Source organism: Panulirus ornatus, chromosome 69, assembly GCF_036320965.1.
Source record: "Panulirus ornatus isolate Po-2019 chromosome 69, ASM3632096v1, whole genome shotgun sequence".
Classification (NCBI taxonomy): domain Eukaryota; kingdom Metazoa; phylum Arthropoda; class Malacostraca; order Decapoda; family Palinuridae; genus Panulirus; species Panulirus ornatus.
Window position 1 is genome coordinate 6,508,869 of NC_092292.1, and position 144,179 is coordinate 6,653,047.

Sequence of the window (144,179 nt, forward strand, 5' to 3'; positions counted from 1 at the left end):
TAATTTGAGCACTCACTCTTATCCCCTTTGCCTTTGTACAATGGCACTATGCACGCATTCCGCCAATCCTCAGGCACCTCACCATGAGTCATACATACATTAAATAACCTTACCAACCAGTCAACAATACAGTCACCCCCTTTTTTAATAAATTCCACTGCAATACCATCCAAACCTGCTGCCTTGCCGGCTTTCATCTTCCGCAAAGCTTTTACTACCTCTTCTCTGTTTACCAAATCATTTTCCCTAACCCTCTCACTTTGCACACCACCTCGACCAAAACACCCTATATCTGCCACTCTGTCATCAGACACATTCAACAAACCTTCAAAATACTCATTCCATCTCCTTCTCACATCACCACTACTTGTTATCACCTCCCCATTTACGCCCTTCACTGAAGTTCCCATTTGCTCCCTTGTCTTACGCACCCTATTTACCTCCTTCCAGAACATCTTTTTATTCTCCCTAAAATTTACTGATAGTCTCTCACCCCAACTCTCATTTGCCCTTTTTTTCACCTCTTGCACCTTTCTCTTGACCTCCTGTCTCTTTCTTTTATACTTCTCCCACTCAATTGCATTTTTTCCCTGCAAAAATCGTCCAAATGCCTCTCTCTTCTCTTTCACTAATACTCTTACTTCTTCATCCCACCACTCACTACCCTTTCTAAACAGCCCACCTCCCACTCTTCTCATGCCACAAGCATCTTTTGCGCAATCCATCACTGATTCCCTAAATACATCCCATTCCTCCCCCACTCCCCTTACTTCCATTGTTCTCACCTTTTTCCATTCTGTACACAGTCTCTCCTGGTACTTCCCCACACAGGTCTCCTTCCCAAGCTCACTTACTCTCACCACCTTCTTCACCCCAACATTCACTCCTCTTTTCTGAAAACCCATACTAATCTTCACCTTAGCCTCCACAAGATAATGATCAGACATCCCTCCAGTTGCACCTCTCAGCACATTAACATCCAAAAGTCTCTCTTTCGCACGCCTGTCAATTAACACGTAATCCAATAACGCTCTCTGGCCATCTCTCCTACTTACATAAGTATACTTATGTATATCTCGCTTTTTAAACCAGGTATTCCCAATCATCAGTCCTTTTTCAGCACATAAATCTACAAGCTCTTCACCATTTCCATTTACAACACTGAACACCCCATGCATACCAATTATTCCCTCAACTGCCACATTACTCACCTTTGCATTCAAATCACCCATCACTATAACCCGGTCTCGTGCATCAAAACCGTTCATGTCTTGTAAATATCATAGACAGTATCAACCTGCCAGGATGTGGGAATTTGACGATGGCATTTTATGACAAACAAGTGCAGAACCATCTACATTAACATAACAGATGGTGTACAATTCGTTTAAGTGAGGAGGATGATTAAGGATGATTAAGAATAGATAAATTGATCAATGATCCTAGAGATGGCTTAGGTCACTCATTATATATTTTTGATGAATGTGACACATGATGGCATACGAAATCTGACACACATGTAGATCTTAAGCATCAGTAATAGCTGTATATATCATTATTGTACAATGTTAATGAAGTACAGAATGATCTGATGGTAGTGATGATGACCTAACGTATGATGGGAAAAAGAAAATAAATAATTTGATTCTATAAGTTCCAGATAACAATGATCTGTATGATAAGATTCAGTGCTATATCTCCAGATGTGACACTTGTAAAGAAAAGATTTTTGGTATATAATTAAGTGCTATGTTAACGTCCAGTTGACGGAGACAATACCTTGATATAATCACGTGACCTCACAAAATCGCCAGTAACACCACCAGTTGTAAGGTACGCCATGTACATTAATGCCGACAAATCTATTTCGTCTTGTTGATGTTGTCTGATATTTTCTTGTAATTCTCAAACCAATAAGGTGTCCCACCTTGAGGTCAAAATAATGTGGAGCAGCCATCACTAAGTTCCACACATCCAATACCACTTTTGACCAGCGTGACCTGGTGTTTGCTAGAACAGTTCACCGTCGACATGTGCGTGAGAGGACAGCAGCAGAGCGCAAGGAACGGATGCATCAGGAAATGACCAGTATATTCATTAGTGTTAGGAGCAGCACTCACAATGCGGGGTTTTGTGAGGAGGTTTCCACGAGCGACACTGAGTGTGCTTCATCTGCTGCGGGTCTTCCATCGTATGATCCACGATGTAGCAACATCCTTCTTTCTACACGACATAATCAAAAAACCCAAACTCGTTGAAGTAGTTACTCTTATGAAAATTGCTTCAGTACAACAGGCTGGCTATACAGAGACCCTGATAACGGAAGCAGGAGACCAAAGTAATGTCTCAACATTATACTTCACAGTGGATAGATCAAGGTGCCAGGTAGGGCACAAAGTGTCAAAGGCCTGTGAAGAACAATGGACTGCTGCTGAGCTCGTCACTGGGACGCGGAGCCTATGTCGTCATTTTCCAATCAAAATATCCTATTGTGGTGAGAAATGTGCACAAAATGAAGCTCTTTGGTGTTCCACAGCACCGGCGCAACACAAACGTGAAGTCTGGTACTATCGTTGTTGATCTGACGTTTGAACTGTCGAAACCCTTGAACTGGGTGATTTCTATCGTCATCATACTACCTACATCATCCAACACAGGGCATATCACTGCAGCCTGTGTAACAATCCAACTATGTCTGAACCGGGCACTTCCGTGGACAGCTTGACGCCATCATGTCGGTGAGGTTATACTGTCTCATGTGTTGGATGACCTGCAAATTGAGGGTTCCAAGCCACCAGACATTACCCCTCTTCTCCTGGCTTTGCTAGAACTTTGAATTACTGTTACATGAATGGGATGAACCACTTTCACGGTGTGAGGCAAATGTATTCAGTGAAGCAGCACTAAATCTGTTCGAGTGCGTGCTGGAGAGGCAATGTTTACAACTTGCCTTCCAGATCTCTCATTTCAAATAGATAATTATCGAGTGTTTATCAAACTTGTATAGTTTTTCTTTATGGAAAAGCGGCCGTACTTGAAATAACCTACAAACGACCAAGTGCCTTGATGGATATCAGATTACTCAACTCCATCAAACTCTGCTGGCTTCAAAAACATATTCAGCAAGTCCACCTGGCACGATCACCACGTCGAAACCGGTGTCAAAAGTATGGGACTTTGTCATCTTTGCCACTCCAGCCTACAATTCATGGTGGATGACCTGCACGTCTTCCGTGATGCACAATAGCACAACGCAAAGCTGTTCCAGCGTCTGCTGCAGCATGAGGCTGTAAACCTGTTGATCTCCGAGTGTTGTGATACGTGCATCTTAACGGCATCTCTGGTATCTGACTGCTGAGATGGTGATGTTTTCACTTTTCAGCAACAAGGCACCAGCAGGAGAGCGTCTTGCACCTGCTAACAGTCTCCTAGCAATCAAACCAGACAACAGATTGGCCAAACCACGAGAATGATTTGGAATGGGTTTTAGGAAACCTAACTCTCCATCTACAGTCACTTTCTCAACAGTTCTTACTGACTTGGTTGACTGAGATTCGTTTCACATTTCATGCATTTCAGCTCGACCCAAAATTCCTTACAGAAGATGTTGAAGTCTGGCAACTATTTACTGTGTACCAGACATTAGCAGTCGACCCTACAGCACTAAACGTCATGACTGACTGTGTGCTGAGCCCACAAGGAGTCAGACTTGGCTCAGAACATCTTTCATCAGCCAAGATTGAAGAACATCACCACAATGTGTTCCAGGTTGTTGAACAAGACCGTAAGAAGCTCGTGTTTAACAGTATGACTGATGTGTTATCAGTGTAACTAATACTTAGAAGGTGGATCTGTAACAACGAGAAATTTAATTTCAATGTACAATTACCTCGAGAATCTCAATTTGTACATAGAACTGTATTGCTCCCAGAATAAACAGAGAGTGATTGGTGACTTATTAATAAGAGTTTGTCCTAAGACTTTTGTCACTGTATCAGTGAAAATAGTGGAGCGTAAGCTATCACTAATATAACAAACTGTACATGCCAAAATAATGATGGAATGTAAATAGGTTTAACAAACTAAATGTTGAAATTGTAGTTTTTCTCTTTTTCGTGTTTTTCACATTCACGCTGTTGGCGGGACACGTGTCGAAAATGATCCAGACTTCACAGACTTTCCTCTTGTTGTAGGGGAAATACGCTTTACACAGAGACAGAAGAAAACCAGTCCAAGTTCTGAGATCATGAGGAAAATTATACATTCTAATGATCTTTGTGAAATTTCATGATTCTTTTTTTTACTAGAAACTTCAATCTGATGTGGCCTCAATATACCAGTGACTGCCAAAGTGAATGATGATAACGGTGATGGTGATCATGATGATAGCAGTGGTGGTAATAGTGATGGTAGGGATGATGATGATGGTCATGATAATGATGGTAACACTGGTAACGTTGATAGTTACGGTAATGGTGATACAGATGATTAACTCTGTGAAGACAACAGTATTCATTATCATATCAGCCGTTGTACATCGTATATTATAAACAATGTAAGGAGAGACGATCCATGTACAAGCCTAATGATTATATATTTCTTTTTTCAACTAGCAGTTAAGATTGATTTAACAAGTCTGAAACTGGTGTATATTTCCATCGGCCACCCAGAAGCCATTATGATCCAGCGAATGGTGCCATGGGCAATGTTATCCTTGGTCAACAAAATTTTAATTTTTGTTGTCCCATAATTGGAACAGATGGACCGTATGGCACTAGAACTAAGCCTAACATACAAGATAAGTGTCTTTTTTCCTGTTGTCACATCATCTCTCGAGATAACTTTTGTCCTTTTCTAAAATTGTCTTTTTTTTTTTTTTGTTTGTATGTCAACTGCTTTTTTCAAATTCTGCTGCCAAAAAGTGTTATATACCGTGACAAAAAAAGAAAGGAGAATACCCTGGTTCAGGGCACCCCTGAAGAGACGTGGAACCATAGAAAAAACTCAAGTTCACGAAACGCGTGAGACTTGGTTTGTGTTCATAAGGTCGAATGTTCGGTAACAGTTTGTTAGGTCTTTTACTAAGCTTTATTTTCGGTACTATGGAATTTCTGTTTACTATTACATCATGCCAGCAGGTCCACCGTGTTCTGTGTACAGCGGGAAGTTTGACGTTCAGTTTTGCAATAACTTTGCGATGCTTTTGGTTTGCAGGTTTTGCGACGACCGACAGACCCTTAGGGAAAAGTTGGCTGCAGCTGCTGATAAGATAACAGTTCTAACACACAGGTTAGGTTAGGTTAGGTTAGGTTACTGATAAGATAACAGTTCTAACACACAGGTAGATGTCCTTCTGGGTTGCTGAGAGAACCAGGGAGTGAGCCATCACCGTCGGTCAGCAGCGCTGTGGGTGTTGAGACACCCCACAGTAATCCTTCTCTCACCAAGGAAAGCCGACCCTTCCTGGTAGTGAGACGAATTCCCATGAACATTTGCCTTTGATGCCAATAATTACAAGAAATCATTACGAGGTTTTGGGTGATGTCAACGACAACGAACATGAAGTAAGGCTTGATGGCGACTCTATGATCCGTGGACAGCTGGAGGAATTTTGCGCCAGAAACCCTTCACGGCGTCAGCGTTTTTGTTTTCCAGGTGCCAGGGTAGGTGATGTTGACGACGCTCTAGACGAGGTTTGTGGCGGCACTAATGATAACATATTTCTTACTCATCATGTAGGTACCACCGAAGTACTGAAGGAGAGATCGGAGATGTTGAAGAAATATCGTAGGCTTATTCGACGATTTCGAGATTAGACTCTATAGTATTATATCAATGGGTCTTCCTAGGATGAGCACCGAGAACGCCTTCTTTAGTAAGGTGTTCAGTTTAAATGATACATCAGTGAGCCTCTGAGTCTGATAGATTTAGAAAGGAAGTGGGAGATGCTCGTTTTGATGGGTTCCTTAGTGACTATGCTCTTACCTTTTTGTCAAAAAACGCAGCCATTGCGGAGCAGACCAATACCCATCAGTAAGTGCATTTCCAAATAGGTCTCGGTTCCATCTAGCAAAGTTTCATGTAAACTTGGGAGTACACAAAATCAAATCTCAAGGTTAGTGACAACAACGTTGGAAGGAAATTTGATATATTTGACATTTCCAAATCTTGGTTTTATGTCAGCAATAGAGATCTCCTCGCTGCATGCTCAACTCCAGGGTACACTCTACTCAATAGGGATAAGGGAATGAAATAGATATTGTGGTTCTCTTTGCTAAAGGTCATTCAAATTTTTTAATGAAAAATGCTGTAGCCTGTGAGAATGTCTACTTCGTTTTTGTAGAATTTAGATATAAGCTACGTAAGGAAATAACATTAAGACTAGGTTATAGAGTCCCCCGCACACACAACAGAGGTAGATCAAAGTTTTATGACTATTTAGCAGCAATTGTTAATCAAGAAAATTTCAGCATAGTAAGAGACTCTACATACCGGTATCTACATGGGAAGAATCCCTTTCCAATATCTTCGGGCTTGTACTTGACCTAAATCTACATGATAGTGCTCTAATCCAATAAGTCGAGAAACCAACTCGTGACGAGAATGTATTAGATTATTTCTTAATACATACGAGTCCATTGTTTTGATATTGAAGCTACAGAAAAGTTTGGTACGAGTGATTACCGACAAATGACTTGTAAGTTGCTCTCAACGCTGCTTGTGATGTTAGTTAACACGTCAGTCAAGAAACAATACCCCATTCTAAACGTGAAAATTTCAACAATCTTTGCATTGGTCTTGAAAGGCAAACCTGATATGATACATGGCTAATGAAAATGACAGGAACGTCGCTTGGAAAAGCTTCAATAAAACCTTAAAAGCAGTAAGGGAAACATACGTGTCAATGTGTAGTAGGACGGTTTATTTCTAAAGTAAAGCCAACTTGATGAAATAAAAGTTGTTGTTGTTGAGGAAAGTACTTCATAAGAAGCTCAGATAATCCAATGATCATCATAATGGAGTCAGATAGTAGATAAAGTTGTGCTACAAAGAAAGCGTCAATATCAAGCGTATATCATTGAAAATAGCAAACGAAACCCAGTGGAGTTTTACAGTTATGTTAAATGCAAGAGAGCCATCAGCCTGTCAATAGCGTCATTACTTGCGGTAAATGGTGACTTGGTTCAAGACAACTAAGCCATGGTTGAATTTTTTTTTTCATTTGTGTTTATGATCGAAGACACAATACATGTCCCGATTTGATATTCATTGACAAGAGAGGGGAACGTTCTTCATCAGATTGACATAAAAGCTGAATACATACTTTCGGCGATAAACGGAATAGAAATAAATGAAACGGCAGCTATGATAAGATCTACGCGACAACAATGAGGGAAGAGAGAAATGAGATAATTAAGTCCTTTATGGCCCTTTTCATAAGCCAATTGCTATGGCAATAGTTCCAGATGAATGGAAGTTTGCCAAAGTAACAATGATGTTCAAAAATGATAATAAGTCACTGGCTGGAAATTATCGTTCATCAGCTTAACGAGATAGAATTGTTAACCATTAAGATGATCACCACTTAATAAACGATCCTCAACATTGTTCTCGACGAAATCGCTCATGTCTGACATGTCTGCTTAATTCTTTTTATGATACAATCAACATACATGACGTAGGTAAAGTTGTTGGTATCATGTATCTAGAATTTCAGAAACCATTCGATAATGTTCTGCATCACATGTACTACGAGCAAAACATAAGTCACATAGGCGCTGATGAGAGTGGACTTCAGTGGATAAGAAATTGGTTGAGTAGCCGTAAACAAAGAGTTGTGAATAATGGTCAAGCCTCAGAACGGTTAGATATAACAAGTGAGCTGCCCCAAGGATTGGTCTTGGGACCGTTTCTCTTCTTCTTATATATTAGTTATACTGACCATAATGGGATGCATTGCACGATGTCAAAATTCGCTGATGATACAAAGTTGGGAAATAATCTACAAATAAACATGAACGTTTACAGCTTCACACTAACACACAAACTGATGGACTGGACTCGTAGGTGGCAAATGAATTTTGATATGAGGCCAAGCTGATGTATGGACAAAGACATGGGAAAGTTGCCAAATTTGTACATTAGGCATGAACTTCACATGTATTGCTATTGTCAGAAAACAGTAAGTTAGCAATAAGAGTGCAAAACAGCATTCATCAAAACAAATTCGACGCAATGTGTTCTGTTCTCTAGCTTTGTAATGTAGGGTATCACTTACCTACGTAATCATAGATAATCTTATGCTATCATAAAATGTCTTTGGCACCTTCATGTCTTGCGACAACTTCCATGGATAGTTTAAAGGGTAGTTTAATGGATAGTTTAAAGGGTGACAGGATGGCCACAATACTGGCAAACCTCCATGTGTCTGGGACATTATAGTGTCACCAGCAGTGGTTGAGGATATCCATAAGAGCCTTGACTGCAACGGGGTCAGTCTTTTATGTGGAAGTTTGAAATGTTGTCAGGACCTGTTGCAGGGGACTTCTTTTAAGATTTTTACTGCACTGTGAGTGTCAGCAGGGATGAAGAGCGGGCCATCTATTGTATCACGATGGAGTTTGTGTGAGTTGTCCATCTAATCTCGTGTTTAGGGTAGTGGTTGGTGCGTGGCTCATTAATAAGCAGTTGTTCAGGAGCATGTTGATGTGGTCTTTGAGAGACGGGATGATGTGGTTTTAGGTGTGAAGTGCTTCATGTGTGAGGGTTGGGGTGGTCTGTGAGGGATGTTAGGGCTAGAGCAGTGTGTGAGGGCTGGGGTAATGTGTTAGAGCTGGTGTAGTGTGTTAGAGCTAGGGAGGAGTGTGAGGGCTAGGGTGGTGTGTGAGGGTTGGGGTGGCATATGAGGGCCGGGGTGGCGTGTGAGGGCTGAGGTGGTGTGCTAGGGCCGGTGTAGTGTGTTAGGGCTGAGGTGACGTCTTAGGGCTGAGGTGGTGCGTGAGGACTGGGGTGGTGTGTGAGGGCTCGGGTGGTGTGTGAGGGCTGGGATGGTGTGTGAGGGCTGGGGTGGTGTGTGAGGGCTGGGATGGTGTATGAGGTCTAGGGCGGTGTGTGAGACCTTGGGTGGGTTTTTTTGGGTAGTTATGCATTACCTACTTACTGCTGGTCAGCGATGGTCGGTGTGGCATTTGTGGTAAGTAGTGCAAAGGCAGGAATACCTGTTTTCTGTTCAGTGATTAGGTTAGTGATGGTGTTGCTACGAGTATGGCTTTGTTCTATGACCTTTGATAATACCTTCGTATGTTATAATTTTTTCAATAATTACTATTTTCATAGATGTACCAGCATCATGATATATAAGAAAGTGGAAATTTTGCTTAAAGAACTTTACAGTTTCGACCTTGAGTAACTACTATGATCTTAATGGAAGTTCCACAAAGGGAAATTCAAGCCTTGAGAAAACATCTGGCCTTTTAAGTAATCAGTTTACATCATGCTTCTTTAACCATGAATGGCATATTGATGTTGCCACTGGATACTAAAACTATTTGATGAAAGATGTACATCAAATCTGGTGGTAAACTGCAGGAGAGGTTGACTGAACCGTCGTATGAAACAAAACAACTCTGAGGACGACAGTGAAATCGTCCTTATTTATTGCTATCATAAGGTAAAGATGTACATCATTATTAAGAGATGGCTGACACTGAGTTGCTCAGGCACAACTCTCTGCTTCTACCCACTAAGGAGAAGAGGCAACACTGGTAGTGAGTGTTATCAAATCATAATTGGAAGAGAAATGACCCAAAAGTGACCTCGTACTGACAGTTTAGATCCCCGGAGGGAAATGCTAACGACTGGACAACTGGCCCAAACACCACACTGAAGCTACAGTTCAAGTCGCAAGTGAAAAGAAATGTTATCATATATGATGATAATTCTTACATTTGACTATATAGATTACGTTAGATAAAAATTATTATAGGGAATTTTCCCATTAGTTTGAGATTTTATACATAAGATGTTAAGGAAGGTGAGTCTGTCAGGTTAGTGGTAAGCGACATGAAGGTGATGGAACCCTTATAAGAAATAGTGTACATCAATAGCTCCCAGCAAGTGGTACATGTACCTGTAGTAGCACGTGTACCACTAGTGGTACGTGTACCTGTAGTGGCATGTGTACCACTAGTGGTATGTGTACCTGTAGTAGCACGTGTACCACTAGTGGTACATTTACCTGTAGTAGCACGTGTACCACTAGTGGTACGTGTACCTGTAGTGGCACGTGTACAACTAGTGGTACGTGTATCTGTAGTAGCACGTGTACCACTAGTGGTACGTGTACCTGTAGTAGCACGTGTACCACTAGTGGTACGTGTACCTGTAGTAGCACGTGTACCACTAGTGGTACGTGTACTTGTAGTAGCATGTGCTACGCCACAGCCGTCCAATTGGTATGCGGTGTTTAGTCTTAGAGATTCTAACTGTAAGTGTACCTGTAGTGGCATGTGTACCACTAGTGGTACGTGTACCTGTAGTAGCACGTGTACCACTAGTGGTACGTGTACCTGTAGTAGCACGTGTACCACTAGTGGTACGTGTACCTGTAGTGGCATGTGTACAACTAGTGGTACGTGTATCTGTAGTAGCACGTGTACAACTAGTGGTACGTGTACCTGTAGTAGCACGTGTACCACTAGTGGTACGTGTACCTGTAGTAGCACGTGTACCACTAGTGGTACGTGTACTTGTAGTAGCATGTGCTACGCCACAGCCGTCCAATTGGTATGCGGTGTTTAGTCTTAGAGATTCTAACTGTAAGTAAAAAGTATTAGGGAAATTTTTTTGTATTAAGGAATGTTGAGCAGTACATCTTACACCCATGGTTCTTTATTCAATAATGCCATAAACGTAAGATATATACAAGTTGAAGGTAGGCTGCATAATTAAACTGGTAGTTTAGATATAAGGAGGTATACAGGGTGGAGGAGAGGCGGGTTAGTGATAGGAGACTGTGAGAGGCTGGGATCCACTTGCATACTTGACCTCCTAGTGGAGTCTCACCAGTGGATATCGTTATCAGTAAGAACTTTCCTTCACTTGTTTGATATACAGATAGCGTTTTACATTTTCCCTCTGTTGGTTTTCTCGACATGATAAGTGAGAGCGACCAGTAGTAATGTCCACGAGTTACTGCCCCTTTAAATGATTAACTTTGTTCCTCTCCCCGGACCAAGACCATAACTCATAAATCTGTTTAGGAGTCTTGGGAAAGTTATGGCCTTTATTCATTACAGTAATAAAACCCGTAGATTAATTTTCTCTCTTACTACCACTTCTCTTTATCTGAGACTGCTGACAGTAGAGCAAAAAGACCTGGTGACACAGAAAACAGTCATTACATCCTCGATCTTTATGGAGGATGAAATGTACTTCGTCAACTTGACACAGTGTAATTAGAGACATTACGGGAGGCAGTGTCCTAAATTAATGTTTTTCAAAATTGAAGATGGAGGTGCGGAGCTGTAGACCAAAGTACACAGGTAGCGAATGTATATAAGATGCAGATGAAACCACTAGGGAAATGTTTGTACAATGTTCAACCTAAAGAACGATTCTGTGAGCAAAACTTGTCATCATTACCCTATTGTAAGAGCTTTCTTTATGATTCTCTATTATTAAAAACCTTTGATATCGCTAACGTATTCAGCAATAAAGATATGATTAAGAAAAGTCTTGTAACAAATTCTGTCACTTTTCAGATGGATTGTATGTACAATTTCCCCTGTTAAGAGTATGATCAGTTTTACATTGGTCATACTGTTAAGGTTCTTAATATCAGGTTAAACAACACAGAAACAGTGTTGGATGTAGTCAGGAATCTAATGCACTGCTTGTCTACCTATAAGACTTTGGTCATCAAATTGTCTGAAGCAGGTTAAGGTTATTACATACACTAAGTAATGGATAGAAATATTGTTGAATCATCTCATATCAAACACAGTACAGATATCAATATGAATCAGAATGTTGGTCTACAGAAAATAGATAACTTTATAAGTGAGAAAATTTTAGATCTGTTTCTCAGAGCATAGGTTAACTTTAGAGTGTGACTTGAGAGAGGTGAGGTCTTCAAGGGTGACCTGTGCCTTGATCACATCACCTTCGCTGACCCCGCCCAGTGGCAGATGGCAAATCATAATCTGGTTCTCTTTATTTGTATTCAGTCCTGACGATGTAACTATACGAAAACGCTTGACACTTTGTATCTTTTGTTTCCTTATAGTTTTTCCTATAAGAGGTAGGGGAGAAAGAATTCTACCTCCGTATTCCCTGCTTATCCAAGAAGGCAACTAAAGGGGGCGGAAGCATGGGACTGGAAACCCTATCCTTCTTGTATTCAATTTCTAAAAGAGAAAACAGAAAAAGAAGCCAGGCAAGGAGTGCTCACCCTCTTTGGAGTCTTACAATGGTGTGTCTGAACGTGTGAAGATGTAGCCAAGATGAGAAGAGAGAAAATATACGTGGTATGTTTAAGGAAAGAATCCTGGACATTCTGGCTCTCAGTGATGAAAAGCTTGAGTGTAAAGGGAAAGAATGATTCGGAAATGTCTTAGGAGTAAAGTTAGGAATTGGCAAGAGGACAAAAAGGAAGGAAAAGGATTACCACCGAGACAGGAGTTATCGGAGTGTGTGACAGAGTGTAAGATGTGAAAAGGTAAATTCTAGATTGATATGAATAAAACTGAAAGTGGACGGAGAGATATGAGTGATTATTGGTGCCTATGCACTTGGTCATGAGAAGAAAGATCATGAGACACAAGTGTTCTGGGAGCAGCTGAGTGAGTGTGTCAGCAGTTTTGGTGCACGAGACCGGTTATTAGTGATGGGTGATGCTAATGTGAAGGTAAGTAATGTGGCAGTTGAGAGTAAAATTGGGATGCTTAGTGTACTCAGTGTTATGAATGGAAAGGGCGTAGAGCTTGTGTAGTTGTGTGCTGAAGAAAGACTGGTGATTGGGAATATCTGGTTTAGAAAAGGGAAAATTATACGTGGGTAGGAGAGGTGGTCAGCTGGCATTATTTGATTATGAACTATTTGATATGCGTCTTAAAGAGAGACTTTTGGATGAAAATGTGTTGACAGAGGCAGCGATGAGATGTCTTGATCACTATCTTGTGGATGGCGAGGGTGAAAATTTGTAGAGGTTTTCGAGAAAGAGGATACAATGTTTGGGAGAAGAGAGTAGGGAGAAGAAGTGAGCTTGGAAAGGAGACTTGTATAAAGAAATGCCAGCAGAGATTAAGTGTACAATGGCATAAGGTGAGTGCAAATGAAGCAAGGGAAGTGAATGAAGAATGGGATGAGGTGGGTAGATCAGAAAGGGCAGCGAAAGGTGGGATGAAGAAGTAAAGTAGTTCGTGAAAAAAGCGTATATAAAAGAGGCGTTTGGACGGTACTTACAGGGAAGGAGTGCATATGATTGGGAGATGTATAAGAGAAAGCTGCAGGAGGTCAAGAGGAGGGTGCAGTTGAAAATTAGGGCATTGAGAGTTGGGATGAGAGAGTCATTAAACTCTAGGGAGAATAAAAAGACGTTTTGAAAGGAGGTAAATCATGTGCGAAAGACAAGAGCATAAATGGGAACATCGGTGAGGGGGAGCAAAAGGGGAAGTGTTAAGAGGAAGTGATGAAATGAGGAGATGGAGTGAGTATTTTGAAGGATGGTTGGATATGGTTTAAGACAGAGTGGCAGATGTAGGATGTTTTGATCAGAGTGGAATGCGAAGTGATTATTGGAAAGTGGTTTAGGGAAGAGATAAGAGGTGGTGAAAGCCTTGCAAAAGATGAAATGCGGCAAGGCGGCTGGAGTGGATGGTATAGCAGTTGAATTTGTTAATAAAGGGGGTGACTGTGTTGTTGATTGGTTGGTAAGGATATTCACTGTCTGTATCGATCATGGTGAGGTGCTTGAAGATTAGTGGAATGCATTTACAATACCACTATATAAAAGTAATGGTGATAAAAGTGAGTGTTCACAGTACAGTAGTATAAGTTTGTTGAGTATACCTGGTGAGTTGTATGGGAGGGTATAGATTGAGAGGATGCAGTAATGTACAGACCATCAGACTGGGAAGGAGCAGTGTGGTCTCAGAAGTGGTACAGAATGTGTGGATCAAATGTTTGGTTAAAAGAATGTAAGAAAAATATTTAGAAAACAAATGGATTTGTATGTGTCATTTATGGATCTAGAAAAGGCATATGATAACGTTGAAAGAGAATCTTTACGGAAGGTTTTAAGAATATATGTTGTGGGAGGTAAGCTGCTAAAAGAAGTGAGAAGTTTTTATCAAGAGTATAAGGCGTGTGTACAAATAGGAAGAGAGGAGAGTGAATGTGTCCAAGTGATGAAGCACGGGTGTGTGATGTCCCCATAGTTGTTTGATTATGTCATGGATGGGGTTGTTATGGAAGTAAATGCAAGAGTCTCGGAGAGAGGGGCGAGTATGCAGTCTGTTGGTAATGAGAGGGCCTGGGAAGTGATTCAGTTGTTGTTCGCCGATAATATAGTGCTAGTGGCTGATTCGAGTGAAAAGCTGCAGAAGTTAGTGACTGAGTCTGGAAGAGTGTGTGAAAGGAGAAAGTTGAGAGTAAATGTGAATAAGAGCAAGGTTATCAGATTGAAAAGGGTTGAGAGACAAGTAAGTTGGGTTGTAAATTTGAGTGAAGAAAAATTAGTAAAAGTAAAGTGCTCTAGATATCTGGGATCGGACTCAGCAGCGAATGGAATAATGAAAGCGGAAGTGAGTCATAGGACGGGAGAAGGAGCGAGATTTTTTGGAGTGCTAAAGAATGTGTGGAAAGAGACCTCTCCATGTTTAATTCTGCACCCTTCACAAGCCCTGGTTCATGGTAGTGGACCTTAGTATATCACATCGTTCCAGTTTTTCCATCCCGTGCACGCCGTTCACCCTCCAATATGTTTAGGCAATGATCGTTCAGAATCGATTATTTTTTGTTTATTAAATTCTTCTGTCTCCAATTTGGCCTCCTCATTGTCCTTGTTCCCTCTACTTTTGACATATTTATCCTCTAGTCAACCTTTCCTCACTCAGTCTCTTCGCATTTCCAAACAATTTCAATACACCCTCATCTGCTCTCTCAACCACACCCTTTTTATTACCACACACCTCTCTTACCCTTTCATTACTTACACGATCAAACCAACTCACCCCACATATTGTTCTCAAACGTTTCAATTCCAACGTAGCCACCCTCCTCCGTACAACTCTATCTATAGCCCTTGCCTCGCAACCATATAACATTGCTGGACCAACTATTCCTTTAAACATACCCATTTTCGCTTTCCGAGATAACGTTCTCTCTTTCCACACATTCTTCATCGCTCCCAGAACCTTCGTCCCCTCGTCCCTGAACCCTGCTGAACCTAATACCTTGCTCTTATTCACAATTAGTCTCAACTTTCTCTTTTCACACACTTTGTCAAACTCAGTCACCAACTTCTGGAGTTTCTCACTTCCCAGGCCCTCTCATCCCCAACAGACTGCATACTCACTCCTCTCTCCAAAACTCTTGCATTTACCTCTATAACCACCCCAGCCATAATTAAATTAAACAACCATATGGACATCACACATCCCTGCCGCAGACCGACCTTTACTGGAAAGCAATCACTCTCCTCGCTTCCTACTCGTATCCATGCCTTGCATCCTTGATAAGAACTTCCCACTGCTCCTGGTAGCTTAGCTTAGACCTTCCATAAAACATCTCTATCCACCCTTCTCCAGATCTGTTTATCTAATTATTTCTCACAAACATATTTCAAAGCAAACGCTTTTATATACGCTTTCTTGATGAAATCTTATCATACTGATACTGTGAAAATAAACGACGCTTTGACAAGATCACTGATTCTTTACCTAAGAATGTGCTGCTGATTCAGGGGAAAATAGAAAATAACCGTAAAACTAAGAAAACTATATATGGACAGAGTTGATAAAAGGAATGGTGGGATCTTGTATGAAGATTAGAAGTGTGACGGAAGCAAAGGAGAAAGAACTCTTGAAGGATTCTCCAATGACTGACTGACTGGTGGCTACCGGTCGGTGAAGCCAGTAAGTTCGTTTGGTTTACATCTTATCTTAGGAAGAGAATATATGATTCAGTTTCTTAATAAGACTGCATAGACAGGAATAGGGATAATGGAGTAGAAAACCTTGCTGTGTTATTGATAATAAAACTTTAATCATGAATTTAAAAAGAAAAAGTTGGTTACATTTCAGATAGAAGTCGTCAAAATGCTGATAAGTTGGTGTAACGAACAAAGACTATGGTGACTTGTGACTCTGTGTATGTTGGTAGTGTGATCAGCCCAGGTGGTGGCAGGAGGGTTATGTAACAGTGGTGAACTACAGTAAATTACTGGAACCTTAATGAAGGTAAGGGAAGGTGAGGTGTGAGCAGGGGAGAGTGTCGAGGTTGGCTCTCGTGAAGAATGTAAAGGCAACAGAGAGTGGCAATACGTTACAATAGATTTCTTTATGGTCAACTGGTGCATGAAGCACAGAAGGTATATGGAGACACGGTGGTTTGATGGACAACAGAGTATTGTGGTCAGGTACGATGGGGCAGGGTAAAAGTAATGACTAATGTACTGTATCTCATTGAAACAAATCAGTGTGGCTGATTAGGGTATAATAACGCTCAGGTATAATGAAGATATATGAACATGAGGGAGGTGCTGCTCGGCCGTGTAGGGTTAGAATTTATGACTAATCAGCTTACTCGTCCCCGTAGGCGGGAGAGGAGGGGACTAGCTCATGCAAATTTCAATTAAAAATTTTGAATGTAAGTATTGTAAAGCATACCAAATTCACTGTGTTTTACAGATATTATTACAGAGAATGCATTATACCGATAAGGTTCAATATATCCAAGATTAATTGAAGCATATCTTCACGTACGTTACTTCCACTGGAAGAGTCACACACAGTTAGACAAGATGCAACTCTGCCTGGGTCGTAGCCACTCTACAGCGTCTCGGTTATTGACCTACATACAATAAGTTAACCTTTACCATTAAGGTCAGTCGGTCAACAAGTACACTGCATTATTCTTACATCACCCTGTTCATCATCTTCACAGTGACGATAATAATACTAATGCCAAATGTACAATGGACTTAAATATACAGATAATTACCAGGATGTAAGATGTTTCATGTGTTCATTACTAAACCACATGATCCAAAACACACAATCTTTCAAAAGATTGGACGGGGTGGTTAACATGTTTAGCGTACATGGAGGAGATACTGCAGTGCTGCAAGGCAAGGTAACTGATGTCCTCTGACCCAGGTTATGAAGGTAGTGACTGTGGTAACGAGGTGGTGCTGGAAGGCTTCCGTGGTTCAGACATCCCTGGTGCATAGGACTGTGGGACGCATGGATGCCAAGTGACGCATCTACTGGGAGTGCGGGAGGAGGCGATGAAGTTTTACAGATTTTACTGTGGGGTAAATATGTTGAAATGAGTAGGATATCAACGTTAAGAGTGAGACTGTAGTGGTAGATGAAGTTCAGTATGAGTATGTAAACATCAACACCACGTAGGAGAAGGAGGGGAAGAAGCAGATGATGAAATGATGAAGTTTATGGATGATAGATGTTCTCATGAAACAAAGTGTGCAGAGTTCAAGTTTCAATGTTTGTAGGTAAGAATATACGATCATGTGAGATATATAGAGGCCGACCATTAAGGTTTAAAGAATCTAAACAGGATATTCCTTTCCACGTTCACTTGTTGGGTAAATACTGGAGAAAAAAACAATGATGGACGAAATTCTGGGAAGAATACAGTCGCCCATCATGACTTGTGCGTCTTTGAGGAAACGACAAAATTTTCAGAGATGGGAAAAGAGAGCGACCGGCGGTAGTGGTGTGGTAGGTTACCGGGAGTACAGTCATGCTGTACACGTGCTTGATATACGAGGGAAGGAGACAGGTGGATATTATCATTAAGCACTTTTGACTGTCAATAAAGAGACCGTCAATAATGAGGTGGATAATGTTATCCAGTAATTCTGACCATCAATGATGAGAGTAACATTAATTATCTTTTACTCCGTATGTTAATCATCGTCCTGTGTTAAAAAGAAGTTTGTTCTGGACGCACGGCTGATGTGGGAATCGTTGTAGCTTTCTTAACAGAAGAGAAAAGGTGTCTTACATCAGCTGAAATAACATAGATTTGTCAGGTAGTAAAACATATAAGTGATCCAGCGTTGATCTAACATCAGAGGGATCAGGTGTTCCTTCTCACTGGAGATATTTTAATATGTATATTTTCACCATTTACTAGATACAAGCATTAACACAGGTCAGATTAGTCTTCGGCTGGGTTGCGTTAAAGCAGATACAAAATAATATGTTAGTTATCAGTATTGTTCAAAATATCAAGTATAGCCACTTGGAAAGTTAAGCTAAAATGAAGTCTTGTTCTAGGCTGGTTCTTTCTTCTGAATCATAACTTCGTTGTACTGAACGCAGTATATGATTTTAAAATTTGAAACGATATGTTATCCAGGTGTACATTTTCTTTTTAGATCTTAGATTCAGTCACTGATATATTAAGATATGGGTTGATAATCCGGACGTTTGGGTTCCATTTGGGGAAGCTTTATTTGGAAGATTTAATCTTCTTGTAACTAACTGCATGTTTGAATGAAAAGCTAAGTGCAGATGTTCATAGCTTAGGTGGTCCATCTGCGCTCTCCCTCAGGAAAAGTTTTCATTTGCACTTAAAACATGGTCGGATGTCAGTGATCCCACTCCCACCTTCACTGCTCCGAGAACTGCCACTTTATCTACTTCTGCATCGTCCGTTGTCGCTGGGTCAGCCTCCTCACTGTCAATCATCACCCATGTACTTCCTCATCTGAACTTCCTCACTCTGAAAATCTGCAGTCCAGGGACGCCTCTTCCCCGCTCATCCCTTTCCACCCTCATATTTTAGAATATGATCTTTACCACTGTTTCCACTCCAGAGGCAGTACTGGTGCCTACTACAGTTTCCACTCCAGAGGCAGTACGGTGCCCACTGCAGGTCAAAACCACCTGTGCCCGCCTGATGGAATTTGTGTTTTCCAGCTTCGATCAGATTTCCTGACTTACCCTCTGTAGTTTTATTCGTATGCTGCGTGTTCCCCTTCTTCCTCTTTAGTTTCTCTAACTATGCACATCTTTTCCAACAATTTGATTTCGTGCTACGACATCCAGCATTCCCCACATTCACTCGCTCAAATTCTCTTTGCAGTGGATTCCAGTGAGGACTACAAAGTTTAGGCTGGCTCTACGCGCAGTGATCCAGGTTGAATCAAGTTCCTGTCTTTTTCCTTCCTCAACTGTCTGAAGCAACAAACTAAACACGAACATGATTTTTTGAGCGCTACATCCACTACGTGAACAACCTGAATATCTTTCTTACCTCTAAACCACTTCTTGGTAAATAGACTATATTTTGAACTTAGGGTCTTTCAATTACATCTCAACTTTTCAACCTGAGCCCATCCACTCATCATTCCTCACAGTGAAAATCTGCTTTGGTACTTTATGAAGTGATTGGTTGTCTACCTTTCGCAGCTTTCACACTTACTGTATAACGAGGGTAATCTTGATTGAAATTAATTTCGATGTCCAAACTTCTGCCAATCCTTCCTCTTTCTACTCATGATTTGGTTGCTTTTTGTTTTGATTCCCCGTCGACTTAAGGACAGAGCATATCAACCCATAAAACACCTTCCTCTATCTATTCTTACACCACCTTCAGTTCTACTCAGAATCACTGCGGAGTTGTTATTAGTTGTCTCAAAGTCTCATAGAAAAATAAAGTGCGTTGAAATGACATTCTCTGTTGATAAGTTCTTCTGGTCCTTAACCGAGGGCACGTCCAGTAAAGTCTGGGATTCATTCTCTCTTTAATGATCGGTCTTTGCCTTATTCTGGAAATGATGAAGCTACCCCTTCCAGCACCTTATTTAAACTCTACCATTTGAACCCGTCAAACAATCGTCTTTCGTGGTTCAAGGTCTACTAGCGGTGTTTCCTCTCTGATTCAACTCTGGAATTCCTCACTTCAGAAGTTTGTTTCACCTTTTGTCATGACCCTCGGCAAGTCTCTGCTTTGTTGACATTTGTTCCTCTGATTTTTTGATCAGTTTTCTTTCTATTTGCTCCTTGGTGCTCACTGATGGAGACAATTTCCTCTTTAGTTCTGCTGAGAGGCGTGTCCCTCAGGCTCTGTACTACCAACTATGCTCTTTCTTCTCTTCATAAACGATGTTTTTAGTCAGTCTATAACGCTGACGATTCTGATTCATACCTTATATATTTTTTCTTTCCCTTCCGCTTGGATAGCCATTTGTTTACTTGCAATGAACATACACGTTCTCTTCATTCGAATATGTTCAACATCTTCAAGTTGGGGTAGCAGCAACCTCGTTAAAATCAACAAAGCAAAACTGTCATATCTACATATGTCTCTTTCTGAATGATTCCATTCCTATCTTCAAATTTAAAGCACACCTCAGCACTGTAATATCATAAACATACATAAGGTGACCATTTCTTCCATTCTATCCTGGACGTCCCACACGATGAACACTACAAAATATGTTTCCTTAAATCTGAGAGCATTGCAGAGATGAAGCAATTGTCTTTCACGAGAATAGTTATTCCAAATCTATACGAGTTTCATTCGCTTCTGTGTCGAATATTGATCAAACATCCGATATAGCTCTTCTTCCATCTCTCTTTTAACCACTGTGGGATCAACAGCCATTCGCCCTATCAACTCTTGTGTTTTCGCCTGTCTACAACCATCCATCTTCAGTTGGCATGATGATGCTTCTCTCTCTCTCTCTCTCTCTCTCTCTCTCTCTCTCTCTCTCTCTCTCTCTCTCTCTCTCTCTCTCTCTCTCTCTCTCTCTCTCTCTCTCTCTCTCTCTCTCTCTCTCTCTCTCTCTCTCTCTCTCTCTCTCTCTCTCTCTCTCTCTCTCTCTCTCTCTCTCTCTCTCTCTCTCTCTCTCTGATCTACGTACACTTGTTATATCGGCCACTGTTCTTATCAGACGTCTACATGTGTTCCATTCCCTAAGACACCTGAAAGTCTGTTTGTCCCCAGAGTTTTGGTGGAAAAACCAGCCACTCTAAGATCAACCTTTATGATCCTGGCTTCGTTTCTAGCATAAATAGGATGTGAAATCCTATTTTTTTCTTTCGTCTTTTCATCTTTCTATCACTTTTCCCACCTTCGGGAGTTAAACCAACAAACGCCTTGACCTCTGGATCATCTATTATCTACTTTTTATGATAATCTTTAATAATTTTCACTTTTCTTTCGACTTGGTTAAGACTGAGTCATGCTTTTAAGTCTGCACTGTGTACATTACTATAGATAAAACCAGAGTAGTGTTCCATTAAATACTTGTGTCGCCTGTAGTGTAATATAGATGCGATGAGTGGAGTAGAATGGGTGGATAAATTGTTTGGAAAATATGATAAACATTTGGTATACTCTGTGACCAAAGGGGATTCTCTGACTTCAGGTTATGAGCCAGGTGGTTCAGGTTCCTCGTGTACCCGCCATACTTCAGGTTATGAGCTAGGTGGTTGCAGGTTCCTCGTGTACCTGCCATACTTCAGGTTATGAGCCAGGTGGTTCAGGTTCCTCGTGTACCTGCCATACTTCAGGTTATGAGCCAGGTGGTTCAGGTTCCTCGTGTACCTGCCATACTTCAGGTTATGAGCCAGGTGGTTCAGGTTCCTCGTGTACCTGCCATACTTCAGGTTATGAGCCAGGTGGTTCCAGGTTCCTCGTGTACCCGCCATACTTCAGGTTATGAGCTAGGTGGTTCCAGGTCAAACCTTTTGAGAAGGGGAATAAATCAGATGATATATAAACCAGGGACAGGGTGGCTATGGTATCTAATTGTTTAGATACTGAGGAAACAACTGAATAAACTTACACTTCTCAAATTAGGAATAAGTTTGACTTAGATTGTCTTTCAACGACGGATATACGATAGGTGGAAGACGTTAGACAACAACAACTACAGACAAAGCGATCCTGCCTACAAAAAAGACACAAAAACGAACATTTGATGAAGTTGTGGCAAGTCACAAGAGCAACCATCATTAACGTGACGTGTCATGACTAGACATACATCCTCAAATGCACAACATTCTAGCAATATTTTTAGTCATCTTCTACTAATGGTAAACCAGCGTAAAACAAATGTGAGAATCAAAGTTGTATAATTTCCTCCTTCCAGTCACCGTGTAAGGCCAGCCAACCAGACCAGCGTCACATCTTATTGTTGGTTGCATGATCGCGTGTGTGTGTCTCCCTGACATTTCCCACGTTACATTCACACAGTAACAGTGTTGATAGCTTAGTTGAATTCAATATGGACCGGTTAACACTACATGTAGGCGGCATGATAGAATAACGTTACTCATGAGGTAAAAAGAAATAATAATTGTCTATGGAAAATATAAGAGATAACAAAACAATCACGTGGGTTGTTGCTGCTTGCTACAATACTGAATCTTTATCAGCTGGGCTAACGAAGGAATTACAACTGATCTGAGTCGTACATTTATCGATGCATCAAAAAAATATTTAGTATAGGATGGCTAGGGTTGTGAATGATGCTGAATGGATTAGAGAAATATATGTAAAAAATGGTTCATAGAAATGCGAATTCATTCAAAGGGTGGGAGGGAAAGATATCATTGTGTAAGAATAAGTAACACTTTGCGGTAGTGTAAATTGTGGAGGATTACTGAATGCGGCTAGATGTTCCAAGTTATTTTTTAAAAGCTAAACGTGTGTGTCTACAGCAGAGGAACGTTTATCGAGAATTCAGTGCTTTTCCAGCCATTCAGGTGGTGTCATCGCGTCAGTGTGTGGTGTTGGTAGGTGGAGGCGGTAGGCAGGGGTGGCAGTGGGTCTGTTGCTCCACCACTCAGGCAAAACAAAAATGTCGAGCCTCACAGTACACAAGCTTAGCAATATTTCACTCACTATGGAGGGAAAGGTCGTTAATATTACACTACTCGGACTACATAAACTACTGGCAAATTGAAGGCTCTCTAAAATTTCGCTGGCGCAATCTATCTGCACAGTTTGTAGGGATAAATAGAGTCAGGGGTTGTTAACTGAGGACAATCTGGCTCTCAAAAAGTCATACAATAAGCATAAACTGTTGGGTGTCTGAATGGAATGGGGAGGGAAGAAATTGTCTTCAGACGATTAATGTGCCAGAAGCCGTTGGACGTGAGGGGACCTGATGTATGTGCAGATGTGAAGGATCATCAGATGAAAACATCACTTTGTGGAGGCTGGTGTGAGTATGGCTGAAGGTATGGGATGGGAAGGAGAGTGTAGCGCTTGGTGACGGCCACCAACTGCCAACCCTGACACCACAAGGGTAGAGGGAAGGAGTGGCAGTAGAGGCTCGCTAGGAGGAAGGTCAGAGCAGAAGCACCAGCGTCTTGGTAGGAGGACACAGGTGGATGGTGGCCAGGACTGGAGGACACAGGTGGATGGTGGCCAGGACTGGAGGACACAGGTGGATGGTGGCCAAGACTGGAGGACACAGGTGGATGGTGGCCAGGACTGGAGGACACAGGTGGATGGTGGCCAGGACTGGAGGACACAGGTGGATGGTGGCCAGGACTGGAGGACACAGGTGGATGGTGGCCAGGACTGGAGGACACAGGTGGATGGTGGCCAGGACTGGAGGACACAGGTGGATGGTGGCCAGGACTAGAGGACACAGGTAGATGGTGGCCAGGACTGGAGGACACAGGTGGATGGTGGCCAAGACTGGAGGACACAGGTGGATGGTGGCCAGGACTGGAGGACACAGGTGGATGGTGGCCAGGACTGGAGGACACAGGTGGATGGTGGCCAGGACTAGAGGACACAGGTGGATGGTGGCCAGGACTGGAGGACACAGGTGGATGGTGGCCAGGACTAGAGGACACAGGTGGATGGTGGCCAGGACTGGAGGACACAGGTGGATGGTGGCCAGGACTAGAGGACACAGGTGGATGGTGGCCAGGACTGGAGGACACAGGTGGATGGTGGCCAGGACTGGAGGACACAGGTGGATGGTGGCCAAGACTGGAGGACACAGGTGGATGGTGGCCAGGACTGGAGGACACAGGTGGATGGTGGCCAGGACTGGAGGACACAGGTGGATGGTGGCCAGGACTAGAGGACACAGGTAGATGGTGGCCAGGACTGGAGGACACAGGTGGATGGTGGCCAAGACTGGAGGACACAGGTGGATGGTGGCCAGGACTGGAGGACACAGGTGGATGGTGGCCAGGACTGGAGGACACAGGTGGATGGTGGCCAGGACTAGAGGACACAGGTGGATGGTGGCCAGGACTGGAGGACACAGGTGGATGGTGGCCAGGACTAGAGGACACAGGTGGATGGTGGCCAGGACTGGAGGACACAGGTGGATGGTGGCCAGGACTAGAGGACACAGGTGGATGGTGGCCAGGACTGGAGGACACAGGTGGATGGTGGCCAGGACTGGAGGACACAGGTGGATGGTGGCCAGGACTGGAGGACACAGGTGGATGGTGGCCAGGACTGGAGGACACAGGTGGATGGTGGCCAGGACTGGAGGACACAGGTAGATGGTGGTCAGGACTGGAAGGCACAGGTAGATGGTGGCCAGGACTGGAGGGCACAGGTGGATGGTGGCCAGGACTGGAGGGCACAGGTGGATGGTGGCCAGGACTGGAAGGCACAGGTAGATGGTGGCCAGGACTGGAGGGCACAGGTGGATGGTGGCCAGAACTGGAGGGCACAGGTGGATGGTGGCCAGGACTGGAGGACACAGGTAGATGGTGGTCAGGACTAGAGAGCACAGGCAAATGGTGGCCAGGACTGGAGGGTGGCATGTATCGTAAGACCCAGGTGTGTGGTAAGTATCATGAGATACGTGAGTAATGTATACATTGAAGATTCATCAGTGATTTGTGAGTCATGAGTCATACTTGTGTGGTGGTGCTGTAAAGGTGCTGTACATGTGCTCAACCTCTGCAATTTGAACATTCACGTCAGTCCCCTTTGTCTTTATACGGTGACTCTGTTCATGAATTCCGGTAATACTCAGTCACGTCACCATGACCCTGACATATTCTCAAGATCCTACCCGTCTGACCAGCCAGCAACACAATTACACTCATTCTTTGGAAACTCAGCTGCAACTATTTCCACGCCAGCTGCTTTGCCGTGCTTTGACTTTCGACAGGCTTTCCCCACCTCTACTCTTTTCACCAAACCACTTGCTGTAACTCGTTTTGCATACATCCATGTTCAGAGCTTCCCAGATCCACTTCCATATCATGAAACACATTAAATAATCCTTCAAAATACTCACGATCAACTTTTCACTTCATATCTGCTTGTTACTACTTCCACTACTTCCCCATCTGCTCTCTTCATCGATATTCCCATTTGTTCTCTTGATTATATCATACTTTAGCCTTCTTCCAAAATATTCCTTTCCAAAAGTATAAATCATGAGTACAAAATGCTTGGTAAACTTATAAAAGAAGTTAAAGAATTAAAAACCCTTATAATGAAATGACCTTAGATATGGTGTACAATGTTTAGAGTCAATAAAGCCAATAAGATGTTAGGTTTCATAGCTATGTGCTTTTTATACTCGACATCAAGGCAGATAATGAGGTCATTACCTTTGCTGGTTTATGGTGTGTGTGTGTGTGTGTGTGTGTGTGTGTGTACTTTAGCAGTATAAGTAAGTATTGTCTGTATATTTAACTTTGCTTTATTAATGAGGACTCTCGTTTGATTCATCAATTTCTCATGTGGTTAATGTATGCTTTTATTCGAGGTCTTCGGAGGGACGCTATTGATTTTGAGGTTAAATGTCGAAGGTTAGTTTCAAAGTCTGCATCCAGGACGTGATTCCCTTGCTGGATCATGTGTTGCGTTAACACCGCTGCCAGGCGTAAGGATTAGTCCCGACAGCACCACTGTTTTCGCGGTATTTTAGGATCTTAACTCTGGTCTGTCCGATATGGTTTTCATATGTTACATAATTTCACAGATTTTGTGATTGCTCTTGTGAGTTCCACGATTTATTCTCTGTCCTCGAAAAAGTGAATTAGAGTATTAGGGAGTAGCAGCAAATCCTAATGGTCGGCATCAACAGTAAGTTCCATTTAACAACAGGCCTTGTTAGTGTGTGGTACGTGTGTGAGTCAGGCCAGACGGACGAGAGGACGGTACAACATACATATCCCCAGTGTGGCCCACATTCTCTATATTCACGTCATTACGTATACGTTCATCTACAGAGAGAAACTTCCTCTAGTAGTGGAGGTAAGTCAAACAATTGTTTGGAGTTTCTGATTTTGTGGGTGTTGTACAGGGATGATAACTAGGAAGGAAGCAATCTGTTCTGATTCCAAATACATGTGATTAGCTTTGTGAGTAAGCGCAGGCAACATATTTTTATGGGTTAAGAGGCTAGAGTATCGGACAATGATGACTCGGTAAAGAGTTAGTGGTTCTGGGAACGTTTCAATATTTTCTGAAATGTAAAACTTCAATTATTTATGTAAGCTGTCAAGAAAGGAGAAATGACTTGATTATACCACAGAGATGTCTCAGACATGAGGATGAAGAGTTAGTGTGTGTTTCTGTGGTCCAGAATGTATTAGTACTGAACTGTCCAGCTGTGGCTACAAGATAAGAATTATATGAACATCGCTGAAGATTATTACAGTGACATTTTTCGTTGTACACGACTGTGTTGAGCAGCGTCTCGTACATATGAAACTGTCAGAGACAACTGCAGAGTTCCACTATGAGCCGAACATACTGCCATCACGCACTGTAGCATGCAACACGCAGTGTGATCCTCCGCTGACTCTGTCTCATTACTCGTGATTTGTATTTTGTTATAGATATAATGTTTTCATCCATCTGATATCAGAGAGTATTCTTTATCCTCCCATATCCTTTAATGCAACGCAGTAATTGGAAATCTCCATTTCATTGTTCTAAATGCATTTATTTTTTTATTTCAGTGAGTCATTTGTGAGTGATGTGTGCATCATATGTTATCAAAGAATATTTGTTGAATCCAGGGAAACATTTCGGTGAAAGATTAGCAAAAATTTCAAATTAAAGTAATGATATAGGAATAAAATCCTTTAACAGAGTCATAATTTCTCTGCAATCATCAAACTACGTCATCGAAATATCTATATTTCTTTTGTCATACTTGATCGCCATTTCTCGTTTTAGCTAGGTAGCAACAGAACGGACAAAGAAAGGCTGCATTCACTCATATCCATATTCTTAGGTTGTCATGTTCAATGCACCGAAACCACAGCTCCCGAAATGTCTTTATATTTGATCATAAAAGAATCACAATAATACACGAGAAATTTTCAGATGTTTATGAACAACGAATATTCCCTATAAATTATACAAGAGAAAAAGACGCAACTTGTATTCTTCTACAACTTTACTGGACGTAATGAATGTATTTTTCACTATAGATATGTTAGCAAGAGTGACAACGAATACAAGAAGCGTCTACACAGCTTGACTGTGTAGATATATTGCTTTTACCAGTGAAGAAGGACATCGTCTGGGAAAACTGTAGTGGTAACTTGTCTCTAACATAAACTCCAGTTTAGTGTGTGTGTGTGTGTGTGTGGAGAGAGAGAGAGAGAGAGAGAGAGAGAGAGAGAGAGAGAGAGAGAGAGAGAGAGAGAGAGAGAGAGAGAGAGAGATCATATAGGAAAAAAGCTTTTTTCCTCGTGTCATCATCATCGTGTCTGCCACACAGTTATCGCCAGGGTGCGTCACTACACCAGTAGTCAGGGTGGAGGAGCAGGTGAAGCGTATATCTCACTTATCTTTATTTCAACATTTTACTCAACACTATTTCCAGTATGAACAACTCGCTAGACACGATGACATACTTGAATAACAATGAATATCGACAGAGGGTGGAGGTTGTTGTATTGCTTTTTTCTGCGAACATTTGTTTCATACCACAAGGGTCTTATTCGCCCTAGTGTGGAGCACTGCTGACGTATCTGGGGTCGGTCACGTCCTCAACCTTTCTGTTAACAAAACCTAAATCAAAACATTTTTATCTCACTGATTCTCCTGGCATCACTTGTCTTCAGCCATCCCTTTCCTGTCACATGCGATGTTCTAGAGGTATTGTTTTGGTCACTGTCTTCATGAGTTGTCTGCAAGTACCACCTGTCCCCAAGGCTTACACCCGAGGCACACCTCCTGCTAACGCTTCCCACGGATTCTGTGTGTACATCGTCCACTCGAGGATTAATCATTAAGATGCCTCACATTTTCCTTCAGTCATCTTAACTATGGAATGCTCTTCCTTGTATCATCTTTCTCTTTTCCTTTAATCTTTTTAGCTTTTGAGGCTCAAATCTAAGCCTTGCGCACAGGGAAATTATATATATATATATATATATATATATATATATATATATATATATATATATATATATATATATATATATATATATATATATACACATTTTTTTTTTTTTGCTTTGTCGCTGTCTCCCGCGTTTGCGAGGTAGCGCAAGGAAACAGACGAAAGAAATGGCCCAACCCACCCCCATACACATGTATATACATACACGTCCACACACGCAAATATACATACCTACACACCTTTCCATAGTTCACCCCAGACGCTTCACATGCCCTGATTCAATCCACTGACATCACGTCAACCCCGGTATACCACATCGATCCAATTCACTCTATTCCTTGCCCTCCTTTCACCCTCCTGCATGTTCAGGCCCCGATCACACAAAATCTTTTTCACTCCATCTTTCCAACTGCAATTTGGTCTCCCACTTCCCCTCGTTCCCTCCACCTCCGACACATATATCCTCTTGGTCAATCTTTCCTCACTCATTCTCTCCATGTGCCCAAACCATTTCAAAACACCCTCTTCTGCTCTCTCAACCACGCTCTTTTTATTTCCACACATCTCTCTTACCCATACGTTACTTACTCGATCAAACCACCTCACACCACACATATATATATACATTTTTATACTAATCGCCATTTCCCGCATTAGCGAGGTAACGTTAAGAACAGAGGATGAGGACTGGGCCTTTGAGGGAATTTCCTCACCTTGCCCCCTTCTCTGTTTCTTCTTTTGGAAAAAAAAAAAACGAGAGGGGAGGATTTCCAGCCTCCCGCTCCCTTCCCTTTTAGTCGCCTTCTACGACACGCAGGGAATACGAGGGAAGTATTCTTTCGCCCCTATCCCCAGGGATAATATATATATATATACATATATATACATATATATATATATATATATATATATATATATATATATATATATATATATATATATATATATATATATATATATATATATATATATATATATATTATATATATATATATTATATATATATATATATATATATATATATATATATATATATATATATATATATATATATATATATATATATATATATATATATATATATATATATATATATATATATATATATTATCCCTGGGGATAGGGAAGAAAGAATAATTCCCACGTATTCCCTGCGTGTCGTAGAAGGCGACTAAAAGGGGAGGGAGCGGGTGGCTGGAAATCCTCCCCTTTCTTGTTTTTTTTTTTTTTAATTTTCCTAAAGAAGGAACAGAGAAGGGGGTCAGGTGAGGATATTCCCTCTAAGGCCCAGTTCTCTGTTCTTAACGCTACCTCGCTAACGCGGGAGATGGCAAATAGTATGAAAAAAAAAAAAAAAAAAAAATATATATATATATATATATATATATATATATATATATATATATATATATATATATATATATATATATATATATATATTTAAAGTTAAGAGTAAATGTGAATAGGAGCAAGGTTATTAGGTACAGTAGGGTTGAGGGTCAAGTCAACTGGGAGGTAAGTTTGAAAGGAGAAAAACTGGAGGAAGTAAGGTGTTTTAGATATCTGGGAGTGGATCTGGCAGCGGATGGAACCAATGAAGCGGAAGTGAATCATAGGGTGGAGGAGGGAGCGAAAATCCTGGGAGCCTTGAGGAATGTGTGGAAGTCGAGAACATCATTTCGGAAAGCAAAAATGGGTATGTTTGAAGGATTAGTGGTTCCAACAATGTTGTATGGTTGCGAGGGTGAGCTATGGATAGAGTTGTGCGCAGGAGGGTGGATGTGCTGGAAATGAGATGTTTGAGGATAATATGTGGTGTGAGGTGGTTTGATAGAGTAAGTAATGTGTGGGTAAGAGAGATGTGTGGAAATAATAAGCGCGTGGTTGAGAGAGCAGAAGAGGGTGTTTTGAAATGGTTTGGGCACATGGAGAGAATGAGTGAAGAAAGATTGACGAAGAGGATATATGTGTCGGAGGTAGAGGGAACGAGGAGAAGAACCAAACTCAGTCACCAGCTTCTGCAGTTTCTCACATGAATCAGCCACCAATGCTGTATCATCAGCGAACAGCAACTGACTCAATTCCCAAGCTCTCTCATCCACAACAGACTTCATACTTGCCCCTCTTTCCAAAACTCCTACATTCACCTCCCTAACAACCACAACCATAAACAAATTAAACAACCATGGAGACATCACATACCCCTGCCGCAAACCTACATTCACTTAGAACCAATCACTCTCCACTTTTCCTACACGTACACATCCCTTACATCCTCGATAAAAACTTTTCACTGCTTCTAACAACTTGTCTCCCACACCATATATACTTAATACCTTCCACAGAGCGTCTCTATCAACTCTATCACATGCCTTCTCCAGATCCATAAATACTGCATACAGATCCATTTGCTTTTCTAAGTATTTCTCACATACATTCTTCAAAGTAAACACCTGATCCACACATCCTTTAGCACTTATGAAACCACACTGCTCTTCCCCAATCTGATTCTCTGTACATGCCTTCACCCTCTTAATCAATACCCTACCATATAATTTCCCAGGAATACTCAACAAACTTATATCTCTCTAATTTAAGCACTCACTTTTACCCTCTTTGCCTCTGTACAATGGCACTATGCAAGCATTCCGCCAATAATCGGGCACCTCACCATGAATCATACATACATTAAATAACCTTACCAACCAGTCAACAGTACAGTCACCCCCTTTTTGATAAATTCCACTGCAATGCTATCCAAACCCACTGCCTTGCCGGCTTTCATCTTCCGCAAAGCTTTTACTACCTCTTCTCTGTTTACCGAATTATCCTCCCTAACCCTCTCACTTTGCACACCACCTCGACCAAAACACCCTATATCTGCCACTCTATCATCAAACACATTCAACAAATGTTCAAAAATACTCACTCCATTTCCTTTTCACATCACCACTGCTTGTTATCACCTCCCCATTAGCCAACTTCACTGAGGTTCCCATTTGTTCCCGTGTCTTACGCACTTTATTTACCTCCTTCCAGAACATCTTTTTATTCTCCCTAAAATTAATGATACTCTCTCACCCCAACTCTCATTTGCCATCTCTTTCACCTCTTGCACCTTTCTCTTGACCTTCTGCCTCTTTCTTTTATACATCTCCCACTCATTTGCATTATTTCCCAGGGAAAAACGTCCAGATGCCTCTCTCTCTTCTCTTTCACTAATAATCTTACCTCTTCATCCCACCAGTCACTACCCTTTCTAATCTGCCCACCTCCTACGCTTCTCATGCCACAAGCATCTTTTGCGCAAGCCATCACTGCTTCCCTAAATACATTCCATTCCTCCCCCATTCCCCTTACCTTCTTTGTTCTCACCTTTTTCCATTCTGTACTCAGTCTCTCCTGGTACTTTCTCACACAAGTCTCCTTCCCAAGCTCACTTACTCTCACTCTCTCCTCACCCTAACATTCTCTCTTCTTTTCTGAAAACCTCTGCAAATCTTCACCTTTGCCTCCACAAGATAATGATCAGACCTCCCTCCAGTTGCACTTCTCAGCACATTAACATCCAAAAGTCTTTCTTTCGCGCGCGTATCAATTAACCCTAATTCAATAACGCTCTCTGGCCATCTCTCCTACTTACATACGTATATCTATGCATATCTCTCTTTTTAAAGCAGGTATTCCCAATCACCAGTTCCATTTACAACACTGAACACCCCATGTATACCAATCATTCCCTCACCTGCCACATTACTCACCTTTGCATTGAAATCACCCATAACTATAATCCGGTCTCGTGCATCAAAACCACTAACAAACTCATTCGGCAGCTCCCAAAACACTTGCCTCTCATGATCTTTCTTCTCATGCCCAGGTACATATGTACCAAGAATCACCCATCTCTCGCCATCAACTTTAAGTTTTACCCATATCAATCTAGATGTAACTTTCCTTCACTCTATCACATACTTCCACCACTCCTGTTTCAGGAGTAGTGCTACTCCTTCCCTTGCTCTTGTCCTCTCACTAACCCCTGACTTTACTTCCAAGACGTTCCCAAACCACTCTTCCCCTTTACGTTCGAGCTTCGTTTCACTCAGAGCCAAAACAGTGAGGTTCCTTTCCTCAAACATACTACCTATCTCTCCTTTTCTCTCATCCTGGTTACATCCACACACATTTAGACACCCCAATCTGAGCCTTCGAGGAGGATGAGCACTCCCCGCGTGACTCCTTCTTCTGTTTCCCCATTTACAAAGTTAAAATGCAAGGAGAGGAGGGTTTCTATAAATATATGTATATATATATATATATATATATATATATATATATATATATATATATATATATATATATATATATATATATATATATATATAGATATATAAATATATATATATATATATATATATATATATATATATATATATATATATATATATATATATATATATAAATATATATATATTTTTTTTTTTTTTTTTTTTGCTTTGTCGCTGTCTCCCGCGTTTGCGAGTTAGCGCAAGGAAACAGACGAAAGAAATGGCCCAACCCACCCCCCATACACATGTATATACATACGTCCACACACGCAAATATACATACCTACACAGCTTTCCATGGTTTACCCCAGACGCTTAACATGCCTTGATTCAATCCACTGACAGCACGTCAACCCCGGTATACCACATCGCTCCAATTCACTCTATTCCTTGCCCTCCTTTCACCCTCCTGCATGTTCAGGCCCCGATCACACAAAATCTTTTCACTCCATCTTTCCACCTCCAATTTGGTCTCCCTCTTCTCCTCGTTCCCTCCACCTCCGACACATATATCCTCTTGGTCAATCTTTCCTCACTCATTCTCTCCATGTGCCCAAACCACTTCAAAACACCCTCTTCTGCTCTCTCAACCACGCTCTTTTTATTTCCACACATCTCTCTTACCCTTACGTTACTTACTCGATCAAACCACCTCACACCACACATTGTCCTCAAACATCTCATTTCCAGCACATCCATCCTCCCGCGCACAACTCTATCCATAGCCCACGCCTCGCAACCATACAACATTGTTGGAACCACTGTTCCTTCAAACATACCCATTTTTGCTTTCCGAGATAATGTTCTCGACTTCCACACATTCTTCAAGGCTCCCAGAATTTTAGCCCCCTCCCCCACCCTATGATCCACTTCCGCTTCCATGGTTCCATCCGCTGCCAGATCCACTCCCAGATATCTAAAACACTTCACTTCCTCCAGTTTTTCTCCATATATATATATATATATATATATATATATATATATATATATATATATATATATATATATATATATATATATATATATATATATATATATATACATATTTATATATATATATATATATATATATGTATATATATATACATATATATATATATATATATATATATATATATATATGTATATATATATATATATATATATATATATATATATATATATATATATATATATATATATATATATATATATATATATATACTTATATTTTTTATTCATTTTGCTTTGTCGCTGTCTCCCGCGTTATCGAGGTAGAGCAAGGAAGCAGACGAAAGAAATGGCCCAACCCACCCACATACACATGTAAATACATACACGTCCACACACCCGATTATACATATCTATACATCTCAATACACACATATATATACACACACAGGCATATACATATATACACGTGTACATAATTCATACTGTCTTCCTTTATTTATTCCCATATATATATATATATATATATATATATATATATATATATATATATATATATACATATATATATATATATATATATATATATATATATATATATATATATATATATATTGGAAACGATCACTATTTTTCGCGCGTGATCAAGATATTCCTACGAGTCCACGGGAACTTTTCGTGTTTCATTATCCCCGTGGACTCATAGGAATATATATATATATATATGTATATATATATATATATATATATATATATATATATATATATATATATATATATATATATATATATATATATACATATATATATATATATATATTTTCTTTTCTTTCAAACTATTCGCCATTTCCCGCATTAGCGAGGTAGCGTTAAGAACAGAGGACTGGGCCTTTGAGGGAATACCCTCACCTGGCACAATTCTCTGTTCCTTCTTTTGGAAAAAAAAAAAAAAAAAAAAAAAAAAAAAAACGAGAGGGGAGGATTTCCAGCCCCCCGCTCCCTCCCCTTTTAGTCGCCTTCTACGACACGCAGGGAATACGTGGGAAGTATTCTTAATCCCCTATCCCCAGGGATAATATATATATATATATATATATATATATATATATATATACAAATCTAAACACGATTCACGTGCTGTCGTACTCCGTAATTAACAGATTCTTATCGTGCACTGGGCTGGCAATGTCTTCTCATGGATGCCTTCAGTGTTTGATATGGTGATACCTTAATCCAGAGATGAAGAACTACTACAAGGAATCCCTTGGCTTGCTATTAAGGAGGTCTGGACAATATCAGATGATATCACAATCTCTTTAGTTATGCAAAATGTAGTTAACCAAAAGCTGTCAGAGGCCTATGATCCCAGGGAAGCCATGGTCACAGCTTAAGCGTCGCGTCATGAGAACTTTTTTAAAGGGGAAGTAAATGTTTATAGTTGTGTTACTGGAGTGATAGTTTTCATACATGGTGCTTTGACAAGAAAATAGTGAAATTGGAAAAAATGTAGCTTAGACATTGAAGCTTATTGATACATTGGTTAAATTGATGAGAACTACTATTGACGTTTGTGTAAACAAATTATACATTTCCCTTTTCCATAGCCAGAGGTTGAACCATTATGTGACATTCACTTTTTCATTTCATTTCAAGCTAGAAGTTTAAGTTTTCTAAATTATTTCTTACATTCTTCATATGTATATATATATGTATATCTGTGTGTGTGTATATGTGCGTGTGTATGTATATGTATATATATATATATGTATATATATATATATTATCCCTGGGGATAGGGGTGAAAGAATACTTCCCACGCATTCCTCGCGTGTCGTAGAAGGCGACTAGAGGTGACAGGAGTGGGGGGCCAGAAATCTTCCCCTCCTTGTATTTCTTTTTAACTTTCTAAAATGGGAAACAGAAGAAGGAGTCACGCGGGGAGTGCTCATCCTCCTCGAAGGCTCAGACTGGGGTGTCAAAATATGTGTGGATGTAACCAAGATGTGAAAAAAGGAGAGATAGGTAGTATGTTTGCGGAAAGGAACCTGGATGTTTTGGCTCTGAGTGAAACGAAGCTCAAGGGTAAAGGGGAAGAGTGGTTTGGGTATGTCTTGGGAGTAAAGTCAGGGGTTAGTGAGAGGACAAGAGCAAGGGAAGGAGTAGCAGTACTCCAGAAACAGGAGTTGTGGGAGTATGTGATAGAATGTAAGAAAGTAAATTCTCGATTAATGTGGGTAAAACTGAAAGTTATTGGAGAGAGATGGATGATTATTGGTGCATATGCACCTGGGCATGAGAAGAAAGATCATGAGAGGCAAGTGTTTTGGGAGCAGCTGAATGAGTGTGTTAGTGGTTTTCATACACGAGACCGGGTTATAGTGATGGGTGATTTGAATGCAAAGGTGAGTAATGTGGAAGTTGAGGGAATAATTGGTATACGAGGGGTGTTCAGTGTTGTAAATGGAAATGGTGAAGAGCTTGTAGATCTATGTGCTGAAAAAGGACTGGTGATTGGGAATACCTGGTTTAAAAAGCGAGATATACATAAGTATACGTATGTAAGTAGGAGAGATGGCCAGAGAGCATTATTGGATTTTGTGTTAATTGACAGGCGCGCGAAAGAGAGACTTTTGGATGTTAATGTGCTCAGAGGTGCAACTGGAGGGATGTCTGATCATTATCTTGTGGAGGCTAAGGTGAAGATGTGTATGGGTTTTCAGAAAAGAAGAGTGAATGTTGGGGTGAAGAGGGTGGTGAGAGTAAGTGAGCTTGGGAAGGAGACTTGTGTGAGGAAGTACCAGGAGAGACTGAGTACAGAATGGAAAAAGGTGAGAACAATGGAAGTAAGAGGAGTGGGGAGTAATGGGATGTATTTAGGGAATCAGTGATGGATTGCGCAAAAGATGCTTGTGGCATGAGAAGAGTGGGAGGTGGGTTGATTAGAAAGTGTAGTGAGTGGTGGGATGAAGAAGTAAGATTAGTAGTGAAAGAGAAGAGAGAGGCATTTGGACGATTTTTGCAGGTAAGAAATGCAATTGAGTAGGAGATGTATAAAAGAGACAGGAGGTCAAGAGAAAGGTGCAAGGGGTGAAAAAGAGGGCAAAAGAGAGTTGGGGTGAGAGAGTATCATTAAATTTTAGGGAGAATAAAAAGATGTTCTGAAAGGCGGTAAATAAAGTGCGTAAGACAAGGGAGCAAATGGGAACTTCAGTGAAGGGCGCAAATGGGGAGGTGATAACAAGTAGTGGTGATGTGAGAAGGAAATGGAGTGAGTACTTTGAAGGTTTGTTGAATGTGTTTGATGATAGAGTGGCAGATATAGGGTGTTTTGGTCGAGGAGGTGTGCAAAGTGAGAGGGTTAGGGAAAATGATTTGGTAAACAGAGAAGAGGTAGGAAAAGCTTTGCGGAAGATGAAAGCCGGCAAGGCAGCAGGTTTGGATGGTATTGCAGTGGAATTTATTAAAAAAGGGGGTGACTGTATTGTTGACTGGTTGGTAAGGTTATTTAATGTATGTATGACTCATGGTGAGGTTAGGTTAGGTTAGGTTAGGTTAGGTTAGGTTAGGTTAGGTTAGGTTAGGTAGCATTTATAGATCTGGAGAAGGCATATGATAGAGTTGATAGAGATCCTCTGTGGAAGGTATTAAGAATGTATGGTGTGGGAGGCAAGTTGTTAGAAGCAGTGAAAAGTTTTTATCGAGGATATAAGGTATGTGTACGTGTAGGAAGAGAGGAAAGTGATTGGTTCTCAGTGAATGTAGGTTTGCGGCAGGGGTGTGTGATGTCTCCATGGTAGTTTAATTTATTTATGGATGGGGTTGTTAGGGAGGTGAATGCAAGAGTTTTGGAAAGAGGGGCAAGTATGAAGTCTGTTGGGGATGAGAGAGCTTGGGAAGTGAGTCAGTTGTTGTTCGCTGATGATACAGCGCTGGTGGCTGATTCATGTGAGAAATTGCAGAAGCTGGTAACTGAGTTTGGTAAAGTGTGTGAAAGAAGAAAGTTAAGAGTAAATATGAATAAGAGCAAGGTTATTAGGTACAGTAGGGTTGAGGGTCAAGTCAATTGGGAGGTAAGTTTGAATGGAGAAAACTGGAGGAGATAAAGTGTTTTAGATATCTGGGAGTGGATCTTGCAGCGGATGGAACCATGGAAGCGGAAGTGGATCATAGGGTGGGGGAGGGGGCGAAAATCCTGGGAGCCTTGAAGAATGTGTGGAAGTCGAGAACATTATCTCGGAAAGCAAAAATGGGTATGTTTGAAGGAATAGTGGTTCCAACAATGTTGTATGGTTGCGAGGCGTGGGCTATGGATAGAGTTGTGCGCAGGAGGATGGATGTGCTGGAAATGAGATGTTTGAGGACAATGTGTGGTGTGAGGTGGTTTGATCGAGTAAGTAAAGTAAGGGTAAGAGAGATGTGTGAAAATAAAAAGAGCGTGGTTGAGAGAGCAGAAGAGGGTGTTCTGAAATCGTTTGGGAACATGGAGAGAATGAGTGAGGAAAGATATACCAAGAGGATATATGTGGCGGAGGTGGAGGGAACGAGGAGAAGTGGGAGACCAAATTGGAGGTGGAAAGATGGAGTGAAAAAGATTTTGTTTGATCGGGGCCTGAACATGCAGGAGGGTGAAAGTGAGGGCAAGGAATAGAGTGAATTGGATCGATGTGGTATACCGGGGTTGAAGTGCTGTCAGTGGATTGAATCAGGGTATGTGAAGCGTCTGGGGTAAACCATGGAAAGCTGTGTAGGTATGTATATTTGCGTGTGTGGACGTATGTATATACATATGTATGGGGGTGGGTTGGGCCATTTCTTTCGTCTGTTTCCTTGCGCTACCTCGCGAACGCGGGAGACAGCGACAAAGCAAAAAATAAAAAAATATATATATATATTCTATTTATTTATTTATTTATTTTGCTTTGTCGCTGTCTCCCGCGTTTGCGAGGTAGCGCTAGGAAACAGACGAAAGAATGGCCCAACCCGCCCGCATACACATGTATATACATACACGTCCACACACGTAAATATACATACCTATACATCTCAATGCACACATGTATATACACACACAGACATATACATATATACACATGTACATAATTCATACTGTCTCCCTGTATCTGTTCCCATCGCCACCTCGCCACACATGGAATAACAACCCCCTCCCCCTCATGTGTGCGAGGTAGCGCTAGGAAAGACACCAAAGGCCCCATTCGTTAACACTCAGTCTCTAGCTGTCATGTAATAATGCACCGAAATCACAGCTCCCTTTCCACATCCAGTCCCCACAGAACTTTCCATGGTTTACCCCAGACGCTTCACATGCCCTGGTTCAATCAATTGACAGCACGTCGACCCCGGTATACCACATCGTTCCAATTCACTCTATTCCTTGCACGCCTTTCACCCTCCTGCATGTTCAGGCCCCGATCACTCAAAATCTTTTTCACTCCATCTTTCCACCTAAGATTTGGTCTCCCACTTCTCCTCGTTCCTTCCACCTCTGACACATATATCCTCTTGGACAATCTTTCCTCACTCATTCTCTCCATGTGACCAAACCATTTCAAAACACACTCTCCTGCTCTCTCAACCACACTCTTTTTATTTCCACATATCTCTCTCACCCTTACATTACTTACTCGATCAAAGCACCTCACACCACATATTGTCCTCAAACATCTCATTTCCAGCACATCCATCCTCCTGCGCACAACTCTATCCATAGCCCACGCCTCGTAACCATACAACATTGTTGGAACCACTATTACTTCAAACATACCCATTTTTGCTTTCCGAGATAATGTTCTTTACTTCCAAGCATTCTTCATGTCTCCCAGAATTTTCGCCCCCTACCCCACCCTATGATTCACTTCCGCTTCCATGGTTCCAGCAGCAACCAGATATTCCATATATCTAAAACACTTTACTTCCTCCAGTTTTTCTCCATTCAAACTTACCTCACAATTGACGTGACCCTCAACCCAACTGTACCTAATAACCTTGCTCTTATTCACATTTACTCTTAACTTTCTTCTTCACACACTTTACCAAACTCAGTCACCAGCTTCTGCTGTTTCTCACACGAATCAGCCACCAGCGCCGTATCATCAGCGAACAACAACTGACTCATTTCCCAAGCTCTCTCATCCACAACAGACTGCATACTTGCCCCTCTTTCCAAAACTCTTGCATTCACCTCCCTAACAACCCCATCCATAAACAAATTAAACAACCATGGAGACATCACACACCCCTGCCGCAAACCTACATTCACTGAGAACCAATCACTTTCATCTCTTCCTACACGTACACATGCCTTACATCCTCGATAAAAACTTTTCACTGTTTCTAACAACTTGCCTCGCACACCATATATTCTTAAAACCTTCCACAGAGGATCTCTATCAACTCTATCATATGCCTTCTCCAGATCCATAAATGCTACATACACATCCATTTGTTTTTCTAAGTATTTCTCACATACATTCTTCAAAGCAAACACCTGATCCACACATCCTCTACCACTTCTGAAACCACACTGCTCTTCCCCAATCTGATGCTCTGTACACGCCTTCACTCTCTCAATCAATACCCTCCTATATAATTTACCAGGAATACTCAACAAACTTATACCTCTGTAATTTGAGCACTCACTCTTATCCCCTTTGCCTTTGTATAATGGCACTATGCAAGCATTCCGCCAATCCTCAGGCACCTCACCATGAATCATACATACATTAAATAACCTTACCATCCAGTCAACAATACAGTCACCCCCCTTTTTTGATAAATTTCACTGCAATACCATCCAAACCTGCTGCTTTGCCGGCTTTCATCTTCCGTAAAGCTTTTATTACCTCTTCTCTATTTACCAAATCATTTTCCCTAACCCTCTCACTCTGCACATCACCTCGACCAAAACACCCTATATCTGCCACTCTATCATCAAACACATTCAACAAACCTTCAAAATACTCACTCCATCTCCTTCTCACATCACCACTACTTGTTATCACCTCCCCATTAGCCCCCTTCACTGAAGTTCCCATTTGCTCCCTTGTCTTACGAACTTTATTTACCTCATTCCAAAACATATTTTTTTATTCTCCCTGAAATTTAATCATACTCTCTCACCCCAACCTTCATTTGCCCTCTTTTTCACCTCTTGCACCTTTCTCTTGACCTCCTGCCTCTTTCTTTTATATCTCTCCCACTCATTTGCATTTTTTCCTTGAAAAATCGTTCAAATGCCTCTCTCTTCTCTTTCACTAATAATCTTACTTCTTCATCCCACCACTCACTACCCTTTCTAATCAACCCACCTCCCACGCTTCTCATGCCACAAGCATCTTTTGTGCAAGCCATCACTGCTTCCCTAAATACATCCCATTCCTCCCCCACTCCCCTTACTTCCATTGTTCTCACCCTTTTCCATTCTGTACTCGGTCTCTCCTGGTACTTCCTCACACAAGTCTCTTTCCCAAGCTAACTTACTCTCACCACTCTCTTCACCCCAACATTATCTCTTCTTTTCTGAAAACCCCCACAAATCTTCACCTTCGCCTCCACAAGATAATGATCAGACATCCCTCCAGTTGCACCTCTCAGCACATTAACATCCAAAAGTCTCTCTTTCGTGCGTCTCTCAATTAACACGTAATCCAATAACGCTCTCTGGCCATCTCTCCTACTTACATACGTATACTTATGTATATCTCGCTTTTTAACGCAGGTATTTCCAATCACCAGTCCTTTTTCAGCACATAAATCTACAAACTCTTCACCATTTCCATTTACAACTTTGACCACTCCATGTATACCAATTATTCCCTCAACTGCCACATTACTCACCTTTGCATTGAAATCACCCATCACTATAACCCGTTGTCGTGCATCAAAACTACTAACACACTCAGCTGCTCTCAGAACACTTGTCTCTCATGATCTTCTTTTCATGCCCAGGTGCTTATGCACCAATAATCACCCATCTCTCTCCATCAACCTTCAGTTTTCCCCATATCAATCTAGAATTTACTTTCTTACACTCTATCACATACTCTCACAACTCCTGATTCAGAAGTTGTGCTACTCCTTCCCTTGCTCTTGTCCTCTCACTAACCCCTGACTCTACTCGCAAGACATTCCCAAACCACTCTTCCATTTTACGATTTAGCTTCGTTTCACTCAGAGCCAAAACATTGAGGTTCCGTTCCTCAAACATACTACCTATCTCTCCTTTTTCTCATCTTGATTACATCCACACACATTTAGACACCCCAATCTGAGCCTTCGAGGAGGATGAGCACTCCTCGCGTGACTCCTTCTTCTGTTTCCCCTTTTAGAAAGCTAAAATACAAGGAGGGGAGGGTTTGTGGCTCTCCGCTCCCGTCCCCTTTATATATATATATATATATATATATATATATATATATATATATATATATATATATATATATATATATTTTTTTTTTTTTTTTTTTTTTTTTTTTTTTATACTTTGTCGCTGTCTCCCGCGTTTGCGAGGTAGCGCAAGGAAACAGACGAAAGAAATGGCCCAACCCCCCCCCCCCCATACACATGTACATACACACGTCCACACACGCAAATATACATACCTACACAGCTTTCCATGGTTTACCCCAGACGCTTCACATGCCTTGCTTCAATCCACTGACAGCACGTCAACCCCTGTATACCACATGACTCCAATTCACTCTATTTCTTGCCCTCCTTTCACCCTCCTGCATGTTCAGGCCCCGATCACACAAAATCTTTTTCACTCCATCTTTCCACCTCCAATTTGGTCTCCCTCTTCTCCTCGTTCCCTCCACCTCCGACACATATATCCTCTTGGTCAATCTCTCCTCACTCATTCTCTCCATGTGCCCAAACCATTTCAAAACACCCTCTTCTGCTCTCTCAACCACGCTCTTTTTATTTCCACACATCTCTCTTACCCTTACGTTACTTACTCGATCAAACCACCTCACACCACACATTGTCCTCAAACATCTCATTTCCAGCACATCCATCCTCCTGCGCACATCTCTATCCATAGCCCACGCCTCGCAACCATACAACATTGTTGGAACCACTATTCCCTCAAACATACCCATTTTTGCTTTCCGAGATAATGTTCTCGACTTCCACACATTTTTCAAGGCTCCCAAAATTTTCGCCCCCTCCCCCATCCTATGATCCACTTCCGCTTCCATGGTTCCATCCGCTGACAGATCCACTCCCAGATATCTAAAACACCACTTCCTCCAGTTTTTCTCCATTCAAACTCACCTCCCAATTGACTTGACCCTCACCCCTACTGTACCTAATAACCTTGCTCTTATTCACATTTACTCTCAACTTTCTTCTTCCACACACTTTACCAAACTCAGTCACCAGCTTCTGCAGTTTCTCACATGAATCAGCCACCAGCGCTGTATCATCAGCGAACAACAACTGACTCACTTCCCAAGCTCTCTCATCCCCAACAGACTTCATACTTGCCCCTCTTTCCAGGACTCTTGCATTTACCTCCCTTACAACCCCATCCATAAACAAATTAAACAACCATGGAGACATCACACACCCCTGCCGCAAACCTACATTCACTGAGAACCAATCACTTTCCTCTCTTCCTACACGTACACATGCCTTACATCCTCGATAAAAACTTTTCACTGCTTCCAACAACTTGCCTCCCACACCATATATTCTTAATACCTTCCACAGAGCATCTCTATCAACTCTATCATATGCCTTCTCCAGATCCATAAATGCTACATACAAATCCATTTGCTTTTCTAAGTATTTCTCACATACATTCTTCAAAGCAAACACCTGATCCACACATCCTCTACCACTTCTGAAACCGCACTGCTCTTCCCCAATCTGATGCTCTGTACATGCCTTCACCCTCTCAATCAATACCCTCCCATATAGTTTACCAGGAATACTCAACAAACTTATACCTCTGTAATTTGAGCACTCACTCTTATCCCCTTTGCCTTTGTACAATGGCACTATGCACGCATTCCGCCAATCCTCAGGCACCTCACCATGAGTCATACATACATTAAATAACCTTACCAACCAGTCAACAATACAGTCACCCCCTTTCTTAATAAATTCCACTGCAATGCCATCCAAACCTGCTGCCTTGCCGGCTTTCATCTTCCGCAAAGCTTTTACTACCTCTTCTCTGTTTACCAAATCATTTTCCCTAACCCTCTCACTTTGCACACCACCTCGACCAAAACACCCTATATCTGCCACTCTGTCATCAGACACATTCAACAAACCTTCAAAATACTCATTCCATCTCCTTCTCACATCACCGCTACTTGTTATCACCTCCCCATTTACGCCCTTCACTGAAGTTCCCATTTGCTCCCTTGTCTTACGCACCCTATTTACCTCCTTCCAGAACATCTTTTTATTCTCCCTAAAATTTAATGATACTCTCTCACCCCAACTCTCATTTGCCCTTTTTTTCACCTCTTGCACCTTTCTCTTGACCTCCTGTCTCTTTCTTTTATACTTCTCCCACTCAGGGAATTGAGTGGGAGAAGTATAAAAGAAATATATATATATATATATATATATTTTTTTTTTTTTTTTCTCGTACTATTCGCCATTTCCCGCATTAGCGAGGTAGCGTTAAGAACAGAGGACTGGGCCTTTGAGGGAATATCCTCATATGGCCCCCTTCTCTGTTCCTTCTTTTGGAAAATTTAAAAAGAAATGAGAGGGGAGGATTTCCAGCCCCCCGCTCCCTTCGCTTTTAGTCGCCTTCTACGACATGCAGGGAATACGTGGGAAGTATTCTTTCTCCCCTATATATATTTATCTATTTATTCACTTTGCCCTGTCGCCGTCTCCCGCGCCAGCGAGGTAGTGCAAGGAAACAGACGAAAGAATGGCCCAACCCACCCACATACACATGTATATACATACACGTCCACACACACCACATATACATACCTATACATCTCAACGTATACATATATATACACACACAGACATATACATATATACCCATGTACATAATTCATACTGTCTGCCTTTATTCATTCCCATCGCCACCCCGCCACACATGGAATAACAACATCCTTCCCCCTCATGTGTGTGAGGTAGTGCTAGGAAAAGACAACAAAGGCCCTATTCGTTCACACTCAGTCTCTAGCTGTCATGTAATAATGCACCGAAACCCCAGCTCCCTTTCCACATCCAGGCCCCACAGAACTTTCCATGGTTTACCCCAAACGCTTCACATGCCCTGGTTCAATCCATTGACACCATGTCGACCCCAGTATACCACATCGTTCCAGTTCACTCTATTGCTTGCACGCCTTTCACCCTCCTGCATGTTCAGGCCCCGATAACTCAAAATCTTTTTCACTCCATCTTTCCCCCTTCAATTTGGTCTCCCACTTCTCCTCGTTCCCTCCATCTTTGACACGTACATCCTCTTTGTTAATCCTCCTTACTCATCCTCACGAGTCCAAATTATTTCAACAAAGCCACTTCTGCTCTCTCAACCACTCTTTTTATTACCACACATATCTTTTACCCTTTCATTACTTAGTCAATCAAACCACATATATTTTATTTCATATATATTTGTCATTTCCCATATTAGTGAGGTAGTGTTAAGAACATGAGGATAGAGGACAAAGAGGATATATGCATCAGAAGTGGAGGGAACAATCACCCCGCCAATTAATACCAATTTCTCAACTGCCCATATCCCATATCTCTTGCACATGCTATCACTGCTTCACTAAATATCTCCCATTCCCCTTGCTTCATTTGCTTACAACTTTAGCTATTCTATACCCAATCTCTTCTAGTATTTCACACACACACACACACCTCTTTTTTCCAAGCTCATTTCTTTCTCACCCTCTTCTCATTCATATTAGTTTCCCCTCCCAACACATTAACATCTAGGAGTCTATCTTTTGCACACCTATAAATTTGTACAGAGTCCAACACTTCTCTCTGACCAGGTTCCCTACTCACTGATGTATATTTATGCATGTCCCTTAAAAAAAAAAAAAAAAAAAAAACAGGTATTCCTAATCACCATACCATTTTCTGCACACAACTCCACAAGCTGTTGACTATTCATATTTCACCTCAGTAATACCCAATGTCTCCTAATTCTGCCATCAATGGCCACATTACTTACTCTTGCAATTATGACATCAATGTCCACATTACTCACTCTTGCAATTATGACATCAATGTCCACATTACTCACTCTTGCAATTATGCCATCAATGGCCACATTACTCACTCTTGCAATTATGCCATCAATGGCCACATTACTCACTCTTGCAATTATGCCATCAATGGCCACATTACTCACTCTTGCAATTATGCCATCAATGGCCACATTACTCACTCTTGCAATTATGCCATCAATGGCCACATTACTCACTCTTGCAATTATGCCATCAATGGCCACATTACTCACTCTTGCAATTATGCCATCAATGGCCCCATTACTCACTCTTGCAATTATGCCATCAATGGCCACATCACTCACTCTTGCAATTATGCCATCAATGGCCGCATTACTCACTCTTGCAATTATGTAATCAATGACCACATTGCTCACTTGCAATTATGCCATCAGTGGCCACATTACTCACTCTTGCAATTATGACATCAATGGCCATATTACCCACTCTTGCAATTATGTCATCAATGGCCACATTACTCACTCTTGCAATTATGACATCAATGTCCACATTACTCACTCTTGCAATTATGCCATCAATGGCCACATTACTCACTCTTGCAATTATGACATCAATGTCCACATTACTCACTCTTGCAATTATGCCATCAATGGCCACATTACTCACTCTTGCAATTATGACATCAATGTCCACATTACTCACTCTTGCAATTATGACATCAATGTCCACATTACTCACTCTTGCAATTATGACATCAATGTCCACATTACTCACTCTTGCAATTATGCCATCAATGGCCACATTACTCACTCTTGCAATTATGCCATCAATGGCCACATTACTCACTCTTGCAATTATGCCATCAATAGCCACATTACTCACTCTTGCAATTATGCCATCAATGGCCACATTACTCACTCTTGCAATTATGCCATCAATGGCCACATTACTCACTCTTGCAATTATGCCATCAATGGCCACATTACTCACTCTTGCAATTATGCCATCAATGGCCCCATTACTCACTCTTGCAATTATGCCATCAATGGCCACATCACTCACTCTTGCAATTATGCCATCAATGGCCGCATTACTCACTCTTGCAATTATGTAATCAATGACCACATTGCTCACTTGCAATTATGCCATCAGTGGCCACATTACTCACTCTTGCAATTATGACATCAATGGCCATATTACCCACTCTTGCAATTATGTCATCAATGGCCACATTACTCACTCTTGCAATTATGTCATCAATGGCCCCATTACTCACTCTTGCAATTATGTTATCAATGGCCACATTACTCACTCTTGCAATTATGTCATCAATGGCCCCATTACTCACTCTTGCAATTATGTCATCAATGGCCACATCACTCACTCTTGCAATTATGCCATCAATGGCCACATTACTCACTCTTGCAATTATGTAATCAATGGCCACATTGCTCACTTGCAATTATGCCATCAATGGCCACATTGCTCACTCTTGCAATTATGACATCAATGGCCACATTACTCACTCTTGCAATTATGTCATCATATATATATATATATATATATATATATATATATATATATATATATATATATATATATATATATATATATATATATATATATATATATATATATATATATTCCTATGACTCCACGGGGAAAATGAAACACGAAAAGTTCCCAAGTGAACTTTCGTATGATAATCACATCATCAGGGGAGACATAAGAGAGAAATATAAATCAGTTGATATACATCGAAGGGACGAAGCTAGGACGCTATTTGGTAGACATGTTTGGCGCCACAGCCCTGTCTCCTCGATGTACATCAACCGACTGCCACATTTCTTTCTTGTGTCTCCCCGACGATGCGACCATCACACGTAAGTGCACTTGGGAACTTATCGCAGACGAACATGAACCTGATAATTCGTCACGTAATGAGATGTCTGTTAACGAGTTCAGCCATGTGATGAGGGAGAAAGAAAAAGGATGGTTACGGTGCATTATCACATGACAGCTACAGACTGAGTGTGGACGAATGGAGCCTTTGTTGTCTTTTCCGAGCGCTACCTCGCACATACGAGTGGGGAGGGGGCTGTTATTACTTGTGTGGCGGGGTGGCGATGGAGAATGAATAAAGGCAGACAGTATGACAGCTGTCTCCCGCGTTTGCGAGGTAGCGCAAGGAAACAGACGAAAGAAATGGCCCAACCCACCCCCATACACATGTATATACATACGTCCACACACGCAAATATACATACCTACACAGCTTTCAATGGTTTACCCCAGTCGCTTCGCATGCCTTGATTCAATCCACTGACAGCACGTCAACCCCGGTATACCACATCGCTCCAATTCACTCTATTCCTTGCCCTCCTTTCACCCTCCTGCATGTTCAGGCCCCGATCACACAAAATCTTTTTCACTCCATCTTTCCACCTCCAATTTGGTCTCCCTCTTCTCCTCGTTCCCTCCACCTCCGACACATATATCCTCTTGGTCAATCTTTCCTCACTCATTCTCTCCATGTGCCCAAACCACTTCAAAACAACCTCTTCTGCTCTCTCAACCACGCTCTTTTTATTTCCACACATCTCTCTTACCCTTACGTTACTTACTCGATCAAACCACCTCACACCACACATTGTCCTCAAACATCTCATTTCCAGCACATCCATCCTCCTGCGCACAGCTCTATCCATAGCCCAAGCCTCGCAACCATACAACATTGTTGGAACCACTATTCCTTCAAACATACCCATTTTTGCTTTCCGAGATAATGTTCCCGACTTCCACACAATCTTCAAGGCTCCCAGAATTTTCGCCCCCTCCCCCACTCTATGATCCACTTCCGCTTCCATGGTTCCATCCGCTGCCAGATCCACTCCCAGATATCTAAAACACTTCACTTCCTCCAGTTTTTCTCCATTCAAACTCACCTCCCAATTGACTTGACCCTCAACCCTACTGTACCTAATAACCTTGCTCTTATTCACATTTACTCTTAACTTTCTTCTTTCACACACTTTACCAAACTCAGTCACCAGCTTCTGCAGTTTCTCACATGAATCAGCCACCAGCGCTGTATCATCAGCGAACAACAACTAACTCAATTCCCAAGCTCTCTCATCCCCAACAGACTTCATACTTGCCCCTCTTTCCAAAACTCTTGCATTCACCTCCCTAACAACCCCATCCATAAACAAATTAAACAACCATGGAGACATCACACACCCCTGCCGCAAACCTACATTCACTGAGAACCAATCACTTTCATCTCTTCCTACACGTACACATGCCTTACATCCTCGATAAAAACTTTTCACTGCTTCTAACAACTTTCCTCCCACACCATATATTCTTAATACCTTCCACAGAGCATCTCTATCAACTCTATCATATGCCTTCTCCAGATCCATAAATGCTACATACAAATGCTTTTGCTTTTTCTAAGTATTTCTCACATACATTCTTCAAAGCAAACACCTGATCCACACATCCTCTACCACTTCTGAAACCACACTGCTCTTCCCCAATCTGATGCTCTGTACATGCCTTCACCCTCTCAATCAATATCCTCCCATATAATTTACCAGGAATACTCAACAAACTTATACCTCTGTAATTTGAGCACTCACTCTTATCCCCTTTGCCTTTGTACAATGGCACTATGCACGCATTCCGCCAATCCTCAGGCACCTCACCATGAGTCATACATGCATTAAATAACCTTACCAACCAGTCAACAATACAGTTATCCCCTTTTTTAATAAATTCCACTGCAATACCATCCAAACCTGCTGCCTTGCCGTCTTTCATCTTCCACAAAGCTTTTACTACCTCTTCTCTGTTTACCAAATCATTTTCCCTAACCCTCTCACTTTGCACACCACCTCGACCAAAACACCCCATATCTGCCACTCTATCATCAAACACATTCAACAAACCTTCAAAATACTCACTCCATCTCCTTCTCACATCACCACTACTTGTTATCACCTCCCCATTTGCGCCCTTCACTGAAGTTCCCATTTGCTCCCTTGTCTTACGCACTTTATTTACCTCCTTCCAGAACATCTTTTTATTCTCCCTAAAATTTAATGATACTCTCTCTGTGTGAAAGAAGAAATCTGAGAGTAAATGTTAATAAGATGAAAGTTATTAGGTTCAGTAAGGTTGAGGGACTAGTAAATTGGTAGATAAGTTTGAATGGAGAAAAACTTGAGGAAGAGAAGTGTTTTAGACATCTGGGTGTGGATTTAGCAGCGGATGAAACCATGTAAGCGGAAGTGAGTCACAAGTCTGGGGAGGGGGCGAAGGTTCTGGGAGCGTTGAAGAATGTATGGAAGGCGAAAACGTTATCTCGGACGGCAATAATGGGTATGTATGAAGAAATAGTGGTTCCAACAGTGTTATATGGTTGCGAGGCACGGGCTATAGATAGGGTTGTGCGAAGGAGGGAGGATGTGTTTGAAATGAGATGTTTGAGGACAATATGTGGTTTGAGATGGTTTGATCGAGTAAACCATGAGAGGGTGAGAGTTTTGTGGTAATAAAATTGTAGTTGGGAGAGCAGAAGAGGGTGTATTGAAATGGTTTAATAACATGTAGAGAATGATTGAGGAAAGATTGACAAAGAAGATATATGTGTCTGAGGTGGAGGGAATGAGGATAAGTGGGAGACTAAATTGAAGGTAGAAGGATGGAGTAAAAAAGATTCTGAGCGATCGGGGCCTGAATATACAAGAGGGTGAAAGGCGTGCAAGGAACTGAGTGAATTGGAGCTATGTGGTATACCGGGGTCGACGTATTGTAGATGGATTGAACAAGGGCATGTGAAGCGTCTGGGGTAAACCATGGAAAGTTTTGTAGGACCTGAATTTAGAAAGGGAGCTTTGGTTTCGGTGCATTACACATGACAGCTAGAGACTGAGTGTGAACGAATGTGGCCTTTGTTGTCTTTTCCTAGCGCTACCTCGCGCGCACGCGGGGAGGGGGTGCCATTGCATTTGTGGCGGAGAGGCGGTGGGAGTGGATGAAGGCAGCATTTATGAATATTTACATGTGTACATATGTATATGTTGTGTGTGTATATGTTTGTATACGTTGGAATGTATAGGTATGGATATGTACGTTTGTGGGCGTTTATGTATATACCTTTGTATGTGGGTGGGTTTGGCCGCTCTTTAGTCTGTTTCCTTGCGCTACCTCGTTAAAGCGGGAGACAGCGACAAAGTATAATAAATAGATATAAATGAATAAACGTATACATTTCTATGAGTCAACGAATAAATGAACTCGATAAGTTCCCAAGTGCTCTTTCGGGTAATAATCACATCATCAGGGAAGATACAAGAAAGAAATATAACAGTCAGTTGATATACAACTAAGAGATGTAGCTAGAACGCCATTTGATAAACAAGTGACTGTCTGAATGGAGGTCGGATGCTTCCAAGACAGACAACGAGCGTTTCATAGACTTACTATGAGGACCAGAAGGGGAATTGTTTACAAATTTCATCATCAATAAAGTTATTCAATTTGTATAGACCTTCACTAATATTAAGGTTAATTCTTTGTGTATCTAATGATAGAAGGTTCATTGATATTTCTCGTGGTACAGGTGTTAGAGTTGATAACTGAGATGGCATTACTCCAGTCAATAAAATGATCATAGTTTTTAACATGATTAAACAAAGCATTTGATTCATGTCCTGTCCTTATACTATATTTATGTTGCTTAAGTCTAACTGAAAGATCCTTACCAGTCTGCCCAACTTTCATCTCTAACGAAACATATGACTTTAAAGAACGTGTTTAACTTAAATAGACATTCAGTTATACATTCTGTTCCTGCAGGTGAGGTTAGAAATACAAACTTTCGGAAATCAATGAAAATCTTATCATAATGGAATGAGAGCGTGGGCAGATATATATCATTGGGAGGAAAGTTGGTCTGACAATAGAGCACATTCCCAACACTTTCCACACCCAGTGTTCCCGCAGGAAAAGACAGTTTTAGTTTATGAATAATGGAGGATGTGTCTGTATGGTCCATGTCCGGCAGAGGCCATCACAGCAAGAGCTACTGGACAGATGACGGGAGGTCCGTGATGGTGGCAGGGGTCTGGGAGGAGAAGGGATTGCAGGGGTTACAGGGGGTTGGGGTCTTCGGAAAGGAGTTCCGTTTAGGGGTTGGTGGCAGGGGAGGAAATGGCTGCGCTTGGGCTAAGAATCAGCGGAGGGAAGGACCTTGCAGGAGTTGGATTCGAGTGAAGGGAAGGAAGAGCTGTGAAGAGGAGGTGGGGGTGGGGTGAGATCAGGAGAGGGAAGGACTTTGCAGGGGATGGGTCTCGGGGATGGGAAGGCTATTCCGGGGGTGGAGGTCGGGGTGGGGAGAACAATGCAAAGAATGGGGGTTTGTGGAGGGGAGGGTTGTGCTGGGGGTGGAGACTCGACGGAGGAGAGAGTAGTGCAAAGCACGAGATCAGGCAGGGGAGGTCAGGGTTGGGGGTGGAGGTACGCGGAATGGAAGGTCACGCCAGAGATGAGGTCAGAGAGGGAGGGAGAGAGCATTGGATAGGAACTAGTTGTGGGAAGGGCTTGGTGTGGGATGGGGATTTGGTGTGAGAAGGGTCCAGCATGAGACGGGCGCCATGGAATGGAAGGAGCGTTTATGTGGATTGTGTCCGGCCACTAAAGCGGCCAGAACGATGGAAGCTTAGTGGCCCAGGATGATAGATGCTTCCAAGCTTGGTTCAAGACCGGTACTAAGGAGCTAATTCTTGATAAGTTATGTTCATAATGAATTACCACATTGAAACCTGTATATGTAATATCTATCTTCAAGGAATTACAGGTCAAATCAAAGCAAAAGATCGACATGTCTATTGATAGTGAACTTTAATGTACAGATGTGGAGTAAAATGTATACATTATCTTTATATGATATTTATTACGTGGGTGTGGATGCAGAGGGAGATTCATCTGAATATCAACATTACGGTTCCTCATCTCCGTGGGCCAGTGAACTGCTTATTAGGTAATTTCCTTCCCTGAGACGTATTGGTTATTGCTGCACATAAACCCTATACTCCCAGTTCATCACGGCACTTGTGTCTACATCAAGGAGACTCGTACTAAAGGATTTTATCCTGATAAGTTTGTAATGTAATACAGAGTTGCATATATCCATTAGTAACCCGTTAATACCAGTGGGCAAAAGTGATAGTGTAATCACAATTCATTATTGTCCATTTGTCTGTGTTATCATGTCGGATAGATCCAGTGCACACCGCTACAATTCAATCATTTATGTTAAGTGTGAATAACTGAACTCAGCGTTCAACATCATTATAGTATAACATCAGATATTTACACTTTGAAATATAAGGTAAATCATCAATTCATATATTCTTTAGTTTCCCTTTTCACCCTTGGAGAAAATACAGTAAATATCAACCTTCACACCGCCCACAATCTAACACTATTGTCTTGTTCATCAACACCTTCCTTAACAGCTCACCCCGTGAATATCTCCGTCTTTTTCTGAGGTTTAACTCTTGCATGTCTTACCGTAGTGTTACCTATCATATACCTTTACCAGCCTCTCAATCCTATACGTTCCTCAAGGTAGTACCTTCTTGATATTCTTTCACCCACGTAGTTTTCCAATGATATCCTAACATCACAGATTTCAGTGTTTTACTCAGGTTTTCTTAATGGCACAGCATGCCACTTATTTAGCTCCACTGTTCTCATGCTAACCCAACTGTACCTTCAGATACCTGACATGTCATATCCACGTACTAGAGACAGAACAAGGAACTTCGTCGTACAAGGTTTATGCACATTGTAGGACAGATTTAGTTCCGTTCACTAATGCACTCATGGAACTTTCAGTTCTTCTCTCCTGACTGTTGTTAACCTTTATGATCAAGCGTCATGCACTCTGAACAATCCGCCAGAATGTCAACTCTTTCACATCTTACACTTTTTTCCAAGTGACTCTGACATTACACAACAGCTGAATATCTCGTTCAAACACAACAAACTTGCTCATCCTTTCATGTACATTTTAATATGCGTGTCCCTCACATATCATTATAGATGCTAGATATTCTACCAAGGTTCTCTTCTGATTTACCAGACATAAAAAGGACCATATGTATGCACCAGTTCTGCCAATGTCCTATTCTTTCTCACTCTGGCTCTACCATACTCTCCTGTCCCCATCGCACTCTTATTCTAACTGTTGCCTAGTCTCTGAATAGGAATAGAAATGAAGAACAGATGCAGATTTAATGGAAGTCCATGGTGAAGGACTTCTGGTTTAGATTTCTCATAAAGTCCTCTGGTACAAGAGTTGGTCTGAGTTTGAAGGATGTGATCTATATTGATATGATCGTGTCTTTTGAGGAACGTTAAAGTGGTTCTTATGTGCACCTCTGTCGTGATAATGTGGGCTTGCATGATGTCAGCCTGAGGGTCAACCTCGCTGATTGGTTCGTGTAACTTGTTTCCACTTTTGTCTAACCATTTCTGCACCTTGTGTGGGCTATCCTTCAACTTTTCAGACTTCTTTACCCTGTCCTCATTCAAAGTTTCATCACACAGATTATACTAAAAAAAAAACTTTTTACACAGATAATACTAAAAAAAAAAAAAAAAACACTTTTTTACATATCTTCAAGTCCATTTCTTGCCATGTTATATTTTCTAATTGTTCTATTCTTGAATCTTTTAGAAACTGTTTACTTTTTATATCGTGAAATTAATGTGAAAATATAAACGTTGTGATCAAGTCATCCCTCACTCTTCTCTCTTCCACTGTTAAAAAACTTATGGCTTCTAACCTGCGACTAAAACTCAGCCCTCTAAAGTCTCGTGCCATCATTGTAACCCACCTATGGACCTTATATGTTAGTTTTTGTGCTTCTTTGTGTAGACCAAACCAGAGAAACATGTTCTAGTTTTGGTTTAATATAGGGTGTGTGAACGATTCGGTGAGCATTTCTCTTTACTTGTACATGAATGTAATTCTAATGTTTACTAGCAGACAGATTATGTGTGTGTGTGTGTGTGTGTGTGTGTGTGTGTGTGTGTGTGTGTGTGTGTGTGTGTGTGTGTGTGTGTGTGTGTCTGTGTGTGTGTGTGTGTATAGTATGTGTAATTTGTTACATATTTTGTACTTTACGTGAAGGGAGTATTTAGTTTGTGTATGTATGTAATACTGTATGTGTGATATCCCAAACCACCAATTTCGTAACTTGCTGTTTATATCGTCATGATTTTTCAATATCCCACAGGTAACTGTGTTTACTTCATCTTCACTTCGCTTGTCCCATGTGTCTGCTGGTCTGCTGTTGCACAAATGTTTGCTCACGTTCGTCCGTCCCGACACACTTCTTGCCTGACTGTTTGGTATGACCTCTTGTTAAGGAGTCCTTTCAACCGTCAAATATATTTTTCTGTGTTAACATCATCATGTTATCACTAAGAATCTATAGCTGGTCATCGCGTCTCTCCTTGCCCTTCCCGTATGAGCAGATCAAGAGCATTTTCATCTTTTTTCTTAACTCATTCGATTTACTTCAGTTAACATTGTTATAAAGGAGCACAGAGGAACTCAAATAACAACAGACGAATGGGTCTTTTCAAGGCTCTTTATGATAGTAGATGATGTCAGAAACAGCTTATTGTGGTAAGAGCGATAACACATACAAATTATTACTCAAAACCAAAAATCTGCAAACCTCTAATGTAACCAAGGAAACGCAAATAATGTCAGTCGTGTACCTGAAACGAAATACTCATTTTCTATTCTTAAACGTATCTGTGGAACTGATTTTAACCATTGTAATTAGTAAACCATATCGTACGTTCTGGACCTTCTCCAGCAGCTCCGTGTGAGTCCTCAAACGAGATGACCAAGCCAGTGAGGCACATATTAAAATGGATCTAATATTCGTGGTACATATTCTTGATACACGACACTGTCTACATTTGAAGTGAATTTTGATATTAACAAATCATAGTTGACCTCACAGTCGTCCTCACACTTCATGATGAGCTCTGAAAATGGTAGTCAGATTAGGTCGTCCTTATTTTCCTGCATTAACCACTGTTGCATCTTGTTTAGATAACTTTGAGATATTTTCTAGTCGTAATGAAGAACCTTTTACTGGCCGCGTTCAGACACGAGCCAGCATTAGTAATCGTTCTGTGGAAAAGGTGCCACTCTCACCACAGATGTGAACATCAAAGAACGGGAATCTGTTCTCAGCACTAAGTTGATATGCGAACTTGAGTACTGAATCTCCCTCCGTAGCCTTCTGTGGGTAATGATTGTTCTTGATTCCATCCTTCGACAAAGCTATCGCCCAGAGAGCGTCAGGACGAAACTCTCTTGAATATCTAAGTTTACAGTGTTACAAGTGTAGGAGTCGGCAAAGAGAACTCCCAAAGGAGATCCCATCATTACCAATCCTTCCACTTGACATTACAGGAGGCTGTTTGGGCCTTAGAAATGATCCTGTTGGTACAGGCAGGGAACGTCTCCTCAATAGATGTGATCTGGCAGCTTTAAGGGTTAAGTTTAGCGTATCAAAGATGATGATGATAACAGTTACAGTGGGATATTGACGTAAAGATAGTGAAGGAATTCAGCATTCCACTTGGTCGTTCAGTCTTGAACATCTCTAAAGATCCATCTGTGGATTTCAAGCAGAATCTTGGAGGGAGTCTATGGGCTCAACAAGCCATTGAATTTCTTGGCCAGGTGGTATCTTGGAGTGAGAATTTGTGATAGATTGGTTGAAGTCGAATTTATGGGTCTAAGATTGCCTATATGCACAGCCTGGAGAATATTCAACGATGATTTTGTGAAAACGGAATCCGTCAGTTCTTACATAGAAATCATAGGAAGCTAAAGTGCACTTGAAACAGGAATTGAATACAAGTAAACAAAAAAAAAAAAAAAGCCTAGAAAGCAACACCAAAATTATTTCATTGAGATACATAGTAAAGTAAGAAAGCTAATGATCATGAGTGTACTTAAAAGGCATTACTCTTACCTCTTACAGCGCACCAGCAGCTCCCAGCCAAAGGGAGATAAAGTAGGCGGAAATAAACAGCAGCCTCAAGGAAACTTCTCTCGCTCGGCTGCATTATTCATCAAAGACCCACACCTTGCCTCACTCATCATCCAAGCAACGTGAGGAAAGCAACCCAAATGCATCCAAGAGAATCAATGAGCACTTGATAACTTTTCGCCTAGATATGGGAAAAAAAAATATGGTTGTTGATAAGTCTGTTTTGACGAATGTACCTGGATTCTCTGACGTAATCGTGTTTGATCTTTGTAATATCTCATCAATTATCATGTTGGATACAAATTATTCCTGATTCAGGTGGATACTGTGAGGTTATCTCATGTGCTTCTTCATTAGATCTCTGTTTAGACTTGACGTAAGGCGTTGACCAAGTGCTGTGCTGCTCTTACAAATAAAGTTTCCAGTCCGGAAGTTTACAATCTTCAGCTGAGCACAAGGCGCCAGATGTTAGGTGCTTGGGACGAAGCAGTAGGTGGAGAAAGAGATCTTTAGAAATGATAATGTGAAAAGCAATCAGGTGGTTAAAGCCTTACGAAAGATGGTGAGGCAAAACAGATGGAGCGGATGGGACTGCAGTTAAATCACTCAGTAAAGTGAGTGACAATATTACTGACTTATCAGTCAGGATTTTCGTATGTATGTCCGTATGTGTGGTACCAAGAAAACGTGCCTGAAGACGGTTAAAAAGCCTGTACAGTCCCATCATGTAGACGGAAAGGTAATGCAAGTAAATGTTCGGATTACGGAGGTATCCATATGTCTGCTGGGTATAATAAATTAGCTGTACAGGAGCGTGGCGATTGAGAGGATGATAAGAGATGCGTGGGTGAAGTGTTTACTTTGAAAAGTTTCTGTTGAACATACCTGGAAGGAGAAAAAGGAGGATTTGTATGCGGTCTTAATGACCTGGAGAAAGTGCATGACAGTGTTTACATAGAGGGCTTGAGGAAGATACTATGTATGGGATAGGAGGAAAGCTACTTGATGCATTGTGGAATTCTGCGTTATTTCTAACGAGTAAGGCATGTGTTTGAGTGGGAGTGTGAGAGTATGAGGGAAAGAGGTTGAATGGTTCAAAGTGAATGTGGGTTTTCTTCAAGGGTGCATAATGCCATCATGACTGTTTAATCCGTTCATGGATTGGATGGTAGGGAAAGAAAATGCGAGGGTCTTGGAGAGAGTTGCGAGTCTACAGCATGCTTGGAGTGTGTGTGTGTGTGTGTGTGTGTGTGTGTGTGTGTGTGTGTGTGTGTGTGTGCGTGTATGTGTGTGTGTGTGTTGGGGGGGGACTGGAAATTTAGTCAGCTTCTGTCTGCAGATGACACGGCTCTGGTAGTAGATTCAAGAGCTAAACTGCAAAAGCTGGTGTCCAAGTCTGGGGGTGTGTGTGAATGGAGGAAATTTAGAGTTGATATTAATAAGATTAAGGTATTAAAGTTTGATAAGGTTCAAGGAAGATTAGTCTAAGTGTGAATCTGACTGTGGAAAGCACGGAGGAAGACTATTGCTTCAGATATTTGGGAGTGGAAATGGCAACAGATGGAACTATGTGAGCTGGTGGGTGCAATGGTTCTAGGTGTATTGGTGAGAATTTAGAAGAAACTGTCACTCCATGTGAGGCATTAATAGATGTTTTTACTTTTTTTTAATGGATTAGAGGCTTTGGCCTTATCTGTGACGAACGGAGGAAGGAGGATGTACTGGAAATGTAATGCTTGAGAAGCACAGTAAGAGAGATGTGTGGCAGAAAATGTAGTATGATCGAGAAAGCTGAAAAATCAGATCTGATGTGATCTGGATATATGAAGAGGATGAGCGAAAAGGGAATGACTAAAGGGATATATGAGTCAGATACGGAGGAGACAAGGAAGAGGGTAAGACTGAGAGAGAGCTGGAAGGATTTAGTGAAAGAAGGCTTTATGAAGGCATTAATATTCAGGAGAATGAGAGTCTTACGTGAGTAGATCGCAGTATAACTGGCAATAGGCAAAACCAGTGAATGTGATATGGTCAGGGAAAACCACGGTCTGTGGGGCTCAGCATCGGAGGGGAGCTCTGGTTTCTGTCCATTACATATTAGTAGTGATGTTAGCTGGAACATCTGTATCGAAGTCAGCGGTAACATTACATGTGAATCCAGTAGGGACTCCAGTAGTGGAGCTAGCGGGGACACCAATAATGGCGCTAGTGGGGACACCAGTAGTGGAGTTAGCGGCGACAACAGTAATGGAGCTAGTGGGGACACCAGTAGTGGCGCTAGCGGGGATACCAGTAATGGAGCTAGTGGGAACACCAGTAGTGGAGCTAGTGGGGACACCAGTAGCGGAACTAGCGGGGACACCAGTAATGGAGCTAGCGGGGACACCAGTAGTGGAGCCAGCGGGGACACTAGTAGTGGAGCTGGCGGAGGCACTAGTAGTGGAGCTAGCGGGGACACCAGTAATGGAGCTATCGGGGACACCAGTAATGGAGCTAGCAGGGAAACTAGTAGTGGAGCTGGCGGAGACACTAGTAGTGAAGCTAGCGGGGACACCAGTAAAGGAGCTAGTGGGGACACCAGTAATGGAGCCAGCGGCGACACCAGTAATGGAGCTAGCGTGGACACCAGTAGTGGAGCTAGCGGGGACACCAGTAAAGGAGCTAGCGGGGACACCAGTAATGGAGCTAGCGGGGACACCAGTAAAGGAGCTAGCGGGGACACCAGTAATGGAGCTAGCAGCGACACTAGTAATGGAGCTAGCGTTGACACCAGTAATGGAGCTAGCGGGGACACCAGTAGTGGAGCTAACGGGGACACCAGTAAAGGAGCTAGCGGGGATACCAGTAATGGAGCTAGCGGGGACACCAGTAGTGGAGCTAGTAGGGACACTAGTAGTGGATCTGGCGGAGACACTAGTAGTGTGGCTAGTGGGGACACCAGTAATGAAGCTAATGGGGACACCAATAATGGAGCTAGCGGGGACACCAGTAGTGGAGCTAGCGGGGACACTAGTAGTGGAGCTAGCGGGGACACCAGTAGTGAAGCTAGTGAGGACACCAGTACTGGAGCTAGCGGAGACACCAGTACTGGAGCTAGCGGGGACACCAGTAGTGAAGCTATCGGGGACACCAGTAGTGAAGCTAGCGAGGACACCAGTACTGGAGCTAGCGAGGACACCAGTACTGGAGCTAGCGAGGACACCAGTAGTGGAGCTAGTGGGGACACCAGTAGTGAAGCTAGCGGGGACACCAGTAGTGGAGCCAGCGAGGAGATCATCGGTGATGCTTACGGAGATGTCATGTCAGTAGTGAAGCTGGGGAGAGAATCAATAATGATCTTAATAAACGTTTTACTGGCTTTAGTGGCGACAATGATGGTGACGATGAATGTGACAAAAGTAGAGTGCATACTGTTGAGATGATGGCGAAGAGGAAAGCTTGGTTTGTAATGAAATGATCGCTGGCAGGAATGATTGAGGACAGAGGTTGTGAAGGATGATCATGATGGTGAGAGAAGAAAGATGGAGCCCCGCATGGCTGGGTGTCGGATAGTGGTATGAATAATGGAAGTATTGGCCTACCCGACCCTGGGGTAGGGCGAATGACTGATGAAAGACAGACACGACCCAGTGACCGTAAAAAATGTGGAATAATGATCCAAAACAGAAAACCTAAATATGAAATTTAAAGAATCTCTCTCTCTCTCTCTCTCTCTCTCTCTCTCTCTCTCTCTCTCTCTCTCTCTCTCTCTCTCTCTCTCTCTCTCTCTCTCTCTCTCTGATCCACTCCCAGATATCTAAAACACTTTACTTCCTTCAGTTTTTCTTCATTCTAACTTACCACCCAATTGACTTGACCCTCAACCCTACTGTACCTAATAACCTTGCTCTTATTCACATTTACTCTTTAACTTTCTTCTTTCACACACTTTACCAAACTCAGTCACCAGCTTCAGCAATTTCTCACATGAATCACCCACCAGCGCTGTATCATCTGCGAACAACAACTGACTCACTTCCCATGCTCTCTCATCCACAACAGACTTCATACTTGCCCCTCTTTCCAAAACTCTTGCAATCACCTCCCTAACAACCCCATCCATAAACAAATTAAACAACCATGGAGACATCACACACCCCTGCCGCAAACCTACATTCACTTAGAAACAATCACTTTCCTCTCTTCCTATCTGTATATATATATATATATATATATATATATATATATATATATATATATATATATATATATATATATATATATATATATATATATATATATATATATATATATATATATATATATATATATATATATATATATATATATATATATATATATATATATATATATATATATACAGGCATTTGGACGATTTTTGCAGGGAAAAAATGCAATTGAGTGGGAGATGTATAAAAGAAAGAGACAGGAGGTCAAGAGAAAGGTGCAAGAGGTGAAAAAGAGGGCAAATGAGAGTTGGAGTGAGAGGGTATCATTAAATTTCAGGGAGAATAAAAAGATGTTCTGGAAGGAGGTAAATAAAGTGCGTAAGACAAGGGAGCAAATGGGAACTTCAGTGAAGGGGGCAAATGGGGAGGTGATAACAAGTAGTGGTGATGTGAGAAGGAGATGGAGTGAGTATTTTGAAGGTTTGTTGAATGTGTTTGATGATAGAGTGGCAGATATAGGGTGTTTTGGTCGAGGTGGTGTGCAAAGTGAGAGGGTAAGGGAAAATGATTTGGTAAACAGAGAAGAGGTAGTAAAAGCTTTGCAGAAGATGAAAGCCGGCAAGGCAGCAGGTTTGGATGGTATTGCAGTGGAATTTATTAAAAAAGGGGGTGACTGTATTGTTGACTGGTTGGTAAGGTTATTTAATGTATGTATGACTCATGGTGAGGTGCCTGAGGATTGGCGGAATGCGTGCATAGTGCCATTGTACAAAGGCAAAGGGGATAAGAGTGAGTGCTCAAATTACAGAGGTATAAGTTTGTTGAGTATTCCTGGTAAATGATATGGGAGGGTAATGATTGAGAGGGTAAAGGCATGTACAGAGCATCAGATTGGGGAAGAGCAGTGTGGTTTCAGAAGTGGTAGAGGATGTGTGGATCAGGTGTTTGCTTTCAAGAATGTATGTGAGAAATACTTAGAAAAGCAAATGGATTTCTATGTAGCATTTATGGATCTGGAGAAGGCATATGATAGAGTTGATAGAGATGCTCTGTGGAAGGTATTAAGAATATATGGTGTGGGAGGAAAGTTGTTAGAAGCAGTGAAAAGTTTTTATCGAGGATGTAAGGCATGTGTACGTGTAGGAAGAGAGGAAAGTGATTGGTTCTCAGTGAATGTAGGTTTGCGGCAGGGGTGTGTGATGTCTCCATGGTTGTTTAATTTGTTTATGGATGGGGTTGTTAGGGAGGTGAATGCAAGAGTTTTGGAAGGAGGGGCAAGTATGAAGTCTGTTGTGGATGAGAGAGCTTGGGAAGTGAGTCAGTTGTTGTTCGCAGATGATACAGCGCTGGTGGCTGATTCATGTGAGAAACTGCAGAAGCTGGTGACTGAGTTTGGTAAAGTGTGTGAAAGAAGAAAGTTAAGAGTTAATGTGAATAAGACCAAGGTTATTAGGTACAGTAGGGTTGAGGGTCAAGTCAATTGGGAGGTAAGTTTGAATGGAGAAAAACTGGAGGAAGTAAAGTGTTTTAGATATCTGGGAGTGGATCTGGCAGCGGATGGAACCATGGAAGCGGAAGTGAATCATAGGGTGGGGGAGGGGGCGAAAATCCTGGGAGCCTTGAAGAATGTGTGGAAGTCGAGAACATTATCTCGGAAAGCAAAATTGGGTATGTTTGAAGGAATAGTGGTTCCAACAATGTTGTATGGTTGCGAGGCGTGGGCTATGGATAGAGTTGTGCGCAGGAGGGTGGATGTGCTGGAAATGAGATGTTTGAGGACAATGTGTGGTGTGAGGTGGTTTGATCGAGTAAGTAATGTGAGGGTAAGAGAGATGTGTGGAAATAAAAAGAGCGTGGTTGAGAGAGCAGAAGAGGGTGTTTTGAAATGGTTTGGGCACATGGAGAGAATGAGTGAGGAAAGATTGACCAAGAGGATATATGAGTCGGAGGTGGAGGGAACGAGGAGAAGTGGGAGACCAAATTGGAGGTGGAAAGATGGAATGAAAAAGATTTTGTGTGATCGGGGCCTGAACATGCAGGAGGGTGAAAGGCGGGCAAGGAATAGAGTGCATTGGATCGATGTGGTATACCGGGGTTGACGTGCTGTCAGTGGATTGAATCAGGGCATGTGAAGCGTCTGGGGTAAACCATGCAAAGTTGTGTAGGGCCTTGATGTGGAAAGGGAGTTGTGGTTTCGGGCATTATTGCGTGACAGCTGGAGACTGAGTGTGAACGAATGGGGCCTTTGTTGTCTTTTCCTAGTGCTACCTCGCACACATGAAGGGGGAGGGGGATGGTATTACATGTGTGGCGATTTGGCGATGGGAATGAATAGGGGCAGACAGTGTGAATTGTGTGCAAGGGTATATATGTATGTGTCTGTGTGTTTATATATATGTGTACATTGAGATGTATAGGTATGTATATTTGCGTGTGTGGGCGTATGTGTGTGTACATTGTGTATGGGGGTGGGTTAGGCCATTTCTTTCGTCTGTTTCCTTGCGCTACCTCGCAAACGCGGGAGACAACGACAAAGCAAAATAAAAATTAAAAAAAAAAAAAAAAATATATATATATATATATATATATATATATATATATATATATATATATATATAAATGTATGTATATATATATATATATATATATATATATATATATATATATATATATATATATATATATATATATATATATATATATATATATATATATATATAAATGTATGTATATATATATATATATATATATATATATATATATATATATATATATATATATATATATATATATATATATATATATATATATATATATATATATATATATTTCTTTTTTTTTTTTTTTTTTGCTTTGTCGCTGTCTCCCGCGTTTGTGAGGTAGCGCAAGGAAACAGACGAAAGAAATGGCCCAACCCACCCCCATACACATGTATATACATACACGTCCACACACGCAAATATACATACCTACACAGCTTTCCATGGTTTACCCCAGACGCTTCACATGCCCTGATTCAATCCACTGACAGCACGTCAACCCCGTTATACCACATCGATCCAATTCACTCTATTCCTTGCCCTCCTTTCACCCTCCTGCATGTTCAGGCCCCGATCACACAAAATCTTTTTCACTCCATCTTTCCACCTCCAATTTGGTCTCCCACTTCTCCTCGTTCTCTCCACCTCCGACACATATATCCTCTTGGTCAATCTTTCCTCACTCATTCTCTCCATGTTCCCAAACCATACCAAAACACCCTCTTCTGCTCTCTCAACCTCGCTCTTTTTATTTCCACACATCTCTCTTACCCTTACGTTACTTACTCGATCAAACCACCTCATACCACACATTGTCCTCAAACATGTCATTTTCAGCACATCCACCCTCCTGCGCACAACTCTATCCATAGCCCACGCCTCGCAACCATACAACATTGTTGGAACCACTATTCCTTCAAACATACCCATTTTTGCTTTCCGAGATAATGTTCTCGACTTCCAAACATTCTTCAAGGATCCCAGGATTTTAGCACCCTCCCCCACCCAATGATCCACTTCCGCTTCCATAGTTCCATCCGCTGCCAAATCCACTCCCAGATATCTAAAACATATATATGTATATATACACATATATATATATATATATATATATATATATATATATATATATATATATATATATATATATATATATATATATATATACTTCCCACGTATTCCGTGCGTGTCGTAGAAGGCGACTAAAAGGGAAGGGAGCGGGGGGCTGGAAATCCTCCTCTCGGTTTTTTTTTTTTTTTTTTTTTTTTTAATTTTCCAAAAGAAGGAACAGAGAAGAGGGCCAGGTGAGGATATTCCCTGAAAGGCCCAGTCCTCTGTTCTTAACGCTACCTCGCTATCGCGGGAAATAGCGAATAGTATGAAAAAAAAAAAAAAAAAATATATATATATATATATATATATATATATATATATATATATATATATATATATATATATATATATATATATATATATATATATATATATATATATGGATAGGGGAGAAAGAATACTTCCCAAGGGGACGGGAGCGGGGGCTGGAAACCCTCCCCTCTTTGAATCTTAACTTTCTAAAAGGGGCAACAGAAGGAGGCACACGGGGAGTGCTCATCCTCCTCGTAGAAACAGATTAAGGTTTCTAAAGGTGTGTGGATGTAACCAAGATGAGAAAAATGGGGAGATAGGTAGTATGTTTGAGGAAAGGAGCCTGAATGTTTTAGCTCTGAGTGAAACGAAGCTCAAAGGTAAAGGGGAAGAGATTTTTGGGAATGTCTTGTGAGTAAAGTCTGCGGTTATTGAGAGGACAAGAGCAAGGAAGGATTAGCACTACTCATGAAACAGGAGTGGTGGGAGTATGTGATAGAATGTAAGAAAGTAAACTCTAGAGTAATGTGGGTAGAACTGAAAGTGGATGGAGAGAGATGGGTGATTATTTATGCATATGCACCTGGGCATGCGAAGAAAGATTATGAGGCAAGTGTTTTGGGAGCAGCTGAGTGAGTGTGCTAGTAGTTTTGTTGCACGAGACCGGGTTATAGTGATGGGTGATTTGAATGCAAAGGTGAGTAATGTGGCAGTTAAGGGAATAGTTGGTGTACATGGAATGTTCAGTGTTGTAAATGGAAATGGTGAAGAGCTTTAAGTTTTATGTGCTGAAATAGGACTAGTGGTTGGGAATACCTGGTTTAAAAAGAGAGACATACATAAGTACAAGTATGTAAGTAGGAGAGATGGCTAGAGACCGTGATTGGATTGCATGTTGATTGATAGGCGTGCGAAAGAGAGAAATTTGGATGTTAATGTGCTGAGAGGTGCAGCTGGAAGGATGTGTGATCACTATCTTGTGGAGGGGAAGGTGAATATTTTCAAAGGTTTTCAGAAAAGAAGACTGTTGGGGTGAAGAGAGTGGTGAGAGTTATTGAGCTTGGGAGGGAGACTTATATGAGAAATTACCAGGAGAGACTGAGCAGAGAATGGAAAAATGTGAGAACAAAGGACGTAAGGTGAGTGGGGGAGGAATGCGATGTATTTAGGGAAGCAGTGATGGCTTGCGCAAAAGATGCTTGAGGCATCAGAAGCATGGGGGGTAGGCAGATTGGAAAGGGTAGTGAGTGGTGGGATGAAGAAGTAAGATTATTAGTGAAAGAGAAAAGAGAGGCATTTGGACGATTTTTGCAGGGATATAATGCAAATGAGTGGGAGATGTACAAAAGAAAGAGGCAGGAGGTCAAGAGAAAGGTGCAAGAGGTGAAAAAGAGGGAAATGGGAGTTGGGGTGAAAGCGTATCATTAAATTTTAGGGAGAATAAAAAGATGTTTTGGAAGGAGGTAAATAAAGTGCTTAAGATAAGGGAACAAATGGGAACTTAAGTGAAGGGGGCTAATGGTGAGGTGATAACAAGTAGTGGTGATGTGGGAAGGAGATGGAGCATTTTGAAGGATTATTGAATGAGTTTGATGATAGAGTTCCAGATATAGGGTGTTTTGGTCGAGGTGGTGTGCAAAGTGAAAGGGTTAGTGAAAATGATATGGTAATATATATATATACATATATATATATATATATATATATATATATATATATATATATATATATATATATATATATATATATATATATATATATATATATATATATATATATATATATATATATATGTATATATATATATATATATATATATATATATATATATATATATATATATATATATATATATATATATATATATATATATATATATATATATATATATATATATATATATATATATATTTTTTTTTTTTTTCAAACTATTCGCCATTTCCCGCGATAGCGAGGTAGCGTTAAGAACAGAGGACTGGGCCTTTGAGGGAATATCCTCACCTGGCCCTCTTCTCTGTTCCCTCTTTTGGAAAATTAAAAAAAAAACGAGAGGGGAGGATTTCCAGCCCCCCGCTCCCTTCCCTTTTAGTCGCCTTCTACGACACGCAGGGAATACGTGGGAAGTATTCTTTCTCCCCTATCCCAAGGGACAATATATATATATATATATATATATATATATATATATATATATATATATATATATATATATATATATATATATATATATATATATATATATATATATATATATATATTTATATATATATATATATATATATATATATATATATATATATATATATATATATATATATATATATATATATATATATATATATATATATATATATATATATATATATATATATATATATATATATATATATATAAATATATATATATATATATATATATATATATATATATATATATATATATATATATATATATATATATATATATATATATATATATATATATATATATATATATATATATATATATATATATATATCATCTTCTCTGTGCTCTAACCTATACCAGCTCCTCATCTGCACAACTCACTTATCTTCAATACACCCTCATCACCTATTCATATTCATAATACATATATTTTCACTACACTCTCATCTTATATATTTGATTATCTTCACTACACCCTCATCTTCGCTACACCCGCACTGCTTTACAGTCTCACCTACACTATCCCTTCATCTTCACAACACATCTTCTCTAATCCCTCATCTTTCCTACTATCTCACCTACACTAGCTTTTCATCGTCACAGCCTTATCGTTACTACACTGTTAATAACGCTGACCTATTATCTCGAGTCTAATGGATTAATTCAATATCATGCCACAAGCTTCATTTTCACTATACCCTCAGTAAAACTGGTCGCATAAGCCTTTCACTTAACCCTTACAAGTCATGTCATGCGCCATCTTCACTACACACTATGAGTTTCAACACCCTCATCTTTACCACACATATATCTTTACTACACTCTCAACCTCAGACACCTTTGATACTGCCATCCTTTGATATTTTGACCCGAAAGGGTGAGACGAAAAGCCAGATTCATTTCATCCTAATTTACACTATTCCCTCTATCCTTCCCACACCCTTATCTAAAAAGAAAACTTATTATGTCAGGTCAGAGGCAATCTTCATTAAAGACGGATTTTCACAGCAAACTTCTTAATTTGCACTAGTCGCTCTATCCTTCCCACTTACTTGTCTTAAAAAAAAATTATAATGTCAAGTCAAAGGCAATCTTCATTACACGCGGACCTTCACAGCAACCTTCGTCTTAAATGCAACCCCCCCTCCCCTCCCCCTTCCCCCACTCCTCGCTGACACCAAGGACCAAATTCCCTCATCTTCACTACTTGCTGATATTCACTATAATTCAGGGAGGTACAGCCTTCACTATATTATTTATGCTTCAAGGATATGAAAGTTTACTTCGTAAGTGCAGGCGTCAAGTTTTTCATATTCCTCAATATGACCACACAGTCACGATTCACCGACTGGGTCGACGAGGAGCTGCTCCTGGTGCAGACCAGACACTCTACCACCCTTCTCGTGGATGGTCAATCACACACATCCACCTTCTCACACTCCACTGCCGACTTCGACTTGCTTAGCTCCGCTTCTGTCTGTGACGACGACGAGAGCAAAGGATACATACAATATCTGCGAGGTGGGGAACATGATCTCCTCATCAAACCCAGGGTCGATGCACTGGATCGCCTCAAGTTGTTGGGTGAGGGCGCCAGCGGGAGAGTAGAACTGGTGCTTTTCAATGGCCAGTTCATGGTGATGAAGACTTACCTGAACAGAGAGAACATCGCATTATTGCTGAAAGAAGTAAGGATTCATCGTGAACTGGCAGACGCTGGAGGAGCCCCCGAGGTGTATGGAATGAGCCTGAAACCCGCCAGAGTGATCATGACCTACACAGGCGAGACTTTCGGGCATTACATCCAGAAATGCACACAGCAGCAACTGATTGAGTCTCTCGTCATCGTGGCAGAAAAACTGCAGGAAATCCACGACAAAGGCTTCGTCCACAATGACCTCAAGTCGGACAACATAACTGTGGGTGTTTCCCAGGACCTCGATATCCACATCATTGATTATGGCCTCACCAAAAAGATAGGAGACGTCCTCAGGTTGAGCGGCGGCGGCTGGGGCTGCCCCTGGTATGCACCGGAGGTAACAGCAAGAGAACGTCTTACACCAGCAAGCGACGTTTATTCATTTAGTTTCGTCATTGAGGACGTAGTGAACATGGTTCAGGAGGACGACAAGATATGGTCTGGCCTGCTGGCGCTCCAGGATGAGACGAGGAGAAGCGATCCCCAAGCCAGGCCTTCTCTCCATACCGTCATCAGCAAACTGAAGGTCATTGCTGGATCACAGGTTGATGGACCCTGAATATTAACCTCTCTCATACTGGAAGATTATGATAATCTACAGTTAAGGTGGAAAACAGAAAAAATATATTTCTTTTACTAGAAAGGATTTTATTTTTTTTGTACCGGAGAAATATTTATGATCATATGGCATGATCAATAAGATATAAAAGAATATGTTTTTCGTTCATTCTACTCCTGTCTATCTCCAGTACGGTACTCCCTCTTATCGTACCAATACCAATACCTCCCTCATTCTTACCACAGTACCCATGATACCCCTCATTCTTCTCATAGTGATAGCGCCTCCCTCACTCTCACCACTGTACCAACGATATCAAGCATACATGACAGTTATCACCAGCGATATCAAGAATACATGACGGTTATCACCACCGATATCAAGCATACATCACAGTTATCACCAACAATATCATGCATACATGACAGTTATCACCAACGATATCAAGAATACATCACAGTTATCACCAACGATATCAAGAATACATGACAGTTATCACCAACGATATCAAGAGTACATGACAGTTATCACGAAGATATCAAGAGTACATGACAGTTATCACCAACGATATCAAGAATACATGACAGTTATCACGAAGATATCAAGAATACATGACAGTTATCATGAATATATCAAGAATACATGACAGTTATCATGAAGTTATCAACAATAAACTAACCATTGTGGGATATCATCTTGAAATTGGTAGACGTTTAGATATCAATCCGAGATTAGAAGTATATTGACTAAAACCTACATCAGATGCCAGTGAAATACAGAGGAGCATAATTTTGTATCATTTCCAGCTGCACCGTACTTAACGGTGTCAGGAAACATGAACTGTACAAACCATGGCAAGCAGGACACATTAATGATCCTGCTAATGGCACCTCCATACCCGTGAATGGTGAAGGGTTGAGCTAATGTGGGCAGCACCAGTGTCCTCGGTGTTGCCACACTCTCATCCACACCTTGGCTTGACCTATTGTTCTCTGGACACGAAGGTGATTCACTACAAGATATTGTGAGCAGATGATTGGTTTACCTTAATTATCGTTCACTTTTATGATTAAATGAGGTAATTTAAAACGCAGCTTAAGTATATTTTTTATTTAGATATTAGTGTTAACTTTCTGTCTCCAAACCATTCTCATAACCTCACGAAATAGTCAGTTGATCTAGTTAAGGTACTGTAGAGGGTCTATGGTCCAGGATGCACTGAGTATTGTTTGTAAGGACAGATCACCATCATTGTGAAGATATGGGTATGTTTGAAGGTATTGTACTCTCGAGGGTGTTGTACGGATCGGGGGTTTGAACCTTAAATGGGAAAGAATGGAAAGTGATTACGTACGTACGGGATAAAGAACTTGAAGGTCAGTACGGGAGGTGACCCTTGCCGACTTTGGCTTGGCTTCTCTCCACAATGAAGATCTGTTACGTTATAACTACGCTTAATTTCCTCATTATGTAATCCCCAGGGTTGACGGAGAAGCTGGTTGATAATAGGTTAAGAAGTAGAAAATTTCCAAAGATAAACCAGCTACTTACAATATCCTCCCCACACCTACATTATCCTCCTCTCTCTCTCTCTCTCTCTCTCTCTCTCTCTCTCTCTCTCTCTCTCTCTCTCTCTCTCTCTCTCTCTGGTGTAATCATTCTTCAGTGTATTCGTGATCCCCAGCACCGACGCTTTACCTCTGTATGAGACCAGGCCAGTGTGAGAATAAGCTCAAGATCAAGACACAAAACTCTCAGTGTTCTGCCCAGGTTATTCATCATATAAAGCCATCCTTCTGGATGGTATAAGAATAGCTGTAAGATCAAGCGGCTCGACCGCAGGAATAAGATGATCTTAGAAGGAAAGAGTATATGTCCCTTCCATCACCGCAGCAGGAAGTCTTGGTACATGCTGAGCAAAGACAGAAGCATCGCCCGAGCACAGACACAAATCCTACCACTGAAAATAGAAGAAAAAGATGTTTGGTAAGTTAGTCCAGTCAGCGCTATTATGGTATAGAGATGGTTGGTGATGGAAGAAGTACAGGGATTAAAAAAGACGTTTACAAATTTGTGGTTAAGTAAACCAGTCGGCGAGATACTTCGTGTAGTTATACCTGGGGTAGACACGTCAGAAACAGGTCTTGAATATTGAGATCATGACAGTCATGGAATGGATGGGGATGATGAGAATTTACTTTTACATTTCGGCCATGAAACTCATTCCGTGTGTGGGAGCCATTTCCTGTGGTGTACATTGAGGTCTCCTGAGTAGAAGACGTTAGCTTCAGGATGAGATGGTGGCAAGGCTTAGCGGGTAGATATTTAGGTCGAACAGCTACAAAGTTTCTTGTGCTAGTCAGTATCAAATGATTAAAAGTTCAGTAGGCTTGTAACAGACTTGTTGATGTTGAAATAAGCAAAGATTCCTCATCTGAAGAGGATTTCTGCAAACAATAACTGACTCACAAATATACCTCCCTCACTACCCCATCCGTAAACAGAGTAAATAGCCATTGGTGCATCAAACACTCTAGATACATACCCCTTTTCACTGGGCACCACTCAATCTCTTCCCTTCCTTGTCGCACACACACTTTATTCTCTTGAAAAGCCTCTTCCCTGATTCTAATACCTTTCCTTCCAACACCATATATTCGCATTACCATTCACTAAGCATCTCTATCAACACTTTCATATGCTTTATCCAGATCCATGAATACCACATGCATACCCTGTTCTTTATGTAAACATTTTTTACAGATTTTTCAAAGTCAACACCAGATCCATACATCCTCTTCCATTTTCGTGTGAAAGGCAGCAAGTCTGCCTCAGGGAGTTGGGCGACCCTTGTCATTTTCACTAACTGGCAATGTTGGCGCTGAGAAACCTCCAGTTTCTGAAAATATTCCCAACTAAATATGCATGTGGCCCCGGATGAAAGCAGTGTGCCTGCAACCGCTTTCGACAAGAGATACTGGCCGGTAGAGGTGACCAGTGTGATCTGGGTGTAATGAATGACGAATATAAGAGGATGGAGGTTGTAGACGACTTTAGAAAAAGATAATTGGTGATATCAGGTTAATGCGAGGCATGGTTTGAGGTAGAGGAACCTTGGAGTGGGAATAGAGTGGAAAGAGTCAGATTAAACCAGCAAGAGGACGCATGTGCTTATATGAGAGATGACTGGATGTTAATGAGCGAGGGCTGGTGTGAAGAGATCCTTGATGGCATGTGTGTCTGGCGTGTGTCTCACCTGGAGGTTATGTGTCGTACAGTTCACATGTTGAGATATTTAGATGGATGAAAGAAATAATGGAGAAAAATCGGATGAAGTTTAAGATCTCAAGTGTGATTTCTTAACTTTCCTCTTGTTCCACCAGCTTCACACACACACACGATGTACACTTCCTGTATTCAAAGGCAGATGTTTTCAAGGCTGCTTATCACCGAGGCTACAGTAAGCATTGACAGCATCTGTACAGTGGCCCATGCCGCACCTGCGGGTCGTCTCCCAAGAGTAACTCCTGCGTTATGTACAGACGGTCAGTTACGATAGCGTCACCGAAGTATATTACCGTCACCTTACTGTCACAGCTTCAAGGGTATTTGCTGAGCGTTCTGCGTCGCACCTTAGTCTGCCATCCTGCGGAGGGGACTTTGCAGAGGTGAGGTGGAGTGGAAGTGGATGACTTGCAATGAGGGAAAATGGTACTCACAATGAGGGACAATGAGGAAGTTATCGGCCACGGGAAAGAAGTCTACCATTGATGAGGATATTGAGAAACAATCGTAAGAAGTTTATGGACGCAACAGAAGAATTTTCAACTCTTGACAACAACGTTCTTGGTCCATGGTTAAGAAAGCTGAAGGTGTCGCTGACGATGAGGAAGCCTCGTGGTTACGTTCTTAGCGGAAAACCGCTTAACAGGTATGTGTAGCGTAGTTGAGATAGTCAGGCAATGAGAATAAGTGACTTGCTCCTAAGCTGACTGACCGGGACGAGGACTTTGTACAAGATCAAGGTAGCGAGTATATGGTCAAGTATGATCTAGAGGTCTTGAGCGATGTGTGGCTGCTCTCCACCGGTCTCTTCCAAAAGTGACGCCGCTGTACCGTTTCTTGTTCAGATGTTTTTACATAAAATGTTGTCATGTGACTGTGAACGAAGAGTTGTACTGGTCGCCAGAAGCTTTTTGACCGGGACGAGAGTCGTAATTGGTCCGCGTTAATCAAATAACTGAAATGAAATTGTAATATTACCTTCACCATTGCTGGCTGACCTTTTTGTTGGTCTCAGTTTTTGTCAACATGTACCACGTCTGTCAAGACGACGCTCACTAAAAGAATCATAGAAATTGTTAATTTGAAAATGTCGGTAGTGTGTTTGTGGAGAAGAAACTTGAGGTTCTAGCTCTAAATAAGATAGTGATAAATGGATAGATGGGAGAATGGCTTGGGAATGTCAAGGGTTAGTGTGAGAATGAGAATAATGAAGGGGTAGCACTGCTTCTCAAGGAGGAGATGTGGGAATATGTCAAAGAGAGTAAGGGAGTGATCCCCAGACTAATCAGGGTATTAATGAAAGTGGATCACGAGAGGTGGGTGATTACTAGTGCTTATTTACCTGGAGACTAGACGATTAAGGTAGAAAGACGAGCGTTTTGGGAAGAGCTAAGTAAGTCAACAATTTTCATGGAAGGGATTAAGTAGTAGTGATGGATGATTTGAAAGCGGGGGTACGTAATGTAACAGTCGAAAGTATTATTATGGAGCATCGGGTGGGTACAGAGTATTGTGAATAAGAATGGTAAACAGCTTGGGGAGTTGAGTGATGATATTCTCTCAAAGGCTCAGTCCTCTGTTCTTAATGCTACCTCACTAACGCGGGAAATGGCGAATAGTATGAAAGAATAAAAAAGTGTGGGTATATATATATATATATATATATATATATATATATATATATATATATATATATATATATATATATATATATATATATATTTTTTTTTTTCCGCTGTCTCCCGCGTTTGCGAGGTAGCGCAAGGAAACACACGAAAGAAATGGCCCAACCACCCCCATGTACATGTATATACATACACGTCCACACACGAAAATATACATACCTACACAGCTTTCCATGGTTTACCCCAGACGCTTCACATGCCCTGATTCAATCCACTGACAGCACGTCAACCCCGGTATACCACATCGATCCAATTCACTCTATTCCTTGCCCTCCTCTCACCCTCTTGCATGTTCAGGCCCTGATTACACAAAATCTTTTTCACTCCATCTTTCCACCTCCAATTTGGTCTCCCACTTCTCCTCGTTCCCTCCACCTCCGACACATATATCCTCTTGGTCAATATTTCCTCACTCGTTCTCTCCATGTGCCCAAACCATTTCAAAACACCCTCTTCTGCTCTCTCAACCTTTTTATTTCCACACATCTCTCTTACCCTTACGTTACTTACTCGATCAAACCACCTCACACCACACATTGTCCTCAAACATCTCATTTCCAGCACATCCACCCTCCTGCGCACAACTCTATCCATAGGCCACGCCCCGCAACCATACAACATTGATGGAAACACTTCAAACATACACATTTTTGCTTTCCGAAATAATGTTCTCGACTTCCACACATTCTTCAAGGCTCCCAGGATTTTCACCCCCTCCCCCACCCTATGATCCATTTCCGCTTCCATGGTTCCATCCGCTGCCACATCCACTCCCAGGTATCTAAAACACTTTACTTCCTCCATGTTTTTCTCCATTAAAACTTACCTCCCAATTGACTTGACCCTCAATCCTACTGTACCTAATAACCTTGCTCTTATTCACATTTACTCTTAACTTTCTTCTTTCACACACTTTACCAAACTCAGTCACCAGCTTCTGCAGTTTCTCACATGAATCAGCCCCCAGCGCTGTATCATCAGCGAACAACAACTGACTCACTTCCCAAGCTCTCTCATCCACAATAGACTTCATACTTGCCCCTCTTTCCAAAACTCTTGCATTCACCTCCCTAACAACCCCATCCATAAACAAATTAAACAACCATGGAGACATCACACACCCCTGCCGCAAACCAACATTCACTGAGAACGAATCACTTTCCTCTCTTCCTACACGTACACATGCCTTACATCCTCGATAAAAACTTTTCACTGCTTCTAACAACTTGCCTCCCACACCATATATTCTTAATACCTTCCACAGAGCATCTCTATCAACTCTATCATATGCCTTCTCCAGATCCATAAATGCTACATACAAATCCATTTGCTTTTCTAAGTATTTCTCACATACATTCTTCAAAGCAAACACCTTATCCACACATCCTCTACCACTTCTGAAACCACACTGCTCTTCCCCAATCTGATGCTCTGTACATGCCTTGACCCTCTCAGTCAATACCCTCCCATATAATTTACCAGGAATACTCAACAAACTTATACCTCTGTAATTTGAGCACTCACTCTTATCCCCTTTGCCTTTGTACAATGGCACTATGCACGCATTCCGCCAATCCTCATGCACCTCACCATGAGTCATACATACATTAAATAACCTTACCAACCAGTCAACAATACAGTCACCCCCTTTTTTAATAAATTCCACTGCAATACCATCCAAACCTGCTGTCTTGCCGGCTTTCATCTTACGCAAAGCTTTTACTACCTCTTTTTTGTTTACCAAATCATTTTCACCAACCCTCTCACTTTGCTCACCACCTCGACCAAGACACCCTATATCTGCCACTCTATCATCAAACACATTCAACAAACCTTCAAAATACTCACTCCATATCCTTCTCACATCATCACTACTTGTTATCACCTCCCCATTAGCGCCCTTCACTGAAGTTCCCATTTGCTCCCTTGTCTTACGCACTTTATTTACCTCCTTCCAGAACATCTTTTTATTCTCCCTAAAATTTAATGATACTCTCTCACCCCAACTCTCATTTGCCCTCTTTTTCACCTCTTGCACCTTTCTCTTGACCTCCTGTCTCTTTCTTTTATACATCTCCCACTCAATTGCATTTTTTACCTGCAAAAATCGTCCAAATGCCTCTCTCTTCTCTTTCACTAATACTCTTACTTCTTCATCCCACCACTCACTACCCTTTCTAATCAACCCACCTCCCACTCTTCTCATGCCACAAGCATCTTTTGCGCAATCCATCACTGATTCCCTAAATACATCCCATTCCTCCCCCACTCCCCTTACTTCCATTGTTCTCACCTTTTTCCATTCTGTACTCAGTCTCTCCTGGTACTTCCTCACACAAGTCTCCTTCCAAAGCTCACTTACTCTCACCACCCTCTTCACCCCAACATTCACTCTTCTTTTCTGAAAACCCATACAAATCTTCACCTTAGCCTCCACAAGATAATGATCAGACATCCCTTCAGTTGCACCTCTCAGCACATTTACATCCAAAAGTCTTTCTTTCGCGCGCCTGTCAATTAACACGTAATCCAACAACGCTCTCTGGCCATGTCTCCTACTTACATACGTATACTTATGTATATCTCGCTTTTTAAACCAGGTATTCCCAATCACCTGTCCTATTTCAGCACATAAATCTACTAGCTCTTCACCATTTCCATTTACAACACTGAACACCCCATGTATACCAATTATTCCCTCAACTGCCACATTACTCACCTTTGCATTCAAATCACCCATCACTATAACCCGGTCGCGTGCATCAAAACCACTAACACACTCATTCAGCTGCTCCCAAAACACTTGCCTCTCATGATCTTTCTTCTCATGCCCAGGTGCATATGCACCAATAATCACCCATCTCTCTCCATCAACTTTCAGTTTTACTCATATTAATCGAGAATTTACTTTCTTACATTCTATCACATACTCTCACAACTCCTGTTTCAGGAGCAGTGCTACTCCTTCCCTTGCTCTTGTCCTCTCACTAACCCCTGACTTTACTCCCAAGACATTCCCAAACCACTCTTTCCCTTTACCTATGAGCTTCGTTTCACTCAGAGCCAAAACCTCCAGGTTCCTTTCCTCAAACATACTACCTATCTCTCCTTTTTTTCCATATTGGTTACATCCACACACATTTAGACACCCCAGCCTGAGTCTACGAGGAGGATGAGCCCTCCCCGCGTGACTCCTTCTGTTTCCCATTTTTTGGATAGTTAGAAATACAAGGAGGGGAGGATTTCTGGCCCCCCGCTCCCGTCCCCTCTAGTCGCCTTCTACGACACGTGAGGAATGCATGGGAAGTATTCTTTCACCCCTATCCCCAGGGATAATGTAAATATATACATACACACACATATACACATATATACACACACACATACACACACACACATATATATATATATACATATGAAAAATATATATATAATATTATATATATTATATTAAAAAATATATATATAATATTATATTCATTTTACCTTGTCGATGTCTCCCGCGTTAGCGAGGTAACGCAAGGAAACAGACGAAATAAGGGTCCAACCCACACACATGCACATGTATAAACATACACGTCCACACACGCAAATATATATACCTACATATCACAACGCATGCACATATATACACACACAGATATATACATATATACACATGTAAATAATTCATACATTCTGCCTTTATTTATTCCCATCGCCACCTCGCCACACATGGAATAACATCCCCCTCCCCCCTCATGTGTTCGAAGTAGCGCTATGAAAAGACAACAAAGGCCCCATTCGTTCAAACTCAGTCTCTAGCTGTCATGAAATAATGCATGAAACCACAGCTCCCTTTCCACATCGAGGCCCCACAGATCTTTCCATGGTTTACCCCAGACGCTTCACATGCCCTGATTCAATCCATTGAGAGCAGGTCAACCCTAGTATACCACATCGATCCAATTCACTCTATTCCTTGAACGCCTTTCACCCTCCTGCATGTTCAGGCCCCGATCACTCAAAGTCTTTTTCACTCCATCTTTCCACCTCCAATTTGGTCTCCCACTTCTCGTTCCCCCCACCTCCGACACAAATATCCTCTTGGTCAATCTTTCCTCACTCATTCTCTCCATGTACCCAAACCATTTCAAAATTCCCTCTTCTGCCCTCTCAACCACGCTCATTTTATTTCCACACATCTCTCTTACCCTTACATTACTAAATCGCCTCACACCACACATTGTCCTCAAACATCTCATTTCCAGCACATCCACCCTCCTGCGCCCAACTCTATCCATAGCTCACGCCTCGGAACCACATAACATTGTTGGAACCACTATTCCTTTAAACATACCCGTTTTTCCTTTCCGAGATAATGTTCTCGACTTCCAAACATTCTTCAAGGCTCCCAGGGTTTTCGCCACCTCCCCCACCCTATGATTCACTTCCGCTTCCATGGTTCCATCCGCTGCCAGATCCCCTCCCAGATATCTAAAACACTTTACTTCCTCCAGTTTTTCTCCATTCAAACTTACCTCCCAATTGACTTGACTCTCAACCCTACTGTACCCAATAACCTTGCTCTTATTCGCATTCACTCTTAACTTTCTTCTTTCACACACTTTACCGAACTCAGTCACCAGCTTCTGCAGTTTCTAACACGAATCAGCCACCAGCGCTGTATCATCAGCGAACAACAACTAACTCACTTCCCAAGCTCTCTCGTCCACAACAGAGTGAATACTTGCCCCTCTTTCCAAAACTCTTGCATTCACCTCCCTAACAACCCCATCCATAAACAAATTAAACAACCATGGAGACATCACACAACCCTACCGCAAACCTACATTCACTGAGAACGAATCACTTTCCTCTCTTCCTACACGTACACATGCCTTTACATCCTCGATAAAAACTTTTCACTGCTTCTAACAACTTGCCTCCCACACCATATATTCTTAGTACCTTCCACAGAGCATCTCTCTCAACTCTATCATATGCCTTCTCCAGATCCATAAATGCTACATACAAATCCATTTGCTTTTCTAGATATTTCTCACATACATTCTTCAAAGCAAACACCTGATCCACACATCCTCTACCACTTCTGAAACCACACTGCTCTTCCCCAATCGGATGCTCTGTACGTGCCTTCACTCTCTCAATCAATATTTTTTTTTTTTTATTATACTTTGTCGCTGTCTCCCGCGTTTGCGAGGTAGCGCAAGGAAACAGACGAAAGAAATGGCCCCCCCCCCCCCCATTACACATGTATATACATACGTCCACACACGCAAATATACATACCTACACAGTTTTCCATGGTTTACCCCAGACGCTTCACATGCCCTGCTTCAATCCACTGACAGCACGTCAACCCCGGTATACCACATCGCTCCAATTCACTCTATTCCTTGCCCTCCTTTCACCCTCCGGCATGTTCAGGCCCCGATCACACAAAATCTTTTTCACTCCATCTTTCCACCTCCAATTTGGTCTCCCTCTTCTCCTTGTTCCCTCCACCTCCGACACATATATCCTCTTGGTCAATACCCTCCCATATAATTTATCAGGAATACTCAACAAACTTATACCTCTGTAATTTGAGCACTCACTCTTATCCCCTTTGCCTTTGTACAATGGCACTATGCACGCATTCCGCCAATCCTCAGACACCTCACCATGACTCAATCATACATTAGATAACCTTACTAAACAGTCAACAATACAGTCACCCCCTTTTTTAATAAATTCCACTGCAATACCATCCAAACCTGCTGCCTTGCTGGCTTTCATCTTCCGCAAAGCTTTTGCTACCTATTCTCTGTTTACCCGTTTTTTCTTTCCGAGATAATGTTCTCGACTTCCACACATTCTTCAAGGCTCCCAGAATTTTCGCCCCCTCCCCCACCCTATGATCCACTTCCGCTTCCATGGTTCCATCCGCTGCCAGATCCACTCCCAGATATCTAAAACACTTCACTTCCTCCAGTTTTTCTCCATTCAAACTCACCTCCCTACTGTACCTAATAACCTTGCTCTTATTCACATTTACTCTTAACTTTCTTCTTTCACACACTTTACCAAACTCAGTCACCAGCTTCTGCAGTTTCTCACATGAATCAGCCACCAGCGCTGTATCATCAGCGAACAACAACTGACTCACTTCCCAAGCTCTCTCATCCACAACAGACTTCATACTTGCCCCTCTTTCCAAAACTCTTGCATTCACCTCCCTAACAACCCCATCCATAAACAAATTAAACAACCATGGAGACATCACACACCCCTGCCGCAAGCCTACATTCACTGAGAACCAATCACTTTCCTCTCTTCCTACACGTACACATGCCTTACATCCTCGATAAAAACTTTTCACTGCTTCTAACAACTTGCCTCCCACACCATATATTCTTAATACCTTCCACAGGGCATCTCTATCAACTCTATCACATGCCTTCTCCAGATCCATAAATGCTACATAGAAATCCATATATATATATATTTTTTTTCTCTTTCTTTTAAACTATTCGCCATTTCCCGCGTTAGCGAGGTAGCATTAAGAACAGAGGACTGGGCCTTTGAGGGAATACCCTCACCTGGCCCAATTCTCTGTTCCTTCTTTTGGAAAAAAAAAAAAAAAAAAAAAAGAAAAAAAAAAAGAAGAGTGAATGTTGGGGTGAAGAGGGTGGTGAGAGTAAGTGAGCTTGGGAAGGAGACCTGTGTGAGGAAGTACCATGAGAGACTGAGTACAGAATGGAAAAAGGTGAGAACAATGGAAGTAAGGGGAGTGGGGGAGGAATGGGATGCATTTAAGGAATCAGTGATGGATTGCGCAAAAGATGCTTGTGACATGAGAAGAGTGGGAGGTGGGTTGGTCAGAAAGGGTAGTGAGTGGTGGGATGAAGAATTAAGAGTATTAGTGAAAGAGAAGAGAGAGGCATTTGGACGATTTTTGCAGGGAAAAAATGCAATTGAGTGGGAGATGTATAAAAGAAACAGACAGGAGGTGAAGAGAAAGGTGCAAGAGGTGAAAAAAAGGGCAAATGAGAGTTGGGGTGAGAGAGTATCATTAAATTTTAGGGAGAATAAAAAGATGTTCTGGAAGGAGGTAAATAAAGTGCGTAAGACAAGGGAGCAAATGGGAACTTCAGTGAAGGGCGCAAATGGGGAGGTGATAACAAGTAGTGGTGATGTGAGAAGGAGATGGAGTGAGTATTTTGAAGGTTTGTTGAATGTGTTTGATGATAGAGTGGCAGATATAGGGTGTTTTGGTCGAGGTGGTGTGCAAAGTGAGAGGGTTAGGGAAAATGATTTGGTAAAAAGAGAAGAGGAAGTGAAAGCTTTACGGAAGATGAAAGCCGGCAAGGCAGCAGGTTTGGATGGTATTGCAGTGGAATTTATTAAAAAAGGGGGTGACTGTATTGTTGACTGGTTGGTAAGGCTATTTAATGTATGTATGACTCATGGTGAGGTGCCTGAGGATTGGCGGAATGCGTGCATAGTGCCATTGTACAAAGGCAAAGGGGATAAGGGTGAGTGCTCAAATTACAGAGGTATAAGTTTGTTGAGTATTCCTGGTAAATTATATGGGAGGGTATTGATTGAGAGGGTGAAGGCATGTACAGAGCATCAGATTGGGGAAGAGCAGTGTGGTTTCAGAAGTGGTAGAGGATGTGTAGATCAGGTGTTTGCTTTGAAGAATGTATGTGAGAAATACTTAGAAAAGCAAATGGATTTGTATGTAGCATTTATGGATCTGGAGAAGGCATATGATAGAGTTGATAGAGATGCTCTGTGGAAGGTATTAAGAATATATGGTGTGGGAGGAAAGTTGTTAAAAGCAGTGAAAAGTTTTTATCGAGGATGTAAGGCATGTGTACGTGTAGGAAGAGAGGAAAGTGATTGGTTCTCAGTGAATGTAGGTTTGCGGCAGGGGTGTGTGATGTCTCCATGGTTGTTTAATTTGTTTATGGATGGGGTTGTTAGGGAGGTAAATGCAAAAGTTTTGGAAAGAGGGTCAAGTATGAAGTCAGTTGGGGATGAGAGAGCTTGGGAAGTGAGTCAGTTGTTGTTCGCTGATGATACAGCGCTGGTGGCTGATTCCTGTGAGAAACTGCAGAAGCTGGTAACTGAGTTTGGTAAAGTGTGTGGAAGAAGAAAGTTAAGAGTAAATGTGAATAAGAGCAAGGTTATTAGGTACAGTAGGGTTGAGGGTCAAGTCAATTGGGAGGTGAGTTTGAATGGAGAAAAACTGGAGGAAGTGAAGTGTTTTAGATATCTGGGAGTGGATCTGGCAGCGGATGGAACCATGGAAGCGGAAGTGGATCATAGGGTGGGGGAGGGGGCGAAAATTCTGGGGGCCTTGAAGAATGTGTGGAAGGCGAGAACATTATCTCAGAAAGCAAAAATGGGTATGTTTGAGGGAATAGTGGTTCCAACAATGTTGTATGGTTGCGAGGCGTTGGCTATGGATAGAGTTGTGCGCAGGAGGATGGATGTGCTGGAAATGAGATGTTTAAGGACAATGTGTGGTGTGAGGTGGTTTGATCGAGTGAGTAACGTAAGGGTAAGAGAGATGTGTGGAAATAGAAAGAGCGTGGTTGAGAGAGCACAAGAGGGTGTTTTGAAGTGGTTTGGGCACATGGAGAGAATGAGTGGGGAAAGACTGACCAAGAGGATATATGTGTCGGAGGTGGAGGGAACGAGGAGAGGAGGGAGACCAAATTGGAGGTGGAAAGATGGAGTGAAAAAAAAATTTGTGTGATCGGGGCCTGAACATGCAGGAGGGTGAAAGGAGGGCAAGGAATGGAGTGAATTGGAGCGATGTGGTATACCGGGGTTGACGTGCTGTCAGTGGATTGAAGCAAGGCATGTGAAGCGTCTGGGGTAAAACATGGAAAGCTGTGTAGGTATGTATATTTGCGTGTGTGGACGTATGTATATACATGTGTATGGGGGGGGGGGCCATTTCTTTCGTCTGTTTCCTTGCGCTACCTCGCAAACGCGGGAGACAGCGACAAAGTATTAAAAAAAAAATATATATATATATATATATATATATATATATATATATATATATATATATATATATATATATATATATATATATATATATATATATATATATTTTTTTTTTTATTCTTTATTAAAAAAAAAAAGATATATATATATATATATATATATATATATATATATATATATATATTTTTTTTTTTTTATACTTTGTCGCTGTCTCCCGCGTTTGCGAGGTAGCGCAAGGAAACAGACGAAAGAAATAGCCCCCTCCCCCATACACATGTATATACATACGTCCACACACGCAAATATATATACCTACACAGCTTTCCATGGTTTACCCCAGACGCTTCACATGCCTTGATTCAATCCACTGACAGCACGTCAACCCCGGTATACCACATCGCTCCAATTCACTCTATTCCTTGCCCTCCTTTCACCCTCCTGCATGTTCAGGCCCCGATCACACAAAATCTTTTTCACTCCATCTTTCCACCTCCAATTTGGTCTCCCTCTTCTCCTCGTTCCCTCCACCTCCGACACATATATCCTCTTGGTCAATCTTTCCTCACTCATTCTCTCCATGTGCCCAAACCACTTCAAAACACCCTCTTCTGTTCTCTCAACCACGCTCTTTTTATTTCCACACATCTCTCTTACCCTTACGTTACTCACTCGATCAAACCACCTCACACCACACATTGTCCTCAAACATCTCATTTCCAGCACATCCATCCTCCTGCGCACAACTCTATCCATAGCCCACGCCTCGCAACCATACAACATTGTTGGAACCACTATTCCTTCAAACATACCCATTTTTGCTTTCCGAGATAATGTTCTCGACTTCCACACATTCTTCAAGGCCCCCAGAATTTTCGCCCCCTCCCCCACCCTATGATCCACTTCCGCTTCCATGGTTCCATCCGCTGCCAGATCCACTCCCAGATATCTAAAACACTTCACTTCCTCCAGTTTTTCTCCATTCAAACTCACCTCCCAATTGACTTGACCCTCAACCCTACTGTACCTAATAACCTTGCTCTTATTCACATTTACTCTTAACTTTCTTCTTCCACACACTTTACCAAACTCAGTCACCAGCTTCTGCAGTTTCTCACATGAATCAGCCACCAGCGCTGTATCATCAGCGAACAACAACTGACTCACTTCCCAAGCTCTCTCATCCCCAACAGACTTCATACTTGCCCCTCTTTCCAAAACTCTTGCATTCACCTCCCTAACAACCCCATCCATAAACAAATTAAACAACCATGGAGACATCACACACCCCTGCCGCAAACCTACATTCACTGAGAACCAATCACTTTCCTCTCTTCCTACACGTACACATGCCTTACATCCTCGATAAAAACTTTTCACTGCTTCTAACAACTTTCCTCCCACACCATATATTCTTAATACCTTCCACAGAGCATCTCTATCAACTCTATCATATGCCTTCTCCAGATCCATAAATGCTACATACAAATCCATTTGCTTTTCTAAGTATTTCTCACATACATTCTTCAAAGCAAACACCTGATCCACACATCCTCTACCACTTCTGAAACCACACTGCTCTTCCCCAATCTGATGCTCTGTACATGCCTTCACCCTCTCAATCAATACCCTCCCATATAATTTACCAGGAATCCTCAACAAACTTATACCTCTGTAATTTGAGCACTCACTCTTATCCCCTTTGCCTTTGTACAATGGCACTATGCACGCATTCCGCCAATCCTCAGGCACCTCACCATGAGTCATACATACATTAAATAACCTTACCAACCAGTCAACAATACAGGTACCCCCTTTTTTAATAAATTCCACTGCAATACCATCCAAACCTGCTGCCTTGCCGGCTTTCATCTTCCGCAAAGCTTTCACTACCTCTTCTCTGTTTACCAAATCATTTTCCCTAACCCTCTCACTTTGCACACCACCTCGACCAAAACACCCTATATCTGCCACTCTATCATCAAACACATTCAACAAACCTTCAAAATACTCACTCCATCTCCTTCTCACATCACCACTACTTGTTATCACCTCCCCTTTTGCGCCCTTCACTGAAGTTCCCATTTGCTCCCTTGTCTTACGCACTTTATTTACCTCCTTCCAGAACATCTTTTTATTCTCCCTAAAATTTAATGATACTCTCTCACCCCAACTCTCATTTGCCCTTTTTTTCACCTCTTGCACCTTTCTCTTGACCTCCTGTATCTTTCTTTTATACATCTCCCACTCCATTGCATTTTTTCCCTGCAAAAATCGTCCAAATGCCTCTCTCTTCTCTTTCACTAATACCCTTACTTCTTCATCCCACCACTCACTACCCTTTCTAATCAACCCACCTCCCACTCTTCTCATGCCACAAACATCTTTTGCGCAATCCATCACTGATTCCCTAAATACCTCCCATTCCTCCCCCACTCCCCTTACTTCCATTGTTCTCACCTTTTTCCATTCTGTACTCAGTCTCTCCTGGTACTTCCTCACACAGGTCTCCTTCTCAAGCTCACTTACTCTCGCCACCCTCTTCACCCCAACATTCACTCTTCTTTTCTGAAAACCCATACAAATCTTCACCTTAGCCTCCACAAGATAATGATCACACATCCCTCCAGTTGCACCTCTCAGCACATTAACATCCAAAAGTCTCTCTTTCGCACGCCTGTCAACTAACACGTAATCCAATAACGCTCTCTGGCCATCTCTCCTACTTACATAAGTATACTTATGTATATCTCGCTTTTTTAACCAGGTATTCCCAATCATCAGTCCTTTTTCAGCACATAAATCTGCAAGCTCTTCACCATTTCCATTTACAACACTGAACACCCCATGTATACCAATTATTCCCTCAACTGCCACATTACTCACCTTTGCATTCAAATCACCCATCACTATAACCCGGTCTCGTGCATCAAAACCACTAACACACTCATTCAGCTGCATATGAAAAATGTAAGAAACAATTTAGAAAACTGAAACTTCTAGCTTGAAATGAATGAAAAAAATGAATGTCACCTAATGGTTCAACCTCTGGCTATGGAAAAAAGGAAATATATAATTTATTTACACATATATATATATATATATATATATATATATATATATATATATATATATATATATATATATATATATATATATATATATATATATATATATATCTATATATATATATATATATATATATATATATATATATATATATATATATATATATATACACATATATATATATATATATATATATATATATATATATATATATATATATATATATATATATATATATATATATATATATATATATATATATATATATATATATATGTGTGTGTGTGTGACTGAAAATCAAAACAGTGGACAGTTACCAAGAGTTAATGCCAGACCTAACGACCTCCTGCAGGTCGCTCGCTGTAGATTCATTCGAGGAGGCAGCCGACTGCTAAACGTGGAGGTGAATAATCCCAGAAGAGCTGTGTAGCTACGAGCAGGACACCAAACTTTTAACTGGCGAAGTATCTCAACTACTGTGTTCAGCAAGAATTCGCACCCAGGCATTGTGTTCTACGAAAGTGCGCGTTCATATGCAGCCGTTGGACCTGAACGATCCCAACCTCGTCAAGGCCATCTGGAAACCTGAGGTGTACTTCCCCAACGCCAAGCATGCAGAGTTCCAGTTCGTGACTGTGCCCAACGTCCTAGTCCGGATCAACCCTTCCGTCACCATTGGTCGAAGGAAAGACGAACGCTGAACAGTTGTGTTACTGGAGTGATAGTTTTCATGCATGGTGTTTTGACAAGAAAATAGTGAAGTTGGAGAAGAATGTAGCTTAGACATTGAAGCTTATTGATTCATTGGTGAAATTGATGAGAACTGCTATTGACGTTTGTGTGAATAAATTGTACATTTCCTTTTCCATAGCCAGAGGTTGATCCATTATGTGACGTTCATTTTTTTCATTCTTTTCAAGCTAAAAGTTTGTTTTCTAAATTGTTTCTTACATTTTTCATATGTATATATATGTATGTGTGTGTGTGTGTGTATGTGCGTATGTGTGTGTGTGTGTGTGTGTGTATATATATATATGTATATTATCCCTGGGGATAGGGGTGAAAGAATACTTCCCACGTATTCCTCGCGTGTCGTAGAAAGCGACTAGAGGGGACGGGAGCGGGGGGCCAGAAATCCTCCCCTCCTTGTATTAACTTTCTAAAATGGGAAACAGAAGAAGGAGTCACGCGGGGAGTGCTCATCCTCCCCGAAGGCTCAGAGTGGGGTGCCTAAATGTGTGTGGATGTAACCAAGATGTGAAAAAAGGAGAGATAGGTAGTATGTTTGAGGAAAGGAACCTGGATGTTTTGGCTCTGAGTGAAACGAAGCTCAAGGGTAAAGGGGAAGAGTGGTTTGGAAATGTCTGGGGAGTGAAGTCAGGGGTTAGTGAGAGGACAAGAGCAAGGGAAGGAGTAGCAATACTCCTGAAACAGGAGTTGTGGGAGTATGTGATAGAATGTAAGAAAGTAAATTCTCGATTAATATGGGTAAAATTGAAAGTTGATGGAGAGAGGTGGGTGATTATTGGTGCATATGCACCTGGGCATGAGAAGAAAGATCAGGAGAGGCAAGTGTTTTGGGAGCAGCTAAATGAGTGTGTTAGCGGTTTTGATGCACGAGACCGGGTTATAGTGATGGGTGATTTGAATGCAAAGGTGAGTAATGTGGCAGTTGAGGGAATAATTGGTATGCATGGGGTGTTCAGTGTTGTAAATGGAAATGGTGAAGAGCTTGTAGATTTATGTGCTGAAAAAGGACTGATGATTGGGAATACCTGGTTTAAAAAGCGAGATATACATAAGTATACTTATGTAAGTAGGAGAGATGGCCAGAGAGCGTTATTGGATTACGTGTTAATTGACAGGCGTGCGAAAGAGAGACTTTTGGATGTCAATGTGCTGAGAGGTGCAACTGGAGGGATGTCTGATCATTATCTTGTGGAGGCTAAGGTGAAGATTAGTATGGGTTTTCAGAAAAGAAGAGTGAATGTTGGGGTGAAGAAGGTGGTGAGAGTAAGTGAGCTTGGGAAGGAGACCTGTGTGAGGAAGTATCAGGAGAGACTGTGTACAGAATGGAAAAAGGTGAGAACAATGGAAGTAAGGGGAGTGGGGGAGGAATGGGATGTATTTAGGGAATCAGTGATGGATTGCGCAAAAGATGCTTGTGGCATGAGAAGAGTGGGAGGTGGGCTGTTTAGAAAGGGTAGTGAGTGGTGGGATGAAGAAGTAAGAGTATTAGTGAAAGAGAAGAGGGAGGCATTTGGACGATTTTTGCAGGGAAAAAATGCAATTGAGTGGGAGAAGTATAAAAGAAAGAGACAAGAGGTCAAGAGAAAGGTGCAAGAGGTGAAAAAAAGGGCAAATGAGAGTTGGGGTGAGAGACTATCAGTAAATTTTAGGGAGAATAAAAAGATGTTCTGGAAGGAGGTAAATAGGGTGCGTAAGACAAGGGAGCAAATGGGAACTTCAGTGAAGGGCGTAAATGGGGAGGTGATAACAAGTAGTGGTGATGTGAGAAGGAGATGGAATGAGTATTTTGAAGGTTTGTTGAATGTGTCTGATGACAGAGTGGCAGATATAGGGTGTTTTGGTCGAGGTGGTGTGCAAAGTGCGAGGGTTAGGGAAAATGATTTGGTAAACAGAGAAGAGGTAGTAAAAGCTTTGCGGAAGATGAAAGCCGGCAAGGCAGCAGGTTTGGATGGTATTGCAGTGGAATTTATAAAAAAAGGGGGTGACTGTATTGTTGACTGGTTGGTAAGGTTATTTAATGTATGTATGACTCATGGTGAGGTGCCTGAGGATTGGCGGAATGCGTGCATAGTGCCATTGTACAAAGGCAAAGGGGATAAGAGTGAGTGCTCAAATTACAGAGGTATAAGTTTGTTGAGTATTCCTGGTAAATTATATGGGAGGGTATTGATTGAGAGGGTGAAGGCATGTACAGAGCATCAGATTGGGGAAGAGCAGTGTGGTTTCAGAAGTGGTAGAGGATGTGTGGATCAGGTGTTTGCTTTGAAGAATGTATGTGAGAAATACTTAGAAAAGCAAATGGATTTGTATGTAGCATTTATGGATCTGGAGAAGGCATATGATAGAGTTGATAGAGATGCTCTGTGGAAGGTATTAAGAATATATGGTGTGGGAGGCAAGTTGTTAGAAGCAGTGAAAAGTTTTTATCGAGGATGTAAGGCATGTGTACGTGTAGGAAGAGAGGAAAGTGATTGGTTCTCAGTGAATGTAGGTTTGCGGCAGGGGTGTGTGATGTCTCCATGGTTGTTTAATTTGTTTATGGATGGGGTTGTTAGGGAGGTAAATGCAAGAGTCTTGGAAAGAGGGGCAAGTATGAAGTCTGTTGGGGATGAGAGAGCTTGGGAAGTGAGTCAGTTGTTGTTCGCTGATGATACAGCGCTGGTGGCGGATTCATGTGAGAAACTGCAGAAGCTGGTGACGGAGTTTGGTAAAGTGTGTGGAAGAAGAAAGTTAAGAGTAAATGTGAATAAGAGCAAGGTTATTAGGTACAGTAGGGTTGAGGGTCAAGTCAATTGGGAGGTGAGTTTGAATGGAGGAAAACTGGAGGAAGTGAAGTGTTTTAGATATCTGGGAGTGGATCTGTCAGCGGATGGAACCATGGAAGCGGAAGTGGATCATAGGGTGGGGGAGGGGGCAAAAATTTTGGGAGCCTTGAAAAATGTGTGGAAGTCGAGAACATTATCCCGGAAAGCAAAAATGGGTATGTTTGAAGGAATAGTGGTTCCAACAATGTTGTATGGTTGCGAGGCGTGGGCTATGGATAGAGTTGTGCGCAGGAGGATGGATGTGCTGGAAATGAGATGTTTGAGGACAATGTGTGGTGTGAGGTGGTTTGATCGAGTAAGTAACGTAAGGGTAAGAGAGATGTGTGGAAATAAAAAGAGCGTGGTTGAGAGAGCAGAAGAGGGTGTTTTGAAGTGGTTTGGGCACATGGAGAGAATGAGTGAGGAAAGATTGACCAAGAGGATATATTTGTCGGAGGTGGAGGGAACAAGGAGAAGAGGGAGACCAAATTGGAGGTGGAAAGATGGAGTGAAAAGGATTTTGTGTGATCGGGGCCTGAACATGCAGGAGGGTGAAAGGAGGGCAAGGAATAGAGTGAATTGGAGCGATGTGGTATACAGGGGTTGACGTGCTGTCAGTGGATTGAATCAAGGCATGTGAAGCGTCCGGGGTAAACCATGGAAAGCTGTGTAGGTATGTATATTTGCGTGTGTGGACGTATGTATGTACATGTGTATGGGGGGGGTTGGGCCATTTCTTTCGTCTGTTTCCTTGCGCTACCTCGCAAACGCGGGAGACAGCGACGAGGTATAAAAAAAAAAAAAAAAAAAAATATATATATATATATATATATATATATATATATATATATATATATATATATATATATATATATATATATATATATATATATATATATATATATATATATATAATATATATATATATAAATATATATATATATATATATATATATATATATATATATATATATATATATATATATATATATATATATATATATATATATATATATATATATATATATATATATATATATATATATATATATATATATATATATATATATATATATATATATATATATATATATATATATATATATATATATATATATATATATATATATATATATATATATATATGTATATATATATATATATATATATATATATATATATATATATATATATATATATATATATATATATATATATATATATATATATATATATATTATCCCTGGGGATAGGGGAGAAAGAATACTTCCCACGTATTCCCTGCGTGTCGTAGAAGGCGACTAAAAGGGGAGGGAGCGGGGGGCTGGAAATCCTCCCCTCTCAATTTTTTTTAATTTTCCAAAAGAAGGAACAGAGAAGGGGGCCAGGTGAAGATATTCCCTCAGTGGCCCAGTTCTCTGTTGTTAACGCTACCTCGCTAACGCGGGAAATGGCGAATAGTTTGAAAAAAAAAAAAAAAATATATATATATATATATATATATATATATATATATATATATATATATATATATATTTTAGATATCTGGGAGTGGATCTGTCATCGGATGGAACCATGGAAGCGGAAGTGGATCATAGGGTGGGGGAGGGGGCGAGAATTCTGGGAGCCTTGAAGAATGTGTGGAAGTCGAGAACATTATCTCGGAAAGCAAAAAAGGGTATGTTTGAAGGAATAGTGGTTCCAACAATGTTGTATGGTTGCGAGGCGTGGGCTATGGATAGAGTTGTGCGCAGGAGGATGGATGTGCTGGAAATGAGATGTTTGAGGACAATGTGTAGTGTGAGGTGGTTTGATCGAGTAAGTAACGTAAGGGTAAGAGAGATGTGTGGAAATAAAAAGAGCGTAGTTGAGAGAGCAGAAGAGGGTGTTTTGAAATGGTTTGGGCACATGGAGAGAATGAGTGAGGAAAGATTGACCAAGAGGATATATGTGTCGGAGGTGGAGGGAACGAGGAGAAGAGGGAGACCAAATTGGAGGTGGAAAGATGGAGTGAAAAAGATTTTGTGTGATCGGGGCCTGAACATGCAGGAGGGTGAAAGGAGGGCAATCAATAGAGTGAATTGGAGCGATATGGTATACCGGGGTTGACGTGCTGTCAGTGGATTAAACCAAGGCATGTGAAGCGTCTGGGGTAAACCTATGAAAGCTGTGGAGGTATGTATAGTTGCGTATGTGGACGTATGTATATACATGTGTATGGGGGTGGGTTGGGCCATTTCTTTCGTCTGTTTCCTTGCGCTACCTCGCAAACGCGGGAGACAGCGACAAAGCAAGAAAAAAAAAAAATATGTATATATATATATATATATATATATATATATATATATATATATATATATATATATATATATATATATATATATATATATATATATATATATATATATATATATATATATATATGTATATATATATATATATATATATATATATATATATATATATATATATATATATATATATATATATATATATATATATATATATATATATATATATATATATATATATATATATATATATATATATATATATATATGTATATATATATACATACATATGTATATATATATATATGCTTGCAAAGTGCCATTGCATAACGGCAAGTGGGCTAAAAGTGAGTGCTGAAATTACAGAGGTATAAGTTTGTTGAATATTCCTAGGAAATTATATGGGAGGGTATTGATTGAGAAGGTGAACAATGTAGATTTAGTCAATAAGCTAAACAATATCAATATTGATTTTGATTTCAAGCTAGTTTGCTTTGATGTTTCCTCACTTTTCACTAAAGTTCCAGTTGATGACCTTTTAGAATATTTATTTGATATCTTGGATGATATTCATTTACCTGTTTCAAAGTCTAATTTCATTGAACTGATAAAATTGTGTATAAAAGACTGTGTATTTCAATTTAATGGAGATTATTATGCTTAAAAATTTGGTATGGGAATGGGTAACCCTCTTTCACCTGTACTAAGTAATCTTTATATGGAATTTTTTGAAACAAAATTACTAAAGGATATCTTACCTTCTAATGCAATTTGGTTTAGGTATGTAGATGATGTTCTTTGTGTTTGGCCAGCAAATGAAAATTTAAAAACATTTCTCCCCCTAGTTAACAATTTAGTACCTTCCATCAAATTTACTGTAGAAAATGAAAATAATGGTATGTTGCCATTTTTAGATTGCATGATCCATAGACAAGGAAACAAGTTTAAGTTTAGAATATACAGAAAACCCACCAATGTATGCTCATATATCCATTATTACTCATCTCAACCTGACAGAGTTAAATTATCATCATTTCAATCTATGTTCCTAAGGGCATTACGTATTTGCAGTCCAGAGTTTATTGATGATGAGTTTGAGAAGATATATTCTATTGGATCTAAGTTAAAGTACCCTAGATCTTTCATTGATAAATCCCTTAAGTTAGCAAAGAAATCATTTTATAGAGTTGAGCCCAAACCTCCCATTGACACCAAGAATCTTTTAGTTCTCCCTTTTGATAACAATTTCACTTTGCTTCCCATGTTGCTTAAATCCTGTAATGTAAATGTTGCCTTTAGCAACAATAATACTATAAAGAATATCTTAATCAGGAATTCACCAGAAAATTCTCTTGGTTGCATCTATAAAGTTCCTTGTGGAAACTGAGATAAATTTTATGTTGGTCAGACTGGTAAGGATCTTTCTGTTAGACTTAAGCAACATAAATATAGTATAAGAACGGGACAAGATCCAGGTGGTTCCAGGTCAAACATTTTGATAAAAGGCATAAATCAGGTAATATATAAACTAGGAGACAGGGTGGCTATGGTATCTAATTGTTTAGATACTGCGGAAACACCTGCATAAACTAACGCTTCTCAAATTACGACCAAGTTTGACTTATAGTGTGCCTTTCAACGACGGATATACGACAGGCAGACAGCAAAGACAACGACAACTACAGACAAACGATCCTCGTGTAACTGACTTACAAAAACGACTCAAAAAATTAAACATTTGGTGAAGTTGTGGCAAGTCATAGGAGCAACCATCATTAATGTGACGTGTCATGACTAGACATATATCATCAAATACATATTCTCTCATCGTTTTCTTTAGTCATCTTCTACTAATGGTAAACCAGCGTAAAACGAATGTGAGAATCAAATTTGTGTAATTTCCTCCTTCCAGTCACCGTCTAAGGCCAGCCAACCAGACCAGCGTCACATCTTATTAATGGTTGTAGTGCTTACGATCGCGTGTGTCTGTCTACCTGACACTTTCCACTTTACATTCACACAGTAACAATCTTTATAGCTAAGTTGAATTTGATATGGACCGGTCAACACTGGCTGGCTGTAGGCGGCATGATAACGTTACACATGAAATACAAGGAATAACAATATGTGTCTATGGAAAATATAAGAAATAACAAAACTACAACGTGGGTTGTTGCTGCTTGCTACAATACTGAATCTTTATCAGCTGGGCTAACTAATGAATTACAACTGATTTGAATCGTACTTTTGGTGACGCATAAAAAAAAAACATTCAGTATAGGCTGGCTAGGGTTATGAATAATGCAGAATGGATTACAGAAATATATATCAAAAAGAAAGTTGGGAGGAAAAGATATCATAGCGAAAAATAAAGTTATACTGTGTTGTATTGTAAATTGTGGAGGATTACTGAATGTGGCTGAATGTTCCAAGCTTGGTTTTTAAAGGTTAAACGTGTGTGTCTACAGCAGAGGAATGCTTAGCGAGAATCCAGCATTTTTTCCAGCCATTCAGGTGGTGTCAGGGCGTCGGTGTGTGGTGGTAGGTGGAGGCGGTAGGCAGGGGTGGCAGGGGGTGTGATGCACAACTCAGGAAACACAAAAATGTCCAGCCTCACAGTACACAGGCTTAGTAATATCTCACTCACCACGGAGGGGAAGGTCGTTAATATTACACTACTCGGACTACATAAACTACTGGCAAATTGAAAGTTCTCTAAAATTTCGCTACCGCAATCTATCTGCACAGTTTGTAGGGGTAAGTAGAGTCAGAGGTTGTTTTAACGAAAATATCTCGGGACGACTTGGCTCCGAAAAAGCCATACAATAAGTAAAAAGTGCTGGATGTTTGAATGCAATAGACGTAGGAAGATATTGCCTTCAAACGATTAATGTGCCAGAAGCCGCTGGACGTGAGGGGACCTGATGTATGTGCAGAAGAGGAGGATCGTCAGATGAAAACATCACTTTGTGGAGGCTGGTGTGAGTATGGCTGAAGGTATGGGATGGGAAGGAGAGCGTAGCGCTTGGTGACGGCCACCAACTGCCAACCCTGACACCACAAGGGTAGAGGGAAGGAGTGGCAGTAGAGGCTCGCTAGGAGGAAGGTCAGAGCAGGAGCACCAGCGTCTTGGTAGGAGGACACAGGTGGGTGGTGGCCAGGACTGGAGGACACAGGTGGATGGTGGCCAGGACTGGAGGACACAGGTGGATGGTGGCCAGGACTGGGATATATGTGGAGGCTGGGTCAGTCATGGTATACGTACGAACGGTGGGTTAGTCATAGCAGAGATACGAGCGGTAGGTGAGTGATGGTAGACATATGGGCGGTGGGTAAGTCATGGCAGCATACGAGCGGCAGGTGAGTGATGATAGACGTATGAGCAGTGGGTGAGTCATAGCAGACATACGAGCGGTAGGTGAGTGATGGTAGACATAAGAGCAGTGGATAAGTCATGGCAGCATACGAGCGGTAGGTGAGTGATGGTAGACGTATGAGCAGTGGGTGAGTCATGACAGACTTACGAGCGGTTGGTGAGTGATGGTAGACATATGAGCAGTGGGTGAGTCATGGTAGACATATGGGTGATGGGTGAGTAAAACAGACATACGAGGGTTGGATGAGTCATGACAGACATAGGAGCGGTGGACGAGACATACGAACGGTAGGTGAGTCATCGTAGACATACGAACGGTAGTAAATCATTGGAGATACTTGGGTGGCATGTATCGTAAGACCCATGTGTGTGGTAAGTATCATGAGATGCGTGAGTAATGGATACCTTGAAGATTTATCAGCGGTTTGTGAGTCATGAGATATACTTGTGTGGGGTGTCACAAAAGATAAGTGAATCATGTAAGATAATGGAAGATAGATTTATGGGTGTTAATTGTGAAATGTATGAGTCAAGGAGGTATTTTGGACATATGTAACTCATGGGCGGCAATTGGGAGATGTATGAGTTATGGGAGGGACATAGGAGGTGTAAGAATCGTGGTAGGTTTATGAGTCATGAGAGGAACATAGGAGATATATGACTCATGAGAGGTACATCGAAGGTGTATGAGTTTTGGGAGGTACAGCCAGCCGAATAAGTTCGCAGAGAGTCCGAGAGGGTTGGCGGGTGTAAGGTAAGGTGGATCTGGTAACACTGCATAGTAAGTGATGCCGTGTATGTATGGTTTATAATCAGTAGGCTCACGGACGGCTATGATAAAAATCGTTTGTCTTACATACAGTAGTAAGATATGAGGAGGAGGAAATAAAACACATGGATCAGAATTTACATATGATACGTCCATTGTGTGTGTAGTAAGTGTGTAGGAAAATCACACATAAGATAGTTTGTCGCAGTTGTCGTACTGTGTTGTTTGGCGAAAAGTAAGTTTAAATATCCATGCATGAACGTAGAGTCCATTTAACACTGACCAGTTAAGTGTCATGATTTAGATGTATGACATTATGGAACGCTTGATCATAAAGGGTAAATATAGCACAGCTAATTCCTGACTAAGTTCTATGCTGGTTACTGGAACAAGTGGGGGAGGGAAACCAAGGGAGGGGAGGGAGGAAAGAAACCAAAGGAGGGGGAGGAGGGGAGGAGGGGGAGGAGGGAAGAAACCAGAAGAGGTATGATGTTCTGAAATGAATATTGGTTGAAGGGATGTGAGGGAAAGATTAACAATGAGATCAGAGCAGAAATGATTGTGAAATAGTAAAGTGCTTAATAACACTGATTATTATCACCATACTAGTCATTAACAATGATAACCTTATCTACGGTACTCATTTACCTCGACGTATTGTAGGCTACAGCAGAGAACTTGTCACTCAATATTCATTTCCCTACACACACTTATCGTGATACACAAACTCACTTTTAAGCCCTTACCCACTCACACCAACTCTCCCTCCCATATCATCATTCAACGTTTCGGCTTCAAATAATAGTTGAAACAGTGTCGTTCATACGAACTTGGAAACCAAGGTATGAACGATGTTTACCTTCATGGTTTGGCACCAGTTCTTACATCACGATGGGCCACATGCATACTGAGAGTGTATGCGCTTGTAGATTTATGTGCTAAAAAAGGACTGGTGATTGGGATTACCTGGTTTAAATAGATATATACATAAGTATACGTATGTAAGTAGGAGAGATGGCCAGAGAGCGTTATTGGATTACGTGTTAATTGATAGGCGCGCGAAAGAGAGACTTTTGGATGTTAATGTGCTGAGAGGTGCAACTGGGGAGATGTCTCATCATTCTCTTGTGGAGGCGAAGGTGAAGATTTGTAAAGGTTTTCAGAAAAGAAGAGAGAATGTTGGGCTGAAAAGAGTGCTGAGAGTAAGTGAGCTTGGGAAGGAGACTTGTGTGAGGAAGTACCAGGCGAGACTGAATATAGAATGGAAAAAGGTGAAAACAAAGCTCGTAAGGGGAGTTGGGGAGGAATGGGATGTATTTAGGGAAGCAGTGATGGCTTCCACAAAAGATGCATGTGGCATGAGAAGCGTGGGAGGTGGGCAGATTAGAAATGGTAATGAGTGGTGGGATGAAGAAGTAAGATTATTAGTGAAAGAGAAGAGAGAGGAATTTGGACGATTTTTGCAGGGAAATAATGCAAATGAGTGGGAGATGTATAAAAGAAAGAGAAAGGAGGTCAAGAGAAGGGTGCAAGATGTGAAAAAGAGGGCAAATGAGAGTTGGGGTGAGAGAGTATCATTTAATTTTAGGGAGAATGAAAAGATGTTTTGGAAGGAGGTAAATAAAGTGCGTAAGAGAAGGGAACAAATGGGAACTTCAGTGAAGGGGGCTAATGGGGAGGTGATAACAAGTAGTGGTGATGTGAGAAGGAGATGGAGTGAGTATTTTGAAGGTTTGTAAGGTTCTTTAATGTATGTATGATTCATGGTGAGGTGCCTGAGGATTGGCGGAATGCTTGCATAGTGCCATTGTACAAAGGCAAAGGGGATAAGAATGAGTGCTCAAATTACAGAGGTATAAGTTTGTTGAGTATTCCTGGTAAATTATATGGGAGGGTATTGATTGAGAGGGTGAAGGCATGTACAGGGCATCAGCTGGGAAGAGCAGTGTGGTTTAAGAAGTGGTAGAGGATGTGTGGATCAGGTGTTTGCTTTGAAGAATGTATGTGAGAAATACTAAATAAATAAAAGCAAATGGATTTGTATGTAGCATTTATGGATCTGCAGAAGGCATATGATAGAGTTGATAGAGATGCTCTGTGGAAGGTACTAAGAATATATGGTGTGGGAGGCAAGTTGTTAGGAGTGAAAAGTTTTTATCGAGGATGTAAGACGTGTACGTGTAGAAAGAGAGGAAAGTGATTGGTTCTCAGTGAATGTAGGTTTGCGGCAAGGGTGTGTAATGTCTCCATGGTTGTTTAATTTGTTTATGGATAGGGTTGTTAGGGAGGTGAATGCAAAAGTTTTGGAAAGAGGGGCAAGTATGCAGTCTGTTGTGGATGAGAGAGCTTGGGAAGTGAGTCAGTTGTTGTTCGTTGATGACAGCGCTGGTGGCTGATTCATGTGAGAAACTGCAATAGCTATTGACTGAGTTTGGGAAAGTGTGTGAAAGAACAAAGTTGAGAGTAAATGTGAATAAGAGTAAGGTTATCAGGTAGAGTAGGGTTGAGGGTCAAGTAAATTGGGAGGTAAGTTTGAATGGAGAAAAACTGGAGGAAGTGAAGTGTTTTAGATATCTGGGAGTGGATTTGGCAGCGTATGAAACCATGGAAACGGAAGTGAATCATAGGATGGGGGAGGGGGCGAAAATTCTGACAGCCTTGAAGAATGTGTGGAAGTGGAGAACATTATCTCGGAAAGAAAATGGGTATGTTTGAAGGAATAGTGGTTCCAACAATGTTGAATGAATGCGAGGCGTGGGCTATGGATAGAGTTGTGCGCTAGAAGGTGGATGTGCTGGAAATGAGATGTTTAAGGACAATATGTGGTGTGAGGTGGTTTGATCGAGTAAATAATAATTGGGTAAGAGAGATGTGTGGTAATAAAAAGAGTTTGGTTCAGAGAGCAGAAGAGGGTGTTTTGAAATGGTTTGGTCGCATGGAGAGAATGAGTGAGGAAAGATTGACCAAGAGGATATATGTGTCAGAGGTGGAGGGAATGAGGAGAAGTGTCAGACCAAATTGGAGGTGGAAAGATAGACTGAAAAAGATTTTGAGTGATCGGGGCCTGAACTTGCAGAAGGGTGAAAGGCGTGCAAGGAATAGAGTGAATTGGAACGATGTGGTATACCGGGGTCGACGTGCTGTCAATGGATTAAACCAGGGCATGTGAAGCGTCTGGGGTAAACCATGGAAAGTTGTGTGGGGCCTGGATGTGGGAAGGGAGCTGTCGTTTCGGTGCATTATTACATGACAACTAGAGACTGAGTGTGAACGAATAGGGTCTTTGTTGTCTTTTCCTAGCGCTACCTCGCACACATGAGTGGGGAGGGTTTTGTTATTCCATGTGTGGCGGGGTGGCGATGGGAATGAATAGAGGCAGACAGTATGAATTATGTACATAGGTATATATGTATATGTCTGTGTGTGTATATATATGTATACATTGAGATGTATAGATATGTATATGTGCTGTGTGTGGATGTGTATGTGGATGGGTTGGGCCATTCTTTCGTCTGTTTCCTTGCGCTACCTCGCTAACGCAGGAGACAGCGACAAATCAAATGAATAAATAATGTATATATATATATATATATATATATATATATATATATATATATATATATATATATATATATATATATATATATATGATACAGTGGATAGAGATGCTCTGTGGAACGTATTAAGAATATATGGTGTGGGAGGCAAGTTGTTAGAAGCAGTGAAAAGTTTTTATCGAGGATGCAAGGCATGTGTAAGTGTAGGAAGAGAGGAAAGTGATTGGTTCTCAGTGAATGTAGGTTTGCGGCATAGGTGTGTGATGTCTCCATGGTTGTTTAAAGTTGTTTATGGATGGGGTTGTTAGGGAGGTGAATGCAAGAGTTTTGGAAAGAGGGGCAAGTATGAAGTCTGTTGTGGATGAGAGAGCTTGGGAAGTAAGTCAGTTGTTGTTCGCTGATGATACAGCGCTGGTGGCTGATTCATGTGAGAAACTGCAGAAGCTGGTGACTGAGTTTGGTAAAGTGTGTGAAAGAAGAAAGTTAAGAGTAAATTTGAATAAGAGCAAGGTTATTAGGTACAGTAGGGTTGAGGGTCAAGTCAATTGGGAGGTAAGTTTGAATGGAGAAAAACTGAGGAAGTTAAGTGTTTTAGATATCTGGGAGTGGATCTGGCAGCGGATGGAACCATGGAAGCGGAAGTGAATCATGGGGGGGGGGGGAAATCCTGCTAGCCTTGAAGAATGTGTGGAAGTCGAGAACGTCATCTCGGAAAGCAAAAATGGGTATGTTTGAAGGAATAGTGTTTCCAACAATGTTGTATGGTTGCGAGGCGTGGGCTATGGATAGAGTTGTGCGCAGGAGGGTGGATGTGCTGGTAATGAGATGTTTGAGGACAATGTGTGGTGTGAGGTGGTTTGATCGAGTAAGTAACGTAAGGGTAAGAGAGATGTGTGGAAATATAAAGAGCGTGGTTGAGAGAGCAGAAGATGGTATTTTGAAATGGTTTGGGCACATGGAGAGAATGAGTGAGGAAAGATTGACCAAGAGGATATATGTGTCGGAGGTGGAGGGAACGAGGAGAAGTGGGAGACCAAATTGGAGGTGGAAAGATGGAGTGAAAAAGATTTTGAGTGATCGGGGCCTGAACATGCAGGAGGGTGAAAGGCGGGCAAGGAATAGAGTGAATTGGATCGATGTGGTATACCGGGGTTGAAGTGCTGTCAATGGATTGAATCAGGGCATGTGAAGCGTCTGGGGTAAACCATGGAAAGTTGTGTGGGGCCTGGATGTGGAAAGGGAGCTGTGGTTTCGGGCATTATTGCATGACAGGTAGAGACTGAGTGTGAACGAATGGGGCCTTTGTTTTTTTTTCCTAGCGCTACCTCGCACACATGAAGGGGGAGGGGGATGGTATTCCATGTGCGCGAGGTGGCGATGGGAATGAATAAAGGCAGACAGTGTGAATTGTGTGCATGGGTGTATATGTATGTGTGTGTGTGTGTATATATATGTGTACATTGAGATGTATAGGTATGTATATTTGCGTGTGTGGACGTGTATGTATATACATGTGTATGGGGGTGGGTTGGGTCATTTCTTTCGTCTGTTTCCTTGCGCTACCTCGCAAACGCGGGAGACAGCGAATAAATAAATAAATGTATATATATATATATATATATATATATATATATATATATATATATATATATATATATATATATATATATATATATATATATATATATATATATATATATATATATTCATATACATTCCTATGAATCCACGGGAGAATGATACACGATAAGTTTACAAGTAAACTTTCATGCAATAATCACATTACTAGGGGATACTCAAGGACGAGATGGCTAGGATGCTGTTTGGTTAACAATTGGCTGACCGAACGTAGGTCGGGTGCTTTCAAGTCTGGCAACAAGAGTATCATAAACTTATATGGACAAGAAGGGGAACTGTTTACAAAGTCTCTCAAGAATAAAGCTTTCCAATTTATATATACCGTCACTAATATCAATGTTATCACTGTTTTTGTATTGAATAATAAAAGATTCAGTAGTATTTCTCATGGTACAGGAGTTAAGAGTTAATAAGTGAGATGGCATTACTCCAGTCAATACAATAATCATAATTCTTAACATGATTAAATAAGGCATTTTATACTTGCCCTGTTCTTGTACTATATCTATATTCCTTAAGTTTAGCTGAGCAATCCTTACTTGTCTGTCCAAAATAAAACTTATACGATTTCTACAAGGTACTCTATAGATGCATCCTGCATAACTTTCTGGTGAGTTCCTGATTAAGATATTCTTTATAATATTGTTGCTGAAGGAAACATTTACATTAAAGTATCTAAACAACATGGAAAGTAAAGTCAGATTATTATTAAACGGTAGACCTAAAAGGTTCTTGGTATCAAGGGAATGACTAATCCAGAGAAATGTTATCTTATTACAAATAAAAGCACTTTATGTTGTATTAACACCATTGATACATATTACCTACACAGGAGCTCTATCACGTAGCTTATCATTACTGAGCACCATTGATTCGTTCTATTTTCCATAAGCATATAATAAGATATGTAAATTTTTCCTCACTTTTTACAAGAAATTAAGTTACCATTTCCTAAAACGTATTTCAAGTATGTGATGCATAAAATCATTTGCACCTTCATAACTCTCCAGGATTTTTCATTTTACCATACACGTCGGCTGATGAGGTAGAGCCACAATGGCCTTATGTTTTAATATTTCACTCCCTTTTTCCTGGAAAATTAATAAATGTCTGCAGCGGCCTCATATCATTAAGCTTTCACAATGTGTCCTTAATAACTATTGAATATTTTCAGGCCGAACACGTGACAAACAAAACCGATGAGTCTTTTGTTGATATGATTTTTTGATTGTACGAAAACCATAAGGAAAAGTTCGATATTAAAGCTTCTGTTCTATAATTAACATAGTAACAATAACTATATACATACTATTTCTTCCTGTCTTCCATGTTCAGACCCCGATTACCTAAAAAGTTTTTCACTTCATCTTTCCATCTCTCACTCGGTCCTCACCTCTTCTGCTCTCTCAACCAAACTCTTTTCGTTACCACTCATCTCTTTTACCTTATAATACTCGATCAAAGCACATTACATCACTTAATGTTCTCAAAAATATCATTTCCAGCACCTTCACGCTTCTCCTCCTCATATCCACATCCATTGTCCATGCCTCACATTCATATGACATTGTTTGGACTAATATGATTTTCAATATATCATATTTCCCCTCCCATATAACATATAACAACCATTATTTCCACATCCTTCAATGATCCGAGAGCCTTTACCCACTCATCCACCCTACGACACACTTGCGCTTCCATTGTTCCATTTACCGCTATGTCCACTCTCAAATATCCTAAACATTGCGTTTCCCGAACTTTTTCTTCTTTGAAACTCACACTCCAGTTGACCTGTCCCTCTATTTTCCTACATACTTTTTTTCAAATTCCTCCTTATGACACTGTTCCAATCTTAGTCACAAACTTTTGCAATTTCTTATTTGAATGTCACCAGCGGTGCGTCACCAAAAAACGACAACTGATTCACTTCCCAGGCGCCCCTCATTACTTACAGACCGCATACTCGCCCCTCTCTCCAAGACACATGTATCTACCTCCCTAACCACCCCATCCATCCAATCAAACAGCCATGTGGACACCATGAACCCCTGTCAGAGGCCAAACGTCACTTGGAACCACTCACTCTTCTCTCTTCCTACTCGTTTACATGCCTTATGCCCTTGATAGAAACTTCTCAGTGTTTCTATCAGCTTTCTTCCACACCATATATTCTTAACACCTACCACAACACGTTTACCATTATAATCTCGCAAGATGACACGAAGTTCAGGTGTATTAGAGATACAGAGAAGTTAAATAAGCGTGTCCACACATTGATTGCGGTGGTTAATGATGAGACAGGATGTCTTGAACTTACTAGAGGTGATTGGTGAGCCAAGTTATTTCTATGGGAACGAGAAATCGCACAAAGTGGGTAACTCCCTTAGATCCATTATTTCCCAGGTCCCACACCCGCCTTCAGACTGGCTAAAAAGTTGACTCAGCTGATTTCTCCATACATCCACAATATCTATTCTCTATTTTCTACAAAATCATTTATTGATATTTTGAAATTTAAGCAACCAAGTGGGATAATTGCCTCTCTGGATGTAAAAAGCCTTTTCAAAACGTACACTTGTGGAAAGGACTATTAATACCATTTTCAGTAGTACACTTATGAACATAGTGAGCTCCCCCAGCCTAAGGGTTCCAGAAACATACAGAGAGAAATGCTGAAGGGCTGCACCATAGAAACAACATAAATGTAATATACACATACAACAGGATGGTGTAGCCATTGTGTCCCGTCTGGAGGTATTGTTTTACCAGGCTTTCATAGCCTAAGTGGAAGTCACTTCCGTTAAAGAGGCGACAGCGCATATGTGTGTCGATATATTGTTGATATCTTTATTTGCATAGATCAGACAACCTTAATATGACTCTGTATTCGTCTCCAGGAAGTATTAGGCTCCGAGCTCCACGCTGGAGGTGAGTGACAACTGATAAATCCCATTCCCAGATATGCTAGTCAATGCTGCTCCTGACAACTTTATCACATGTGTGTATAGAAAGCTAACAGCTTTGGGAAAATGTATGAATGGCGCTGGTAATTGCTCGAAGTACTATGAGATTGGAGTCATCAGAACATATGTGAGAAGAGCATTGAACACCTGTTGAACATAGGAACATCTCAACCAGGAAATACACCAGGTAGGTCAGGTACTTGTTCATACCAGTTACTGCAACACAGATACTAACGCTGTCATAACTAAGACAATCGAACAGCACTTAATTGGGTGACGAGAACCTCACACTGATAACATAAACGTGTGTTATAGGAATGTTTACATCAGTGCTCATATGAAAGATAAACAAACAAACCGTAAGTGAAATTCTCAGGATAAACTACTAACCTACTGATGAAAGTGTAAAGATTCATTGGTGATTTGTTATAAGAATCCTACAACATCCTCCAGAGTCATGAAGGTCAATATAGCCAGGATATCTGAGCTGTTGGCTCGTGCCAAATTGGTTTATGAATATTGCTGCAATACCGAGGACTGTGCAACCTCACCGTTAACTATTCTGTTTACACACTAACAAACTCACTTGACGTATCTCTTTACGCTTGCAACAGTGAGGAATCAAATATCATCACTTGCACCACCACGGAACTAGATTTACACGAAAATCCATCGTACAAAACTCTCAGTTAATTGCCTGCCGTGAAACCTATAGAATATTACACACTACATAAGTTGCCCACATTAGGGAACAAGATCGAATAATCAGCATCCAAACCAACACGCTCAAAACAACAACACTGTTGGATGATACACACATCGCCCTAATAGCAGTAGTGACATCATTCTCTTGGCGGCCCAGAAGACTGTGGGGTATACACCATCATCATTAAACGTATCATAGGGGATATATATATATATATATATATATATATATATATATATATATATATATATATATATATATATATATATATCTCCTAGGATACGTTTAATGATGCTGGTGTGAAGGGCGCGAATGGGGAGGTGATAACAAGTAGTGGTGATGTGAGAAGGAGAGGGAGTGAGTATTTTGAAGGTTTGTTGAGTGTGTTTGATGATAGAGTGGCAGATATAGGGTGTTTTGGTCGAGGTGGTGTGCAAAGTGAGAGGGTTAGGGAAAATGATTTGGTAAACAGAGAAGAGGTAGTAAAAGCTTTGCGGAAGATGAAAGCCGGCAAGGCAGCAGGTTTGGATGGTATTGCAGTGGAATTTATTAAAAAAGGGGGTGACTGTATTATTGACTGGTTGGTAAGGTTATTCAATGTATGTATGACTCATGGTGAGGTGCCTGAGGATTGGCGGAATGCGTGCATAGTGCCATTGTACAAAGGCAAAGGGGATAAGAGTGAGTGCTCAAATTACAGAGGCATAAGTTTGTTGAGTATTCCTGGTAAATTATATGGGAGGGTATTGATTGAGAGGGTGAAGGCATGTACAGAGCATCAGATTGGGGAAGAGCAGTGTGGTTTCAGAAGTGGTAGAGGATGTGTGGATCAGGTGTTTGCTTTGAAGAATGTATGTGAGAAATACTTAGAAAAGCAAATGGATTTGTATGTAGCATTTATGGATCTGGAGAAGGCATATGATAGAGTTGATAGAGATGCTCTGTGGAAGGTATTAAGAATATATGGTGTGGGAGGCAAGTTGTTAGAAGCAGTGAAAAGTTTTTATCGAGGATGTAAGGCATGTGTACGTGTAGGAAGAGAGGAAAGTGATTGGTTCTCAGTGAATGTAGGTTTGCGGCAGGGGTGTGTGATGTCTCCATGGTTGTTTAATTTGTTTATGGATGGGGTTGTTAGGGAGGTGAATGCAAGAGTTTTGGAAAGAGGGGCAAGTATGAAGTCTGTTGGGGATGAGAGAGCTTGGGAAGTGAGTCAGTTGTTGTTCGCTGATGATACAGCGCTGGTGGCTGATTCATGTGAGAAACTGCAGAAGCTGGTGACTGAGTTTGGTAAAGTGTGTGAAAGAAGAAAGTTAAGAGTAAATGTGAATAAGAGCAAGGTTATTAGGTACAGTAGGGTTGAGCGTCAAGTCAATTGGGAGGTAAGTTTGAATGGAGAAAAACTGGAGGAAGTGAAGTGTTTTAGATATCTGGGAGTGGATCTGGCAGCGGATGGAACCATGGAAGCGGAAGTGGATCATAGGGTGGGGGAGGGGGCGAAATTCTGGGAGCCTTGAAGAATGTGTGGAAGTCGAGAACATTATCTCGGAAAGCAAAAATGGGTATGTTTGAAGGAATAGTGGTTCCAACAATGTTGTATGGTTGCGAGGCGTGGGCTATGGATAGAGTTGTGCGCAGGAGGATGGATGTGCTGGAAATGAGATGTTTGAAGACAATGTGTGGTGTGAGGTGGTTTGATCGAGTAAGTAACGTAAGGGTAAGAGAGATGTGTGGAAATAAAAAGAGCGTAGTTGAGAGAGCAGAAGAGGGTGTTTTGAAATGGTTTGGGCACATGGAGAGAATGAGTGAGGAAAGATTGACCAAGATTGACCAACACATTCAACAGACCTTCAAAATACTCACTCTATCTCCTTCTCACATCACCACTATATATATATATATATATATATATATATATATATATATATATATATATATATATATATATATATATATATATATATATATATATATATATATATATATACATATATATATTTTTTTTTTTTTTGCTTTGTCGCTGTCTCCCGCGTTTGCGAGGTAGCGACATATATATATATATATATATATATATATATATATATATATATATATATATATATATATATATATATATATATATATATATATATATATATATATATATATATGTATATATATATATATATATATATATATATACATATATATATATATACATATATACATATAAATACATAGCATTCTTCCCCCACTCCCCTTACCTCCTTTGTTCTCACCTTTTACATTATGTACTCAGTCTCTCCCGGTACTTCATCACACAAGTCTCCTTCCCAAGCTCACTTACTCTCACCACTCTTCTAACCCCAACATTCTTTCTTCTTTTCTGAAAACCTCTATAAATCATCACCATCGCCTCCAGAAGTTAGTGATCAGACATCCCTCCAGGTACACCTCTCAGCACATTAACATCCAAAAGTCTCTCTTTCGCGCGCCTATCAATTAACATGTAACCCAATAACGTTCTCTGGCCCTTTGTCCTACTTATATACATATACTTATGTATATCTCTCTTTTTAGTCTAGGTATTTCCAATCACCAGTCCTTTTTCAGAATACAAATCTACAAGCTCTTCACCATTTCCATTTACAACCCTGAAGGCCCCATGTACACCAATTATTCCCTCAACTGCCACATTATTCACCTTTGCATTCAATTCACCCATCACTATAACCTAGTCTCGTGCATCAAAGCTGCTAACACACTCACTCAGCTGCTCCGAAAACACTTGCCTCTCATGATCTTTCTTCTCATGACCAGGTGCATAGGCACCAATAATCACCCATCTCTCTCCATCAACTTTCAGTTTTAACCATATCAATCTAGAGTTTACTTTTTTACACTCTATCACATACTCCCACAGCTCCTGCTTCAAGAGTAGTGCTACTATATATATGTTATATATATGTTATATGTTTGCGAGGCGTTGGCTATAATTGGCGTTGTGCGGTGGAGGGTGGATGTGTCGGAAATGAGATGTCTGAGAACAGTATGTGGTGTGAGGTGGTTTGATCGAGTAAGTAATGAAATGGTAAGAGAGATGTGTGGTAATATAGAGAGTGTGGCTGAGAGATCAGAAGAGGGTGTATTGAAATGGTTTGGTCACATGAAGAGAATGAGTGAGGAAAGATTGTTTATGAGGAGAAGTGGGAGACCAAATTGGAGGTGGAAGGAGGGAGTGAAGATTTTGACCGATCAGGGCCTGAATATGGAGGAGGGTGAAAGGCGTGCAAGGAATAGAGTGAATTGGAACGATCTGGTATACCAGGGTGGACGTGCTGTCAATGGATTGAGCCAGGGCTTATGAAGCGTCTGGAGTAAACCATGGAAAGTTCTGTGGGGCCTGGATATGGAAAGGGAGCTTTGGTTTCGGTGCATTATACATGACAGCTAGAGACTGAGTGTGAACGAAATTACCTTTGTTGTCTTTTCCTAGCGCTACCTCGCGCGCGGGAGGAGGAGGGTTGTCAGGGTGGCGACGGGAGTTAATAAAGGCAGCAAGTATGAATTATGTACATGTGTATATATGCATATGTCTGTGTTTGTATATATAAGTTAAAATGTACAGGTATGTATATTTGCGTGTGTGGACGTATATGTATATACATGTGCATGTGGGTGAGTTGGGCCATTGTTTCGTCTGTTTCCTTGCGCTACCTCGCTAATGCGGGAGACAGCGAGAAAGTATATCCAGGTCCCTTTCCTCAAACATACTACCTATCTCTCCTTTTTTTCTCATCTTGGTTACATGCAACACATTTAGACACCCCAGTCTGAGCCTTCGAGGAGGATGAGCCCTCCTCGCGTGACTTATTCTTCTGTTTCCCCTTTTAGAAATCTAAATACAAGGAGCAAGGGAGGGGGGGGGGTTCTAGTCCCCTGCTCTCGCCCCTTTAGTCGCCTTCTACGACACGCGGGGAATGCGTGGGAAGTATTCTTTCTTCCTCGTCACCAGTGTTATAGTGATGGGTGATTTGAATGCAACGGTGAGTACTGTGGCATTTGAGGGTATAATTGGCGTACATGGGGTGTTCAGTGTTGTAAATGGAAATGGTGAGGAGCTTGTGGGTTTATGTGCTGAAAAAGGACTGATGATTGGGAATTCCTAGTATAAAAAGAGAGATATACATAAGTATACGTATGTGAGTAGAAGGGATGGCCAGAGGGTGTTATTGGAGTGCGTATTAATTGATAGACGTGTAAAAGAGAGACTTTTGGATGTTAATGTGCTCAGAAAGGAAGCTGGAGGGATGTCTGATCACCATCTTGTGGAGGCGATGGTGAAGATTTGTAGAGGTTTTCAGAAAAGAAGAGATAATATTGGGGAGAAGAGAGTGACGAGAGTAAGTGAGTTTGGAAAGGAGACTCGTATGAGGAAGTTCCAGGAGAGAATGAGTACAGAATGGCAAAACCTGAGAGCAAATGACGCAAAGAGAGTGTGGGAGGAATGTGATGTATTTAGGGAAGCAGTGATGGCTTGCGCAAAAGATGCATGTGGCATGAGAAAGGTAGGACGAGAGTAGATTTGAACTGATAGTAATCAAAGAATATTCATCGTCACCAATGGTAATACCATGTAAACATTATTGTTATCTTCGATTAAATCATGAACTGATGACTTCTCGTCAGAGTCAGGGTCTGTTGCTGTGGCTGACGTGTACAGAACAAAGACTCCTCTACATTCTCCACGGGCCAAGGAACTTTCCATCTCTTTCTACCAACATGAATCGAGAATATTGTGGTATCCAGGTTTAGATAGCCACCTGATTACTTCAAATAGGTCTTGTTTCCTGGTGGAAGGTCTCTCAATATCATCGTCATTTTCTCATTGTTAAGCTTTTAACCCGATTGTTTTAGAACCAAATGAGAGGCCATTTTTATCTATGTTGTGTCTGTTGACACACACGGAGGCTGTGACACTGAGCCGCAGCTGTGACCTGCGGGTGAGGCTGGGGCCGAACTGAGTGATTGTTGGGTGTAATCTTATCCAAAGTTCTGTGTAGTCTCAACACTTTGATTTCTTCGTTAGTTTATCCATTGTGCAAGCAGTTCAAGGCATTTTCTTCCGATGCGATTATTTTCCCCTTTAAAGAATAGATTCTAATTAGCATAGCGTCTGTTCGATGAACAAATTTTTCTCATATATTTGCACCAAAATCTCTTGTTTGCCGCTTCCAAATATTCTAGATTTTATATCGCTACAAAAGACGGAAAGGATGAACAGAATATTATCACACAATATAACCAAACAATGATATACTTGATATGATATTTCAGCATCATAGAGCTTTGTGAACTTCCTTCTTGTATTCCAAGTTTGAATAAGATAGTGTAGTTGTTATCCCTGATATGGTAACACAAAAGCACAAGGTGATCCGTGCCATCTTCGATGAGAGCATCATCAAGTCTGGCACTTGATGAAGAGTGTCATCGTCTTGCCGAAGTAAACTGCTGCTTCCACCCAACTACCATTTCTGAGATGTGTATATACTTTGGTACCTGGTGCATCACTGTAACCGTTAACACAACTATGACCTTACCATGTCTGAATGTACTGGTTACAGAAAGATTCCCAGATGGTTTCAATTTTCCATGATGTGCGGTGCAGGAGATCCACATCATCAAGTATGTATTGATTTTCGGCAGTAGGGAGATGGGAAGCTGCAAGCGATGATACTCACAAATCGTTCGATGGTTAGATATTATCGGTTGTCCTCATGACACACGTGGGTCTAGGTACTGCAGGTAGAGACGGTCCATAACTCACACACACAAACATCAAACACCTGCTTGGAGGAGAAGCAAAGGATCCACATCGCATAACCTTACTCTTAACTTTATATATTTTACGTTACAACGTCATCATCGCTCTGAAAGTTATGTTTGAAGATTGTTTGACATCTGTGATAATTTGATGTTGTTATATGACATATATACATTTTTTCTTCAATATCCCACTCCAAACATGAGCCTTATAATGTCAGGTCTGATTTAGTTGTCTCACTAGATATATTCACGCACAGTTTTATGATGTTCATTAGCATACAAAGAGAGAACAGTTAGATATGTACCAAAACTTTCAATATTCATACCTAGGTATGATCACAGATTACCTGGACGATGGTGAGAAGTTGCCGAGTACCACCACCACCAGGGCGGATCTATAACGGGGTAGTTTACCACATGTTATCTTATCAGTTACTTAGAGTTACAATTAGAGTAAGTTTTAACACCCAGTATGATAATCAATATATACTAGTAAGTGGGGCTTACAACATACTAGAACAAAATATATTACTGACTGTAACAACTTCATCTGATTATACCCTTGTAGATGGCTTCGTACCCAGCGCATTTCTTCCTCTTAATAGCCCTCTCAGCGAAAACTATGGGACATTAGTATTTCTCATTGGACCACGCTATGCAAATTCTGTTTCTTATTGTCTCAGGCAAGTTTATGTCCTCTTCTCGTGTGAACCTGCTGTCTCTACAGAGCGCACAACAAAGTTTACTATTGATGGAATAACAATAGATGTACCATTTCCCTCTCTATCTGATCGATATTTCAACCACAACTGTCCTGAGACAGCTCTAAAAGGAGAATTGTTATATCAAACGTAACAAAATTTTATACCTTCTACTCTCAATCAACTTTCATCTCAGTCAGTAATCGTCGTATATGTAACAATCATATCAAGTTTTATATTTCCGCTGATACGTTATTATTGTCTTTGGCCAGAAGCAACGTCGTACTAATCCTTAGATACTCATACATACCAGCGATTATTAGTTGTAGATGGAATACGGTACTTCATGCTCCTGGAGTTTTTATTACTGGGATTTAACATTCTTACATACAGAAAGACTGGCCCCTGTAGCCACGGGATGATGGCGGAGGTAGTGATGATTCCTGTGACTCGTTCGTCGCCTATGATTACCTAAATGCTGGCCACCTGGGGCCCAGTACTGGGACAGGTGCTGTGCTAAGGCTTCTGGAGCGAGAGGCAGGAACCCTGCTCAGGGATGCATGGCCTCGACAGTACTGTATAGTGGGAATGAACCCACGGGGAAGATATAACTGATTTATCAGGATGTTCAGAGGAAGATACCGACAGAAATGGTCAGTTCTGTGTTATGTCAGTGGCGAGGCGTTACCCAGGGTGCAGGGGGAAGCGATGTTATTCCTCCTGAAGCTATAGGTCAAGCCATCTACTATTATCAATCATCCTATACTGTGATCACTCTATGTTATACTGTTGGACCTGTACATAAGACAATTCATATTTGTCAGTTTCTTTTAACCTCCATATGGCAGCCATGCGCCCTGTCTAGGGTTCTATTCCGGCCGGTGGTGTAAACACCAGTCATATAGCATATAGTGTTTATCATGTGTATCAGGTATTTGTAGTGATGAAAATTCCATTTTGGTTTATAGTCATTTTCCATCAGTAGAGTCTCTAGCGGTTTTTAAGAGCTTTCTGTGACTTCAAACGAATGAAATTGTATTTCTACGGAAGTGAAGTTTGGTACAGCAGTTTTCATTTCATTTTGAACTCAAGATAACACTGTCAACTACTAAATCACGAACATCTGTCGTACCAGTCATTCGATTTTCTGTACGGATGACGCCACCGGCATCTCTCTCTTATTAACAAGCCATTCTCCGTCCTCTATTTTCCTGTAATTCCAGTTTTGAGAACTCCAGCATCCCCTTACACATGATGAACACCGTGACTTCCTACTTAACATCTTTTTTATGTACGTTTCTCGCTAGGAATAAGCAGGGAATATGGACCAGATGATATCCCTACTCGTATGCTGAGTGAATGTGTCTTTGAACCTGAATTTGCTCTGTTCATTTGTTCTGTTATAACCTAAAAGCCAAGAGTTTCCTTTCATTTTGGATGCATACTAGTACTGCCCAACTCAAAGATTGATGACCGCTCTAACCCTTCGAAGTGTCATTGTATTCTTTTAACTATAATGATTAAAATCTTCGGATAATTCTACCAACTTCCGTTTATTTCAGCATTTTGAACCTCACACTTTTCTCTATGATCACCAGAATGTCTGTCGCAAGGTGAGACCCGCTGGTGTTCCTCCCTGTCTTACTAAAGTGTGATCATCCTCTCTCAGAAGTTCTTTGGAATTCTTTGTTTCATATCGAAAGCTTTTGATTGGATATGAAATAGAATCCTGGTCTTCAAACTCCTCTTTCCTGCTTATCTCTCTCATTTTCTTCTCTGATGCCAGACTTGATCAGGACATTTCCGTAATGGTTGATGAATCAGCCTCTCTTATCACATCTAAAGTATTGATCCTCAGAGTCCTGTCCCGGTGCCTACCCTCCTCCTCCTCCACAACGATATGTTTTTTTTTCGACAAATGTCACAATTTACTCACAAACTCATGACTTCGTTAAGGATTAGATCATACCCTACAACTCTGCATCATATTGTCTTCTTGAAACTATTTCTAGCCATGCAAAATATAGTTTTTAGAACTAATATTCGCAGAGGATATGAAAGTGGAACAGACAAAAGGCATCCAACATACACGATAGATATAGTAAAAACATCGATGGACGTGATTTTGTGGATAGATCGAACACAAAGGTGAAAAAAATAGAGAAACGAAAACTCATAGAAAGATCTACTAAATATCTTTTCCGTATAACAAATGTTTGATGTAGTCCTGAAATATTCCACCACTGTTTACCCAGTCGATGTTACTGCAGGAGGAACGTACGTTCTAGTTATAAACTGATCGGAAATATCAATAAACATTCCCTGAAATGAAATGGAAAATGGAAATTTAGCGAAATAACTGGAACCTATGTTGGCTTCTGGTGATATGATAACACCCTAGTCATGACGCACAGCCCTGGGCAGGTAAGGAACATGACAGTGTAACGACGAGTGAAAGATTAAGAGACGAAAAGGTTTGGAGTATGAAGGGACGGTAACTGAAGATATGGGGTAAGAATATGTAGGTTTCAATCAGCTGATAAAATCATAAGATTGATTCAACGCAAAAAAAAAAAAAAACGAAAGGGAAGCGTTCTGACTTGCTGCATTATGAACTAAGGAGTGAGAATATGAAATGGTTATATGCAAATGTTATGTACTAGCTGACTGTAGGGCGAGTCACTGAGAAGTTAGGGAAAGTACAAGTATATATGAAAGTAAACACCACACACTTTGCTCAGGTGTGCTGACCAACATTACCAGGTCTCCTGCTGCAGGAGGATGTGTATAGTCTTACAGTCTTAATGAACTGCAGACAAAGGCTGTATGTCATCAGAGATACTCACACACGTCAAACATTCTAACCCATAGAAACACACATACACAATACTTGGTGGTGTTGTGGTTTGTCTTGCTAACCATGTGTCAACGCAACACAGGCTGGGATTGGGCCTTCATGTGTCTGAATCCTGGAGGCGGCAGTTGGCCCACACGCAACCTAGCTGTTCATCCTCTCTTCAGGGCTGGACGTTAAAGGAGTACCTTGTTTAGGCTGTTGTGTGTGTGTGTGTGTGTGTGTGTGTGTGTGTGTGTGTGTGTGTGTGTGTGTTTACTCTTATGACTAAATGACAGTACAAATATACAAGGTTGAGAGACGGTCAGAAACAGTATAAACCTCTCTCCCCCATAACACACAAATGATAGTCACATGTACACATTCATGCATGAGAGAGAGAGAGAGAGAGAGAGAGAGAGAGAGAGAGAGAGAGAGAGAGAGAGAGAGAGAGAGAGAGAGAGAGAGAGAGAGAGAGAGAGAGAGAGAGAGAGAGAGAGAGAGAGAGAGAGAGAGAGAGAGAGAGAGAGAGAGGTTCCTATGGTATCGCGTGTTATTCACATGCCAGTCCTGGGTACAGAAGTAACAGTGATGCAAGCAGTGATGGTCAGTTTACGGTGCCAGTTTATATGTAGGACTGTTGGTCGTGTGATCGCCTGGGAGGACGGTCACTAGCAGTTCTCTCACGGAGCTCTGGCTCCGTAATGTCCGGACACATAACAATTAGCGAAAAATTATGTTTACGTCGCTCCTCTTATCTGGCCATTACTGTGGATTTTAACGAGGAACAGGACGATATGAAGATACTAATGTTATTCTTTGAGGATGTCTTTATCTAAGGCCATGACGGTGATTGTGGTATTGTCTCGGGGTAGGGAATAAAACAATGTCTACACGGTGGATAGTGTTCTGTGTGGTTCTGTGGTGGTCTATGTTGTTCTGTGCTGTTTTGTGTTGTTCTATGGTGTTCTGTGTTGTTCTGTGTTATTCTGTGGTGTTCTGTGTTGTTCTGTGCTATTCTGTGGTGTTCTGTGGTGTTCTGTGGTGTTCTGTGGTGTTCTGTGTTGTGCTGTGGTGTTCTGTATTGTTCTGTTATTCTGTGTTGTTTTGTGTTGTTCTGTGGTGTTTTGTGTTGTTCTGTGGTATTCTGTGTTGTTCTGTGTTGTTCTGAGGTGTTCTGTGTTGTTCTGTGTTGTTCTGTGGTGTTCTGTGGTGTTCTGTGTTGTTCTGTGGTGTTCTGTGTTGTTCTGTGGTGTTCTGTGTTGTTTTGTTGCTGTCTATGTTGTTTTGTTTCCTCAATTGGAGTAAGTAACTATAATTACGTTATATTGATATGTTATGTTGTTACGTTATGTTGTAACGGTAACATTTCTCTTGCTTCATTATATATTCGCGCCTCTGACGCTAAACAGTGATTTAGTAGAAACATCCCGTTGTTAGGAAAAATTACTTCTCACCTTCCGAAGTCGACGTCTTCTGTGAGATCGTCAAGGGTTCCCACGCTGCCATTTACAATTGTGTCGACAACGGGGATCTGGTCGTGTCATCTCTTCATAAGAAATGGCGTTAGTATCGCACGAGGCGTTCGGCCGAGAGAGCTCATGATCCGCTGTGTCCCATGGCTCACTGTGTGCCACTTTCCCATAAATAACACAGGTTAGGGTAGGGCACTCTGATAATGTGAATGTAACTATGAACATGGGACAATGTATCTTTCCGAATCAATTTCACTGAAATGGGATGGAGATCTGGAGATTTATTCGTTAATGACAATACTTTTTTGAATAGTTCATTTGACCCTATCGTAAACCGATCAGAGTTGGATTTATTACATAGACAGTTGTATCTACGTTAATTTTTGATGGCAAAATGAATATAACATTTAAATTCGTTGTTGTAAATCCCATAAACTTGTTACCCTGTGACCTGATGCTACACGGTGGCATTCATGACGAGGAGCGAGTGTCATCTTTATCTTTGTTTACTCATAAGTCGCCACCAACAATGAAAGAGTATAAACATGATTATATAAATTACAGTTCAGGAATAAATCAGTTAATCATTTAAGCAAGATAATTGCCTAATACTACCATATATCACTGAAGAATCAGTTTCTGTGAAGTAAGCTGAAATCATTTAAGTTTTGAGGCATCGGTGTCACATGGTTCACGTACATAATGATAGGCGTGTGGTCTCACTGTAATCCTTAACACCTGAAGAAGGTGTCAAATATTTCTCGGTTGGTTGATGTACATAACTTGACGCTGGCGACCTCAAAGACCCTGGTAGTCGATAGGATTACAGCCCAACAATCCAATCACCCAACCATCTCAAAATGCACGCTAGTCAGGGATCAATACTCAAAGATTTGTCAAAGTTTTCGATTATATCTGTCAAAAATAAAAGTGCGATCAAAGTCTTGCGAACATACGTCTCCAGAATTTCACTGTTATGAGCATATTAATCAAGTACTAAAGTTATTGATCTGATTTAACTTTTCTCATCTATGTGACGAAATATCATTCGTTGATTTTGTGAAATGTTAATGTATTATTATCATCTTACCTATCCTGTGTGTTTTCTAAATTACCCTTTCAAATTCCTTAAGACACCAACATATAATTTATACAACGGTCTATGTGAGCTACATTAATACATACACGATCATTTGCTTACCTTGAAAAGCCATTCTTAGAATAAATACAAATACCTGTTTCCATCAGGATTATCTACGCTTTCTATTCCCACAAAGAAGCTTCGGAAAACATAAAAAAAACCAAGGATATTTCTGAGGCAAGTTCAGAGTAAGATTTTCATTATGTATGTTTTCTCTACTAACAGACTTTATTGCCAGTGAACGGTGTCTAAGATGCTATACAGGAAAATCAGGCATTTGGTTCGCTAGAATTCGTAGCGAAGACATGATATGAAACTTGTATATATCATATGGTTGATGTGTACGCAGACTGACCCAACCCGTGATGTATCAACTTAAACTGTCGCTCACAACGAAGTCGGGCATCAACCTGTCATGAGAGACGCAACTGCTTTTCTTTCACGTGTTCAGATTTCTTTTCTCTGTGAAGGTTCAGGATAAATAAATCTTAAACAAAGTGTGATGAGGTATCTTACACAGGGGGATCCATCACTGTTATAATAGGCTGTGGAGCAGAGGGATAATCAAACTTGCAAACAAGTGATAATTCACATACTTCTATATGTTGACTCACACAATATAACATTTTCAAACAAAGAACTATCTTTTTATCAAGATATAAGACCATCGTGAAAATGTAGTTCACCATCGCGGTTTTGCCCCGTACCTAGAATTCCTAAAGCCGTGAATAAATTTCCCTTTTCCTCTAACTACTAGCCACCAAAAATCACCACTTCCTCTGCAATAATGTTCATCATCGTCCAACTAACATCACAGAAAGGAATAAAACCTAGTCTTCTGGCTCTAAATTAATGAACGTTTGGTGGACGTTAATCTATTTATAGGATATTTAAGGAGTCGTAATATAAAGGAGCTATGACCAAGAACTATTAATACACGTTCAAAGTCATTACGTTCGTATTCATGGTACATTGCCACTCAAGAATTTGCTTTCCAGAGGCAAAAGATTTCTGAGAGTCTGAGTGCAAACCTCTGAAAGACCTGCTCTCCAACACAGACATTTGAACTAATCCATATTTAAGCATCCTTGATAACTGTGTTTCTAGTCATACTCAGTATTTGTCTTGATATTTATACATTACTTTAATTAATCATTCTCAACATTTTCTGCTTCAGGTGTTTCATATGACACATTTCCAGATGAGATTCACGAGGTGGTGAACCCTCGCTCCAGGACCTGCGATACTTAGTGTGTTACCGTCTTACTCTCGTCTACTGCCTAGCATGATAGTAAGGAACCTGTGGTCACGTGTACTGCCTAGCATGATAGTAAGGAACCTGTGGTCACGTGTACTGCCTAGCATGATAGTAAGGAACCTGTGGTCACGTGTACTGCCTAGCATGATAGTAAGGAACCTGTGGTCACGTGTACTGCCTAGCATGATAGTAAGGAACCTGTGGTCACGTGTACTGCCTAGCATGATGATACAGTGCGTGCGTTCACATCTACCAGATCAGTTAGCTATACTGTCAAGAGCATCTTCGTAACCACTATCGTCCTTTGTGATGAGCGTTCGTCACTTTAGATGATACAGATCTACTGAAATTTGCCTGACTAACAACAACTGAATGTACTATATATCTCTTTAAGTATATTCCTATACATTGTTCATCTATTAACACTCAATAACATTTAGATAAACCATGACTCGTCCATTTTGTTCAGAATTCTTGTTATCGATGTATGATTATATATGGTTGAAAGTAGTACCATATATAAGTTTAGAATCAAACTTGATAAATACTGTGTTTTAAATCCACGACTGCCATTATTTGCGTCTCCTCAGCAACTCTTACCACACTGATCTATGTTGTCATGTATCTTCCAGTATTACAAACATTCTCAAAGGGACCCAGTGGTCTGTTTGTTGTGTAAATTCCTCTGTATGGCTTTGTATTCTTGCTGCAGTACCACAGTTGCTCCTTCTATCTGTCGACTAAAGCCCCTCTGTCTCCATTTTCTTTAAATCTGTCAGACTTTCATTTCATATATACAGAATTCAATTTTCTAAGATAATTAATTCTTATTTCATTTCATTCATTCATCAGTTTAATTGATATGTTCATGTCCTTTATTCACGAACATCCCCCTGATATACTCACGGTCGTTGTGATGTAGCATCTCTTTATCAATAACCCCTTGTATAATAGTCCCCCATCTCTTCCATGATCACTGACCCGTGGATCCACCCTTGTAAAACTACATTTCTTCCTGTCGACTCTTTTAGACTACAACCGCTCGCCTACAACCTCCTCCTGAAAGTTTATTATTTTCTCCTTTCTTTTGAATCTATAATCCATCGCCTCCACTTTCCTAAAACACACATCTTCCATTCACTGCCTAAGATAACATCTCCCAGACTTCCAGCTAGAGACATCATCCCATATTCTCATTATCTCATGATTATACTTCCACTCTCCTGGGACCACACAGCTACACCTTTACTCTCCTATGCCCGTGTTCCTCCTTTCCACTCTCCTGAGACCACAGTCACTCGTCTCCTAGGATTTCATCGCCCATTATTTCACTCTTCCGAGACAACAAACTCTCTCCACCGGTCAATTGGAATAACATCCCGGCTGAATCACTCTCCTGATGGCACACGGCAACACTGCAACTTTCCTCCATTAACTCTAGACCAAACGTCCACCATCATCCATGATTAACCACCAACACCTTTAGATCCCCAACCTCCTGAGGATACTTTCCAACACCTTCATAGTTCCAATGCTAGACGTTCCCACAGTCCTGAGACAGTACTTCAGCACCTTACTTTACTGGGATCACAAAGTTTTGTTAACATCAAATCATCTCGCCCTCATCCCTTGTTACTATACAATGCCTCTACGTCTCTAGATATTCAAGTTACTCTTATTAGCTTTCTGTTTGGTATTTCACGAGATTAAGTCCATTTTCCCATGACTACACACCTACACTTCTCGACTCCTGAGCTACACCCTTCACCCAAACCCCCTCGCCTCCAGTTAGTTACTGAGTCTACATTCCTCACTTTTATCAAGGTCAAGCTACACTCCACGTCTTCACTATCCTGAGATCACATCCCCACGTCCCCGTACCTCTAGAGTCATATCCACACGCCTCTACTTCCTGAGCCTACATCGTCCCATCTCATTCACACACACACACACACACACACACACACACACACACACACACACACACACACACACACACACACACACACACGCACACACACACATGTACACACACACACATACACACATACACACACACACATACACACACACACCTCGTCCAACCCTCGATGGGTTAGTACGTGTGTCAGTGGCGCTCTCTGGCTGCCTACAGGTCAGCAGCTCGACTTGAAGTCTCTCACCGCAGCTGCCCAGCTTGATAACCGTATTGAGCCATGGAAGTCGAAGTGAGCCATAGAGTGGGCGAGGGCTAAGGTCTGGGTCCCATTGAGATGTATATGGAAAAAGAGGTCATTGTCGGTGAAGGCAATAGCAGGTATGATTAATGGTATAGTAGTCCCGGCGGTGCTGAATGGATGTGTGGCGTGGGATCTAAGTGATAATATACGGAGGAGGACGCTTGCCTGTGCTGAAAGTGAAGTGTGCGAGGACAGTATATAGTGTGAGGAAGGTTGATCGTGTAAGAAATGATAGGGTCAGGGAGATGTGAGGAAATAAGAAGACAATGGTTGAGAGAGGTAAGGATGAAGTTTTGTAATGGTTTTGTTATATGGAGAGGATAAGTGAGGAGAGGTTGACAAGAAGATATGTCTGTCAGCAGTGTAGGTGACAGGGAGAAGGTGGAAACAGAATCAGATATGGAAGGATGGAATGAAAAATGTTTTGAATGCGCGAGGCCTGAACATACAGGAGGATGGAAGGCTTACAAGAGATTGTGTGCATTGGAATGATCTGATACATCAGGGGAATACAATGTCGGTGGACTGAGCCGGGACGTGATCACGAGAGACAACGGCAAGGCCTGTGGGACCTGGTTGTGATAGGAGGCTGTGGTTTTAGTGCATTATACATGACAGCTAGAGAATGAATGTAAGCGAATGTGACATTTTTGCATCGTTTCCTGGCGCTCTCTTGTTACCACTAATAATGGCGGACAAGAACTTAGGAATAGAAAGAAAAAGAAAGAGAGAGAGAGAGAGAGAGAGAGAGAGAGAGAGAGAGAGAGAGAGAGAGAGAGAGAGAGAGAGAGAGAGAGAGAGAGAGAGAGAGAGAGAGAGAGAGAGAGAGAGAGAGAGAGAGAGAGAGAGAGAGAGATCACTGGCACCCTGGCTCAGAAATAACAATTTAGGAAAGGGTTTAAGATCTATGAGGAGGTTTTTTTGTTATATTTTGCTGATGAAGCTGCTGTAGTTATGCAAACTGGTCTATTTTCTCCTACCTAAGGTATAATCATTTTTCCTTCATGATTTGTAAAGTTTATAGGTAAAGGATATACGTATAGGAACAATTCATAAAAGTTGAATATTTTTCACATTTTCACTTCTCTTGTTCGTTCACCACACATACTTTGTGCATTTAGACAAAAATAAGAAATATGATTGTGTCTGTCTTTGATAAATATTGCCTCTGAATTACAGTTTTCAAAAAGTTCCCAATCGTTTACATTTCTCTAATTTTGTCCTAATTGATCTTAGTGTCCACCTCCCACTACCGACCCTGGGTAAGGTCTTTGCTGATCATGAATAATCCCTAGACCAAGTTCTCCTGCAGGTATTGCCATCCAAACAGACATGAACAAAATACATATTCAGAATAAAGTTCCAATGATCAACAAGAGTACATTAGTAAATATAGATATTGTTTTCGAGTGGATAATAGAGAAAAATTCTCTAAATACTCGTATTTTACCTTTTGTGAAGTCAATACCACATAACATAGCCATTTTTGGTTGCAAAACCACTGAAATACATCATGATTATCTTCTATCTTGCCTGATAACTACACAAACACAGATATCAAACATCCAGCAATATAGTTTACACTGGATTGGTGAACAACTGACGTATATTACACCCATCAAGAACCTTATACAATAACTAAACTCTGACACCTTAGATACAGCAGGGCAGTCCATACTGGCACAGGAGACACCACTACTCAAGAACCACACGCGCCTTCCACCACACCAGATGCAGCAGTCGGCTCACTTCCTACAGTAACATTTTGCAGCCCTACTCGGTCAGGCCTCGCCAGAACGGCCTGCGTGACGTATCTTGTCCACAAGCAAACATCAACAACAATGGAGAGAAGCGACGAGCAAAGGATCCTCCAATTCAGGATCAAATTCTAACTCCACGATCACAACCGCTACATTTCAACCGACTGCTCTACACACGAGTGGCAACCTAGCAAGTGAAGTATTGCTGCTGGCGTTGGTGGCATCTCCTGGTGTACTGCTCTGTTCACCTCGTCCCTTCACTGACGAAATCTCTGGTGGGGAAACCCGCATAGTTTCAGTAGTACATCATACAGCAAGAATTCAACTGCCCAAATATATAATGTATCCTTCCAATCAGAGTTTAACTACCCCAGTGATACTTGCCTTTTTAAAAGAAAAACCTGTCGTGAGTAATATAAACAAACTACTATTTTGCTTTCCTGTAGCGTGGAAAATATGATCCCTCACAGCAAAAACTGAACAAACGTTATAGTAACAGCATTCTCGTGACATATTTTTATCTTCACCACAGTACTGTATGGTTAACCAAACATTGTATTGCACACTCAAAACAGTGAACTGTTGTCAAAATGGTCTTTGTCCTTCACGTTCTCTGAAGCTTTTACTTCTACTAATGTATTTTAGATCATAGCCAAGAACAGCTCCAGAATCATACCCTTCCTGTTCTCATGGAGAGCTTTGCCCAAGAGTCTGTCATCAAAATGATTGATCTTATCCTTAAAGTGCGTTTCTTTCATTCATCCTTAAAGTGCGTTTCATTCATCTATCCTTAAAGTACATTTCTTTCATTCATCCTTAAAGTGCGTTTCTTTCATTCATCCTTAAAGTGCGTTCCTTTCATTCATCCTTAAAGTGCGTTTCATTCATTCATCCTTAAAATGCGTTTCTTTCATTCATCCTGAAAGTGCATTTCTTTCATTCATCCTGAAAGTGCGTTCCTTTCATTCATCCTTAAAGTGCGTTTCATTCATTCATCCTTAAAGTGCATTTCTTTCATTCATCCTTAAAGTGCGCTTCTTTCATTCATCCTTAAAGTGCGTTCCTTTCACTCATCCTTAAAGTGCGTTTCTTTCATTCATCCTTAAAGTGCGTTCCTTTCATTCACCCTTAAAATGCGTTGTTTTCATTCATCCTGAAAGTGCGTTCCTTTCATTCATCCTTAAAGTGCGTTCCTTTCATTCATCCTTAAAGTGCGTTTCATTCATTCATCCTTAAAGTGCATTTCTTTCATTCATCCTTAAAGTGCGTTTCTTTCATTCATCCTTAAAGTGCGTTCCTTTCATTCATCCTTAAAGTGCGTTTCTTTCATTCATCCTTAAAGTGCGTTCCTTTCATTCACCCTTAAAATGCGTTGTTTTCATTCATCCTTAAAGTTCATTTCTTTCATTCATTAAGAGAAAATCTTACTAGCTGTATACCTGATCATGTTATGAGCTTGTTTAGTTTTCTGTTTTCTCTCAAAGTATTTCTTTACATGTCATTAGTCAAGTCATTTTTTTCTCATTTTTTGTCATCACCGAATTACAGACTACGCTACTACAACTTCCTTCGATATCATTTACATTGATCCTATTTTGAAGAAAAGTGAGCCAAGAAATAAAGCTTAAGTGTTCTGGATACAGTAAACCATATGGATTCTTCACCATGTACTGACTCGTTGTTTCCTGTTGGTCAACCAGTCATTAACCCATATACATATATGACCCCCAGTAATGTGTGACCTTACAGTGACAATATATACAGTTGATGGAAAGAGAACATTTAATGAAGATAGATAATATGACCTCCGCATCGAAGTAGGGACTCGGAAACAAGGAAATAATCACACAAAACTGACTGCAGTGCTTCTCTGAGCTCATCAGGACAGAATTACCTGTCATGGCGGCAGGAAAGTTATGCACAGGTTATGGTTAACCAAAGTCAAGGATTTAGTCGACGGATGATTGGTTGGTTGGTTGGTTGGTTGGGTTTAACGGCCAGCGACCTATGAGGAAGGTCATTAGGCCTGCAACACTTTTTCTTTTTTGAGTGTATAAAGTCCCTATATAGTGATGCTATAAGTGCTGTCCTGAACCTACAGGGGACGAAAACTATGAGTGCTGATAAAAGATACAAAATATAGATATTGGAATAAAAGTAGATAAGTGGGTATTATGTCAACATAGCAGCAAACACCATCCAGTCGTCACAATACCCACTGGTGCAGCTGCCAGTGGGACAGGGAAAAGATAGGACACATTAGAGATAGTCCTTCATCTTAGCATGCTGTCTATACATTAGTTATGAGATGTCAACATGGATTAAACGGATGGAGTGATGTCCTGAGACAAGAAGAAAGTACTTGACGTTGTGTGTGTTGGTCATGTGTGTTACATGAGACGTAAGATCATGAAACTGAAAACTACTAGACCCTGGGATGATCAGGCAGGGTTCATGATGGTACGAAGACGTGTAGGTCTTGGGTATTGTACAGTATATACTTAATGACTGGGAATGTGCTGGAAGAATGGTAACTGAGGGTAGGTAGTATTCTCGAACATGGGATAGAAGTATATGATTAACAAGATAATTTATTCAAAAAAGTGTTTAAAAGAAAGTTTCGGAGAAAAATGTATTCTATACAGATAAAGAATTACTTGTCAAGACAACTTCAGCTCTGATTTAGTGGTTTAACATTTAATCAGTTCAACGCCTTAGTTCCATTTATCTAGAGGCGGATGAAAACCTTGAGACGTTCCTGGAAACAAATTACTTTTTGAAGGAATTTGTTAAGGGGATGCAAAGTAGGGGAGCTGAGCTGTGTTATCAAGGAAATGAAAGTTAAGGATGAATAGAAATATTTCTAAAATTGCAGATTTATAAGTAAGAAGTTTGAAAATGAAGCATGTCAAATATTTTGGCATCTTTCTCGATGAAGGAGCTTGAGAGGTGCAAGAGTGTACACAGATAAGAGATAACCTGATGGTTTATGACGGAGTTCAGACAGAGACAGAGATGACCCACAAGATGTGGAAATAAATGGACACGATTGAGGGGAAATGAGTGGCGCATCTCATATCACAGGATAGGAGTGTGGCCAGGGTGATGGTAGCGTGGAATTACGACAGCTGACCTAACGAGGGTTCATGAAATACAACAAAGTTACGGAAAGGGACAAGGAGGGTTTGAGTAGGTGAAGGAGGGAAAGCTGAAGTGCCACAGATGAAGAAAAATGAAGTGTGGAAGAATAAAAGAGTAGGGGAAGATCGTGGATAAGATAGAGGAAGAGAGTGACAGTATGTTAGCGAGGAAGATAACGGCCTCAGCGGCATATCCTACTCTACCCCAGGTCAGGTTAAGTTAGGTGTGATCAAACAGAAGCTTCGTGAGTAGGTTTGATAAAACAATTCTTGAGATAGTCATTCTACAACCCTGTCTTACTGTGATCAGATTGTACACCAGAAACAGAATCCACTGTTATGGGTACCCGTGTCGGGTGGCTGGTGAGGGAGGGAAAGGTTGGTATGTCTCACGGCGATTGATAACGGCAGTTCCTGAAAGATGTTGGAAGGACCATCCTGTATAACTGGGAGACAGTGCCAGCATAAGTTCAGTTCAGTTCAGCTTGATATCCTTCTCTACAAAGCTTCCCCATTTTTTGTAGCTGAAGAGCGGACAGCATTGGAAAACAGTGAATCGTGAGTGATAAGCGGTTTCTTTTGGCATGTACATGAAATCTATTCTCCAAGTCCAGTAGAAAACGCCTAATGATATTATCACATCCATTTTCATCCATGGATCTGTCTTATTCAGTCTATCCCTGAGAATATTCATAAAAAAATATTGTATGTGATCTCGCACATTTTCGATAGTATCATAAAAGAAAATCGGCTGCGCAGCTATGTATCTCCTCCTACCCTCCAGAGTTAAGCTACCCAACTGATACTAATAAAACTGAGCAAGAGTCCCAGATTTAGACGAAGTATCGTGTGAGTCACGAAGATAAGGAAGGAAAGTACTCAACTTTGATATGTGCCATGGCAAGTAGGGTAAGCAGGGTTATGAATCTGAAAAGTGCAGTACTTTGGAAAGATAAGAAAGCATCAACAAAGGCAGGGTAAGGAGGTAGAGCGCTATGGGAAGGTGATAGGACAAATACTTCTTTAATCTTCTGCATCAAGTCTACTCAGACTTACCCTGGGTAGCTCTGGGTGATGATAAGAGACGTTCATTAATTCGGAGTTTCGTGCATCACCAGTGTTTATGTACCTGGATTAAGTAAAGACGTTTTCAGGAAATTGTTAAAATAGTGTCTTACTGTGATCATTGTGTATAACAGTCGTAGGTTCCTATTATTTCTGGTATTATGTTGGATGGCGAGGGAGAGAGGGGAAAGTTTGAATGACCCTCTCGACGCGGGGTTCGTGGAAGTCTTTGGACAGACCATCCTACAGGACCAAAGACCATAGTGCAAGTGCCACCACAAGAACAGCTCAGTTCGACATTTGTCTCTCAAAGCTCCCCATTTCTTAATGGAAGGGCAGAAAAAAGAAAGAAAAATAGCTTTGACTGACAAATGATATTTCATGATACTTATATATCTATATTTATCTATTTATTATACTTTGTCGCTGTCTCCCGCTTTAGCGAGGTACCACAAGGAAGCAGACGAAATAATGGGCCAACCCACCCACATACACATATATATACATACACGTCCACACACGCACATATACATACCTATACATTTTAACGTATACATGAATACATATATATATATATATATATACATATATATATATATATATATATATATATATATATATATATATATATATATATATATATATATATATATATATATATATATATATATATATATATATATATTTCTTTTTTTTCTTTTTCAAACTATTCACCATTTCCCACGTTAGCGAGGTAGCGTTAAGAACAGAGAAATGGGCCTTTGAGGGAATACCCTCACCTGGCCCCCTTGTCTGTTCCTTCTTTTGGAAAATTAAAAAAAAATGATGAGAGGGGAGGATTTCCAGCCCCCCGCTCCCTCCCCTTTTAGTCGCCTTCTACGACACGCGGGGAATACGTGGGAAGTATTCTTTCTCCCCTATCCCTAGGGATATATATATATATTTTTTTTTTTTTTTTATACCTCGTCGCTGTCTCCCGCGTTTGCGAGGTAGCGCAAGGAAACAGACGAAAGAAATGGCCCAACCCCCCCCATACACATGTACATACATACGTCCACACACGCAAATATACATACCTACACAGCTTTCCATGGTTTACCCCAGACGCTTCACATGCCTTGATTCAATCCACTGACAGCACGTCAACCCCGGTATACCACATCGCTCCAATTCACTCTATTCCTTGCCCTCCTTTCACCCTCCTGCATGTTCAGGCCCCGATCACACAAAATCTTTTCACTCCATCTTTCCACCTCCAATTTGGTTTCCCTCTTCTCCTCGTTCCCTCCACCTCCGACACATATATCCTCTTGGTCAATCTTTCCTCACTCATTCTCTCCATGTGCCCAAACCACTTCAAAACACCCTCTTCTGCTCTCTCAACCACGCTCTTTTTATTTCCACACATCTCTCTTACCCTTACGTTACTTACTCGATCAAACCACCTCACACCACACATTGTCCTCAAACATCTCATTTCCAGCACATCCATCCTCCTGCGCACAACTCTATCCATAGCCCACGCCTCGCAACCATACAACATTGTTGGAACCACTATTCCTTCAAACATACCCATTTTTGCTTTCCGAGATAATGTTCTCGACTTCCACACATTCTTCAAGGCTCCCAAAATTTTCGCCCCCTCCCCCACCCTATGATCCACTTCCGCTTCCATGGTTCCATCCGCTGACAGATCCACTCCCAGATATCTAAAACACTTCACTTCCTCCAGTTTTTCTCCATTCAAACTCACCTCCCAATTGACTTGACCCTCAACCCTACTGTACCTAATAACCTTGCTCTTATTCACATTTACTCTTAACTTTCTTCTTCCACACACTTTACCAAACTCAGTCACCAGCTTCTGCAGTTTCTCACATGAATCAGCCACCAGCGCTGTATCATCAGCGAACAACAACTGACTCACTTCCCAAGCTCTCTCATCCCCAACAGACTTCATACTTGCCCCTCTTTCCAAGACTCTTGCATTTACCTCCCTAACAACCCCATCCATAAACAAATTAAACAACCATGGAGACATCACACACCCCTGCCGCAAACCTACATTCACTGAGAACCAATCACTTTCCTCTCTTCCTACACGTACACATGCCTTACATCCTCGATAAAAACTTTTCACTGCTTCTAACAACTTGCCTCCCACACCATATATTCTTAATACCTTCCACAGAGCATCTCTATCAACTCTATCATATGCCTTCTCCAGATCCATAAATGCTACATACAAATCCATTTGCTTTTCTAAGTATTTCTCACATACATTCTTCAAAGCAAACACCTGATCCACACATCCTCTACCACTTCTGAAACCAGACTGCTCTTCCCCAATCTGATGCTCTGTACATGCCTTCACCCTCTCAATCAATACCCTCCCATATAATTTACCAGGAATACTCAACAAACTTATACCTCTGTAATTTGAGCACTCACTCTTATCCCCTTTGCCTTTGTACAATGGCACTATGCACGCATTCCGCCAATCCTCAGGCACCTCACCATGAGTCATACATACATTAAATAACCTTACCAACCAGTCAACAATACAGTCACCCCCTTTTTTTATAAATTCCACTGCAATACCATCCAAACCTGCTGCCTTGCCGGCTTTCATCTTCCGCAAAGCTTTTACTACCTCTTCTCTGTTTACCAAATCATTTTCCCTAACCCTCTCACTTTGCACACCACCTCGACCCAAACACCCTATATCTGCCACTCTGTCATCAGACACATTCAACAAACCTTCAAAATACTCATTCCATCTCCTTCTCACATCACCACTACTTGTTATCACCTCCCCATTTACGCCCTTCACTGAAGTTCCCATTTGCTCCCTTGTCTTACGCACCCTATTTACCTCCTTCCAGAACATCTTTTTATTCTCCCTAAAATTCACTGATAGTCTCACACCCCAACTCTCATTTGCCCTCTTTTTCACCTCTTGCACCTTTCTCTTGACCTCTTGTCTCTTTCTTTTATACTTCTCCCACTCAATTGCATTTTTTCCCTGCAAAAATCGTCCAAATGCCTCCCTCTTCTCTTTCACTAATACTCTTACTTCTTCATCCCACCACTCACTACCCTTTCTAAACAGCCCACCTCCCACTCTTCTCATGCCACAAGCATCTTTTGCGCAATCCATCACTGATTCCCTAAATACATCCCATTCCTCCCCCACTCCCCTTACTTCCATTGTTCTCACCTTTTTCCATTCTGTCCACAGTCTCTCCTGATACTTCCTCACACAGGTCTCCTTCCCAAGCTCACTTACTCTCACCACCTTCTTCACCCCAACATTCCCTCTTCTTTTCTGAAAACCCATACTAATCTTCACCTTAGCCTCCACAAGATAAAGATCAGACATCCCTCCAGTTGCACCTCTCAGCACATTGACATCCAAAAGTCTCTCTTTCGCACGCCTGTCAATTAACACGTAATCCAATAACGCTCTCTGGCCATCTCTCCTACTTACATAAGTATACTTATGTATATCTCGCTTTTTAAACCAGATATTCCCAATCATCAGTCCTTTTTCAGCACATAAATCTACAAGCTCTTCACCATTTCCATTTACAACACTGAACACCCCATGCATACCAATTATTCCCTCAACTGCCACATTACTCACCTTTGCATTCAAATCACCCATCACTATAACCCGGTCTCGTGCATCAAAACCGCTAACACACTCATTTAGCTGCTCCCAAAACACTTGCCTCTCATGATCTTTCTTCTCATGCCCAGGTGCATATGCACCAATAATCACCCACCTCTCTCCATCAACTTTCAATTTCACCCATATTAATCGAGAATTTACTTTCTTACATTCTATCACATACTCCCACAACTCCTGTTTCAGGAGTATTGCTACTCCTTCCCTTGCTCTTGTCCTCTCACTAACCCCTGACTTCACTCCCCAGACATTTCCAAACCACTCTTCCCCTTTACCCTTGAGCTTCGTTTCACTCAGAGCCAAAACATCCAGGTTCCTTTCCTCAAACATACTACCTATCTCTCCTTTTTTCACATCTTGGTTACATCCACACACATTTAGGCACCCCACTCTGAGCCTTCGAGGAGGATGAGCACTCCCCGCGTGACTCCTTCTTCTGTTTCCCATTTTAGAAAGTTAATACAAGGAGGGGAGGATTTCTGGCCCCCCGCTCCCGTCCCCTCTAGTCGCTTTCTACGACACGCGAGGAATACGTGGGAAGTATTCTTTCACCCCTATCCCCAGGGATAATATACATATATATATATATACACACACACACACACACACACATACAGAATGCATACATAATATAAAAGAATGTATATGCAAATATGTACATGTAAAAGCAAGACCAAAAACAGAATTATGACCTTATAATCATTGTACACATGTACATAATTGTGGTAGTATTCAGATAATCTTTTAAAATGATAATTTATGAACAATTGCAAGACAAAAAACTTTAAAAAGTATAATGATTTTAAACATTTACACACTAGAAGGATTTATATTAATAAATTCACTGTAATAGTGATGCTGTTAAATGATGTACTATTTGACCTATACAATATTACAAAACAAAACATTTATGAAGAAAAAGCACATCATAAAAATTTAAGACCATGTACGCATGGGGATTACCAATACTTGTCCAAAGTATCAATAATTTTCTTCTACTTTTTGCATCTTGTTTACAATGCCTTTATTACTAACATGGGGCACACTTGACATACTTAGATAATTTCTTCGTGTAAAAAAGAAAAGATATATGCACAGTTCTACAACACATGAATCATAGTTCACTACTCTCCCAACACCGCAAATTCTTTAGCAAAAATATTTTATGATTGCTACCATATTTCCAAATTTTGGCACAAGCTGAGTTTGTATGAACAGTAGTGTGGAAATACAATAATTTCATGCCACATGTTGCTTTGGGCGCTAGAAACTTATTGTTTGGGCACAAGGACACAATTCTAAGATGTTATCCTTACTTGTCACACATTTCACTTCCTGTGTTCAGTACATTTCAAAGTTAAATACTGTTTATTACTGTAACAATAATCATATATATATATATATATATATATATATATATATATATATATATATATATATATATATATATATATATATATATATTATCCCTGGGGATAGGGGAGAAAGAATACTTCCCACGTATTCCCTGCGTGTCGAAGAAGGCGACTAAAAGGGGAGGGAGCGGGGGGCTGGAAATCCTCCTCTCTCGTTTTTTTTTGATTTTCCAAAAGAAGGAACAGAGAATTGGGCCAGGTGAGGGTATTCCCTCAAAGGCCCAGTCCTCTGTTCTTAACGCTACCTCGCTAATGCGGGAAATGGCGAATAGTTTGATAGAAAGAAAAAAGATATATATATATATATGTTTGAGGACAATGTGTGGTGTGAGGTGGTTTGATCGAGTGAGTAACGTAAGGGTAAGAGAGATGTGTGGAAATAAAAAGAGCGTGGTTGAGAGAGCAGAAGAGGGTGTTTTGAAGTGGTTTGGGCACATGGAGAGGATGAGTGAGGAAAGATTGACCAAGAGGATATATGTGTCGGAGGTGGAGGGAACAAGGAGAAGAGGGAGACCAAATTGGAGGTGGAAAGATGGAGTGAAAAAGATTTTGTGTGATCGGGGCCTGAACATGCAGGAGGGTGAAAGGAGGGCAAGGAATAGAGTGAATTGGAGCGATGTGGTATACCGGGGTTGACGTGCTGTCAGTGGATTGAAGCAGGGCATGTGAAGCGTCTGGGGTAAACCATGGAAAGCTGTGTAGGTATGTATATTTGCGTGTGTGGACGTATGTATATACATGTGTATGGGGGGGGTTGGGCCATTTCTTTCGTCTGTTTCCTTGCGCTACCTCGCAAACGCGGGAGACAGCGACAAAGTATAATAAAAAAAAATAATATATATATATATATTCCTATGAGTCCACGGGGAAAATGAAACACGAAAAGTTCCCAATTGCACTTTCGTGTAATAATCACATCATCAGGGGAGACACAAGAGAGAAATATTACAGTCAGTTGATATACATCGAAGAGACGAAGCAAGGACGACATTTGGTAAACTTGTGATTGTCCAACTGAGCAAGAGCCCCAGATTTAGACGAAGTATCGTATGAGTCACGAAGATAAGGAAGGAAAGTACTCAACTTTGATATGTGCCATGGCAAGTAGGGTAGACAGGGTTATGAATCTGAAAAGTGCTATACTTTGGAAAGATAAGAAAGCATCAACAAAGGAAGGGTAAAGATGTAGGGCGCTATGGGAAGGTGATAGGACAAATAATTCTTTAATCTTCTGCATCAAGTCTACTCAGATATACCCTGGGTAGCTCTGGGTAATGATAAGAGACGTTCATTAATTCGTAGTGAAACGAAGCTTAAGGGTAAAGGGGAAGAGTGGTTTGGGAATGTCTCGGGAGGAAAGTCAGGGGTTAGTGAGAGGACAAGAGCAAGGGAAAGAGTAGCACTACTCCTGAGACAGGAGTTGTGGGATTATGTAATAGAGTGCAAAAAAGTAGACTCTAGATTGATATAGGTAAAACTGAAAGTTGATGGAGAGAGATGGGTGATTATTAGTGCATATGCATTTGGGCATGAGAAGAAAAATCATGAGAGGCAAGTGGTTTGGGAGCAGATGAATGAGTGTGTTAGTGGTTTTGATTCACAAGACCGGGTTATAGTGATGGTTGATTTGAATGCAAAGGTGAGTAATGTGGCAGTTGAGGGAATAATTGGTATACATGGGGTGTTCAGTGTTGTAAATGGAAATGGTGAAGAGCTTGTAGATTTATGTGCAGAAAAAGGATTGGTGATTGGGAATACCTGGTTTAAAAAGCGAGATATACATAAGTATACGTATGTAAATAGGAGAGATGGGCAGAGAGCGTTATTGGATTACGTGTTAACTGATAGGCGCGCGAAAGAGAGACGTTTAGATGTTAATGTGCTAAGAGGTGCAACTGGAGGGATGTCTGATCATTATCTTGTGGAGGCGAAGGTGAAGATTTGTATGGGTTTTCAGAAAAGAAGAGAGAATGTTGGGGTGAAGAGAGTGGTGAGAGTAAGTGAGCTTGAGAAGGAGACTTGTGTGAGGAAGTACCAGGAGAGACTGAGTACAGAATGGAAAAAGGTGAGAACAAAGGAGGTAAGGGGAGTGGGGGAGGAATGGGATGTATTTAGGGAAGCATTGATGGCTTGCGCAAAAGCTGCTCGTGGCATGAGAAGCGTGGGAGGTGGGTTGATTAGAAAGGGTAGTGAGTGGTGGGATGAAGAAGTAAAATTATTATTGAAAGAGAAGAGAGAGGCATTTGGACGATTTTTGCAGGGAAATAATGCAAATGAGTGGGTGATGTATAAAAGAAAGAGACAGGAGGTCAAGAGAAAGGTGCAAGAGGTGAAAAAGAGGGCAAATAAGAGTTGGGTTGAGAGAGTATCATTAAATTTTAGGGAGAATAAAAAAATGTTTTTGGAAGGAGGTAAATAAAGTGCGTAAGACAAGGGAGCAAATGGGAACTTCAGTGAAGGGGGCTAATGGGAGGTGATAACAAGTAGTGGTGATGTGAGAAGGAGATGGAGTGAGTATTTTGAAGGTTTGCTGAATGTGTTTGATGATAGAGTGGCAGATATAGGGTGTTTTGGTCGAGGTGGTGTGCAAAGTGAGAGGGTTAGGGAAAATGATTTGGTAAACAGAGAAGAGGTAGTAAAAACTTTGCGGAAGATGAAAGCTGGCAAGGCAGCAGGTTTGGATGGTATTACAGGGTAATTTATTAAAAAGGAGGTGACTGTATAGTTGACTGGTTGGTAAGGTTATTTAATGCATATATGATTCATGGTGAGGTGCCTGAGGATTGGCGAAATGCTTGCATAGTGCCATTGTACAAAGGCAAAGGGAATAAGAGTGAGTGCTCAAATTACAGAGGTATAAGTTTGTTGAGTATTCCTGGTAAATTATATGGGAGGGTATTGATTGAGAGGGTGAAGGCATGTACAGAGCATCAGATTGGGGAAGAGCAGGGTGGTGTCAGAAGTGGTAGAGGATGTGTGGATTAGGTGTTTGCTTTGAAGAATATATGTGAGAAATACTTAGAAAAGCAAATGGATTTCTATGTAGCATTTATGGATCTGGAGAAGGCGTATGATAGAGTTCATAGAGATGCTCTGTGGAAGGTATTAAGAATATATGGTGTTGGAGGCAAGTTGTTAGAAGCAGTGAAAAGTTTTTATCGAGGATGTAAGGCATGTGTACGTGTATGAAGAGAGGAAAGTGATTGGTTCTCAGTAAATGTGGGTTTGCGGCAGGGGTGTGTGATGTCTCCATGGTTGTTTAATTTGTTTATGGATGGGGTTGTTAGGGAGGTGAATGCAAGTGTTTTTGAAATAGGGGCAAGTATGCAGTCTGTTGTGGATGAGAGAGCTTGGGAAGTGATTCAGTTGTGTTCGCTGATGATACAGAGCTAGTGGCTGATTCATGTGAGAAACTGCAGAAGCTGGTGACTGAGTTTGGTAAAGTGTGTGAAAGAAGAAAGTTGAGAGTAAACTTGAATGAGAGCAAGGTTATTAGGTACAGTAGGGTTGAGGGTCAAGTCAATTGGGAGGTAAGTTTGAATGGAGAAAAACTGGAGGAAGTGAATTGTTTTAGATATCTGGGAGTGGATCTGGCAGCGGATGGAACCATGGAAGCGGAAGTGAATCATAGGGTGTGGGAGGGGGCGAAAATTCTGGGAGCCTTGAAGAATGTGTGGAAGTCGAGAACATTATCTCGGAAAGCAAAAATGGCTATGCTTGAAGGAATAGTGGTTCCAACAATGTTGTATGGTTGCGAGGCGTGGGCTATGGATAGAGTTGTGTGCAGGAGGATGGATGTGCTGGAAATGAGATGTTTGAGGACAATATGTGGTGTGAAGTGGTTTGATCATGTAAGTAATGTAAGGGTAAGAAAGATGTGAGGTAATAAAAAGAGTGTTGTTGAGAGAGCAGAAGAGGGTGTTTTGAAATGGTTTGGTCACATGGAGAGAATGCGTGGGGAAAGATTGACCAAGAGGATATATGTGTCAGAGCTGGAGGGAACGAGGAGAAGTGGGAGACGAAATTGGAGGTAGAAAGATGGAGTGAAAAAGATTTTGTGTGATCGGGGCCTGAACATGCAGGAGGGTGAAAGGCGTGCAAGGAATAGAGTGAATTGGAACGATGTGGTATACCGGGGTCGACGTGCTGTCAATGGATTGAATCAGGGCATGTGAAGCGTCTGGGGTAAACCATGGAAAGTTCTGTGGGGCCTGGATGTGGTAAGGGAGCTGTGGTTTCAGTGCATTATTACATGGCAGCTCGAGACAGTGTGAACGAATGGGGCCTTTGCTGTCTTTTCCTTGCGCTACCTCGCACACATGAGGGGGGAGGGGGTTGTTATTTTATGTGTGGCGAGGTGGCAATGGGAATGAATAAAGGCAGACAGTATGAATTATGTACATGTGTATATATGTATATGTATATGGTTTACCCCAGACGCTTCACATGCCTTGATTCAATCCACTGACAGCACGTCAGCCCCGGTATACCACATCGCTCCAATTCACTCTATTCCTTGCCCTCCTTTCACCCTCCTGCATGTTCAGGCCCCGATCACACAGAATCTTTTTCACTCCATCTTTCCACCTCCAATTTGGTCTCCCTCTTCTCCTTGTTCCCTCCACCTCCGACACATATATCCTCTTGGTCAATCTTTCCTCACTCATCCTCTCCATGTGCCCAAACCACTTCAAAACACCCTCTTCTGCTCTCTCAACCACGCTCTTTTTATTTCCACACATCTCTCTTACCCTTACGTTACTCACTCGATCAAACCACCTCACACCACACATTGTCCTCAAACATCTCATTTCCAGCACATCCATCCTCCTGCGCACAACTCTATCCATAGCCCACGCCTCGCAACCATACAACATTGTTGGAACCACTATTCCTTCAAACATACCCATTTTTGCTTTCCGAGATAATGTTCTCGACTTCCACACATTCTTCAAGGCCCCCAGAATTTTCGCCCCCTCCCCCACCCTATGATCCACTTCCGCTTCCATGGTTCCATCCGCTGCCAGATCCACTCCCAGATATCTAAAACACTTCACTTCCTCCAGTTTTTCTCCATTCAAACTCACCTCCCAATTGACTTGACCCTCAACCCTACTGTACCTAATAACCTTGCTCTTATTCACATTTACTCTTAACTTTCTTCTTCCACACACTTTACCAAACTCAGTCACCAGCTTCTGCAGTTTCTCACATGAATCAGCCACCAGCGCTGTGTCATCAGCGAACAACAATATATATATATATTGAGATGTATAGGTATATATATTTGCGTGTGTAGACGTGTATGTATATATATGTGTATGTGGGTGGGTTGGGCCATTCTTTCGTCTGTTCCCTTGCGCTACCTCGCTAATGCGGAGACAGCGACAAAACAAAATAATAGAATAAAATAAATAAATAAATAAATATATATATATATATATATATATATATATATATATATATATATATATATATATATATATATATATATATCATTATGTAATGATATCATTGTAATGCAAGAATACTTCACAAGCAATGAGGTAATTTTTGAAAGCGATGTATTTGAATCATAAAATGCTGCTCCATCTTTACTGACGATAATATTGTTCATTAAAAACCGCGAGTGAGAAGAACGATAGGCAATCTGCTGCAGATCGCCTTACCAAGTGAGGTGAGGTTACCTCAAGATGATGGGAGAATTATACTGAAGAGTATCAGCACTGGCGGACCTCACGCTACCAAGAACCATTTTGTTTTCATCGATATACTCGTGAGTGAGGGTCATGTTCCATGAAAGAAATGAAGGCAGAACTTGCTGAAAGTATAGTAATATTCTGGCTTGGGTGCGCCTTCATTTCCCAGACTTCTTCCCTTTTCACTTTTGGTCGTTCATCAGAACTTGTCCTTGACTTGGGTACGAGCGTACTAACTGTGAAGATACGAAAATTGAAAATCTTCATCCACCCACACGAGTACACATGGCCAGGTTATACAGTCCTCCTACGACTCGCAGAATGGAAGTTTCAGCGTGTCTATACACCAGTGTTATCTACGATCTATATCGCTATATTTCATTCGCACTCATTCATTGAATCGTTTTCTGTAAAGTCTTGTTCCTGGAATAATAGTATCAGTGATGGTACAGATCTATAGGTGCGTATGTGATTCGTTGTTCCTCCAACGATCAAGAATTTTGCTTACTGCTGTGTCGTGTGTCACCTGCCTGGACAATTTGTTAGCGACGGTGCAGGCAGAACAAGTACCTTGATACTGGGAAGGTAAGAACTTGACATTTAGTTCCGGCTCCAGGGCCATGTTTGCCTTTCAAGCGATACTGCTACCAGGTTCACTGGGAAAGGTGAAAACGGTGGAAGCGACGAGCATCAGTTCTCCACCTTAACAGCTGTCAGATTCGGTCATTTAATTTAATCATTTCCTAATGTCGCCAGACAGTCGAGTTGTTATCCTCTGCACTGCCTGCATTTTCTCTTTGTACTTTGCTATTTCCTCCACTCCATGAGGTGTGTATGGGCAGCTCCTCAACATATAGCGATATCTATTGCAGTTCCTGTCTCTTTCTACGGATGTTGCTATTATATATATTCATTCCTTCCAAAACAGCTGCTGTTTTCATTCGTCTTGTACATTTCAACAGTAGATCCATCGACTCAGCATATCTTTTAGGGCTCTTTTTAGTCAAGTGGCAGATCATGAAGTCTTCTCTGTCTCGTGCCCAAAGTAACCCTTCATTTCATCAAGTTGAAATTTGAAGGACCACGTGCAACTCTGTCCAAGGGTCCAGCTGAGTCAGCTGACATAGCTGACTATGCTGAGGTTCGTTGGGGGTCATCATGCTCCGCAGATGATCTCTTTCCCTATCTTCCGGGACAGACTCAGGCACTGTTAACAGAGACGATCGTAGGCTGTCCGTCCAACTTTGGAAATACTTTTGCACAGAATGTATAGTACCATACAGTCACCTGGTCTACCGTAGTAAGAACTGGCATTAGACAAGTTATGGAAATTCTGCTTAATAACGGACTTTACCATTCTGTAAAAGTAATCATTCATTTGTCATGAGGGGGATAGCTCTTATCCATGGGATCAGCATAGACAGCAAGCCCAACAAAATAGCAAGAGGACCACTTTTCTTCGATCAATATTAGAGGATGACGTTTCTAATAAATATGGACTGACAAAACCTTTGGTTTAAACTCCTTTAGCGCCGCACCAGCACCAGCAGTGTTAACAGTGAGTTTGTTCAGCCTCCTCAGACTGTGGGCCACAACTCCCTCAGTGTGGTGTCGTCATCCCGCTCTACGTGTCATAACTACTGTCTCTCAGTAAGACCCACCCACGACCTGTTGAGGTGAGGCACCGTCTGCACACAACTCCGCTCACTAGTTATACAACTTGTGACAATGAAAGTAGAAATGACAGCCTCGGTGACGTTGGAATTACTTCAGCTGCTCGTGTGAATAAGCTAGTGGTTTGATTCTTGGAGTCAACCCACGGACTCTGGTTTACCCACCAAGATGAGGCCTCCAGCATATCAGTAAAGCCTCCGTATTAAAAAGCCTTGGATCACAGCTGCATTAGTGTGTGAGCCACACAGGAGTGTACATCTTTATTTACCTTGTATCATGTTATCTTCTTGCGTTTGCGAAACGTATATTTGATGTGTGCCTGGCCCATGTAGGCCGGACGCTTTTCTTGTTATCTTTTATTCTAAAGTTTTGCAACCTGCTATCCTTCGTATGGAGATGATTTGTTTTTTTCTGCATAAGTACGCAGTTTACACATTGAGGCATTGCATGTTCTTTGTCTCTCATACAATGGAACGAATTGATATGATTTACTCTCATAGTAATCAGCACAAGTGAAAGGTATAATCAATAGCACTGGTATTAAAATCAGAAGAGACTTTTCTTCCATTCTTTCATGGCATACTGGAAGTAGAAAATGTTATACAAGATGAAAGATCAGGTCATGGAATCTAATCACAACTCAGTTCCCACCCCCCTACACACACACACACACACACACACACACACACACACACACACATCCTTTCTCTCAAATAGAGGAAGCACAGTTGTAACTCTCATTTATCCAACTTGTTCTCAAACGAGTATGCCTTACGGCCTGAAATGCAGGGATGATGGTAGGTATGTGTTGAGGAGGGTTATGCCTAAAGACAAACGCATAACAGACGTTATTCTTACAGGAATGAAAGCAATTATCCCTTCTTCCTCCAAGACGACTTCTTCATCCAGTCCATGGTTCAACCGTTCCTGTTCTGAGGTCATTCAGACAAGGAATATCGGGCTTGGAAGAACTCTCCTTCCTCTGGCTCCCTCTCAGCTTTTATCACTGCCCGTAGTCGCTATAAGCACGTTATCCTTTAGACGAAGCGTTCTTTCATTTAAAGGAAGTGCGACAATCTCCCCTCGCCATCCACTGAAAGGTCTCTCTGGTCTTTAGCAAAGGGCGTATACAACTTTTATCGCTCTACCTTCCGTTTACCTTTTCGTTCTGACTGTACTATAGCTGTCTCTCCCGTAGACAAAGCAACTCTATTTGGTTCAATTTCTCCGCTAACTCCACCTCGGATGACTCTAACATTTGTCTTTCTCTCTCTCTCTCTCTCTCTCTCTCTCTCTCTCTCTCTCTCTCTCTCTCTCTCTCTCTCTCTCTCTCTCTCTCTCTCTCTCTCTCTCTCTCTCTTGCTACTCTTACTAATCCTGTGTCTCTTCCCATAATCTCTTTTCGGACTGTCCGAAAAGCGCTTCTTTCTCTGGACGCATCCCCGTGTACTGAAAGTGTGCCTCTGAACTTGCACCTGTGTTTGCTCGTCTGCTCCGTTTCTGCATAAAAACCAAAACTTTTCCTTCTCCATGGAAACTTTCATTGATGCACCCATCCCTAAGAAGGGTGACCGTTCTGACCCCTCTAACTAGCGTCCTATTTCTTTGACATCTACCATTTCCAAAGTCTCTGAATCCCTCCTCAACTCCCATATCCTTAAACACCTCGAAAATCACATCCTTCTCTCTGATCATCAGTATGGCTTTCCAAAGGTGAGATCCCTGAAAGATTTTGGGAAGTCACGTGTAATTGCTTTTGACATATCTAAGGCTTTTGACAGGGTGTAGCATCGGGGTCTCATCTCTAAACTCCCTTCCTTTGGCTCCCCCCCCCCCCTTGCTCCTTCATATCTAGCTCCCTCTCCGGACAATCTATCTCTGTGGTTGTTGATGGATCAGCCTCCCCTCTTTTCTCCATCAACAGCGGTGTCTCTCAAGGTTCTGTACTGTACCCTACACTTTTTCTCCTTTTTTCAACGATTTCCTCCCCTTCACAAATAATCCAATGTACTCATACGCTAATGACTCAACATTACATTCATCCACATTCTTAAATTCTGCTCCCTCATCTCTCACTAAATCTATATCTCGTCTCGAAACAGCTTCCTCATTCAACTCAGACTTGGACAGGATGTCTCAGTGGGTAGACAAAATATCAAATTTAATGCTTCCAAGCCCCAATTTCAACTCATCTCTCTATCAGAAGCGCCTCACAACTCTAGTCTTTCCTTTAATGTTTCTGTAATTCCACCTCTTTACTCACTGCTCATTCTTGGTATTGCTGTAACATCTACTCTCCTGAAAATGCCACATTACAGGAATAGCAAAGTCTACCTCTTAAGAAACTGGGTGTCCTGCTTAGATGTTGAAACTTTTCTTCTGAACAGTTGCTCCGTTTATACAAGGGATTGATTCGTCCTTATATGGAGCACTGCTATCACATTTACGTTGGTTCTAGTCCTTAATGCATACTTGGCAGAGTTGACTCGAAAGCGACCTGACTTATAAAGTATCCCAATCTAACTCCAAACTTAGCCCCCTTGCCCTACGCCGCAGTGTTGATTCTTTCCCTCTTTTATAGGTATTACTTTGATTTTTGCTCCCGAGAATTGGCTGCTTGTGTGCCCCTACCACTAACTACACGAAGCAATACTTGGAAAGCTGCTACATCGCAGGATTATTGCGTGACCGTCGGCAACTCAAGGGTGGGGTACTTTGATACGTCGAAGGTTCGGAAGCCTCTTCCTTCTCGTGTTTTTCCCAATGAATATGACCTGGCACATTTCAAAATACAGGTCTTTCGATTCCTCCAAAATTTGTAAATACCATCTCTTTTCTTACATGGCTGGGGACTTGTGTGAGGTACCTCCAACTGCTGTCTCAAATTTTCGCTTTCAATCCATGAGGTCATCTCCGGAGCGTGTAAAGAGACCAATGGAGGTTCTAATGTTTCCAGATCGAAAAGTGAGGCTGGGTAATGCATATCGGGGGACGTACATGTAGTGATGCATGCTCATTGGATGTTGCGTAGTGTTTGAAAAAGTAGATGTAGTCCTGTCTTGACCGTGTTCTGGTGTGTAGGCGTCTTGTGTCTTCTTCACGGTGTAGTATCCTTGTAGATTTAATAATCGTCTCTCGTGTGAGGTCAGTTTTGTGCTTTTTGGTGACATAGTTCGATGGAGCCTTCCTGTAGGTGTAGGTAGGGTGAGTCTTCTGGATAGTGCACTACAGGTTGTGCTTCCCACGTACGTCGTGATGGTAGGGAGCTCATAGTCTCCTTGTTGACACATGAATTCATAAACTACTTCGGGTTTCCGTACTATGTCATATTTCTTGAATAGGCAGTTGTTAGTGATGAGCTTTTTTCTACTTTCTGTGGTAGATAACTCGTTTGACTTCGTTGAGTTGTGTTGTGTTGTTGATGCATCTGTGTACGATGTCTCGTAGTATACATTTTTCTGTCTTGTAGGCAGCTGATATCCGGCTGCAGTAATATGCCATAGGTGCTGTTGCGTTGCTTAGAGTTTCTGCCGTTGTGAATCTATTTTCCACTTATCATTCCTGTTGTTCGTTGGAGTCAGAGTTCTTGTAGCCATTGTTGATGAAGGTCTGTTTCTTCCACTGCGTTTCTGTGTGGAAGAGACGCTAGTACGTCATGTATGCTCGATGTAGCACTGAGTTGATGACTCCAGTTTTTGAACGCTGAGTACAATTATTAGTTGTATGTAGACATCGGCCAAGGTCTGTTTGTTTCTTGTACGTGAAGGTTACGTAGTCGTCTGTGTTGCCCATCACCATGACATGTAAGGAAGGCATCTTGTTGTTGACGTTCATTTCATGAGTGAATCTCAATATTCCATTTTGATGTCCCATAGCTCAAGAAAACTCGAGATAAACCAAGTTGGGAGATTTTCAAAACCATCTCCCTCTACAGAGTTTTGAGAACGTAATATGAAGTTTTAATGGTTTCTTAAAGCTATTACTGGCGGTGATGGAGGCGCAGCTGAGGTCGTGTTATCAGGCGCTTCTCCCGGCGCTTCACCGCCTCAAGACCCGCCAGGTTATATAGCGGGACGCCTCCCACCCACCTTTTGTACTCCCTCAACTGAGAGAACTGCTTCAGGCAGCCATCAGGAAACTGTGGTGTAATGAATAGATTGCAAGAGAAAGGGTTTTACCTCTCCATTTTCCTTCATTACTGCAGATTGATTCCTTGATTCGAATTTAACAACTCAGGTTATCCTGAGAGCAGAAATTTACCGTTGAGTTGGCGCCTCATTGCTCGGTGGGTCTGGTTACGCCAGCTGCCAACTCTTCCCTGAGGACCTCTTTAGGAAATTAAACCTCACACACTACACTGCAACTTGGCTTTAAAAGATACCTTGAGAACATCAGGATACAAATACCAGTACTAGCTGATCGAGAAGGAGGCCACAGGCACGTCAAATGCGCCCTAGTAGGCAATGGTTCATGTTTATACTGTAAATGTAAACCTATGTACATATACAAGGATGACGTTGCTCACAGACACAAGCAGGTGGCACATATCGTATGTATCTAGACAAGTGTAAATTAGCAGACGTCAGTGGTTTGAATCAGTCGAGGTGCTTGGGAAACAATACTTATCTGAAGTCTTCCAGGAACGTAAAGATAATCTTCCAAGTAATTACGGTTACTTTGTTTTGCATTAGCAATCGTTATGTTGTTGCTAACATAGAAACTGCCTTTAATTACATCATACACCATTTGGGTATGACTTCA